The sequence below is a fragment of the Condylostylus longicornis genome, unplaced genomic scaffold (assembly GCF_029603195.1).
Source record: "Condylostylus longicornis isolate FDR11 unplaced genomic scaffold, ASM2960319v2 ptg000018l, whole genome shotgun sequence".
Lineage (NCBI taxonomy): Eukaryota > Metazoa > Arthropoda > Insecta > Diptera > Dolichopodidae > Condylostylus > Condylostylus longicornis.
Window position 1 is genome coordinate 12287423 of NW_026577987.1, and position 144179 is coordinate 12431601.

Sequence of the window (144179 nt, forward strand, 5' to 3'; positions counted from 1 at the left end):
AAATATCTATGTAGATTGTTACATATGTATGAAAGAATTTATATGCATACGTATATATTAAAATGTTTTATCAAAAAACCAAACCACCCTCAATTTTTATACCAAAAGAAAAATATTAAAAAAGTAAACTTGGAAATTTTTTTTCTTCTTTTAAAGAATTCCTTTTTATAAATAAATAAAAAAGAAAAAAAAAATATTTATATAATATATATACATATGTATATAATTTTTACCGTTATTATTATAATCATTATCATTATTTGTATTTACTATTATTAGTATAGTGCAAGGATATTTGCATCTAGTATTTTAGAGAAAAGAAAAATTACACACAGTCTTAATACTTAAGGTTACCTACAAATAATTTGCTATATAAATATAACAAGTATAATAATTTATACATTGTATATACATAATTGTGTATATTTGTAAATTATTATGAACATTTTTTTTAAATAAACATTTTATATCATAAAAAAATAAAACATAAAAGAGCGGCATAGAAAAACAGAAAAAAAGTTGGGAAAAATATGAAAAGGAATTTTGTCAAAAAAATATCTATAAAGAAAACAAATCTGTTTTTTACAATATAATTATATATACTCGTATATATATGTATACACTTATTTATATATAGAAAAAGTGTATATAATTTTAAAAATTCAAGTTTAAGAATTTCATATTTAAAACTAAAATGAAAAAAAAATCACAACATTATTATATGAAAATTACAATATGTATAATAAACAGGACTTAAGAATTGTTATATATACGTACTTATATCCATACATAAATGTATATAAAATATATGTGTGTAATAAGTAAGTGAAAATAACCTAACAATAACTTATAATAATAGTAATAAAAAATAACAGATAATAAGGATAAAAAGAGAGTATAATAAAAACAACAAATTTAAAAAAAAATAAAAAAAAAATAGTAAAGTGTAAGAAAAAATCAAACAAAACAAATAAACAAGAAAACAAAGAAAGGTGAATTCCCCATATTATTATTTTTTTTTTTCTATTTTATTAAATTCTTCCATATACATACATATATGTACAATTACTTCCGGAATCTATATTTATGTAAACATGATTATAAAATATTTATACCTATAACATGTTTACGTATGTATAGATGGTTGAATATAACAAAAAAAAAAAAATTTTTTTATATTTTGTGAGTTGTCCTTTTTTTTCGTTTTGTTCTTTTTTTTTTTTTTTTGCTTTGAATTTCATTATTATACAAGTATGATTTTTTTTTCTTTGGTAAATCATTTATATTTTTACATACATTGTTTCTTTATATTCATATATTATTTAATAAATACATACATACATACATATATACTTGGAATAGATGTATAAAATCTACATTTTTTTTATATATCTACATATAATATATAATATATGTATTTATTTTATAATATTTTGAATTGAATATTGGGATAGTCCTTTAGAACAAAAATATAGAATTTTGTAAGTACAATAGCTAAATGTAAATGAATATACAATAAGAAAATAAGTGGAAAAAAAAATAAGTAAAATAAAAAATAAGAAAAAATTTAAGATTTTTTTTTTTCTAATATACTTTAATATTATATTTATATACACAATATTATGAAGAAAAGATATGTTATTTGCCGTATGTATATACTTAAGTTATAAGTACATTGTATATACAATATGAAATATAATTTAGTGAGACAATAACAATAATAAGTTGATTAAACGTGGTTTGTTGTCGTCATCATAAATCTTTTTATCATCAATATTTTTATTTTATATATTGCATAAATACTTTAATATACACTCATTTGTACATATAGGTATATATATGAAATACAATTAAAATATTTTATAATAAGTATTTCTATACAAAATATATACATTATCGTTATCAAATCAGTATTATTGTCAAAAACAAAACAATTATTTGTATATATTTAATGAATTGCCAATGTCAAGAATCACAAAAAAAAAATGTTATCAAGAAGTTGGGGGAAACTTTAAAAGGTATGTTTGTTTCTTTTAAATTTATATACTTAAAATATTTTTTTATTTCTTATATTTAAATAATATTTACATAATAATGGAATTGAAATTATACTTGTATTAGGAACCTAATTTTTGTTATTTGATTTCTTTTTTCTCATTAATTGAGAAGAAAATTATTTTAAATATTATTAATTATCTTCTTGCTCTGTTAATCAGATACTCTTGAGATAATATTATTTGGTAAGAAGAGAATGTATTTCTTATACTTCACTCTTTTCCAAAAATTTGAGTAATAGTTAGAATGCAAAATTTAATCACTCTTCTTTGAGCATAATGCAAAATTTACAGTCATTTTGCTCTTTGGACAGTGACAAGTTTAGTCAGTATTTTAAAATTTTGACATAAGAAAAGATAAGAAATTTCATTGAAAAAATTAAGAAATTTCATTGCAAACGTAAAAGATGCTATTGATAAAATGACAATTTTAATAAGAAAATTAAATAAAAGTTTTGTTAGCTATAAAATGGGTCTTATATAAAATTCTGCTTTAAATTTATTTTATGAGTTTAAAATTCCTTACTTCTAAGACCCGTTTTTAATTTATTTAAAAAAATTTGAAATGTGAAATAATATGATTGTAAATTATTAAATAATTTCATTAGAATAACAAAAGCTAAGTGACTTAAAATGCCGCCGGAAAATTTCTAATAAATTATTTTATTAAAATACAAAACAGATGTATATATATATAGATTATATTATTTGCTTAAATAATATAATCTAGTTTCTTCTTTCTTAAATATTGTTAAGTAGTCATTATAAACTGTAGGCTAATTCATAATATTTATAAAAGAATTGAATTATTTTGAGTACGAACTTTCAAATAAAAATTTTAATTATAATATGAATATTTTGTTCTCTTTGAAGTATTGTAGAAGAAACCGCAAAATTTATTCAATTCATACAAGATTTACAAATATATATTTTAATATACTGAATACGTACAATATAGAACCATCATGTATTTCATATATATATATGAACATCTTCTATAATCTAGATATTTAGTTTTATTCTAATGTAATATCCTATACCTATGTATATTGCACCAAGAAAATAACATTGTTGTTTATCAAAAATTTGCTACTCGAGTTTGACTTTAGTTTGAAAGTTCAATTTAACAATATTAAGAAATTGCCATACTCTGAAATTGGAGGTGAAGCTCGAGAAATATTCATTTCTAAGATTGAAAATTTACTAAAACGATTTGGTGAAGTCTACGATTTTTTTTTAAAATTATGAGGTTACTTCGATTAATTATCTTATAAAACGAAACAATGTCACATTTTCTATGGCCTTATATAAGACAAATGAGACCAGCGTCCATATCGATATACCATTGTCTCCTTTTTTTCGGTTTTCATTTTATGGCAGCATTGCTCTATAGGTGCGAAATATAAATTTAAATAAAGTTGTTGTTTCATTTTGTTTTTTTTTTTAAAAAAGTTTTGGGATTTTTTTTTTCTTTTCTTACTCACTTCTGTGGTATTTTAAAGTTAAAAAGTTAATGGAAAGGAGAGAAAAAAAAATATGTACACACTTTATTTTTTTTTTTTTTTGCATATTTTATTTGACTTTTTTTTCGGTTTGGTTACTTCTGTTTTGCATATTTTTTTCCTTTTTGAGAATTTTTTACATTCGTTGTGGGGAAAATCAATTTGTTGGATTTCATTTCGGTTAGTTTTTTTTTTCATTCACACTCGTACATCTCCATATATAGATAGATATATAGATATATAGGTGTATATTATCAGATTATATTTTTAAATTAAAGGATTTTTCAAGAATAAAAACAAAAATTGACAAAAAAGGGTTAAAAATTAAATAAATAAAGAAAGAGAATAAAATTTTACAAATAAAACTGTTTGGATTTAGGCAATATAATTTTTTTTTCTACCGAAATTGTGATTGTCCTTTTAAATTTTTAGGTTTTTTTTTGCCTCTTTTTCTCCATGTAATTTTTTTTTTTAAAGAAAAAAAAATTGAAAAGTTTTCATTTCCTTGACCTGTGATTTTATTTTTAAATGAAGTGTGGTGAATTTCAAATATATTTTTTGATTTTTTTATTTATTCAAATAGATTGGATAATTTTCAAATTATAGAATAAAAGAAGTTTATTTTATCCTGATCCTGATTATTTTTTCTACATTAAATTGTAAGCGTTTTATTTTATTTAGAGAAAATAATTCACTTTTGAAATGTGTTCTGAGTTTAGTTGTTAAGTGTAAATTTTAGTTCACTGTTTTTTTCTTTTTCTTGATTTCGTTTTTCTCTCTCTTTTTTTTTGGTCAGGAGATTTAAAAATTGATTTTTTGTTAAATCTGTGAAGGATATTTTATACCTAATAAGTGTATATCCTTTTTTTTTTGTAGTTGTGGTAGTAGTGGTAATAGTTGAAGTAATATAAAAGTGGTTGTATTGTATGTGTGTAGTTATTAAAGTAATATAAGTAAATAAGTTATGTAATCAGGATTTCATATTACTGTGACCTCGTAATAATTACGATATTTTATGTATGTATAGACATATATATATATATATATATATATATATATATATATATATATATACACATAATACGTATTCACACGAACATATGTATGTATTAAACATGTTTGATAATTAATTTGAGAAGTTTAAAATTAGTTGTTGAAGATAAAATATGAAAAATTTGTAAATTTAAATTTTCGTTGAGTTTTTTTTTTAAAATATTTAATAATAAAATAAAAATTAAAAGTTTAAATTTATAATTAAATATTAATGGTGTTAAAAGATAAAAATAAATATTTAATTTATTTAACTGAATGACATGATTAGAAAATTGAATGAAAGATTAATATTTGGTGCAGTTTTGGGTACAGATAAAAAGTTTTTATGTAAAAAATAGTTTCAATGTTTTTTTTTTTGTATAATATATGAAAAAAAGGTCCCAATTGTAAACAAATTGTCTTTGTATTTTCTAAATATAAAATGCTCATTTGAAAAAATGTGACTGAGGCGAAGTACAACCGCGGGTTGGAAAATTATTTTTTTAGTTTTTCGTACTTTTTTCAACTTTAAACTGGAATAATGTAGTTTAATAAGAGTTAAAATGAATAAAATTTGGTCTCTTTTTGAAATTTATACAAAATTGACGCCAATTTTTCTTTCAATTTAAACCCTGATTATGTTTGCAAAAATCGATAAAAACTTTTGACTTTATAAATTTGAAGCAAGTTTCAGATTTTTTCGGGTAGAATTCTTTTATTAAGTGAAAGAAAGCAGCACCTTTTTTTTTTCATTATTTGAATGCAATTTACGTATATCGATATAATTTTAGAAAATGGAATTGTTTGAAATGTTTTTTCAGTCAAAGTAAAAATAAAGTTGGGTCAAACCAATGGTTTGTATTGTAGCACTTTTCCCTTCAACAATGGAAAATACTGCTTTTAAAAACAATCGATGTATACCCACAACACTATTAAATTTATTTTAATTCATATACGAAACTATTTCTAGAATTGCATATATTTAGGATGAACGCTTTTTGCAGTCTTTGAAATAAAGCAAAAATAAAGTTAAAGAGGGATTAACGTAATGCTCGATTTTAAGGGTTAATTATATAAGTTAAGAAAAATAATTATATTTCTTAATGGCATTGAATTTGCCGGTAGCTTTCTCCTTTTATAGAAATTTGAAAAAGGTTTCCGTTTTCTTAATTATAGGGTGCTAAATATTGAAATTTTACAAATTTTGAGAAGCGATAACTAGAGAGCGGGTGGAGATAGGAAAAGAATTTTTTCTATGAATAATGAACTATTTATTAGTGTCTAAAAGCTGTAAGAATTTTAGACTTCCACATCCTGGGGTTAAAAAAAAAGCGTTATCAAAAATTTGGAAAAAACGGATTTTAGATAACAGTAAATTTGAACGGCCATTTTTTTTAAAAGTTTAACTATAGTATGCCGTGATAGGAGAAGCAAGCTACTGCCTTTGCAAAATTTGCGTTTGCAAAATTTAAAAAATGCTTATGGTTTCACTACAATAAATAGTTAAAAAATGGCATTTTTAGGGTTTTAGGGGGGTATCACTTTTAGAGGGGGGAGATAAGTGAAAATATTCTTCTACGGAATTAATTTTCTAATAAAGGTCTATGTGCAATTTCAGCTTTCTATCTTCAATAGTGTAGAAACAGACACACGGACAACTAGACGGACGGACATTAAATTTTCTGATACGTTATAGATATGAACTAACCTAAAAATATGTTATTAATGTTACGGTGCGTTACGTTATGTTGTATTACATTAGGTTGCCATTTTAGAAAAACAAAAATATCTTTGTAAAAAATTTAAAAATTGCAGCTTATAAAAATTTTAAAATTACAAATGTAATTATGGTCTTGTATCCGTTTTCAAATTTTTAACATAAGTAATTGTTTTTTTTTCAGAAAATACGTGGCGAAGAAATCTGATATTTTAATAGCTTCTAGACATAATAAAATAGTTACCTTTGTTAGAACAAATTTTTTTTTCCATATTTCTTTCCTCTCAAATTATATGGTTTCTCTTAATTCATGTAGTATCATTATTAATAGACTTGAATATATCTTCCTAAAAGTATGCAAAATTTTATAATACTAATAGAAAATAATCAAATTTAAAAAAAAAAAATGTTTTATTTTTTTTTTTCAAGAAAATAATCGTTTAACAATTCTTTGGTTTGATCTTTTTGAAAAAAAAAAAAATTAAATGGCTACTACATTTATTGAAGGAAGGTTCTCAACGACTAAAAATAAGATGGGCAAAGTTATAATTGAAATTTGGTGACATTTTCGAAACCTAAATCTGACTCAATAATTTTAAAATACAAAAATCTTTATTTTAAATTGTAAAAATCAAAAATATTTTATTATCAGACTTCAAAGAAAAGCTTTATTATTAAAAAATTTGTAATATATATGTACATGTATAATATCCTTATTACGTATATACAATACGATTGTCTCAAGTTCACATTTTATTGTTTTACTTTGCTTATTATTTTATATTTGTTTTTTTTATTCTTTCTTTTGAAATCTTCCCTATAAATAGGATAATAATTTCCTTTTAGAAAAATTTTTTTACAAGTAATTTCAATAACTTTTCATGTTTACCCAAAAAAAAAAAACGAATAAGTTGAATTGAATTACATACACACATATATATTTATATATGTACATACTTGCATATATATTCACATGCAGTGTAAATCATGAACAGAGGGAAAAAAAATTGTATCATTTTTCTTCTTTTTTATAAAACTCAACTAAACATATGTAAATATAAATGTATAACATATATATGTGTGTTTGTATGCGAATGAAATATAAGATATATTTTATATTATAATATATATACAGATAGTACGTACATATGCATATAATAAAAAAAAAATCTTTGAAATTTTTTCCGTACATTTTTTTTTCCATTAATGATGTAGACAGAAAAATTTAACTTTTTTTTATATATATATATATATATTTTGTGTTGTCTCCCTCTGTCTCCCATAGACAATGTAGATATGAAATAAAGAAAAAAAAAACAACAGAAAGGAACCATAGCTTTAGATTTTTTGTTTGTTTCTTGTTTTTAATTTTTTTTTGTCTTTATTTTTTTTTGTGTACTGCTTACTTGCTTGCAGCTTGCTGCTCTTATGCTGTTGTTGATGACGGTGATGTTGATTATGTTGAGAAATTTTTCAAGTTCACGAGGTTAATGGTTTGATTATGGTTTTTTTTTGTTTAATGTATGTAAATATATATATTAAATATACCTACATATACATATATACATGCGTATACATTTAAATATCTAGATATGTGTTTATAAATAATAAAAATAATAATAATATGTAAATATGTTGAATCAAAGTGAACACAAAAAAAATTTTAACACAAAAAAAAATCTTTGATGCAATCCGACTTTAATACATTTAAAATGTACAACAAGAAAAAAACAAAAACAGAAAAAAAATTTTTTTTTTTTACTTTGAAAAATGAGTTGAAAAAAAAATTGTCGTTTTTTTTTTTTATTTTTACTTAATTCGGCTTTATTTAACTTAAAAAGGACTATTTAGGAAGGAAGATAACAATTTATTGTACACAATGAATATATATGACCTCTATATGTGCAGGTAAAATCATGACATACGAGTTTATGTAATTAAAAAAAATTTTTTTTTTTAATATTTATGAATTTAAATGCATTTTCATTGGTAAGCATGCGGGCATCAATTTTCAATGTCGCATGATAAGAAATTTACAATCTCGTACTCTTTGTAAATATTTTAAGCTTTTCCCTGAACGCTATGACGATAATGTAAAATTTATTTTAAAGGAATCGCCAAATAATAAGAAAGAAAATCGGGTTAAATTCTTTTACTTACAAAATTTTGTCTAGATTACAGTAAAATAAACTAAATTTTTATTTAAAATTACGTGGAAATTTTTTAATTAAATAAGTAAGACTTCCGATTTTTTCTAAAAAACTGAAAAATCAAAAATGAATTAATATGCACATTACTTATTGTTTTTTATCATCAGAATTGAATTTGGTTTTTTTTGAATCAAATACATGTAAGAATTGTTGAAGTATTCGTAACAATTGTAACCCATAAAAGTGCCCAAAATTATTTCGTATACGAATTAAGGCAAAAGAAAGCCAATTTAAATAAATTTTCGAGTTCGTTTTTTTTTTTAACGTCTGTCCAAAACAAAAATATGGTACCTAACAAAAAAAAAAAAAGGATTTTATAATATTTGGATAAAAAAAATTAGGCTTGAGCTATTGAATTTTGGACTTTTGTTTTCCTCTGAATCTAAAAATTGTAAGGTATTTTAAAATTTGTGTGTTTTTATTGAAAAATTTAAAAAAAATTTTTCTTATTCAATAATCTCCTTGTAAAGTTTTTCTTTCAATAATTTATACCCCATATTAAAATTATTACACGATAATTTATTGCAATTTTTTATTAATTACAAGCTACACTGCGTTGTGCATTCATTAAATCTTTAAAATATGATAAATTTCACTTTTTTATGCAAAATTTTATCAAATGAATCGAATTTTTACTATAACGAACTGAAATTACAATATTAATTAATTTGCATTAAACAAAATATATTCAATAAATTTAAAAAATATTGTTCCTGCCATTGCAACCCCATCCTGTGCTTTTATATCGCTGTACAATGTAGAAAATTTCGAAAAGAAATTTTCTATATTGTACGTATACAAAATTTTCATATCATCTAATAAAAATGTTATTTCTCATTACTTAATTCTACATGCTACAGCATACATACCTAAGATACGAGATACGTACAATCTCAATTATCTTCTTTTTTATTTTTTTAATACCCAATAAAACATTGTAATTTGAGTTAAAAAATAAAAAAAGATAAATAAATTCTAAAAATATTTTATGATCATTTTGAAAAGACTTTTTTAGGGTCATTAAAAGTGTTAAAATGGTTTCTTTTTGTTGCTCTTTTTCATTCTTTCTTTTATAAAAAGAGAATATTAATCTTTGTTCGCAGCTTTTTTTTTTTTATAATAAAAGGATATTTTCATTAAAATGCTCCCATACTCCATAAAATGTTAGTATTCATAAAAAAAAAAAACAAGAATAAATTCAAAGTTTCTTTCGTTTTTTTTTTCTCTTTCTCTATTTTCCTTCATAATATTATTAATGAAGTTCCTTTCATATTATAAAGTATACAAGTAAAATGGCTACGCCCTTAATCCTTAAAAACGACCTCTACCAGTTACTCTTAAAAGTGTATATATACTTTGTATTTACATACCTATACATGTTTTATATATATATATAGAAATAACTAATTTTCATATTTATATATAGAAAAATTATGTATGTATGTAGAAGAGTTTGCACTATTCGTATACTCATTCTATATAATATGAAAAAGTAAACTCATTCTTTCTTAAATTAGTGCTTCATTTATTTCTCCTATTTTTATTATTAATAATGGTGGGTAAAATTAGGAATAAATTTATTTTTTTTTTTTGTTTTCTTTTATAAATATTAAGGAAATTTTCGTGGCTCTTGTTAAAGGAAATTAAATTTTTCTTGTTTACCAAAAAAAAAAAAATTATTTATATAAACAAAGCCTATAATTTTAGCAAACAAAAACCACAAAAATGAGATTATCGTTAAAATTGAAAAATTCCAAGTAGTGGTTGGGTAACAAGAAAGAGAAGAAGACGAAGAATATGAACGCAATTTCTCTTTTTCAAATATTGGAAAGAAAAACTACTCAGTATATAAGAACCGAAATTTGTTGAATTTTCAATAAAAACACGCAACTTTTAAAAAAGAACCCTGCAAGTTTATATTAAAGAATACTAGGACCATATTAGATATTTTTTTGGTTCAATTAAAGTTGGCCTAATCGATATTTTGAATCATGCCTTAAAAACCAACCATAATTTTGTACTTAAGAAAATAATATGAGAAAAAATCGAAAAAGAAAAATAAAATCCTTTTTCTTGAATCCTTCAAATTTTCTTGTTAAAACTTTTTTTTTCCTTTTTTGCACTTAGTTCTTGTTAGTTTGGTTAGTCATAGTTTGATTTCTTAAATTAAAAATTTTCCAAGAAAAGGGCAGACTTTTTATTCAAGTATTAATATATTTGTGAGTATGTATGTAAGTAAGATTATGTTTCTGTGTATGTAACAAGCTCGGAAAAAAGGACTTGCCTAGTTTTAAGTTAAAAACTCCAAAAAAATTTCTCTTGTCATTTTATGCTTTTTATTTTTTTGGTTCCTGGCCCTTTTTTTCTATATATTTGTGTGCCTAAAAGTATATGCAAGTGTTTGTATGTATGTAATACACACGTAATTCAAAAAATTTTTTTCTTCTTCTAGTTTTTCTTTATTTCCTTTTTCTATATTTCTTTTTCCTTTTTTCACATTCTTAATTTCTTATTATCACAGTCATCTTTACTTTTTGTACTGCCATAATAGTTCCCTTCTCAAAGTATTCCTTCTATTTCCGTTTTAGTTTTATATTTCTTTTAAAAATTCTAAAAAAGAAAAATTTACAAAAAAACAAGGGCAAAATTTTTCACTTTATATCCTGGATAGTTTTATCCTTTTTTGTATTTTTTTTTTGTTTCTTTTTTTTGACAGCATATAGAAAGAAATCGGTTATATATATAAAAGTAAATATCTTTGTATTTAAGAAAATTTTATGTCACATATACCAACACCATATACCAACACTATTTTATTTTCATTAATTTAAAAATATGATGGTAACACTGTTTAATTTTAATTTAAACTGAAAACTCGCATTAATTTTCTTAAATAAAATATTATAATATTATAGAAATGCCAAAGGGAAATCGAAAAGAGAGAAAATGGAGAAAAAGAGTGTTGGGAATATATGAGTAACAGAGTTTTGTGGATAGGTTAATTGGATTGGTTACTTTTTTAATAAAGTGGATTTTAGAAAACAAAAACAAAAAAAACAGACAAGGAATGAAAATAAAATAAAATTTAATTCCTCTATGATTGAAAGCTAGCTAAAAAATTTTATATTACTTTTTATCATTTAAAAAAAAAATATGGGGTGGAAAAGCAATCTTAGGAAAAGAAAAAAAGAAATTTAAGATTAATGACAAGAATGTGACCTGATATTAATTATTACTCTGTAAAAGTATATTATTTTATTCTTGGAAATGTTCATAATCCATACAATTCCAGAATTCGTCTGTTTCAAATCGAAAATCGAAAAGTTCCAGACAAAAATATAGGTTTTGGAGGAATTATGTAAAATGTGAAAATATTTCCTAAGTTAGCCATTCCATGTAATTTTTATTTTTTACTCCATAAACGCAAGCAATGTGCTCTTTGGGTAGAGTTTTGACTCATTTTGACGTTGACGTTTATAAAATTCTCCCAAATTGATTACTATTGGAGTCCTTAACCTAAAAAAGTTTTAATATGGTTTGCTTGTCCTTTTTGATGTACGGCTTTTTAAAGTTGGATGTACAAAGCACTAGAACATTGATTTTATTAAAAGCCGATCTCGGCTATGCGTGCGCAAATTATTAAAATTTATTACATTTTTCACATTAGAATATCATTAAAATATTCTTCATAATTCATTTTAAATCGGAAAGAAATCAATCAATTTACTTCCTCATCATATTTTGCATGTAAACAATTGCAGTTATCTAGAATGTGTCTAGCTTACAAACATAAGAGGTTGAGTTGTTTAATGAAGACGCATAAAGAAACTCTTAATATATGATTGTACAAATTAATGTTAAAAATATTTCTCAAACTCGATAAAGCTATGTACTTGTTGCTACATTTATAGAGATTAGTCTACATACTTTTTCCGATCATAAATTTTTTATAGCCTATGCTTTTAATGTATAATAAAAATAATGATTTAAAGCGCCATACTTTATATTGTCATAAAATATATTGTAATCATCAATGAAATGATTTTTTTTCCATTACTCTTAAAAAATTTTTTGAAAATTTCAAATTCTACAAGTGCATTTCGTCACTCATATTATATTATATGCGTCATATTTGATATATATACGTACACACATGCAAATTGCTTTTACATACATTTTGCAATCAGATAGTGAGTAAACTTGACAAGTTGAATTAGGAACACTATATTCGTTATACTGAAAAATATTTTCAGAACTATAACTTTATGTGAATAAGCATTTTATCCCATATTTTAAGCAGTTTTTGACGAGAACTGGGAACAAGTCGAATAATTATGTTTGGTCGAATTATAAATTCGACCGTGAGCTTCAGGTAAAAAAAACATCATAAACAATATTATACGAGTATTTATAAATTAAAATTTTTATATAGAAACGAAAAATTCTTATTGCCATCGATTTTTACAAAATCGTTAATCGATTTTGAACTGTTTTTCGGCAGTATAACAGTTAAATGATTCTTCATTAATTCTAGTTCTAATTAAAGAATTGACATTTTCATTGCATTCATTTTAAATTTTAAAATTATTCGCCGTACTTTTTGAACTTATTCTAAAACTTCTGAAAAATGTCGTTACCAAATAAAATTCTTATAAATTATTTCTTTGTATTTGTAAATAACAATTAAAAATCTAGTATGTATTTGAGTATATAAAGTACATAGTTTGAGAATAAAATTTTTATTGGAATCCCGGTGATAAAAAAATAAACTTAAGAAAAATTTATGCCATTATAGAATAGAGGGGTGATAAATTAAATTATTTTTCAAATATTTTTTCTACTGTTTTCAATTTCTTCCTCTTCTTCTTCCTTCTTCTTTCTTCTAAACCACATTTTCTTTATTTTTTATTTCAAAAATTTAATTGTGTATTAATATAACGTATTTGTATATGTGTGTGTACATACTTGAACAAAGTTAAATTCTGTACAAAAAAAAAAACAAAATAATAAAAATAAAAAATGTATAAAATTTTTAAAGTGTACAGAAGAAGAAAAATAAAATTCATTTAAAATTTTTGTTGCTCTTCTTCGTATATGTATTTGGAAAATTATTTGTATGTGTATATGCGCAATCTCAATATATTTTATCATAAAAAAACTATGTACATTCATTCTTATGTAAAATTATTTCAAAATATTCCACAATGAAACAAAATTAGTTGAATATACATTCAAACTATTTATTGTTCGGAAACAAAAAGGACATGTATACAATAAAACTTACATATCCATGTATATGTGTTCAATAATGCTCTTGTATGTCAATATCATTCATTTATGAGTGTATATATATATATATATATGTCGAAAACGATGGAAAAAACGATGGACAGCAGGTGGTAAAATAATTTACCACCCTATAAATTATATACCTTTTAAAATGAAGGGAGATTTATCCCCATGCAAACTATATATTATATATATATGAATATGTATGTGTATACTCACACTACCAAAATCGAAGATATTTGTATATGTATATACTCGTATAAATATCATATATACTTATATGAATGAATAAAATTTCAATATAGCAAAATTTTGCGGCCGTTCCCCCCATCTCCAAAACCAATTTATCTTCACTTTCCACTTACATACACAAATCAAGTAAAATTTTTCAATCTAATAAATATCCTCTTATGACTCACTCATTCCTTCAACATCTTATATTAGGTAAAATGGAATAATTTTTAAGTTTATCGTCGCATTTACTGAATCATTTAATGAATTCGATTTATAACAGAACTGAGAGAGATCCCTATGAACGATTTTTTGATTATATTACATTGACTTATGCTTGAATTTCCTTTTTTTTGTGTTCTTATTTTTATGATTTTACACGCAAGCATATAATTTGGGTTATATACATATATATATATATATTATAAATTTTTTACTTCATTATTGACAGTGACTGTTCATAAGGTATTAGACAAAATTATATCTTGCATGAAAGCAACATTTTATAAGTTCAGAAAATTGAATGACTTCGGTTTTTAGTTTCACAAGTTTGCGTTCCTTGTGTTTATTCTGAAGAGTAAAAAATTGATTTATGCTTTTGTCACGAATGTCAAAATCACGTGACAAATGTCAAAATCAATAATTTATATTCATTCAACTTCTGATTTCATTTTCGAATCTAAATTAAATATTGTAAACAAACTTCTTCTTAAAGAATTTTATAAGAATTTAGCAATTTCTTTTACAAGTAACACAAAAAAGTAATGAAAATAATTTTAAACTTTATTCAATTTCAATTATTTGAAGCATTATCATTCAAGAGAGTATGGCAAACTGTAAACAAACGTTATTCAGAATTTTGTTTTGTTTGTTCAAAATTTGATAAGAGTCTGAGTTTTAAACGTTTGTGAATTTTGTTTAATGAAAACGTCATCAAACTCTTATCAAACTAAATGTATAAATAATGTTTGATGTCTAAACTCTACTCTTATATTGTCAGTCTGAGTGTGCGTATACTAAAGTAAACCAAGTTAATTTTACAAAATTTATTTATTTTGATTTTTTCTTTTATTTTTTTTTTTTTATTTTTTCTTACTTTCTTTTTGTTAAATATGAGACTGCTGTGATGGTTACTATTGAGTAACAAACAAAATAAAAAAACATAATAACGAAAAGATAATAAAAAATTTGATTTGTAATGTTTTATACTTCGAAAACAACATTAATTGGATGGGACATCGATGGATCGATATTTTAGATTCTCCTTCATTCATATTACTTTGGTTATCCGATTAAAGACGAATCGTTTAAAGCTATACTAACGTTGGAAATATTGTTGATGATGATAGTATGGCTGATTGTACGTACATATGATGATGATGATGATGATGTTAAAGCTCAATTTTGTTTTTTTGATTTTGTTAAATTTTTCTCTTCTGTTTTCATTTTCGTTTTTAATTTTTATGATTATAGAATTTCGTATCAAATTCATGGTTTTAGTCTCTGATAGGGATTACTCCTTATATATGAATAAAAATAAAGATGAATTTGCTTGGGATCAAATCCCTAATGGTTGATTTCTTTTTTGTCCTTTTTTATACCCTGCACTTCGTGAAGGGTATATTAACTTTGGTATGGAGTTTGTAACTACTTGAAGGAGTCATCTGGGGTATGGACATATATATATATTCTTGCTCAGCGTAAAATTCTGCGTTGATTTAGACATGTCCGTCCGTCCGTCCGTCCGTCCGTCCGTCCGTCCGTACGTCCGTCCGTCCGTCCGTCCGATCGCACGATAACTCAAAAACGAACAATGCAATCGACACCAAACTTTCACAAGTTGCTTCTTTTGTGCCAAGGACGAACCCTATTGTTATTGGACCAATTCGGACAACGGGTTCGGGTAGCTGCCATACAACTCAAAGAGTTTATTTTAATTATTTCAAAAACTAATAAAGGTACAAATATAGAATTTTGTATACATGTCTCCAATTATATTCTACATATGCTCTAAAAATTTAATTGAGATAGCTGCACCGGTTCGGGTGGCTGCCATACAACTCCAAAAGCAAATTTTTTATATTCGGCAAAATAATAAAGTCAGATTCATGAAACTTGGCAGTCGTGTGTCCAATTATAGGTCAAATATATTTCTGAAGTTTTGATGGAATTGCTTGACAGGTTCGGGTACCTGCCATACAACTCCAGAAACTAATTTTAAATATTCGGCAAAATAATAAAGTCAGATTAATGAAACTTGGCAGTTGTGTGTCCAATTATAGGTCAAAGATATTTCTGAAGTTTTGGTGGAATTGTTTGACAGGTTCGAGTGGCTCCCATACAAGTCCAAAAGCTTATTTTAAATATTTGGAAAAGTAATAAAGACAGATTCATGAAACTTGGCAGTTGTGTGTCCAATTATAGGTCAAAAATATTTCTGAAGTTTTGGTGGAATTGCATGACAGGTTCGAGTGGCTCCCATACAAATCCAAAAGCTTATTTTAAATATTCGGCAAAATAATAAAGTCAGATTAATGAAACTTGGCAGTTGTGTGTCCAATTATAGGTCAAAGATATTTCTGAAGTTTTGGTGGAATTGCTTGACAGGTTCGAGTGGCTCCCATACAAGTCCAAAAGCTTATTTTAAATATTTGGAAAAGTAATAAAGACAGATTCATGAAACTTGGCAGTTGTGTGTCCAATTATAGGTCAAAGATATTTCTGAAGTTTTGGTGGAATTGCTTGACAGGTTCGAGTGGCTCCCATACAAGTCCAAAAGCTTATTTTAAATATTTGGAAAAGTAATAAAGTTAGATTCACGAAACTTGGTAGTTGTGTGTTCAGTTATAGATCAGACATATCCGTGAAGTTTCTATAGAATGGTTTCACAGGTTTGAGTAATTGCTATACAACAATGAAAGGTGCAGGGTATAATTCAATCGGTTCATACCGACTGAAACGTTTTTACTTGTTTTTAGTTAATCTTCTTCTTTATATTTTATTATATTTTGGTTTTCTTTTTTTCTTTATTATTATATTTTATATTTCCTTTTTGATATTAATGTTCTCTCTCTAAATTGAACAATTGATGTTCTATTGCTTCGTTTTTGTTATCCTTGTTCGGTTTGTCGTTTTTATTTTGTTTTATATTTGTTTTTATTGTTGAACAAGAAGAATGATGGGTTCAAATTTATAAATTTTCGTCCGGAGTTCTCCTGTGTGTATGTGTGTTTGTGTGTGTATTTGGAAGTCCTTTAGGATTTAAAATTAAGAAAATAGAAAGAAATATAAAATGGAAAAGGAAAATGTAAAATTAAATGAAATGAAAGAAAAAACATAATTCAAAAGGAAGAGGAGAAATAGGAGAAGAAGCATTCGACGGGGGGTGGGGGTGGGGGAAAGAGGGCGGAATGATGAAAATTTAAAATTAAAATGAAAAATTTTGGTTTTCGGTGAAATGTTAATAATACTTCATTTTGTTTTAATTTAATTGATTCAAAAATATTTTTTAGGGTAGTGAAATTGAAAAATAAAAATGGCTTTTCATAATAAAATTGAAGTCGCAAATATTTTTTTTGTTTTTTTTTTTTTTAATTTTCATTTTACCTATCAGTTTAATCTGATTATAATGGAATGTTCTTTTTTAATTAAGAAAATTATTAAATTTAGTTTTATTTTTATTTTAGCGTCAGAATTATATAAGATATGACCAGTCTATTATAATATCGGAAAACCATTAAGCTCGTTCAAATTTTTGGTAACCTAGGAAATATTTTTTTTTTTGTTATTGTTAAAGAATAGCTAAGTGAAATTTTAAATTCAAAAAATACAAGAAAATGTATATAGCAACATGCGATCTTGGAACTTTTCGATTATAATTTAAATCTGGAAAGAGTTTAAATTATTATCAAAATATTTGGACCACATTAATATTATATACATATAGATCTACTCTAGTTATATTACCGAACATGATTTTTCTTAAAAAAAAATATACCCATTTAACGAGCTCATTTAGAAAAACTAATTAATTGTAATTAATAAAAATTAATTATAAGATTATTGAGTAAGTAAAAGTAAGTAAATAGAAAATCTAATAAAATAATTAATATCACATGTTTGTTTGTTTTTTTTTAACATAAAACATTTAATAAACGTATTCTATAAATATTTACTTATAATCAATAAAAGTTCTATAAATATATATATATATATATATATATATATAAACGATCATATTGGCGCAAAATTGAAAAAAAAGATGAATTCTTTCTTAAAATTCAATTGTTTATTGTAAATGAATTAAAATATGTATACAGTGTAAATAAATACCTTAATTTCCTAACCAAAATTATTTCAAATAAAATAATAAAATTCATAAATCTTTTGTATTATTATTTTTTATTATTTTAATAATACTATAATAATATTATATAAAGTACATGCGAAACAAAAATAAATATTTTATTAAAATTTCAAATATTTGTTTGCTTCGTTATTTCAATAAAATATTATTTAAAATCAATAAAATTTCCCGTTAAGATATAGTCAATGTTTTAAACGGATAACCAAAAAAAAAAAAATAAAAATGTGCTGATTAGTTTCATTTTGTCCATCTGTTGTAAGAAATTTATTTCATTACTGAATCATTGTTGACAATATTGGAAAATTTTTCCGTTTTCGGCAATTAATTTATGATTTTAGTCGAATTTCTGACATTGTCAAAATTCTCACTTTTGCAAATACATTATTGTCGAAAAATATAATAAGGTTTATAAATTTTTAAATTTCCTAATATTAATCATCTCATTTTGCAATAATAAATTATACAAGGACTAATATTGAATATGATTTTTTCCTAAAGTTACGCAAAATAAAAAGAAAGTTAGAATAATTAAAGCCAGATTGTCTATCTCTTTATGTAACCCGGCAAGTGAGAAGAAAGTGAGTAATCATCATAGAAGAATTATTCCGTATTGCGTATCTCGTTTTTTTCTGAAATGTTTAAAATTTATTTAGCTTGTTTATTTAAGTAGGACGTTCTCTCGATAATTTGAGAAAAAATGCAAAAAACCAATTAAACCAATCGAAACAATGAGTAATATTATTGGAAAAATGAAATATCCACTATAGAAAAACGAAGAATTCTGATTTGAAAGTAAATCAAAAGTGAGTAAGGAAGCGAGATACACGATTAGGCTGTAAATAAAAATATGATGATAATAAAATAAATTTATTGTTAAAAGCAATTGTGCTCCATTGCAGAACATTATTTTGAGACCAATTTACTTCAAATATTAGAATTATGTCATAAACTTTATTTATTTAATAAAAAAGAAAAATAAAAAAACGTGGAACACAAAACTATTTTCTAGCGTAAATTGACTATAACATTTCATCAGAATTATTTGAATTCCGTTTCCCAACAATAATGTTTATATTTCGGGTATATAGAGTAAAAATAATTGAATTTGTTAAATAAAAAGTTGTTTTTTTTTTTATTTTTAAAAATTCTGAAAGTAAATAAAATTCATGCTATTGTAATTAAGAAGATATAAATGAAATAACAAGAGAAAAAACATAAATTAAATAAAAATTAATTTAAAAAAGGGGAAAATATCAATAATAAATGAACTAAATAAACTAAATTAAAGAAAAAAATAAACTACATTATCGATAGTAGCTAACTATATTTTTTTAGCTCATTCATCTAGTCTTTATATCCATAATAAAAATTTGTTATACAGTAAACTCCCACTTATATAAACTAAATATTAGATAAATATCAGATGGGATTCAGGGGAAACGAATTGTTAATATAAGCGGAAGGGCTATTAAATAGAAATTTGGTTGATTTTAAAATAATATTAAACCTCTAGAAATTATATAAATATTTTTTTTTCTTTTATCACATATTTTAAAATTTTATATCAAAATTTGTATTGTGTTTATAAAAGTCTTCTTCAGTTCATATAATAGAGTAGTCAGTAGTGTGCATATTAATATAATCTTGATTCTACTGCATTTATTGTTATAGCGAATGTTTTATTAATATTATTAAATAAAATGTTATCCTTAACAACACAGTTATTCAGATTTCATCAGTTTTTGATTGGTTGAATTAAAATATTATTTCTAAAATATAAGATGTTAAATATTTCTATTGTTTATATTTCTATAAAGAAATAAATGACGCAAACTACAAATAAATGGAATTTATTTTCATATCATAGTAAATACAAAAGTATCTATGCTGTACTTTAACGAATACTCTGCTTTTACATTAAGAAATACTACGTTTCCTAATTCCTAAGAATATTATTTAATTCCTAAATAGGTATAATTTAATCGAATAATTTTATTTATCTTCTTTTTAATTATATTTTGGAATTTGTTCATGATAATAAAAAATAAGTACCTACATGATAAGTTAGTATAATATAAGTATCAAACTTGAAAAGTTTTTTAATTAAAGAATTCAATTTTTGTAGATGAATTCAATTTAATTTTGTATCATGGTAACTAAATAATAAATGCAAAATCTTTTCTTAGAGAATTATTATTGTTATATAAATATTTCGATTGTGAAACTTTTACTTACATAAATTAAATCTGCTAAAACTAAAAAAATAATTAATTTAGGCATATTAAATTTCATTCTTTCATTTACCTTCACCTGATTTTCTTAAATTGTGTTACCAGTCTACAACTAACAACGTCTACAACGTAAAATTAAAAATAAATTTCAATATGCTATATCCGCAATTAAAATTATTTAAAAATTTTCAATTAAATGTGAAAATTTTACAATCAAGACGATTTGTTTTCCAAAATGATATACTCTAATAAAATATAAAAGAGTAAGCAAAAATATTTTTTCTGGATTCGGTTCGATTTGATTATACTATAATTAAACATAATTATTGTAATTTTAAAAAATCTTAATTGATTAATAAAATTGGAATCCCATTCAATCTATAAATAATATCCTTACATGTTATACATGCAAACATTTATATAATATCGTTCATAATTCAACATCCTCTATTCATATTATCTATACGATAATCTACAATAATGTTTTAAAAGAAAAATAATGAAAATCATCTTTCTTTTCCTTTTTTTTTTTGTAATCAAATATGAAATTGTTAGATTTAGTCCTTATTACTTTTTTATATAAAAATATTTTGTAAAAAATTCTTTTATTTGTTTAAAAAAAGATTCACTTTCAATATGATTTTGATTTACTTTCAATTTCAATGGCAGCAATAACAAACACAGGAAAATTCTCATTTTTTTTTTTTAAATATAGAAATGTAGATGTATAATAATGCATAAAGTACATATATATGTACATAATATAGAATTTATATTCGCAAAATAAAAAAAAACATTGTATATTATCAATGTTTAGATATTTTCATCTTAAATTTGTTTCTGCATTGAATGCACATAAAAAAAAATTCTATGTTTGTAACTTGTTACGTATGAATACATTTGTACATGCAAAAAATATAAAAAAAAATTCCTATGCATGTATATAAAAGTATGCATTCAGAGGGAGCGAGTAAGAAAAACAAAAACGATCAAAACAAAACAGAGAAAAAATTCCAAAAAAAAAAAATTTCCGTAAACATTTTTTATCCCTATACATTTTATTTTTGTTTTTGTTTTCTTTGTTTTTCTTTTCTCATACAGAATCGTTCATAAAATAATATGCATATTTTATATGTAGGTATATTTGCAATATAACCATATTACAAAAATATAATATTGATATACTATAATATTATGTATTCATCTATTAACATGCAATATATATATACATACATCTATACACACGTACAAAAATCATCCTCAAATATAAGAGAAAAAAAATTAAAGTATCAAAGGCAGCAAAAACAGAAAAAAAAGCATGATCAAAGGTTTTTGAACTTTTTTTTTTTGTTCTGTTTTCAAACGCATCTCCTCTCTTAAATAGCAATATATATATATATATATATTATTTTTATAATGTTATACTCGTGTTATAATTTTTAACGTTACTATTACGTATATGCATATTGATAAATAATGATAATATATAATTTTGTGTAGGTACATACATATATATTTATTATTGATATAAGTAGGTATATTGTAATAAGTATAACAATAAAAATCAAACTCAACCATAGAGTACATGCATATGTGTATATACATGTATACTTGGATATAGTTTTTTTAATATTAATATACAAAAATGTATAACTTATAATCAATATCATAATCTATATGTATATTAATATAACAATAATAAGTTGCAATAATAACAGCAATAACTATAATAAAATAATCATAACCTCAACAAACCGAAAAAAAAAGTCATTTCCACTTTTCTATTTTTATCTTTTTTATCTCTTTGATTTTTTTTTCTTTTTGTATATTTTCTTTGTTTTTACCTATAAATTTTTTATTATATATGATAAAATACCTACATACATAATACATTATATTGAAAATAAATGACATATGCTTGTATACATTTTGTTATACACATATGTATATTAATAAAAATGTACGCCATTTAATATATAAACATATACGAGTATAAACATATGCATGCACATGTATATTAACAGGTATGTAAATATAAATTTTTGTTTTTGTTATACAAAATGTATGTATAAAAATCCTATATGACTTTACTTAATGTTATAAAAGAAATTTTTTTTTTATTGTTTATTTTTGTTTTTTTTTTTATATTATATTTTTTATTTGTTGTTGTTTTTTTTATTTATTGTTTATTTTGATTCTTAATAAAAGTTGTTCTATACAAAAAAAAAGAGTGTATAACAACACGCTTTTATACATTCCATATGTATATTTATATAAATATATATTTTAAATATAAATAATGAAACAAGGTCGAGTTCTATAATTATGTACATTATATAATACACATATATGCATACTTACATATAATTTTAATATGTACATATATACATATGTATGTACATTTTATTATTATTATTTTTGTTATTATTTTGCAAATATTTTTTGTTTTATAATTTTGTACGTATTTTCTATGCAATATTATATATATATATATCATGTAGTTCTTTATATAATAATATAAATTCACATTTTGTTATACGTGCATTGTCCATATGTATGTATAAGAGTGCATAATATTATTATGTAGTTATAAGAAAATTTAATTTAATAAGGTGCTTAAACATAATTATAGTACGTAATTGTTTTTTTATTATATGATTATCTTACTCTATGATTTAATGCAATAGTATGTCAGTATCAAGGCTATATTTATGTTGAGAAAAATACCTATTTAGTGTTTACAATATTATGTATATGTTAAGTATAATTTGTATGGGAATTATTGTAAATTGTCTTTTAGATAATAATTATATTATTAAATAATGATATACTCATTACGAGTATCATTTTATCATTTGAATTTAAGATTGTATTTAAGAGATTTTGAAAAATAATAAAAATAAATTCTGTTATATTCAGTTACTGTTTTAAGAAAATGATATATATAAGTATGAAGTCAATACATTTAATCGATTATATTCGTGTATTTTTTTAACAATTAAAAATTTATTATTATTACCACTTCCTCCATTCTACAATTTCACAATTCGGATCTAAATGAAAGACTTTTCTCATAATATGAATAAAAAAAGGTATATTAAGAAATTAAATCGAAATCTTGATAGGATGGACAACTTGCGATTTGATGTTTTTTAATTTCAATTAAAAAGAAGCTATAAATTTTATATATATTTTTATAAAAATCAATTTAAAAATCAAAAATTCATGCATATATGATATTCGTATTTCGGAGTATTTAATTGTATAAGCTATACGCGAGTATATTTCTAATACCTACATACTGATTTTTATGAAAAAAAAAATCAACTTTTATAATATAACAATATCAATTTCCAATAAGACTAACCTGATTTTGCTGATTTTTGTGGTCTCCTTTTAGTCTGTTCATTACAATTTCAAATTACACAGGTATTCGTATTGATATATCAAATTTCATATAAGTAGGAGACATACATATGTATGTTTGTATATTCATACTTATATATCCATAATAAGTATAGTGTAAAGCAATTTTATCTAAAAAAATATATTTCAAATACGTTAAACATAATAAATATCAATATCAGAAGTTCTTGAAATTGTATACTCTTTTTGATATATACATATATGTATGTACATTAGTATATTGTATAATAATTTTTTTCTTCAAATAATTGTAATTGGGTTTTTAAGTTTTATCAAAATATTTTAAGTTTCTTTAAAATGCATTGGGCACCAATTAAAAACAATTTTTCATATTAAGTTTTTTCTTATATGATTTTCAAAAAAATAATGTGTACGCCTGAAAATATGCAATTTTTATTGTTTTATAATGTTTAAATTACTCTTTATTTTTATTTTTTAACAAAAATTAATTCATATTTACATTAAAAAAAAAAAATAAAAAGGAATGTATTAGGAGATTGATGTAGCATTTTCTTTGATTTAACGTTTGCCAATATAAAAATAGCTGCTCAAATTAACTCTTTAAAATTTAATATTTACAAAATTTTTTCATTTCATACATATTTAGTAATTATAATTTTAATTTATTGTAATTTGCATTCAAATATTTCTGATTGATCCTGAATTATTAAATTTCAATTGAATTAAATTTTATTTTTATAGATCCTTATTTGCATATAGCGCCTATCATATTTAATTTCATCATATTTAATTTCATAACAAACATCATTATCATCTATTCTCATTTAAATATCTAATAATATAATTCTAGAATTCTATAGATATTTTCGAATAAAAGTAAAATATAATAGAAAAACTAGAAAAACTAGTGATCTGATTCCGTTACGTAACATACTAATATGTGTATATTTAGCTATATATAGACATGTATGCAGATAATAGAATGGAAAAATTTCACAAATAAAAAAAAAAATTCTTTTTTTTTGGCAAAAAGAAGACAAAAACAAAAAAACTTGATAAAAAACGAGTGTTCAAAATAAAAAAATCTTGAATTTTTCAAACATGAATATTTACTGTATATAAAAAATTTTTAATTCGCCGCATATTTAAATATATATGCATATGTATGTAAAACAAGAAGTAAAAATATTATAAATAATAATAACAAAAAAAGCAGTTGTATATTCCCATTATATAAGTATAGTTAGTTAGCCGGTGTTTCACCAGTAAACCGAAAAATAAGAAAAAAAAAAAATAAAAAAATAAAAATTTTTTTTTTTTTCGTATATTTTAAGAGACGACCTTGATGAATATAAAAATAATAATAATAATAATAAAGAAATACGAACAATATAAAAAAAAAATAAAACGTAACATAACAGAAATTGAAAGAGAAAAGAATTTCTAACAGAATCTACCATCCATCCATATATTTTAAATACATATATAAGTACATGTATCATGTACAATAAAGTACATATAGCAAATAACTATATTATGACATTCATATTTACACTTATTTCTCTCAATATAACATATGTATATGAAATACTGCTACAAGAAGAAAAACAAAAAACAAAAAGCCAGAACAAAAAATAAAACCAAAACATAATCTAGACCAACCAGTTTTTTTTTTTTCTCCCAAAAAATAATAATATACATATATGCATAAAAGCATGTTGTATAAATGTAGATATGTAAGTATGTGCATAATATGCTTGAATACTTTTATTATGTAGATGTTAGCTGGTTGTCAGATTTTTAGGCCAATATAGAATGGGAAGGAATTTTTTTTCGGTGATTTTTTTTCTCTCCTTTTCTTTCTTTTTTTCCTTTCCCTAATTTTTTGTTTCCTTTTTTTTTACTAACATTTTTAATACTGTTTCATTTATATATATATATATTTTGTTTAATTTGTTTTCTTTTTCTTGTTTTTGGGTTAAAAATGAATTTTTATTTCAACCATTTGAGATTTGAATGCTCTGAATGTGTTTTAATGAAATAGAAAAAGAATGCTGAATTGCTTTCTCTTTTTGCTGCTGTTGTGAATAGTTTTTAAGAAGTGTGATGCTTTCAAGTGTATCAAATACAAAGTGTTAATATGATTTATTATTTCACAAAGATTATACTAATTTCTATAAATAGAATTTCAAATAAAATACGAAAATACATTCATGCAAATTAAAATATTTCTATTTCAAAATTTAAGAAGAAATTGGAAAGTACTAGTTGGAACTCTAAGAATTTAAAGTAGTTTGAAATGAAAGTTTTTTTATATACCATTTCATAAATAACTTTACAGATTTAATATAAATTATATCATTGGATGTATTCAGGATCTCCGAAGTAATGAAATGATAAAATAATTCCACATGAACAAAAAATATTAAAAAGTGTTTAGGGGTTTTTTACATCTCTTCTTTTCGCCCATCGTATTGGATATAAGTAGATTGAAATATTGAAATATAATATAATAATATGTGCAGATTCGCTTTTGTACTGGAGTACCATTGGTTTTTGCTTAATGTAATATTCGGATGATTCTCATTTTGATATACGTATAGAAAAAATGTCAGTATTTATGTTTTATGAAGATCAAATTTTACAATGAAGTCATTAATAAAATAATTAAAATAAAGTTCAAAACAAAACAATTGAAATTAATTTGTGTAAATTCTGAGACATCAAAATTTCTTATAACATTTTCTATTTTCAATTATTGATTTTACTTTAATTTAAAGAGCAATCTTTGTTATTGTGTAACTAAAAGTTCACAAAGATACTAATTACGTTATATAAAATTGATTAAATGAAATTGAATTTTAATGAAAATTTTTTAAAATTTTTATTTGATCTGAGATGATATGAAAACGACCTTTAATTAGCACATGGCTTTCTTTTTCCAAAATTGAATTTTTTAATCATCTATTTTTTTTTATCTTTTCTAATGATTCTTCTATTTGATTATTGCTATTGTTGTACAATAATTAACCGCACTTAAAAAAAATGTTGGTTGGAAAATTTTTTATAATGACCGCATGTTTGTTTAATAATATTGAAATTTTAGTGGTGGTCAATGTTTTGCTTTTGAAATTTCGTCTGTAACAAATAGCAATCACACAAAATTGCATTAATTAAAATTATAGTAGCTTTGTGTAAATTAAAATTAAAAATTTAATTACTTTTTTTGAAAAATATTGAAAATTATAACTATAAAAATAAATTTTGTAGAAACTATGTTACTGGTCTCTCATTACTTTGTGTCAACACGGTTATAAATTTCTTAAAATATATGCCGGATGTACAAAAATAAGTTAATCAAAATAATAAAAAATTATTGGTTCAAAGTTAGTTTTAGCATAAGTAATTAATTAGTTGTATATTAATAAATTAATGCTATTAAAATAATGTGCAACAGAAGTATTATGAGCGCGTTGTGGATTTAAAATGTATAAATTTTAAATTTGAATCATTTCTAGATTTATAATTGGACTAGATTTAAAATTACTAACAGTAATCCGAATAATAGCGTGTTTTTTTTTTCAAAAATATGGAAAAATGCAAGGGATAAAATTAAGGACAAATTGAATTCAAAGAGTTTTCGAGAATTAAGGATGTTTGAATATATTTGAATTTTTTTTTTAGATTCCGACTAAATTCATTTTGGTCTCTTTTCTTCATACACCATTCTGATATAAAAGAAAATTTTATATATTTTCATAAACATTGATCTTGACTAGCTACGTTTTAATAAAGGATCAGACCTTTTTTTTTCTCTTTCGCTTTTCTTTTATTTTTAGTTTTTATTTTTCTTTTAAACATATTTTCTGTTTATTTAGACAGTATATGCTTATTCTACTTATTTATTTATTTATGTGTATGTATGTGCAACGTCCTATTCCTTTAATGAATAAGGACTCTTTATTATTATATTTTGTTATATTTTATAACTTTATTTAAAACAAAAATTTTCCTGGTTTTTTTTTTGTTTTTCTATAAAAAATTGAAATAATTTACAAAATATCAGAAAAGCACAAAGATGAAGAAAAAAAGAAGAGGAAAATAGAAAAAACAAGACAATGTAGAAAAAGAGAAAAAAAAATGTAGGAATTTTTTTTCCCTCATACTTCGAATGTCTAGATTTTTTTTTTTTTTTTTTATTTTTGCACAATTTAAGTATGTGTGTAAGTAAGTAAGTAAAGTATGTACATTACAGCTTCACGATTTTTTTTTCTCCTTCTCTTATTTCTATGTTCATTTTTATTTTTTCTGAGTTTTACGATGCAATATAGATAGATAAATACTTTTGTACAAGGAAAAAAAATAAAAAACAAAAAAAATAAATAAAGGACCTTCAAAGGATTTTTTATTCTTGTTTCTTTTTATTTTTTCTAAAGGTAAAATAAAATTTGTAAGTACATATGTATAAAAAGTATAATGTTAATACAAAAATAGATTTATGAATATGTCGGGGATGAATGTATGTTTGTATGTAAGAGGATAAAAAAAAAATATTTATATCTCATATTACTTGGAGTTTTTTTTTTTCCTTTTTTTATTTTCTTGTCATAACAACAACATTTTTGTATATTTATACATTCCAGGGTATGTAGAAATGTTTTTGTATACTCAAATGAGTGGAAAAAAAACAAAGTTAACTTTAGTGTGAATTTTTCCTATGAAAATTTTATGAAAAAAACTAGAGGATGGGGGGGTGGGTCAGAGAAGATTAGGAGTGTTGCAAAGTATGAAACAAAAATAAAGTAATGGAATTTTTATTTTATTTTTTTGTTTTACTTGTTCTGGGTTCTTTTTTATTCATTTTTTTCTGCAAAGTTTTTAACATTGGAAAATAAGGAAGAGAAAAGAAAATTTTTTTCGACCATTTTTTATTTTCTTTTCTTACTTTTATTCTTTTTTTGCTCCATCTTTATAATTTTCTTTCTCCTAAATCGTTGTTTCCGGCTGCCGACGAGACATATAACAAGAACAATAAAAATAATGCAAAAAAGAGAAACAAATTTCAATTAGATAAATAATAAATATGAATGAATGTACTAAATTTTTATATAAATATGTATACTCGTATATATATGCAAAATATGTATAAGTTGTGTCAGTATAAATGAATATCTAAAATTCAAATGAGACTTATGTATACTTAGAGTTGAGCGTGTTGATAGTAATTCTTTGGTAGTTTTACGAATAAATTCACCTAAGATTCATATGAACTTTATTATAAAGAATTCTTGTACCTGAATTCTTGTAACTACATTTACCATCCAGTACAATCAAAATGTGCTTTGAAACTTGATAAATGATATGAGTACATAAAAAAACAATTTTATTCGCAATTTCAGCCTTATAATGACTACTTTATTTTTGAAATTATGGGGTTTAATTGTTTTTAAAATTCCTAAATAAGATACAATCCCTGTAATAACATTTATGCTGAAAATAGAGATAATTTTTTTTTATTATTTTCAACTATCTGTGAAAATTTAATGTACACTAACTAAACAAGTTTTTAACATACATAACTGAATTGGCAAACAAGTCGACACTAACTAAAAATATATTCAATTACTTGTGTCACTGACCATTACTTACAATTAGGAATGATAATTTAATGTAATACCCTGACGAATTTAGTGTTTTAGTACAGATGCTAATGTAAAGGTAAAAATTTTATAAAGGTAATATTAAAATCGCATTACTATATTAATTGTATTTTGTATAAATTGGAGGCTAAATAGATTAATTGATTTGTTGATTTTTCAGCTAAGCAGAATATATAATTAAAAAACCTGCACATTAAAGTTGAATTTAAGTCAAGAAAACCGCTCTTTAAATATAAAGAGAGTATCGAAATTTCACATTTTACTAACACTTAATAGAAGTAAAAATAATAAAACAAATGAATCTTAGCTTCTCCTATTCTCAAATTTCTTACAAGTATGTACATATACACAATAAAATCTAAGCTTTTTTATAATATATATATATACAAATATGTTATTATATCTTATGTACACATTTTATCTCTTATATTTTATCTGTTCTATAATTTAACAACGTTAAAATTTTTACTTGAGTTTGCAATGTTCTCTATTAAATTATTAATGTTCTCCATGTAGACTGTATCCAGGGATGTGCCCACATAAAATTTAAATAATTTCTATTTAAAAAAATTTTTTCAAAACAAAACTACATAAATTCAGTGTACATTGATGAATGAGACACACTGTATTACTTATTTTGAAAGCTTATATTTTATGCATTGTTAAAATAAAAAATAATGTAAAAAAAAAATATAAAAACTTGCGACAAGCGGTTCATAGATATACTCACATAATTCATTATTTTGATGGTGATGAATTTTTTTTTTCGCTTTTTTTTTTTCTTGAATTCGGTTAGCTTTTATTTTTTTTTTATAAGGGCGGAAGAAAATATCCTTTGCATATAAATATTCTTCAGACAGTTATATTATTACATATATATAAAGTAAAAATGAAGATAAACGATTTTTTATTTTGGTTTTTTTCATGGTTTTTGAAAGAAAACAAAAAATACAACGGTTTTTGAGGGCAATAACCGTTTTAAATATTGTTTATGTGTACATGTAAATATCCTTATTTTTTTTTTTTTTTTGAGAAATCAAATGTCCTTGTACTTTTTTTTTATAAGATTTTTATTTTTGTTCTAAATTTATTTATTTTATATATTAAGTAAATATTATATATTAATATAGATTTTATATGTATGTAAATGCAAGTGTGTTTATATATAAAAAAAATATTTTAACAAATTATTATATTTGTGTTAAGGATAATGTGTTTATTTTAATTTTAAGTTCAAATTTTCAAGGACTTTTGTGTTTTGTATTAAATTTTTTTTTGTTAAATTTGTTTTTTGTTTTAAGACGGTCGAATTTGTATATGAGCCGAATGTTATCTATATATTATTCTAATATAGATACAATTCGGCTACATACAAAAACCAAGTACATATGTGTTTACACGAAAGAAATAAGTAAAGACATGTTGGTTGTTTTAAATGCAAACTTGAGCAAGTAAATTGTAGATTTATCTGATCTGTAACTGACACCGTAGACAAAAAAATATACTTCACTCAAGTATTACAAGGCACACGGAAAAAAAAATTTACAAGAAGTTCCCAAAAAAAACTACGAGAATATTCTCAGAAAAAACAGCGAGTATTCTGAGATTATAAACATTTTATGCCAAAATTTTTTGTTAAATTCATCAAAAGTAATGTGCGTAATAAAAAAAAAAGTTTTTACTCTTATTCCTGTAAATTTTTGTAACAACTATTAAAATTTTTAAGAATGTGTAATACAAGGCATTTTGGCCTTACAATTTTTTTTATTAACGTTTATTCTAAAAAAGTTTAGCAGGGCTTCCTAAAAATTTTAACAAAATATTATGATAGCAATTATTAAAAAAACCTGAAAATAAACAGCTGATAAAACTTTTAAATAATCTGCACTATTTCATAAAAAATATGGTTTGGTTCCTAAAAAACTTCACAACGTTTTGTGAATTTATTTAGGAGAAATTTGTAAAATAAATCACAATTATACTTTAAAAATTTTATAACACTTGCGAAGATTTGTAGAAAATTTCTAGAAATGCATAGAAAAAACAGCAGTTTTTAGTTTTTTTTTTGTTTTCGCTTTTGCTTTTGATTTGAAACGTCATGTGTGTACATGATTCATAATTAATTCAGTTTCGTTAAGTCATTGGAGAGTGCTTGTCGTGCGTAAAATTTGTTATTTTTAGTGTGTAATTTCTGATTGTTTTTTTTGTGTATAAATACAAATAATGGATTCGCGACAATATTTAAAAAATGTGTTAGATGAGATTAATTTGTCTCAGTATTTAGAAAAATTTGTCGGTAATTTTTTAAAAAAGTGCGTGTTTATTGAATATATCGCAATTTTTTTTTTTCAAATTGAATGTGAATACAGAAGAGGAATTTGATCAAAACAGTTTTGAAAACTTGGAATACCAAACACAAGAGAGCATCATTACAAAAGCGGGTCCCAGAAAAAGTTTTTGGTTAGCTTTAAATGCTGTAAGTAAATTTAAATTTTTTTAAGGTTATAAATACCGACACATTAAAACTGCAAATTCCACATGAAGATGATTTGTAAAAAAATGTTAATGTATTTATTAGAAATATATATTACATTTTATTTCAAATACACATGTGCATACAAAATGTACATACAGAAATATACATACTGTAGTTCAATACTCACGCCAGAAATTATCAAATTTAGAAGTTTTAGATTCATTTATGCTACCAATAAAAGTAATCCACATTTTTGTTTATTACATGCACATACATACATATATTAGTTGAAAAAAATACCGATTTATTTATTTGATATTTAATGAACTTACAATTTACAAAAACAAAAGAACTTAATTTAAATACTATTACAAAAATATTAATAATAAAATGCTACGTGTGTGTGTATATAAACATGAGGAGGAATATTGATATATATAGTACATATATATACACTTAAATATAGTATACACTTTGACATTTATATTTTGACAATATTATTCTTGTGTGTTTTTGTTTTAGTTTTATTTTGATAATTTTGTTTTTGTAAATTATAAGTTTATTAAAAATCAAATGCGGGTTTGTTTTTAATTCTTTTGAACCTAAATAAAATGTTTCACAAAAATATTACAATAAACTCTTTAAATTCTATTAACTATTAATGTTTTTATATATAATGTAAACTATTATAGGATTCTAGCGCTCTTACAGAAAAAAATTGATTCCAAAATAAAACTTTGCGCTGAAAAAAAATAAACTTGGCATCATCGTTTCCATTGGAGAAACATTTGGTAAGAAAAATTTATTTAAGCGGTTTTAAAATGTTAAATGTAAATTTGTTATTGTTTTTTTTAGCGTCAATGAAGAATGCTTATGTTATTATTGATATCTATAAACTGGACAATATATGTAAGTGCAATATGGATGTTTGTTTCAAGTGATTTTTAGCTCTTCATGCGAAGTTCTCACAACACTATATTTTCCAATCTGGCAATTCATTCAACTTTTTTTTACGAAATACAGACGCAATTTGATAAGAAATTTACAACTTTAAATTCTTTAATAACGGATTGGGATTTATGAAAATATTTTGTGCTTAAAAGTAATATGGAATGTTTTATATGCATGAAATATCAATTAAATTTTAAGAGCTATGTATATCGGCCACTTAAAGATTTTTCATAAGAGCACAAAAGCCTATATTTATCATAGATGTAAAATTCAAAGAAAGTTTCTTTGTTTTAATTCATTTCAAAGGCATATTTTTGAACATTTGAACATTTTGAAGCAAGAATACAGATTTTTCAATAATTCAAGATAGTGCATCCAGGCATGTATTACAAAATGTGAATTCGCCAAACAAATTCGGACCACTAATTCAGTTATGGAATGAGGCACGAGGCGAAGCACAAAGTGCTTAAAGGCATTGCGAATTCTCGCACTAGTCGTAAAAATATATGCCAAACGATAATTGAAAGGTTTATTAATTAAATGACAGTAACATTAAAAATTCAAGATTAGAAGTTATTTCTTATCAATATGACCGAACCTTACCTTTAGATACTTTAATTGCTAATAAATTTAATTTAAGTCGAGTAGCGTTCTATTCTTGGGTACAATTTGACAGCGTAAGATTCAAAATAAGATCCATTAAAGAAATAGGATATAATAGCGAAAATTCATATAAAAATATTTAGAAAAATTTGTGACATAATAATTTTCTCTGTGGATAATTATAAAAAATTTAATGTTAAAAGCTTTTATACAGAATTTTAAGACTATTATAGACAGGCTTTTATGGTAAAATATTCTGAAAATTTTATTTTACTTGGCATAAATAATATATTTCAAACTTTTTCTTTTTATAAAATGGAAGATGAAAACTTATATTTTATAGTTTAAATTAGCAATAGTTTAGTTATGTAAACAGAACCGTAAAGTATTAAAAATCATTTTAAGTATATAAATAGTTACAAATAGTTAATATATAAAATGCAATTTAGTATATATAAGATATAATAAAATGAATTACAAATACGAAACTTTGTAGCGTATTTTTATATTAATAATTTTTTTCAGTGCTTCCTAAACTACAATAAATGAATTGTGGACTAAAGTACACAACAAATACCTATCGTGAATTAAACGACACTGTAAACCTTTTTTTTTTACAATATTTGTAAAAAAAATTCACAAAAAATGTAATATTTTTTTACTAGATTTCCACAAAAATTTACAGGTTTTGATTTTTTTAATTTGGGTTTTTTAAGAAAAAACTTAATGGAATTTGTATAAAATTTTATGAAAACGGTTATTTTCATATAACAAAATCAGTTAAAAAAATTGACTGGTTGGGTTAAAATAAATTCAATTGAATGTGAAATTTTTCAAGATTGAAAGTTAAAAAAAAGTTACTTTTCGTGCGGAAATTTTTTGAAATACTTGTAAAAATAATTATCGTTATTCATAAATCGATGTTGATGAAATTTATAAATATATGTAGGATAAAAGTCAAAATTTTAAATAGTTTCTATTAAAAAATTAAGATTACTCGTTTATAACTCAAACTTTGAAAGTAAACAAGTATAATGTAATTTTATTAAGTTTTTTTACATGCTTTACTGAAAAAACGGACAATCCCAAAATCAATCAAAAAAATCAGGGATTTTGTTAATAAATTAACGAAATTTCCCAAAAATTTTTTTCCGTGCAAATAGAATAAATAGGCGAGCTTAGAAGTTCCTACTTTATACCGTAATGTAGTCTAATTGATTAATTCATGTGCTGATTTCCAATATCATACCGCATAAATCCATTTCAACATTGTGATTTTTAGTATCAGAACTGAATCACATGACGTGATCATATTGCGTAAATGTTATTGGACCCCTGTTGTATTGAATTGTTAAACTGTTACCTGTTACTTTCCCGTGTAATTATACGAACTGTGTTTATATGTAGAAATATGTGCTGTCCAACATCCATTCACTTCTGGATTCACACTTCATTTTGTTTCTTTATAAACCCTTATCTATCTTTCTATTTACTCACTAACACATACAAGCACATTTTAGTAAACAAAATCGTAACATCTTAATTTCAATCAATCAATTCAATTAATTAAATTTTAATTTTAATTAAACTTAATTGTTCTTAACTTTTTTGTTGTCGTTTACACTCACATATTATGTCTGCTTTATTGTTGTATTTTTGCCAAGATTTAATCTTTTTAAAATCAATTTAAAAATTTTTTATTTCTCATGTATAACAAAAAAATTTTGTTATTGTATTCAATACAGCTAATATGAATTTCTAATAAAAAAAGAAAAAATTGATTTAAAATTTTAAAAGCTTTTTTAAGTCAAATTCTATAGACATTAAAATTTCTAATTTTGGGACATTATGTAACACAAATTTATTGATTTTTCTTTTCTAAAAATTCAATTGACATTAAAATGCAAAATAAAAAAAAAATTTTGGTTTTTTGCTTTTTAATAAAAAAATTTCTTATATATTTTGTGCATTGTTAGTTTGAGTAATTTCTAATACTAGGGCTCTGTAAAATATTATTGTTTGTCTGTCAATATATGAAAGAAAAAATGGAGGGTTTTAAACTTATTTAAAATTAAAAAATTCAATTCAATTAAAAAAAATTCAGAGTTTAAATTTAATATTTAAAATCAAGTTTTTGTTTATAGTATTGCGGAGCTAATAATAGACACATTTATTGAAAAGCAAGAAAAAAATATGTTAACCATTTGACCCTAAATTAACTTTGATAGAATTATCAATTGTGACTTAACAAATTCTACTTAAAAAAGTAATCAAACAGAGTTTTTGAAGAAATCAATTTAGCAATTTGTTCAAAATTACGAAAGTAATTACGATGCATTTATAAAACTACGACACAGTATAAAATGAAGAACTTGAATTTACAATAAAATAAAAAATTTAAAAATTGAAATTAGGCAGTTTTGATTTATAATCGCATTACTGTTTTTTACTCATTGTCTTCACGAATTTAATTATAAACTGTAAATCGATTTAGAGCCTAATTGAAGGACAAATTTTACTTTAATTTTGGAATTATCCAAATATTCTCAAAGTACAGTTCTTATTTTTCAATATATGAAAATTTCAATATGACACCCTAATGATTTTAGTTATTTTACATTTTTCATTGTAAATATTGAAAGAGAAATAATAACTTTTACTTTTATTCACACAACACTGTTATACAATATAATAAATAGTTAACTTGAATAGTATAATATATGAAACATATTGAAAACATATTAAAAGAGTCAAATTGTATTGTACACCTACATAAATAACAGTTATAGTTAAACGTATATAATTGTAGAATTCTTTAGTTGCAAATATTTCCATAAATTCTATGCATTCATAGAAATTTCCTTTAAACAAAATACAAAATAATATAGAACATATGAAATAGAAATATGCATACAAACTAACAATTTCAAAATATAAATACAAACATTAATATATTCAATGTAGAAATAAAAGTGTATAATAATAATAAAAAAAAAATTCAATATATATGTACATATATACGAGTATAGTTACAAAAGATATTCATTGATGAATATTTATTTTCATCTAGCTAAAAATTATAGGGACAGGTAAAGATAAATTCATTCTTTCATATTATATACTAAATGTTACAATGTGTTTCTTTGAAATAGTTTAAGTATATGATATAAATCTAGTTGTGCAGGAGATATAATGAAATATTGAAAAAATAGTAATAACAAATGGCACATATAGCTATTTAGTATATTTGCAAATTTAAGATGTGTGTGCAATATTTATAAAAAGTTACTTGTTATGTTAAAATTGATTCTTGAACAGAATTAAAAGTATGAAAATATCATATTGTATAATATATATATATATATATATATGCATATATTTATATAAGGTATTTGATATTTATGAACACAATCATCTGAGAATATATGAAGGTAAAATATTTTTACCTTGAATATCCCGCAAGTATAAAATTTGCGTATATTTAGGGGACTGCATTGCATATTTCTAGGGAGTATTATTTAAATAAATAATATGCAACTTATAAGCGTGTTATTATAAAAATAAACATTTAAATTAAAATTTCAAGCAAAATACTATAGAGTTATAATAATAAGTAATAGCAAGGATGAACAAATGAAAAATTATTTACTATTCCTTTTCGATGTTTCTTTATTTAACGGAAAAATATAATTCTGTTGATTTTATATTGTTCGACTGCTTTTATTCGAATCATTCCAAGTAAAAAATATTTTTTTATTAAAGATTTAAATTGTTCAATAAAATAACAAAATAGTTTCATAAACTAATAAAATGAAATTAAAACAAGCTTGGAAGTATACTTGAACTCTTAAATTAATTCCAAAAATGTAAAAAATTCAAAGAATTTTCAAAGTACAATCTTTTGTTGTTAGTGCTGTACGCAACACTGTCCAATATTGAAGATATTTGCTTTTTGCTGTTATTTTATTACTAGTGAACTGTTTTTAATTAATAATTTTACTCTTTTTTTAATATGAATAATAAATAAAAACCTTTCTTTAAATTTTGATTTAAGTTTTTCTCAAAAAATTTTCATTCATTTAAAAAAATTCACGTTCGAAATGCGTTGTTAATATTTTGCACAGCAGTACTATTACTTAAATGAATTTATAAAATTTCCATCACTACTACATTCACAAAATTTAATAATTTTTAATGGAATATCACCTATTGTTATTTAATCACTATAGAATATATGCAACACCTGATTTGTTCTGATTAGCTAAATTTTATATTGTTTTACTTTCATTGTTATTCTTTTGCTTATACGTACTTAAATGTGTTCATATATAGGTAAGCAAAAGCTCTTTTCTATACTGTTATTATTTGATATTATTAATCTTTATGCCAATTGTAATTTTATATAATAATATTTCTAAATTAGTACAATTTATATTTTTATATATATATATATCCTTAAAATTTCATTAATTATTCAAAAATATATATCGAAATATTTCTTATAAACATATTATAAATATATATATAATATATATATATATATATATATTAATTTTCACTAATATATAACAGAAATATAAAAATATATTAGCATTTATAAGTAAATGTATGTCCATATTTAATATTCATTTAATAAATATAAAAATAATTGCTTATATGACTATAAATATGAAAATAATCAGAATTGATATATTATTAAAATAGACTGTTATACATATGTATATATAAAAAAAAAACGTTTTCATTCTTATATATATACGAGTATTTGCATGATATAAGCGAACACTATTATATAATTCTACGTATAATTAGTTAGAATTGTATAAATGTAGTAATAGGTAAAAATCATAAACCATAAAACGGAAAACCAAATAAAAAATTATTTCTTTTAATATTTATATGAATATGAATAAATTGTATGTATGTACGTATAACCATTAATAATACTAAATTTCATATATTATGAAAATCATTCGAAAAATTTAAGTACATACCTACATATAAGTACACAAAATTTCTATAATTTATTTATCAAAGAAAAAAATATAAGTATATACTATAGTATATACATATATGTAGTACAATATGGAAATAATATATAGTTACATTTACTTACATATACAAATTATAATAAAAAATTAAAAGAAATGTGTATAGAAATGTAAAAATATTTGCTTGCATATACCATAACTGTATATATATTCATGTATATATACATATATGTATGTTGTAAATAAAAATATTAAAACGTTAAAGCATATGTAGGTAACAAATAAAAAAAAAAAAACATTAAAAAATAGTAAAGAAATACACGAAAAGAAAAAAAAACTAAAATGAAATAAGAAAAAAAAAAAAAACAGAAAAGAAACAGAAATCATGAAAATTTTCTGAATGAAATTTTCATGAGAAAAACCAACATTCGACGAATAGGTAGATTTTTTTTTTTTATATTTTTTAGATCTATTAGGTTGTCGTTTCGTTTTTTTTTTATATTTTTGCACTATCATTAGATTCGTATACATTTATATATACATATACATATGTATATACAAAATCATATTGACTATGTATATATTGCTCTATGTAATATTTATTTTATCTACTATAGTCTTATAAACTTAAATTATTACCTATAATATGCTTGAATAATACATTGTTAAAGTTCTATGTTAAAAAATTTTCTTGTACGTTTATATTTTTTAATATTATAACAATATTTATATATATTAAGTTAATATATATTGTGTATAAATTTCAAAATAATGTGTTACATATAATAATTATATTTATGTAGATATTTTAATATAGCGAAAAACATTAAATAATAAAAATAATAAGAATGAAAAAATAAAAAGAGGAAGAGAGAAAGAGAGAGAAAGAGAGAGAAAGAGAGAGAGAAATGACTATTTAATAATACAATTATTTTGTTCATAATAAGTATACGTACGTATATGTACAGTGTTATCTGTAGGCATAATCATGCATCTATTATATATTTTATATTTATACGTATATATTAATATACAATAATATATAAATATCAATGAAATCGCGTAAAATCATTTGATTATTAGTTTCAATATTTTACTTACTGTTATGCGAAATATTAAGTTATGATTATAATTATATTATATGTTTATACAAAATAAATATACAAAGATAATATTATAATATTGAAAAGCATAAACAAAATGGCTATATAGTTATAAATGTTTTTTTTTCTAAATTTTTGAGATTTTTATATTTTCTTTTTATATTGCGATTAGATATAATAGTATGATGGATTATCATAATATACATATACGTATACATAATATGTAAATATAAAAATTTATAATATTTAATCATTTGTATATTAAATTTTATAGGTATACTCATATACGTAGTTGTATTAGGCATAAATATAGTTTGGTATATATTATATTTTAAATTTAATAATAATTTTTGTTATTGATATAATAGTGATGATATACATACTTATTTGCACGAATAATTTGATTTTGATCTTATTTATATCTAATTACTAATATATTATATATATATATATATATATGTATATATATATATATATATATATATATAAATTACATAATTTATATACATTCGTAAACAATATTGTATTTTGTAAATTTAGATAAATATCAGACTGGATAAATTAGAGTTGTCCATGTTACTGTAATGAATAATTCTGTAATGAATAATTCTGAGGATTGAGATTGCAGTAATTAAATAGTCAATTAGAGTACCATAACACAGTCGTTTATATTATAATTACTACTCTGCTTTATACCATATATCGTTTTTTGTATATTTTCTCGTTTAATGTAGTTCGCTTCAAATAAATAAATAATTTATGAAGTTTTGCCGAAACTACCAAACAAGAAATCATTAACATTCTTAACCACTTTTATAGCAAAGTTCTAGATTATAGATACTAGATAGATAACTGTCTAGATTGAAATATGATAAAATTATTTTTGTAGTTTAAATACATCCAATTTAAATATAGAGTTCTGTCTAAATATATGTTCTTACTAAATATATATCACAAATTATTTCCAAAAATTTGATAAAAAATAAAATTACCTGAAATATTTTTTTAAATTATAGTCGCTGGAAATATATTGGCGAATTGATAGATAAACAGACTGAGCAAGAGTACTTAAACGATAACTGAGCAAGAATATATGCAGGCAACATTTCAATTTCATAGTTTTAAATGTAAGCGTTACAATCGGAGCAATAAATTTATAATATCTTATGAACGTACTATACATATATAATATAAAAATATGCAATTATTTTAGATAAATAAAAATCAATTGAATATTAAAATATAATTATAACTATAACGGCTACATCTAATTTTAGTATAATAATTTAGTAAAAAAAAAAAATACAAAAAAAAACTTCAAAACATATGGCAATTAAATACCGGCATTTTATTTGCTTTTATATAACAGAAATCACAATATTAAATACTTATACTAAAATCTATGTCCAATATAATTATATAGAACTGTTATACAGCGTATAACTAAATTTTAAGTTGATTTTTTTTTTACCTTGAATACTTTTAAATTGAAAAATTCTAATACTTACTACCTATGTAGTTTTGTTATTAAATAATTATAATATGATAGACAGACATAACACAATATAGTTATCAGTTTATCTATTTTGAAGTTGATAAACCGATAACTATACTTAATATGTATACTATTTGTATGTTATTACTAAAATACATATTATGTGTTATAACAACTATGATTAAATAGTTATAGTTTATGAGTATAATTATGTATATATTATTATTATTAAAATTAATGAATATTTTCATGTATGTATACGTCATAAATATTTCTATGATATTATGTATGCTATTCGAAAATATCTAGTTAGATATAAATAGTTAAATTTTTATTGAAAATAAAAGTATATTTGAAAATAAAAGTATATTTTGATATTGAAAATGCGATTTATATATATGTATAAGTAAGTACGTATAATTTGACTAATGATGATGAAAAATTAACAAATAGAATTTGATCCTTATTTTGACACAATTGTTTTTTCTTTCTTTTTTTTTTATTATGTTGTATAGTATATTGGAAAATATCAACAAGTTTTATAGAAATAGAGTTGGGAGTTTAGTAAATATGATATTGTTATACTAATATATGACGAAATGATATTATTATTAGTATAACAATATTTCTATTATAATTGCTATTAAAAATTTATGGCATACGTTTAGTTATCAGTAAAATTATTATGAATAATAATATAGTTAAGTAGCATATATGAATTAAAGTATATTAAATTCAATTCATTCATTAAAATTTTGTTAGAGATTCATGGTGTTTTTTTGGAATCCCATTACAAATTATTAGAAAAGTTTATTTTCTGTTAATTCAAAACTTTTCATTATATTCATTAAGGAATTCAGGTCAATCAATTATTTGGGTATTTATTATTCAAGCTGTTTTTATGCTGATTTAATAAAAAAAATACACAAGAAATCTTTGTATATTATCGATTTACCACTTTATTTATTCAATCCCGATATGGATAGCTTAATTTTATCGGGATCTTATGAGAGAAATGCTCTATTTTAAGTTTTAAAAATTTTTAATTATTGTCTAGTTCGCTGTCATTTCGTTTCACTAAACAAAATTTATATCTATATCTGGCGTCCGTCAGGCGACAAAAATCGATTAACTGTCGTTAGGCTAACCAAATTTTTACAAAATTTTTATAAAAGTTATCATATAGACATTATTTAATTTTGGTGCGATTGAAGTATCGAATCGAATAGTTTGCCATAGAGTTTCAAAATGGGTATATCCTAGATACACAATTTTGTTGATAGGTTGTTCTTGTACAAATACATACTGTAACTACTAAAAAATGTAAAAAACAATTAACTTATACCTCAAAAAATTTTTAGTCGTAACATTGGTTATATTTATCTAAAATAAATTAAGTAACAGGACGTTCTATTAAAAGTGTTTCCTGGAACTATTTTTGATTAATTCTAAGTCAAGTGACATAAATTAAGAAAAATAAACTGAAACGAATTTCCTTTATTTACAATTTATTTTTTAAAATTATAACAAATTTAATCAGTAAACGAAAACTTATACTGATATTTAAATATAGTGTATAAAAGCCGACAAAAACACAATAATAAAATAAGAAAAAATTTCATGATAATCTAATCAAAATAAATATTTTTATATATTTTTAAAATTAACTAACAAGTGACCTAAAGTTGATTATTTTTCCTCCATTTTGTATTACAAAAAGAATGTTTTACATATATTATTTTGTAAATTAAAATTAATAATTTTATTAATTTTCTTAGTAATTAAAATTAATTTTATAATTAAAAACCTAAATATCTCTAAGGTCTCTTTGATTGAATTTTGCCATACTTATGATGTTACAAAATAGAAATTTAGTGATTTCTCTTAAATTTCACTTATACATTTTGCACCATATGTGTGATTGTTAAATTAAATTTCTTATCAAATTCTGTAAATTTGTAAAGTAGCTAAATATAGAATGGGAATCAAAATTCGATTCATTAATTTTTTTAATTTTGCTTTTCTGTGCAAAAGAATTACAGTAAATAAAAAACATAACTGTGTATAATATAGTCGTGTGTTTCTAAACACCGATAAAAAAATGGTTTTTTTTATTATCAATTGGTTCTAGTTTTAAGGTGTTCAAAAGTTCTCAACTTAAGTACACAATATTTTAATATGTAAATATAGAGTACACATGTTCTGATAAATGTGAAAAAAAAGCAGGAAAAATTGAAAATTAATGTTAATTAGAACGAAAGATAATAGACATGATCAATTTCTTTACACAAAATAATTACGTAATTATGCTTGATAATTTATTCGCAACTAATTAATTAAAAGTTAAAATTTTCGTGCGTGATAGCACTAATTAAATTTATGAATAAGTAAAACAATAAAATCAATGTGTTATGTGTAAGAATTGTTTCATGACCCTGAAACAAATTCTGGGGGATACGGGAAATCGGTTTATTCTTTGGGATTTGGTTTTATTTGTTAGTCAAAAAATTTTTATATTAAAAATCAAATTTGCAATATTAAATCCAGGGAATTAAATAGATTTCTACATCTTTTTCTATAAATTATTATAGATAACAAAATATTAAAATTTTTACTACTTTGATTTTTTTAATTAGATTCATATTTACTCTTTCAACTTGAATATATTTTTTCATATATACATTTACATATTTCTATAAAATATTCTAGCGATCTTATTATTGCCGATAGCAAGTTTAAATTCCATCCACGTAATTTTATGTTATTAAGATGAAAATTTTTTATCAACTTAATACAGAAAATATTATAATTTTCATGGGATTTTTTTGACCAAAAAAAAATGGGAGATGTAAGATGAGATGATTTTCTATTAAAGAATATACGTAGAGCTTATACATATTTGCTTTAATTAGAAAAATATTACATAAATCAAAAAATAAGAAAATTTTTCTTGGGAATTAAAAATGTGGCTCCGAAATAGATATATATGAATCCTATAGAGGAATATATGAATAAATAATTTAAATAATTTACTAAAACAAGATTTTAATTCAAGTTTATATTTTTTTATTAAACTGATTTTAGTAGAAAATTCAATATGCAGCTAGCTAGCTGCTCAGTTATCATTTGCGGGATTTTGCGAAAATTTTGCATATTTTGCGGGATTTATAATGCGATTATAGTTAGATATAACATAAACAAATTAAGAGTCCCATAAAGTATGCAATATTTTTAAAATATCTTTAAATAAGAATAGCTATTCCCTTCTATTTTTTGAAATACCGTGTTAATTCAGATACAAATAATATTCATTTTTCATGGTAAAATTATATCTTAAAAGTATTAAAAGCCAGAAAATCGGTAATAATAATTACACCTAAAGGGCATTTATTTGGTAAACTAGTAAAATTTTTGAAAAAATTAATTATTTTATTATTAGATAGCTATTCAAGCAATTTACTTCTTTAATAAAATAATGAACCCAATACTAAATATATTTATCCTTTAAAAGATTCATAGTTACATAATGTGCAGAATTGAATATACAATTTTTTTTTCTATTTACAATAATATTATTTTGATTTAAATTGTATGAATTATGTTCTACGGTGTCCTAGTATAATTTTTTGTGGAAACTTATATTTTAATATATGATATGGGATTGAAAAAAATTCATACCCTTGTAGCTATTTAGAATAAATTGCTATCAAGTTAATTTAAAATTATTATTCTAGATTCATAATTAATATTCAAATTTTATTAAGGATATTTTCTTTAAGTAGTATTAATGTTTGAATTCGGCTTTTGAATGCAATTCAAAAAATTAAAATTTTAATTGAATTCAACAATTTAAGTCCATGTTCTAGATTGAATTTTAAAAAGTGTCTTCATAATGCAGTATAGTATTAAAAATTACCCTATACTGAAAAAGACATAAAAATATAATAATATTATAGAAATATTAATCAATCCGGAACTCTTGTATATTTGGTAGTTAGCATAGTAATAGGAATTTGATAACTAATTATATTTTGTTTTCTTTTCTTTATTTACAATAATAAATTCAATAATTTATTATCTGTAATGTTGTTATCTATATCTCATTATAAGAGATAACAATTTAAATATATAAGTTAATTATAAAAATATAGTTGTATATGTATAAGAATTTGTATATACCTTTGTATGTACACATATTTTTATATTTCTTAATCTATAATAAAAAAATATTTTTATTTATTTGTTTATTTCTTTTTTCATTTCTTTTTTATTGTTTTTATTTTAGATTCTAATAATAAATCTGGTATAAATACAAAAAAAAAATTTCATTACATTTTTTCTATTAATGTATGAGAGCATATTATAAAGTAGACATAGTTTTAGTTTTATTTTTCTTATTCTTCTTCTTCTTATATTTTCCTATATCATGCAATAATCTAAACACAATTTGTATATACAAGTATAATATGTTATATGTGCATATAAGTAGTAATATAATATACATATATAATATGTGTACATGGTTATATATATACATTAAATGATATTTATATTTTTAGATTTTCATATTATAAATTTATATTAAACTGTATACAATGTATATATATGTATATTGTGTGTTTTTCAATTTAATTTAGTAGTAATATTGATATACATAATTTACTATATATATAAGGTATATAATATATAAAGATAACATTTACTTGCATTATTATATTGTGGTGTATATTATATTATTTGTGGTGTATATTATTGAACATTTATAGACACCACATATAATAATAATAAAAAAAAAGAAAAGATTATTTAGGAAGAAAAAAAAAAATATGCGACAATCATGTAAAATATTTTTTTTTTCTTTGCGTTTTTTATTTTTTCATTTTCTATTTGTTTTGTTTTGCTTCTTTTTTCTTATAATTTCGTTTTTATAAATATAATAATATTATATATGCATGGAAATAACACAAAAATAACGGCATATATGAATGAAATAATAATAATAATATAAAATACAAAAATATATAAAAATGTTATAATAAAAAAAAAAATAGCAAAAGAAGAAAAAAAATTGTCTGCTTTTACTTCTTGTTATAAAAATTAAATTTTTTTTTAATACTTTGTAGAAATTTATACATTTTTACGAAAAAAAAAAACATATGAACATATTATATGTGCTCATATGAATATATATACATATATATGTATATTTTCTGTACGTTCATAAATATGGAGATATGCACAATCACATATTATTATTTTATATTTACATATTCTTACATACATACATATATACATATATAAATTTTATACTATTTAGTCGGGTTTTTTATTATTATTATTGTTTTTAAATATGCCATTGCATGTAGCGAGTATATATATATACGTATTAGCATATAAGGAAGATATATTAGTGTTTACGTATGTATATTATTTAAAATACAATATACAAAAACTTATATATTCGAATATATATGAATGTTAAATAAAAAAAAATTGTTATACGATGAACAAAAAATAGCAGCTAACAAGAAAAGAATAATAAAAAAATTATAAAAACAAACATAATATACGATATAAAAAAAAAAACGTTGATGACGACGATGACGTAGACGTTAACAATAATATATTTACATGTACATATTGATATTAATATGTACGTATTATTATTATTATTATATTTTGATATATAATTATAAAATATGTATGTATGTACTAATATACCGTTATTATTATTATATTTTATTATATTTTTTTTTCTGCTTCTTCTTCTACTTCTTTTGACTTATTTCATATTAATATGTACATACATATAGACACTTACATATGTAGGAATATATGTATATAAAAAATATTATAAACATAATAATTGTATGTAAGGTCAACATTAATGTTCTTGAGTCTGGTCGTGAATTTGTTGATTTTTATAAAAAAAAAATTATTTTTTTTTTTGCTTATATTTAATTTTTTCTTGTTTTGATTTTGTTTGAATTTTTTTTTTCAGTATTTTTATAATGAGAAATAAAAAAATGTTTATATACATATATACAGATATGCATATGATATAAGAAGATATGTTTACATTTATAAGAACATTATTTTATACTCATTGCACATTTATATGTACATACATACATGCAATTTATTGTAATTGATTTACATTATACATATATGTATGTATAACATAATATTGTGTATAATATGTTAACAAAATGTACACATATTATTATACATTAAGATAATAATATGTACACATGTCTATATATACATGTACATATTATTATATTCGAATATCTTATACGTATATATATATAATATAAATTTAATATGTGAATATGTTACATAAATATATATATGTACATACACATTATGTGCACATGTAAATATATTGTGAATTTTTTTTAAGAAAAAAAAAAAAAGCATAGCTACTAATTTTTTTTTTTGTTTTGTATTTAAAATTATAATGGAAGAGGGGTAGGCGAGACATGAAATGACAAGAGGGGAGAACTAAAAGGAATGAATATACGGTTTTCGTTTTGTTTATAAATTTTTTTTTCTACTTTTCCGTTTTGGTTTTTTCTTTATTTTTCTCTTACATTTTTTTTATTTTCAGTTTTCAATTTTCTTCTTCTTCTTTTAGTTGTTGTTGTTGTCTTTATAATGTGCATATAAATTTTATAACATGGTACTTATTATGCATACCCATATATTATATACCCATATGGATATATGTATGTATGTATGTAGATATGTTGTACTTTTATGCATATTTATGAAGAATATTATATTTTATATTTTTTTTTTCTGTGCCTTTCGTTTATATAGTTTGGTGCTACTGTTGGTATCGTTTATTATTGTTGTTTTTTTTTTATTGTTTGTAGTTGTTATAATTTTTATTATTATTTATTATTATTATTATAGTGTCTCTTGTGCAAAAGAAGTATAGAGAAGAAAAAAAAAACAATAAATGAGACAAACAAAACATTGTGCTGTTTCTTTTTTTTCTCACCTGAATGTGTAGTTTTCCTTATATTTAATATATGCGTTGTTTTGTTGCTGTTTTCTATTTTTGTTATTGTTATATTTTTTTTATAAACCATATTTTATAATATTCATTTGAACATTGCATATACCTACATACATATATATGAAGTTCATTTATGAAAGTTCTACTTTGGTGCAATATGATGTATAGGGGTACATACATATGTACACGTACATATGATATGTTTGTACACATACGAGTAGTAGTTGTTGTGATATGTGAGAATGTCATTTATATATTTGTTGTATTTAAAATAATATTCCTTGTTTTTTGCATTTTTCTATTCCAGTTTTTTTCCCATTTTTGTTTATTTTTTTTTGTGATGCATTTTTATTTTTTTGTTTTAGTGAAATTTACACTGCTTTTCTTAATGCATCAATCAACTTTTAGTCTAGATGATTATAAGGATATGAATAATGTAGACTGATTTTAATATATGTACATAGTAGATGTCTGTATGCATATAATATGGAATGTTGTCATATATAATATATCTATATAAATTGTACATGTATGTGCATGATGTCTCATATATGTGCTCTTATATTGTAGACGTACCTAAATATTATTTGTTTTTATTATTCTTGCATATTATAATCTCTATACAATATTTTATCTACTTATTATTATGTAAGTATGTATGTATGTATATTAAAAATAATATGCAGACAAGTTTAAGTTCAATGTAATTTGTATTTTATATTTTTTTTGTTGTTTTTTTTTCTATTTTTGTCTTGTTTTTTTTTGCATTTTGTTATATTCTCTTTTAGATAAGACACTAATTATATGTGCATATTTTTTGAGTGCACTTATTATATATTCATAGACATGTTCATAAAACATATACACATAATACATATATATATGCATGCAATTATGAAGGTTATGTATACATTTTATATAATATTTATATATATATGTAAAAAGTATATTATAATTTTTATGACATTCAGGGAATATTTTCATTTGTGACTGATATGTGCTGCATTTGTTTTGTTTTTTTTTGTTTTTAGTTCTCATTTTATCTTTAATTGGGGATAAATTTTGATTTTTTGCTGATTTTTTTTTATTAATATATTATTTATTAGAAAATATAGACGTTTTTATTTAGTTTTAGAAAATATAAAAGGAGGTAGCTACACATACTGTATAAACTTTAAATCATGTTATATTTGTGGATTGTCTATATATATTTTGAAATAAAATAATAATTATAATAATAAATAACTAATTGTAAATATTGTATAATAAAGAAAAATATATATAAACACGTTATACGAGTATTAAAATTTAAATAAATAAAGCAGAAAAAGCTGAAAATTCATAATATTTCATTTATTAATTTAAAGTTTTTAAAAATATTATTGGTTATTTGACTACAATGAGTAGTAAATCTTGATATAGATGAAATCTTTTTTAAACTTTTATACAATTAATAGTTATAGATTAAGATGATTTGTATACGAATTACGTATGTGAATCTTAAAGTAGTCATAATTGCTTTTTTTTAGAAAATTAATAAATAAAATACAAGCGTTTTTTATCTGAGTGTATGCAATGTTTATTTTGTTATTACAATTTTATTTTTCATTTAAATGAATTTTAAATTGTAAGTTTTCAACTTTACACCATTAGTCGTAAATGTATGAAAATTATAGTTTAATTTAATTTTTTCAGCACCCATAAATATGCAATTAATTTTAAAAAAAAAATCCCCATAAATATGCAATATATGGAATAATATTGAATTATTAGAATACCTAGTTCTTAATTACAACCATGAACTGAAATAACGTGTGAAATAATGTGTTAATTAAACCTCGTTATTTTTATATTTTCTATAATTTGATAGGTAGCTTTTTAACATAAAATTTTAATTTTATTTATAAAAATCTCGATTAAATTAAATTTCAAATAACTTAGACTTAAAAATGAAGTATAATTAAATGTAAAAATTTTAAAATCTTGTGGAGTAAACGCTGTCACAGAAATGAATTTTGAAATTCATTTACGAGAGATATTAATTGAATACGAGACATTTTAATTGAATTTTTAACAGTTACATAACAGCATTTAAGAACTTCTAAAACAAGTTCTAGAAGACTCTTTAGACTATAAATCTAGGAAACTATCTTGCTAGTGATTTTCTAACAGAATTGGATGTTTAATTTGAGAAATGTTTTCAATTTTTCTTCCACCTTTCTTCCACCATTACATTTGCTGAAATATTGTGATTATGCATTAGACATTAATATTGTTTGTAAACCTAATATACTTAACTTATAAATACTAGAATTTCACTTAATTTTAATTTATTTCTCTTATATTTTTATTTACAGATTCTTACGATATTTAATATGTAACACGCTATCACTTTCAAGCATCATTGAAATCTAAAAAAAAAAGAAATCAAACTGTAAAAAAATTGAAGAGAAAAGATTGTTCTATTTATAAAATAAGAAAAAAACATAAAAAATTTTAAACATGAGTTTCCCAGCACATTGGGGTGTCGGGCGTATGCCTGTTCCACCAACAAGTGATATATTGGCAACTATAAGTATGTTCGAACAACAAATAAAGTCTGAGCCAATGGCATTTTATGCACCACCGCCACCAAATATGGTACAACAAGTAAGACCACCAGATCCACAAATAACGACAGTAGCTGCAACACCACAACAACAAGCAGTACAACAACAGACAGCACAACAACAAGCAGCAGCTGCAGCAGCGGCAGCAGCACAGCAACAGGCAGCAGCAGCAGCACAACAACAGCATTCAACTACAGCAGCTGGCCATCAGCAAGGACAAGCAGGTCAACAGGCGACATCACAAACGGCACAAACAAATCAACATCAACAGTCGGTAATTACAATGATCGATAATAAAAATAATGTCATCCACCCACAAATACTGATCGTAAGAGTATGAACGCTAAAAATACTTGGAATTAATTTATGATTTTTCTTTGGATCTTTTTTTAATGTTTCAGAATGCTGCCACTTCAGGAATAGATATACGTGAAGTACGTGAATGGAGGGCAAGAATAAACGATGTACAAGATCCACAACAATCTGATGAGGTTAGTTATATTTTTCTGTTAATTTCATATTTTAGAAAACAAAATCAAAGATTTAATTGTAAGTGTGACCAAAATAGAATTTTAAGTTATTGATTTATAGATTTAAATGAGCCTTAATGTTTCTGCAATAACTCTTCAAATTTTATTTTCAAAAATGAATGTCAAATATGTTGTAAACTAAGTAAGATTTTTTATGAAAATCTTCAAATATACATGCCAAAGAGTTTAAAACAGGAGCATTCAGTAGAATAAAGCAAGCCAATTTAAAAAAAATAACTTGTTAATTTCCAGTCAACTTCACAACATTGCACTTATATATTAGTATTTTTAAATTTTAATTTTGCTGTAACAGTTTATATAAATTGCTCCGTAAAGTATGCAATTTTTATACTGGCTTATATATATAAAGCATATTTAATTCGTCTCCACTTGCGCCTTGAAGGAAATATTTGCAACTTCGCAAGATATGTAAATTTTTGTTTAGAAACAATTTCTAATTCGATCTTTATATGTCTGTCCATCCATCTGCTGCTGAAATGCTTTGAAATTTTGCACCTATACATATTTTTATTGCACGCTGACAGGTGTTGAAAATGAGCCCCGCTCGTACTTTACGTACAGTTCGACAACTTTTTTTTTAATATTGAATTAGCCGCCTTCTTTAAGTTAACTTAAAGAAGGCGGATACTTCTGCAAAAGACTATTGTGCTACCTTATCTTATATTATGTTTAACAAATTTTAGTCAATAATTCTTATGAATTAACTAGCCATAAATATTATATCAACTATGTTAAATAATTTTCGGTTCATTTTAACTAAATAGGCTTATTTTCAGACTAATAGTTATAGAATTGATAATCGGTTCATTAATCCATTTTTCTAAGTTATCCATTTTTCTATTGATCGATTTCTCTTATAATGTACTCCTATAATATTTCTGAAATATTTTTGTAATTCTGTTTCATCCTATATTGAATATAATAAGGGAGGTATTGTGATGGGCACCAAATTTGACATGTAAATTTTCTTTTAAAATCTGCGTTTTTCTGTGATAGAGAAAAGTAAATAAACTGTGTTACTGTCGGCCTATTTTATTATTTATCCGTATATTTGTCCGAAGTGCCACTGTAGCTTTGATTAGCGCCGAATTAAAAAATTTGGTAATTTTTCAAACAACAACAATAATTCATTTGAATTTAGGTCCGATATTAAATTTTTTACTACATCTTAGGATGATATAGTAACGTAGAAAAGAATTCATAACGTCATGAGTCCTAACATTTCGAATTTTCTTAGTAATAAATACTAAAATATAGCTGAAAGAAAATTAATTTTGAATTTCGTTCCGAACAATTTCGAATGGGTTGAATTTTACGATTTCTTTTTTTTTTTATGGGAAATTGTTGAAATAAGAATGAAATTGCTTTAAGCTTAATTCATATTTTGATATTCTGTGATGTTAATCTAATAAAAAAGTTTTAAGTCTAAAAATTGAAAAATTTTTTTAATGTTACATAAAATGATCAAATTGTTATAGATTCCAATGTTCAAGTTTCTACAAAATTTACTTTACAAACTGCTTTAAACGAAACCCCTTATAATATTGCACTACAATTTTTTCTTTTTCATCCATATTATATTACCCTTATTGTTTATTTTTTTTATTTAAAGTAATTTTTTTTTTATTTTCCTTTAGCACCCTTTTTGTGCAGTACTTTTTATTATAATTTTTTTAATAAATTGTTATTGTTTCCTCTTATAATATAATGTATAGCTACATTATATTATTCATATGTAATATACTTACACACAAGTGTTTATTGTGTTATCGCACCTTAATCAAACAAAACGCATATTATATATATATATATATATCTCATTCATGTATATTGCCAAACATTAAATATATTCATATAAGTTACATATCTCAAGGCTTAATAAACTCAAGGTCAGTTAGTTATAAAGTGTAAAAAAAAGAAAAGAAAAATAAGAAATAAATAAAATAGAAAAATTCCATTATCGCACCCTTTTTTTTTTTTTAAAGAAAACATAATTGAATGAAAATCAAAAACAACCCAAGCTCAACAACATTTTTTTTTTAAATACAAAAGAACAACAAACAACATAAGAAAGAATCATGAAATATTCAAGAAAGTAAAAAAAAAAATAAGAGAAAAAAAAGGAAAATGTAAACATAAACAAAAATTTTACACGCATACAAGTTGTGTTTTATGCATAAAAAACAGAAATTAAAACAACAACAACAATAACATAAATGTGTGCGTAAAATTTAACTAGTAGGTACGGAAATCGATTTCCTTGATTTTTTGAAAAAGAAAAACCAAGGAAATGAAAAAAGTGTTGAAGTAATTTTTAGTAAATACTTTGATCATCCTCTGGCAATCCTAAAATTACATTATGGGAAAAAAATTTCATATTTTTTTTCCTTGTTGTTTTTTTTTTTGCCATTTTGTTGTGAATTTTTTTGTTCTTTTTAAAAGCTCCTCCTACATAATGCAAATTTCAAAGCCAAAGCATCATTTTTCGTAAATTTTCTTTTTTTTTCTTCTGACTTTTTATGATTTTTATTATTTTTTCTATATATACATGTAATATGTTTATGCTTTCCTTTATTTTTTTTTTGTTTAATAATAATTTCATTTTTATTTTTTTTTTTCCTGTGTTACTTATTTTATTGTATAATGTAATGAAACATTTACTACCGTACAACCAACAACAACAACATAGCAATACAAAAAAGAACTATAACAGCAAATAAGTAACAACAAAATATTTCATGTATATACACAATATTTTATATAATATTTACATATTGTGTGTGTGTATATGAATCGAAAATAGAAAATCATTTTCCACGTATATTATTATACATTCACAACATTAAATAAACATCCATACATTTTCAAAATTCTGTAATAGAATACACACATATATGAAAAGTAAGAAAAAGAGTGAAAATTAACTTTTAGGGTAAAAGGAAGATTACTGTGTCCTAAAAATTAATTTATTTAATATGTTGAAAGGAGACAGAAATATATGTAACGCATATTTTATGTATACACGTATTACTTATACCTATACTATTATAATATTTAATATTACTGTAAATTCGCACGTATACTATATACATATACAGAAAAATAATTTATACACGTATACAATGAAAATCACACCAACCTTTTTCTATAATATTCTTTATAATAAACGGTATATATATACAATAATTAAATATTCAACAAAATGAATATGAAAATTTACACAAATTATACTTATACATATGTATACATGAAAAATAAATACATGATATATAATAACATAATATATATATATAAATAAACTTAACACATACCAGCAAAAAATAAAAATTATAATGAAAAAGAAAGAAATTAAATCATACATATATATATATAGAAAATAGAAAATTCAGCTATATTATAGACAGTAAGCTACAAACAAAACATACTTGTATGATTTCTTTATACATTATAGTATATACACACATTTATAAAATAACATTAACTTCAAAGTATTTTTTACTGAACGGTTATGAACAGCTAAAACGCGCACACACAATTTAATATACACATTAATAAATTACAATAAACCAGGCAATATAACAACATACACCTATACTATTCATTATTTTTCACAATTCAAATGGGATATATGAATAACTTACACATCTATACACATAATATGTATGTTTGTGTATGTACATATATACGCGTAGTTTTAATCTCATATACACACAGTATTTTGTGTAATATTGTAAAGAAATTATTATGGTGTCAAAGTAATGTAGACAATTTAAACGCAAAAAAAAAGAAAAAAAAAAAACAAAAAATATGAAACAGGAGAAGAAAAAATGAAAGGGAATAAAATAAGTACACAGAAAAAAAAACAACAACAAAATCACAAAAATATTACAAGAAAGGAAAAAAAAAACGGATTTTCCTCTATTTTTTATTTTATTTTTTTCTGATTTTTCATTCTGTTTTCCTTTTTTTGTTTTTGTTTTTCGTATTTACTTTACAATTTTAAATTTTTTATTGTTTTTGTTGCTTTTGGTTTTTTCTCAATGTTTAAAACATTCCTTTTTTTTTTAATTTGTATATTCGTCATACACACACAAACGTGTATATACAATTTTATTTCTCATATCTTTATATCTCTTTCTAATTTACCATGAAAATTTTTGCTGCTGCTCTTGTACATTTTGTATACCACTATAATATAGGAACAGAGAAAAACTATACACAAAATATGAAAACATAAAAAAGAAAACAATTAAAAAAAAAAAGAATAAAAAAAAAATAAATTTATATATATATATGTGTATGCATAGCAAAATATAAAATAAAAAAAAAAATAGGGAAAAATTAATAAAGAAAAATAGCAAAACAAAACGAAGAAAAAAAAACAGATAATTTTTTTTTTTTTTTTACTTTGAATGAAACAAAATGGAATTTTCAATATAAAATGAAACTGGTTGAAAAAAAAAACTGTATTTTTTTGCTTAAAATGGCGCATGCGCCATTTAGAAAAAAAATTTTAGATTTTTTTTTATTTTTACGTTTTTTTTTTTTTGGTTTGTTATTATTTTTATAATTTTTATTTTTTTTTTCTTTCGTATTATATTATTTTCGTTTCGTTTTTTTTTTCTTATTCGAAAAATTTTTCTATCCCGTTTTTCCATACAAAAATATTTTTCAATCGAACAACCATGTGAACAAAAACAAGAAGTGAAAAATTTTTATTTGGGTTTTTCTCTGATTCTATATTATACAAGTATAATTATAGTTGTATTAACAAAATAAATATATATATATATATATATATACCAAAATATATATTTAAAAATTAATATATAATTATTTATAATATATTTAAAATTATTAGAAAAAAAAAGAAATGAAAATGTTAAAATATGTTTATATAAAACTGAAACAAAAAAAACAAATATTAAAAATTAATTTTAATTAAAAAAAAAAATTTAAATTTAATTTTTTTTTAAGAAAACAATAAAATTATAATTCTAAACATACAAAAAAAAATATATATAAAAAAAAACATAAAAAAAGTTTATTAAAAATTTATAATATTGGAAATTTCTTCTACTATTTGGAAAAAAATAACAAAAAACAACAACAACTGACAAAACAAAAAAGCAACTAAAAAAAAAAATATGATAAAAATCAATGTAAACACTGTTTGAATGCTTATATTTTGTTATACAAAAAAACAAACCAATATAAAAAATATGTGAAAAATTATTAAAAAATTAAAAAACAAAAAAAAAATTGCATATTTTATAAAAGCCTTAATTTAAAAAACAAAATACACACAACAAGGGAAAACAAAAATTAAAGTTTAATTGAAAATTAATAAAAGTGTTTAAAAAAAAAAAATACAAAAACTCAAAAAAGAAAAGTAAAAAACGAACATGTCTATTCAAGAAAGTAATTTGGTGCAAAAGTGCATCGTCGATAATAATATTGTGTATTTTCTTAAAACGGTAGTTATTCAATTCTATTATTCTTTTTTTCATTAATTACAACAAAAAATATAAATATATATTTTTATTACTTAATATTTAAGTTAAATATTCATATATTGCTCTATATACATAATATTATATATATATATGCATAAATATACATGTACACGAATATATTATATGTACACATATACAAACATGTTTTTTTTTGGTAATTTTTTTCTTTATACTATATTTAATTTTAATAATAATTATTATTAAATAAAAAATATTTTAAATTATTCAAATTTCACTATACTTTAAGATATTAAAGTGAAAATAAATTATAATATATTATAAAAACAAGAAAAATGCAAAATGAAAACAAAATAAAAATTATAATATAGCAAAGTAATGAAAAAAAAAAAAAGAAAATCTGTGCATATATTTAGGCGCTGACGTTATTCTTCTCTGTGTTAGGGAAAATATTATTATTTTGACCTGTTTTAAAAGGAAAATATTCATAAAAAAGAAAATAAAGAAAAAAAAAAACGAAATAAAATAAGAAAATAAAAAAAAAAAGGAAAATAATAACAACAACAAAAATTTATTTATTTTCTACACAAATTTACACAAAATTTACATTCTTATTATGCTTTTATATTGTTCTTGGAATTCTGTTATTATTAATGCTTTTTTTCTTTCTTGTTTTTCTATTTTTTTTTTATTCTCATTATGTTTTGTTTTTTTTTTTGTTTTTCTTTTTTCCTTTCTTTGCTCTTTTATGATATGTTTGGTTGTAGAAAAATTCAGTTACTATGCATAAAACGATTTTTTTTTTTGTTTTTATTTTTAATGCTGTTATATTTATTCTATTTTATATTATATAAATACTTTGTAATATTTTTTGTTTGTAGTATGAGAGATTGTTGGTCTATTCTATAATGAATTTGTGTTTTAAGAGAGAGTTTGTTATTTTGACGAGAAATATGTTTATGTTTTTTTGAAAAAAAAACAATATAACAAATTGTATAGTAGTCGTATATGATAATAAAAATTTATTTGATAACATAAAAAAGGACAGTCTGTCCATTTTTTTAGAAAAACAAAAAACAAATGTTTTCCTCTTTTAAATAATATCGTATAGACATAAATATTTTATGTATACTTTAAAATATATATATATATATATATGTATATATTATTGTATTTTAATATGAGATAGATTTTGCAAATTTCTTATTAAATGTTTTGGCAACAATTTAAGAATTAAGAAAAGAAATTTAAGATATAGGGTTGTTATGTTTACATTTTAATATAATATTTAAATGAATATCATATTTACATTATATACATATATAATTATAATATAAATATGAAATGACTATATAAAATTTTTATATGTAAATTTTTTTTTATTTAAATCAAATCTTATTTTTCAAATTATAGATTTTACTATTTTGATCAAGATTTATTTCTTATTGAAAATTAAAAAATCAATTGAATAAAAATTTTATTGATAAAAATTTTATTTGATAAATGAAAAAAAATTTCTTTATGAGCTAAGAGAAATTAAAAAGTGCTCATTTCACAATAAAATTTATATGAATGAATTTATTAACAAAATTTTTTAATACAATTAATTTTTAATATTTAGTAAAATATCGTTGTTTTAATTATTTATTAAAAATTAATTTTATTTTTGATAAAAATCCATAAAATCTTTAAATTATAATTAAAAAAATATGAGTAATTCCATTTATAACGCGACAATAAATTGTAAAAGTTCAATGGACTTAATTTCATAATTCAAATTTTAATATAAGCCCCATAAAATTTTCATTTTCAGTATAACTAATAGTATTATTAAATATTTAAATTTGTTTATTGCAAATATTATAACAGTTTTCATTAAATTATAATAAAATGATCATAGTTTAACATAAATAACAAAATTCTCATATACATACTAAAATATCATAATACAAGGTTTTTTACCATAGTACAATTAAAAACGAATCAAAATAAAAACAATCCTTGGAATTTGTGAATGTCATTACTTTCAAAAAAGGCATCGTCTATGTATAATAGAAACAAAAATTTATCCCAAACTCTATGACTATAGAAAGTTGTAACACATACAATGTAATACAAAAATATGTATACAAAAAAAAAGATAGGAAAAAAAAGGTTTTTCCCCTTTATTCAAATAAAAAAAAAAAAAATGTTAAATTTTTTTTTTGTTTATTTTTTCATTCAGCCATAAAATATGCTGAATTCAGCTTTTTTTTTTGCAGAATATATTAATTTTGTTATAAAATAAATTTTATATTTTATAACTGCCTGTTCTAAATGTGCGTACACACATATATGTATATGTATTTTTCAAATAAAGGAATATAAGCTTTAGTTGTAATCAAATACATATGTAGATATATATATATGTGTATATATATAGGTATTTTGTCTAATCGCTTGTATTGCTTAGTAACTCTTAACAAAACTAAAAATTTAAACAAAAAATACCTAATATACTATGTACACTTAAGTGTTATACAAGTATATATATATTGTTAGCATATAATATATAGTTAACATAGAAATTAAATAACAAAATATTGAGATTGGGATATTTGTTTTGAAAACAATGTACGCCATCTGTTTTTGAAAAATATTGTTGTAAAAACCACCTAAAAATATATAGGCGAAAGCGATATTACAAAGTAATGCACTTCACAGTAATCAATGAAAGTCATGAAAATTATTTTTTTTCCTATATATATTAAATTTATTTTAGTTTTTTTTTTTATATTTTCGGGAAGAAAAAAAAATAAAAAATGAAGGGATATAAATCCTTATACTAATATAAACGTTATTTTGTTATGTGTACATATATTATATTCATATGTATATATAGGTGTATATATATTATATATAAAAATTCAATTTATTGCTTCTATATTAAGCACACATAGTGTCTACATATATACATTTATTTATTTTGTTATTTTATGTATATATGATTTAATACAGTAAATTACATATAGAAGTATATGAATATATTATTATTATACGTTGTGTACATGTATGTATATATTTAGAATTAAAAAAAAAAACAAAAAAAAAAAAAAAAAGAAGTAAAATATAAAAATAAAAATTATATAAAAATATAAAATATAATTACCGTTTTTCTGTTATGTATATAAAAAAATTGTTTTTTTTTTTTTGTTTTATTATTATCCTCACATAAGGATATAACGACAGGATATGTGAAAAATTATATATATATATATGTTCAGATATTTTTATATGTATATAATATTAAATAAATTTTGTATTAGTTTGTATTTTTTATGGGTATTTTTTTTTTAATTAAAGGGAATTAAAGTCGCTATTGTTTGTTATTTTATAGCTTTGAAATATTACTTATATATACACATATCTATATTTATACATACATATATACACTTATATATATACTTTACTGTATGTAATGATATTACATTGCAAAAATTACATATAGTTGTTAATTTTTTTTTCCTTGTTTTCTTTTATTATTATTATTATTATTTTTACTTTTTATCCTGGTGTAATGCTTATAATATATACACACGCCCAAGGCAAATACTATGGAATATATATACAAAAAAAAAAAAAAACTTTTTTTTTATTATTTGTTGTTTTTATGGAAAAAAAAAAGTTTTTTTTTTTGTTTTGTTCTCTCTCTCTCTTATTCATTCGTTTACTTAAATTCTTTCTCTCTCTCTTTCTAATGTAATTACTGTGAAAAAAAATAATAAAACAAAATTTCGTTATATGTGATAAAACAAAATTAAATGTAATAAGTGTAAATGGTCCTACGTACGGGTTCTGAAGTTTTTTATTTTAAAATTTTTCCTATTAAAATTCACTCTTTTTTTAACTGTGCAGTAACAGAGAAGAAAATACTATATATATATATAAACATATTATATATTTCGCGTCTATAAATAATAATTTTGTTTTAAGAAAAAAAAAAATAATTAATTTTTTAAAAAATATTAAAAAGGGAAAAAATTAAACTATTAAAATTCTGAAAATAAATTTTTAATAATTACATAACCAAAAAAAAAAAATTTAATTCTCATAAAAAACAAAAACAGAAAAGTAATTAAAAGTAATTTTTCATATATAAAATTTAAAAAGTAATAAATTTGCAAAAAAATAAAAAATAAAAAATAAAAATTCAAAACGAATAAAAAATGATACGAATAATTACGACGGTAACACTAATTTTAACTTATTTAACAACTTTATTTTAAAATTTCCTTTCTTTTAATTTTTTTTAAATGGTAGTTAACTGTTATGTTTATGTACATTGAGAAAAATATTCGTTAAAATATTTTGAATACTTTTTTGATATAACTGAAATAATTCTAATGAGAGATATGGAAGAAAGATGATTACACGGATAACAATCAGATTATTTCCTATATAAATGCGATAATTACAATTTTATATACAAAAAATTTGTATTACAAAAAAAAAAGTTAAAATTTTAATTCCTTAAAGTGTATTTATTTCAAAAATGGTTATATATGAATAAAAAAATGAAAATGTTTGACATTTTCCTCAATTTATACTTTTTCTATAACAAATTTTTTCCTTAAATTTTCTATGTGTATAACAGTTTTTTTTTGCTTCTATGTTCTTTTCATACATTAAGACAAATTTATCTGCAGTATAATATTTTTATATAATAACATTTGTATTTGTACTCGTATGTATGTATGTATATTTATACTACTATATTCATTTTACAAGACAGAACAAAAAAAATTAGTATACCTGTATATTAATCAAATAATTTAACTGAAAAAATGATAATTTGCATATTTACAGGCATTTTGAATAAAATAAAAGTAAAAGAAAATAAAATATAAAAAAAAAACAAATCGGTAACACTATATAAATCTATAATAATAATAATAATAATAATTTTTCTGAATATACACACATACACATATTTCATATAATATTTCTTATTTGTATAAAATATACAAGTGTATATACAAAATTATATGTAAAAAAAAATTATGTTGTATAGCTAGCTATCATTTATGTATGTTTAAAAGCGCATGCTTTTTATTTTCAAAAATTCTTTTGAAATGAAAAAAAAAAATTAACTTTCACACATATTTTGGTGACAAGTCTAAAATGTCAAAAGTTAATCGAAATTTTCATGTACTATTTGAAAGAAATTGTTTTATAATATATACATACATAAATACATATATACATATATGTATACATAAACAAATTTATAGAAATATTTGACAGATTAATATTAATTTGTTATATTGATAAATGAAAACTGAAAATATTTAAATTGACAATTATAATATCAAAGACTATATTTTGTAAACAACAATAAATTGATAAAAATAGATTTTGAAGTATAATCGAATATACTTTATCATATTTGACAAGTTTATAATATTCAAACATTTTTTGTTTTTTTTTTTTTTTGAGTATTGAAAAGCCTGGTTCATTATTTAATTTTCTTAATAATATTCAATTAATAATTTGATTTTTCGCGGGAAATTTTATGAGATGTCTTTTTCAAAAATTATGTTCAAGATTATTTCTAGCTTCATAATAATAATTTTTAATTTAGTAATTAATTTTAACAAAATCATAAAAAACTTCCAATTCTATAAAAATTTCAAAAGAGTTATTTTAAAGGAATTTTTTAAAGGAATAACGAGTTTTTGAGTTTTCTGTGACACAATTGAACTTCTTTGTATTTTTAATAGAATCCTAATTATAAATATATGCGTTATATACAATAGTCTTAAATTTAATAAAAAATTAAGCTATTTAAACATGTTCATTTAATATGAAATATTTTAAAAAATTTTTTAATATAACCATTTTAATTTTCTTTTTAAATTCGACATAAAATTTAATTTTTATTTTAATTATTAAACAAAAATCATTCTTTTAAAATAAAACAAAAAAAAAAAATAACCATAATTAAAAAAAAAAAAACAAAAATATACAAACGTAAAAATTTATTATTAAAGCCAAACCAGACTACGACTTCGACTACCACAGATGGTGTCATTTTACCAAAAATGAATAAAATTGAATTAGATGATAAAAAACCGCCAACAATATTATTTGCTAATTTTGAAATCGATAAATGGGATCCTAGACGGAAAACCTTTGAGGTAACCAAAATATTAAAATAAAAAAAAAAATAAGAAAAAAAAACAAGAAAAAAAATGAAATTATCTATATTTTTACTAATTTCTTAATTTTAAACTGCTTCAAAAAAAAAATAGAATTTAATTTTCATAATTATTTTATTACTATTTTGCTTTTTAAATCTATGGAAGGTATTCAAAAGAAGCACATTTCCATTACATACAAAAATGATTACATAAAGAGAAAACAAACTTCCTGATTCTTCTTCAGTAAAAGTACTACAACTTAATTCCCAACTCATCTTAAAAATTGAAAAAAGCATTAAGTTGTAATATTTTAACTGAAGAAGGAAAACGAATTTTGCCTTCTATTTGCGAACTAATATCATTTTTGCACAAAATGGGCTTATACTCATTTGAACGGCTTCTACAGAAATTTTTTGTTTAATTTATTAACAATTTTTATTTGTCTGCTATTTATCGGTTTCACTGTGTTCCAAAAACTGCCTTTTATATATTTTTTTTGCACTTAATGAAAATTTGTTAACAAAAATTATACTTATAATTTTTGAAATATTTAAGAACATAGAAATATAAAAACAACAGCAAATATTATAATATTTGCATTATTGCCACTTTTATATATAAAACAATTTTATTTTATTGAAAAAGTACGACATTTTTTAAGAAAAGTTCCGTTTAAGTTGGAAGTTAATTAACAACTCATATTTGAAATATTTTTATAGGTTATATTAAAATATATATATGCATATGGGTTGCGGGAAAATTATAAAATCCAATTTATATCAAATAAATTATTTATAGATATAGAATTTTGTTTTCAATATAGGTTTATGTATGATCAAACTACGCGAAAATCCAAATAAACTAAATATGGCTGCATTTTTTTGTAATATGAAAATATTCTTTTAGAAAAAACTTTATATATATTTATAAATAAAAATTATATAATGGTAATTTTACTTATTTTTAGCTTATTAAAAAAAAACAATCACAGTAATTACAATTTAGACTAATATAATTTTTAAGATTTTGCGTTGGTATATTAGAAATTGACAAAAAAAAAATTGTATACATTCAAATTTAAAATAATTTTGTTAATTTTATAATACTATAATTATATATTCTGCACACTTACAATAAATCTATAATTATATTATGTACATATGAAAAAAAAATCTAAAAAAATTAATAATTAAAATTAAAAAAATCGCATATATTTCATTTTTAATTTTCTTTTTTTTTTTTATTAAAGGCCCAGCCATCCAGTACACCATTATCAACTGTTTCGGATGGACCAAAACCCGATATATCAAATGTTCAGACAAATGGCTTACCCATATCAATTACGACAACATCAACAACATCTACTAGTCAATCTAGAAGTAAGCCACAAGCATGTAAAATTTGCGGAAAAATGCTATCATCAGCTAGTAGCTATTATGTTCATATGAAATTACATTCAGGGACGAAGCCATTTCAATGCACGGTAAATACTTTATTTTTAATTTTGTAGAATGAAAGAAGAAAATAATGTTTCTTATTTTTGTTTTAATTAAGTACATAATATACTCAACATCTTTCAAATATCGTCTAAAATTTATAAAAATATCAAAAACCAAATAATTGAAATAATTTTGCATATATTAACTCATTTTTTCGGAAAAATAGTCAGAAATTTCGGAATTACTTATATTATATATAAAAAGAATTTAATATTGATTTTAAAGGAATTAAATATAATAAATTAATATTGAATTTTCAAAATATTAAATATAATTATTTTATAAATTAAATATAAAAAAACAATTTTAAAAACAGTGTATTATACTTTATAAAAATTTCATTTATACTTTTTTGTAGGCTTGTGATGCTGCATTTTGTCGTAAACCATATCTAGAAGTACATATGAGAACGCATACTGGTGAAAGACCATTTCAATGCGATCTCTGCCTAAAAAGATTTTCTCAAAAATCATCTTTAAATACTCATAAAAGAATTCATACAGGTATGTTAAAAATATCAAATACATAAAATCAATTTAATTATTTTAAATATAATTATATATATATAATTATATTTATATATAGTTGATTATATAAAAAAAATATAAAATGAAATTTAAAAATAATTATTTTTTTTTTTAACATAACAAACATTTTATCGAAATTAAAATATTTTGTTTTACTTTTCAAAATTTTTTTATATTATTATTATTATATAATAAATATATACAATTTCTGTTTAATTTTTATTATTTTTGTGATATAATTTATTTAATTTTACTTAAAATCAATTCTGCAATTTGATTTTATTCATTTTATAAATATTTTTCAATAGTTGTAATTACTATTTTCTTTTTTTTTTGTTATAATAATTTCTTTAATTAAAAATCATGTCCAATTAGAAGCATTTATATCATTAATTATTGTTATAATTTTGTAATACATACGTATATGTGTACTTTTTTATATATAAAAAAAAAAAAAAAAGAAATTCGCTAAAAATATTAATGAAAATTTGACGATTTTATTAAATTAATCAAAGAAAATTATCGAATTATTGTAATATCAATAAGATAAAAAATTCAAAATAAAAAAGTAATAATTAGTAACATCAAAAATGTCACTCAATAATATAAGTAATAATTAGTAATAGATGTCACTCAATAATATAAATTGTCAAAGTTTTATAATTATTAAAATGACATTTTAATTGTTCATATTCGAATTTACGAAAACAAGAGCATAAAATAAAAGTTTTTGTAAAGAAATTATTAATTTAAAATTAAACATATTTAATGGAAATAAGTTTTTCCATTAATGTGTTGGTATACTGTCTTAAATAAATAAAAGGAAAACATTAATACATAAAATGTATATTATTTTTGAGCGACATCTGTTTACTATTACTAATTTAATTACAAATTTATATTTTTAATTTTTGTTTTCAAAAATTGCTTTATTTTAAATATTAATATGTTCAGATATTTTCTTTGAAGAGATTTAATAAAATGGTTACATTAATTGAAATAAATCCAAATAGATCAAATATACTTTTATATATTATTTCATTAAAACTAACTTTTTTTTTTATTTCAATCAATCCAAAAATAAAAAATGGCATTAAATTATAAAAAAAAAAATTGCAAAATTTCATAAAAAGTCATAAAAATTAAAGCTTCATAAAACGGTTTTACATATATATAATATTTTTAAAAATTGAATTGGAAAAAAAAAGAAACAAAAAAATATGCAGGTCTGGAGTGTTTCGCATAATATTATAGGGAAAAAATATTATATAAGATTAAAAAGTTAACAGATTTTATTAGTACATATTAAAATTTCAAAATTCTTGCAAATATTTATAAAATGTATACACTCCAATCCTGATTTTCCCTATTCAATTAAATTTTTATTATTAAAATAGGTATGTGTAAATCATAATCCGGAAAATACGAAAAATATTTAAAATAGCTTTTCTATATATTTTATTGAATACTTAACTTGAATACTTCATTTACCTATAAACTTAAGTTCTACATTTCTCAATATTCTTTATATCAATTACATTATGAATAAAAATTTAAGAAATTACTATATGTATATATATACTCGTATATATATATATATATATATATATATGTATATATTTTTTTGTTAATTGTGAAAATATTTATGAATAAGTTGAAGTCGCTTAAAAAAATATTTATTGAATGTAATATTGGTACTTTCTAAAAAAAAAAATATTTTAAAATAATTCTTTCTTCAATTCAGAAAAATTACCTTTTATTGGTGCTCACATGATTCTTACTTGATTCGAATCTCTTCTTTTCCCCGAATTGATGCAAATTTTCTTTTGAAAAAATATTTAAAAAAGTTAAGTGACTGACTGTAATTTTTGACTGGCATACTGGGCTACTTTAATATCAACAAAATTAGAAGTTTAAATATTAGAATTAATTAAATTCATTTTAATTATAAGAAATAAATTAAACTTTGCACAATAGAAATCAAACTTATGTTTAGACTGACAAAAGAAGTTATAGAAAAATTTAATTTGTAAAAATTCTTCTCCAGAACTGCGTTTGAAGCTACTTAATTGAACAAATTTTTATTTAATTAATTTCCAATCAAAAATTTTACAAATTTGTTGAGAAAGAAAGAGAAAACAAAAAGTAACACAAAAAAAAAAACACTTTTAAGAGCTTTGTATTTCCCGGCTTATGCTACACTCTATTTACCTTTTCTCATGTTTTCGCATATTCTAATATTTCTCATAATTTTGTTTTTCCCATATTTTCATTTTAAGTTTTACTTCAATTCAAAAATTAAAAAAAAAAACATCTGGTGTCATACATTTTTATCGTTTTTTCTTTCTTTTCAATAATTAAAACTTAAATAAAATGAATAAAATAATTTATTAAAATTAATAAAAAAAAAAATTGTTATATTGATATTGTAATTTGATTTGAAAAAAAGAAAAAACAAACTTACTTATTTTAAAAATAAACAAAAAAATAGAAACAAAACCAAAAATTTCCATTATTCAAATTCAAATAAAAATTTATCAGGAGAACGTCCGTTCCAGTGCGGCGTCTGTTTGAAGACATTCACACAGAAGTGCGCCTTAACATTGCATTCACGAATTCATACGGGTTCGTTTAGAAATTTTAATTAAAAAAAAAAATCTTTTTTTTTTTAAGAAAATTTTTTTCCTAATTTTTTTTTTTTTTTGTTAAATCTTTTTTAATTAATTTAAAGAAGAGTTTCATAAATATTTAAATAAATTTTTTTTGAATTTCTTTATTAATATTAATTCCTTTAATTGTTTTCACATAGTTTTTTTTCTATTAAAATTTTTACAATATTCCTTAAAATTTTCAAATTATTTTAATTTTTTTGTAGTAAAAATTTCATATAGTTAAAAAATTTTCAAAATATTTTTAAACTATTAAAATTCTTTTATATATGTATATATATATAAAAATGGCACTTATTTGAAATACGTATATAAATAAGTTGTATGACACTTATAAGAACTATTTGAATAACGTTCAATAAAAAAGTTTGAACATTAAATTTATTTCGTTAAAACACATACATACATAGATCAAAATTTAATAAAATTTTAAGATGAAGAATAAAAATGAGAATACGTTTTAATTATCAAAATATTATCAAATATAAATTAAAAAATACAATTGAAGTTATGTTGAAAAATATTGCCTAAAAATATTGAATAGACATAACCTTAAAATTTATTTAATTTTTTTTTTCAAATGAATCAATTACCTTTTTTTTTGGAAAATATTAAAACAATAAATTTCATTTAAAAATCTTTTCTTGGTTTACCGTTTAAAAAGCTACAATTTTGGCAACTATATGAAATTCTACAAAATCAGCTATTTACAAATTATTACATGTTTCGCTTGCTAAAATTTTCTTTTCCTCAAATATATTATAACATACAGAATAATAATAAAATATAGAAAAGTTTTTATCAAAAGATAAAATAAGAGAATGAAATGAAGATAAATTATTAGCATATACATATGTATACAAATATTAATTCAGAATTTGATTAATCGAACTTCTTTAATTAATATTTTAAAAGTTAAAATATTAATTTGTCGAACTATTACAAAAATTCTTATTTAAGGTATAGAATAAATTTTTAGTGTATAACTGTTTTTTTTAATATACCATTATTAAAAAAACAAATAAAGATTTCTTATAATGTTTAACATTCATGAAAATATTAAATTCTTTTTTAAAAACTAATAAAATTTTATAAAATAATAAATATTTTATTACATTACTGTATGTTTTTTTATATAAATATATTTTTAATATAAAACGTATAAATTTTTCTTTTCAAACATTTATAATTGAAAGTAATTAACAAAGACCAAAAAAAGAAAAAATTTAAATGTTTGTTATATTTTTTTGTTAAATTTTTTTTCCATATCAATTCACAATTACAAACTAATTATAAATCTTTAAAATTTTTTAATAAAGGCATATAAAAACATATATCATTTAAATAGAAATTGAGAATAGAAACTGTAAATGAAAGAAAATTAAAAAAAAAGTAATTTTCAAACGAAATATATGCATAGTTAATAATAATTTTTTTTAATTATTAAATCATAAATAAATTCCAATAAAAAATCGCTTAAAAATTCACAAAGCAAATTACAAATTATTCGAACACTTATGCTTATTTCTGATTATTTAAAAAAAATTATTTAATTTAAAATATTTTAAAGCTTTGAGGCTTAAATGAATACATAGATAAAACTTATAAAATAATTTTAGTTTATTTCAAGAATTTTTAGTTCGTGTATTTTGAGTTGAAATAATAATTTGACTCAAAAATTGTTTACACATTATGTATATAGCAGAGAGGCTCTTATGTTTCGAAAATTTGACAAATACAGTCTTATTTTTCTATTATTTTCTTTAAATTGAAAATTGCATTAATACGATATTTTTTACACAATCTAGTTTACAAGTTATACCTAAATACTGATTTGTTTAGCATATTAAGACCTACAATTATTATAGAAGTCACGAGTTGTTGATTAAATTGTGTGATTACTTATTCTAATATGTAAAAGTCTTATTTTCTCTTTTACATATTTTAGAAAAGAATGATTTTTTTTTCAGAAATGAACGAGTTAACATAATTTAAACAATCAATTGAATTTTTTTTTTTGAATGGATTACAAATATATGCCTTTTAGGAATTTAAAAACAAATTTTTTTTATATATATCTAAGGATTTTAAATTTTTAATATTTAAAAACTTTATTTTGAAATTTTGATAAAAATAATAAATTTTCTTAAATGCAATATTGTTCTGCATCTTTTTTTAAATATTTAATTTAATTATTTTTTTTATTCATTCTTATATTTATAAAAAATATTTCTGATATTTACTAATAAAATTGTATGATTTTATGAAATGTTAATATTCTTAAATAAACAACAATATTCTTTCTAAATAAAATCTACATACAGACATTTACACAAGCTATATAAATTAAATAAAAAGCTAAACGAACACACAAACAACATAGTTTTGTAATTTTTTCGTTTATTCTTTAAATTTATTTATTTTTATTAATGCAAAAATGTTTCTACAATTTAAAAACAAAATTTAATATTTTTTTAAAATATCCATAACATAAATTATTTTAATTTTGGTTCAAGTTTTAAACAGTGGTCCATTTAATTATATACTTCATTATTATGTACAAAATATATATACATATATAAATATATATATATATATATATATATATATATATTACTTCACTTTGCATGAAAAGCTTTATATATGTAAATTTATTTTATATTATGTAAAAATTTAAATTTTGTGTAATGTTTAAATATTACAAACATGAAATGTAAATATTATAATATTCAACGTATTACTTTTTATAAATATATATAAAAAATATAAATCTATATACATACATTTTTATATTCATAATAATCGTAATAATATAACATAATATTCGCAGAAATATTTTTTTTTATAAAAATTCCCTTTTTTAATTAATTATATTTTAGTAGAAAAAAAAATATTATCTAAAATAATTAAAATAATAATTTTGTATTTTAATACAAGATCATTTAAATTCCGTGGACGTAATATAATTTATTATAGATATCATAAAGCTACATATATGTATTGATAATTGTATACGGTCAAACCATATTTCAAATAAACGCACTGATTATACGTACATACATACATTATATGTTTTATTAAATAACTTCGATGATTGTCTCAATTTTCAATATTTAATATCAAAGTATTTTACATAGAAAATCTTAATTTATAAAGTTCTATAATTATATGATGACTACATTGTGACTTGGTTATATGCCCCTTAATAGAAAATTAGCTCTTTAATTAGATTCTCATGTACTAGTATGAGTTAATTATTTTCTTTTTTAATCAAAAATTTTTGATATTGTACATATACATATATTCTGCTAAAACAAAAATTTTAATCAGAAAAGAATTGTTTAAATTCATGCATATTTTTATATACAATCGCGATTTTTGATCAAAAAGTGAAGTTCTATCCGATTATGTACATAATTTTTATATATATAAATATTTTATGATTTACAAATATTGTTTTTACAAAATAAGTACCTATTTCCTATTATTTTGTCTACATAAATGTTTTGATATTAATGTTAATAGATTTTATTTATTTTAATAATAATTGAATACACTTTTAACTTTAAATATACACGAAAAGTGAAATCAAAAAATAACAAGACAATTTTAACAAAAAAAATTACGAGATTGCCCCCATTCTTACAAATCAATTAAAAAAAAACATAAGAACAAAAATAAAAACACATTTTTATTTCCGTTTTCCCTTTTTAACTTTTGTTTTGGTTTGAGAGTTCATTTAAATGTGTTTTTGAATTTCAATTTTTTATTTCATAAAAAATTTTCTGATTAAAAATGTTTTAAATTCACTTTTTAATAGAAAAATTTTTTAAAGCAACAAAGAAAAAAAAAATTACAATAAAATTGAATTTCTTTTTGTTAATTTTCTTTTTTCTCTTTTTTTTTTCCTTTTTTGTTTTTTTTTTTTTTTTGGTTTCGTTTTTAAAATCTAACCGACCGCTGTTTATTACTTGTTCCAGGTTATTGGAGCATGCATAAACCGTTCCAGTGTACTCAATGCAGTGCTGCATTCTGCAGAAAACCTTATTTAGAAATTCATATGAGGACACATACGGGAGAACGTCCGTTCCAGTGTGAAACATGCCTTAAAAGATTTACCCAAAAATCTACACTAAATATTCACAAACGGACGCATTCTGGTCAGTTTCTTAATTTTATAATTTTTTTTTGTTTGTTTTTTATTAATTTTTTTATTTTTAATTTCTATTTTTGTTTTAATTATTAAAAATCTTCTCGTTTCTATTTTTTTTTTGTTGTTTTTGTATGTTCTTCTCTTTACACATACTGTAAATATAAACTGCATCGTCTTAAAAATAAGTTAAAAATTATTAGAAATTTATTAATTTTTTTTTTTTGCGAACAACAAAATTCAAAAATAAGCACAAATTTACCTTTTCCATTGAGTGTTATTGGATATAAAATAAATAGGTTGCCACTCGACGATTAATAATTTTATCTAAAACTTATAGTAATTCCCATTTTATTCCCTAATGTAACATTTACACTCATGTTTAATGTGGTATATTGTAGTTTTTTTTTCTTTGTCCATTTCAATAACTATAATCACAAGAAAAGAATTCGCGCACCGTAAAAATATTTTTAATATTTCATAACAATGCAGTTTTACAAATTTTCCAACTATCAAATTGTTGCACTAAATAAATTTTTAATATTTGAAAAAAAAATATTGTTCTCTTAATTTCGAAATTCAAATATTAAAACAAGACTTGTTGTGTCAAAGAAACAAGACTAATTGACATATCATGTAACATTAATATTAATTTTTTTTCCTTTGGTGAATTTCTTAATGGTAAATAAAATAAATGACTTAAGAATGACGCGTTTGATTTTGGACGCGTCTTTTCTCTTTTATGATATGGGAACGCCATCTAATTTTAAATTTAGTCAACAGCGATATGTAAAATTTATCGTTAGGGCCAATTTTATTATAATCTTATTTAATACAAATGTGTAATACATTTGTTATATGTATGTATATTGTTATAGTAAATATGAGTAATTATATTCTAAAATCTTCCATTTTATATTATGTTTACCAATTTTTTTACAGTAGTTCTCAATCTGTAGAACTTAATTTTATTTTTATATTCATTTATTTATCAATAACTTTTTTCGTGCATGTAAAAACAACCTCACAAAAGCACCGAAAGTAAAATTGGTCATATTTTCTTAACAATATTTTTAAATTATTTACAATATTAATAAAATTTAATTAGATATTAAATTATATAAGTCATTATACCAATAAGCTAATCTTTTCTTAAAATTTTTTGAATTTAAATTCATATATACTAGCTTTTTGGGTGAATTTTATATTTTCCGATTTCCAAAAAAATCAGATTTCGAAAACAGTTGTTTGCCGCTATACATACATGAGACATATTGTTTTATATATTAATCACAGATCAAGTAAATTTCATTCTATTTAAATATAGAATATTGAATGGTATTTTAATTGAAATTAAAAAGTTCCATCATTAATTTCTAAAGAAAAAATTACTAACTCCTTGTAATTCTGATTTTTTTTTTGTAATCCTTCAAAAAAAATTACATAATGTTATCTTAGAAAATTTTTTAGAAAAACAAAAATGATACAAGATGAAATATAAAATAAAAATTTAAACACAGAAAAAAAAAAGATAATAATTTCAATATAAACTGACCGCAAATATATTTATATATATATTAATTGTTCCAGGTTATTGGAGCATGCACAAACCGTTCCAGTGTACTCAATGCAATTCTGCATTCAGCAAAAAACCTTATCTTGAAATCCATATGAGGACTCATACGGGAGAACGTCCGTTCCAGTGTGAAACATGCCTTAAAAGATTCACCCAAAAATCTACATTGAATATTCATAAACGGACGCATTCTGGTCAGTTTTTCCTTACAAAATAAAAATATAAATAAATGAAAAAAAAATTAATTAAATTATTAAATATTACTTAAAAAAAAATAATTTTTTTCTAATAATATTCTTATATACAAATAAAAATAATTATAATTATTTTTTTTCTTATAAAAAAAACCATCATATTGCATATATATCTCATATATCATTATTAATAGTTTTAAGAAAACTTAATATATATATATATATATATATACATAAAAAGATTTGCATAAAGAATATCTTTATATACTGATTTCAACGCGTATATCTATGAAAAGAGTCTCCACGTTTAATTAAAATTCAATATGGTTAAAATCTTTTTAAACAGCAGTTTGAAATTTTCTAAATTATATAAAAAACTATACAAGGTTTGTGATAATCTTAAAATTGGCATCTATATACAGAATTTTACTTCGAAACATATATAAAATACAAAAAAAAATGTTAAATAAACTGAAAACAAAATGTGTATGTAATGTTCTCACCATTGACGTCATGCGATCCGGAAAATAATTTTATTTTTAATATAAAATAAGAAACTTCTTTTTGTACTGGCATTAATTATATAGGAAAGCAATATTTTAATTACCATTTTAAATATTTGATTGTATAAATTGTACGATATACTTAATGTATACGACATACTTAATGTATACGATGTAATGTATACTTAATGTACATATAGCTACTTAGATAAAAATTACAATTATGTAAAAAATCAATATTCATATAAAATATAGTTGAACTTATGGTTATGACTTTTTAATACCGCATATTAATAAAAATGTAAAACCTGTATGTTACATAAAGACACTGTTATTTTATAAATTTGATTTTAGATCAGGATTATAGGAAAATTTAAATAATTAAAGTATTTATTTCAAAAAAGGATATAGGTTTAGTTTTTTTTTTTTGGAAAACACAATGTATTTATAAAATTTACTTTTTGTAAATACAAAGTTTACACTATTTTGTTCTCTCCTCTATATGTAAAAAAAAATATTATAAATTCTTTGATAATTTGATAATTTATTTTTTTTTTGCAATTTTCTATTTAATTAATAAACATATTATTCATAATAAACAATTAAATATATAAATACACATATACATACCTATTATATAATATATAAACAGACAAATACACTTAATTGAACGGCAGTAAAAACACAAATTTTCATTCTAATTTACAAACCAAATTTAATTGTAAATATTCTCTGTTATATTCTCTTATTTACTTTTCTATATAAAACTATTTTTTATTATATAACTGTATATTTGTAATATACTTTTATTTACTAATTTTTTTTTCATATATTTTGTATAAGTATACAAATTGCTATAAGTATTTTTCTATATTATACAAAAATTTTTTTTTATATACCTACATTATTTTTACAAAAAAAAAAAAAAAAGTTTTTAAAACAAAAAAGCAAAAAACTCTTTATATTGGACTTGATTTTAAAAATGCACAAATTTAAGTGTTGATTTTTATTAAACGTTTTTTAAACACAATTAATTAATTAAATTATTTTATACACATTAATACATACATGCATATATTATATATATTATATTAAATTATGATAAATATATTATATTAAACAATTACTTTTACATAAAATTATATACATATTATATAATTATATACATTCCAAAAGTATAAAATTCTAACTGTACAACACTTCTATGTATTATACCTGTAAAGGTATAATTACCTTTATGTTAAAGTTTAATGAAGTAGTTACGTACATTTATTCTGGAAGAGGCCTTTATTTAAATTTTTATTTTATAGAAATGTACATACGTACATATATAATGATAATATATAAAACCGCAAGTGGGGTTGATGCCTAAATTTCATAGGATAGTTTTTACTCTCATAAAAAAAGATTTTTAACACCAAATGGCATTACAAAATACTTTAAATTATTTCGAACTTATTATAGGAGTGTCCTTACATTCCTCAAAAAAAAACGCACTCATTAATATATTTTTTTTTTTTATAAATAAATTACCATATCTTTTATATTAAAGAAAAATAACATGAAAATTTAAGGTTAATGTTGACACGATCATTTTAACAAGTGAAAAACATTGATTTGTCAAATAATTAATGAAACATTGAAAAAAACAATGTCAATTGTTAATTTTTTAATGTTATCAGGGTTTAATACAAATATTTGAAGATTTTTATTATATACAAAAAAATATTCGTAGTCCCAAGTAATTGTTAAATTGTATGGTCTGAAATTATTACACATATTTCAAAAACTATTCAAAAATCATTATTGAACCCGTTTCCATAAATATTTGAAAATATTTAAATACGAATGAATAAGTAATTTTCTTATCAATTAAAATTCATATAATTTGAAAAATCTTAAAATAAGTTTTTATAAATCTTAAGCATGAAAATCTTTTTAGAGTTTTTTAATCTGTTAATAAAAAAATTTTATTTATTTACGATTGTCAAAAAGCAAAATTCCACAAAAAAAATTAAAATCCCTGCTATATTTTACCATTATGGTAAAATGAATGTCAATCGAAATACAAAATTTAACGTCAACTTGACATATTCAATAATACTGAATAAATCAAATTGACATTAAATCTAGATTTAGGAATTCGAATCTTATATGTACTTCACTAAACTAATATCACAAAAATATACAATTCTTTTTATTTTTTTTTACTTTAGTTAACTTAAAATTCGACTATTCTACATATATACATTAAAAATATTATATTGTAATTGGGTATTTTTAAAGGAAAAAAAAATTCATTTAATTTTCAAAATTTTCTATATACATAACGACAAAACAAAATATACTTAATAATTTAAGTTTTTTTATACTTATTTTTAATATTTTTTTTTTATGATTTTCTTTTTTCTTTCTTGGTAATTTATTTCCTGTTATTGTTGTTGTTATTATTATTGAATTCAGTTCAAGATCGACCATTTCATTGTGAACAATGCCCTGCCGCGTTTGCTAGGAAACCTTATCTCGATATACATATGCGAACTCATACAGGTGATAAAATCTATAAAATTTATATAAAACATAAAAAAAAAATGACAAATTGAAAAAAATATTTTTACAAAAAAAAAAAAATTTAAACCAAATTAAAAATTTACAAGAAATTTATAAGTTTTTACAATATAAATAATAAAACAAGAAACAAATCAAAAATATACAAAAATTTATGCAGGTGAAAGACCGTTTGCTTGTGATATATGTGGAAAACGTTTTACACAAAAATCTTCACTAAATATTCACAAAACTGTGCATACTGGTAAGATAGATTTTCAAAAAACAAAAAAAAAAAAAACAGAATTCATTTTAATTTGCTTTTCATTTTATAAACGAAACTTTTGATTATAATCAAAATCGATCGAAACTAAAAAAAAAAAAATAAAAAACTTCTATATTATTGTATTTTATTCATTAATTTAATTTTTATTATTTAAAATTACAAAATTTTTGTGAAATCAAAATTATTTTAATTCGGCCCAACACTTTTAATATTGTTGAATATAAATAAATTTATTATTAGAATAAATTATAATTGAATACAATTAAATTAGAAAATATTTGATTAAGCTCAGAAAATTGAATTTATTTAGATTGTCTGGATATACATATGACATTAAGGTAGAAAACAAGAAACCAATATTTAATATTATATATGTATGTATAAAAATATTACAATGCAAGAAAACACTGCGTCGCTAATAATATAGTAGTGCAACTGTAAATATAAAATATGTAAAAATGTTAAAAAGCACCATTGCAATAAAAAAAAAAATTTGGACTAATCTTACCAGTCTTTAAGAAACGGGGGTTTTTTTTTTCATATTTTTATAATTTAATATGAGGTCTCGGAATAATTAAAAATGTTAAATTCGGTGATGATATATGTTATAATTTCTTAATTTTTTTTTCCTAATTTTAAAACTGTTATATACATACTTCGTTAGTGTTGAAAATAAATTTTTTTTTTCAATATGACGATAACCAATTCGATTTACTTTTAAAATATTATATTGTGTTTTGTAAAATATTTTAATTTCTCGATAAAATATGTAAAATCAAATTTATGAAGTTTTTAGTTTGAAATTTTTCACGTTATTTGTACTAAAAAACTGCCGTATTTTCTATTTAAATTAATATTGTTCTTATTATTTTAGTCACTTATTTATTTGCTATAAAATCAAGGAATGATTTTATTAATTTCTCAGCTACTCAAATCCAATTGATTGAAAAAGAATTTATTAAATTCCTTATAAGGTTTTTATATGTTTATGTTTTAATTTATTTAAATAGAAATATTAAAATCAAAATCGAATAACCAAACCCTTTTTGAATGTTTTTATAATTTTATGTTAAAGAACAATTTTTTTTTATAATGTATCTTTTTTTTTTTTGTAATGTCAAATGAATGTCAATTGAAATCCTATGCATTCTGATGTTTATTTATTTGTCAATATGTCATAATATGAATTGTATTGTTATACTATACGACAACACTTTTTTTTTGTTAATTCTGGAAAAAACTCAATTTTTTTAAATAATTCTAACTATTGTAAATATTTTTTAAAATAATTCCGTCTTATATCAATATGAACATTAAATAGAACATAAGAAAAATATATATATATCACATACTTTTCTGAGTAAAATTAAATATTTTATTTCAAAATTTCTTTTATATTTTTTATTTAAATTTTTATTATTTTTACTATAATTATAATTTTTTTTGCGTTTTTCTTAAATATTTTCTTTCTTTTGTTTTATATTTATTTTATAATTTTATTTTTTTATTTTTTTTATATAAAAAAAATTCTAAATTGTTTCTTTAATTTATAATTTTGTTCACAAAAACAAAATATTTTTTATAAATTTCAATGAAAAATTAAAAATTTGATTGAAAAACAAAATAAAAAGTTAAATTAAAATTAAATAAAAAAAAAAAAAAACAAAAATTGAAAATTTAAAATACAAAAATAAACTGACATTATTTTTGTTGTCCAAATATTATTTTTGCATATAAACAGTAGGGATACGACCATTTCAATGCACATTATGTCCGGCCGCATTTTGCCGGAAGCCATATCTGGATATTCATCAACGTACACATACAGGCGAGAGGCCATTCGAGTGTGATGTATGTTTAAAACGATTTTCACAGCGATCTACACTAAATATACACAAAAGAATTCATACAGGTCAGTTTAAAAAAAAAAAAAAGAAATTACATACAAAAAAAAAAGGAAATTTTAAGAAAAAATTCATTCGAAAAGCACAATAATTTTTATCATTAAACTTTTACGAATCTTAAAAAAAATTATTAACCTTAACATTTATAATGTATAGTTGATATAATACATTTTTTTTTTCAATCTAAAGTTTTTTTTATGCCATTATATGTAATAGAAGTATTTGCAGTACAGAAATGACAAAATGTCATTATATTCAAACTACAATTAATTTATACTTAATCCTTCACTAATATTAAAATAATATAAATACACTATTTGAAAGCACTTATAATATGCTTTTGATTAATTTTTAATTACTTATATCAAAATTGCAGTAATGTCAAATAAAAGACTGGAAACCTTACCTCAAAATAATGTAGTAATATTGACATGAATTGAATTCCATGTTAATTTTTAAAAAAATCAATTAGACTTTCTAAATTGCCTCAATTTAAAATCCGGATTATTGTAATGTAGAACTGAAAATTAATTTAAATATTCACCATTTATAAGTTGTTTCTTCGTCATCACAATTAGTTTTATTAAATTTCTATATTCATTGATCAATTGCATAAAATATAATCAGTTATTATAAAAAATTATAAAATTTAATTAAAAATCCGGAAAATTTTCTCTCTTTCGTGCTAATATTGAATTTAAGCTAAAATTAAATTATAGCCATGTAGTAGTTCTACCTAATACATATACGTTGTATTTTAATATAAAAATTTAATCTGAATTTTACAATTTTAAAACGAAATTTAATAATATCGACTAGTAAGATAATATTTTTTTAAGATTCTAAAAATGTTTCTTTTGTGTACTTTTGTATAATTAAACGCAAAAACAAAAGGAAAGAAATTTTATTATTTGAAACTTTTCTTAAAAATCTCAAAAAAAAAAAAAAATCGAAATAATGTAAATTTCAAAATCGAATTTATAAAGAATCAGAAATTTTGCAATATTCAAAACAAACATTTTTTTTTATAATCAAATTTCTTGTTAAAACAGATAATGGTTTTTCTTAATTTTGTAGAAAAATTTTGATACTCGTAAAATAAAAAGCAGAAAAATGTTTTCTCATTAAAAGAAATTAAGAAATTGAATGAAATACATACAATAAATAATTATACTAAATGTAAAATATTCTAGTAAATTAAAAAAAAAATTATTTTAAAATTAAAACAGAAATTATTTTTTATAATTTAAATAATAAATAATTTACAATCAACAACACAAAAATTAAAGAAAAAATTTTAGAAATTAAAAAACAAAATTCATATTTAGGTTTTTTTTTTAATTTTTTTTTTTATTTCTTATTATATTTTTAAAAATATCATTGATATAAAAAAAAATAATCTATTAAAAGTATATTTTCAAAAAAAAAAAGTAAAATTATTTAAAATGAAATTCGAAAAATAAAAAAAAAATTACAGATTCATCATGAAAAAATAAAATATAAAAAAAAAAGAAAAAAATCTCCTCTGCCAATTTAATTTTTTGTGTCATTTTTCATTATTTTTCTTTTATTTTTCTTCTCTTTTTTATTCGATCTTCTTTTTATAGGTCTAAGACCTTTTCAGTGTACAACATGCTTAAAAAGTTTCTCACAGAAGTGTGCATTGAATTTGCATATGCTCAGTCATACATCCGGTATTTATATATAAAATAATGCTAAAACAAAACAGTTTCTTTTTTTACTGAATACCTAAAAAAAAAAAATAAATAAATAAATACATATATAATTAACTATAAATTATTAATTACAATAAAAATAATTGCTGATATTAATAGTATATTTTTCAAATTCAATAATAAATTTACGAATTAAATTTGATTTTTATATTTAAAAATTTAAATTAATTTATTATAAATTCTTTCATAATAATATTTACATTCATTATCTCCACATTAATATACTTTTTTTTTTTTTTAATAATAATATGTACACAAAAATCAAATCATTTTTTATTCGAAATTAAAAAAAAAAAAATTTTTTTTTATTCCTTTACATGCTATTCTTTAATTTTCTTTATAACATTTATTTATAAACGGCAACATTTTCTCATATTTTGACATATAATATGTTTTTTTAATATAAAATTTGATTTTATATATATGTATGTATGTACTTTAAATAATCATTTTAATATTTGTTCTTATGTCAATTAAATAAATTTTTTTTTAATATAAAATATTTAAAGGTTTTTATTTAAAAACATAAAAAAAGAATGCATCAATGTTGCCTATTGAAAATAAATTATGGTAAATTTAAAAAAGATAAAACACATTTTTATTGCTGTGAACGACACCTAACGCAAAATTTTAAAAAATAAAACTTTTATTTTGCAGATAAAATAAGTGTTCAATTCTTTAAATTCCAAATTTAAAATTATCATCAGTAATTATTTTTAAGTTAATAAATTAAATTGTTTGAAAATCAAAAATGCAAGATAAGCATTTGAAATTTCGAAACCAAATAAAATTTTTGTTTCCAAATTTAAAAAAAAAAAATATATATAAATGAGGAAAACTTAAGAAAAAAATATATGGAAAATTACAAGAAAAAAAAATTGTAATTAGCAGAGGTTGGATTTTAAATAATTAAATTTTCTCTTAATTAATGCGTATATAATGAAAAATACATAAACCATAAATTCGAATGTGGATATTTTTGGAATCTTGTATTTTTGAAAATTTCATTCAATTATTATAAATTATAAGTATTCATTATTCTCCATTAAAAATAAAGTTTGTAAAAAATTAAAAGGAAAAAAATTCATTAACATTTTTTTTTAAAGACTATTTAAATGCTGAATTATAGGAAATAATTTTATGATAATCAATGGTATATAATAATTAGAGTGAATAAAAGATTAGGTTAGATTTGCATAAAGTATTTGAAATTAAAGTTAAAAATTCTATATGAAAATTTTATGGGTTTCTTTTTAGCATTTATTTAGTCTCAAAGAAATTTTTTAATCATATTTTTTTCAACTCCAAATTATGAACAATAAATTATTGCTTAATATTAGATATGTGTAATACATATATATGTTTAATTATGTATATATACGTATATGAAATAAAGTAAGAGTAAAGTAATTTTCTAAAAATTTTATAACACATAAAATACTATTTAGTTCAATAAAAATAGATTTTGAAATAGATGAAGAGCGGCTTTTGCAATATGATTTTATAAAATGTGTAGGTTCACGACACAATTTTCTATTAAGTAATTTGGAGTTGAAAATTTGACTACCATTGAAATAAAATCATCAAAAATAAATTTTTGATAATAATTGAACATTTTATAATTTTTTTTTTTTGTTTTGTTATTTCTATATTTATATTCGTTTATATTTGTATGAATAACTATGTAACATATATGTACAAAATGTATATATATATGTATATATATATATATATATAAATAGTTCAGGGACGCCCATTCCAGTGTGAACAGTGTCCTGCAGCATTTTATCGGAAAACCTACCTAGATATACATACGCGAATGCATACTGGTGAAAAACCATTTTCTTGTGATGTATGTGGCAAAAGATTTACTCAAAAATCGACATTAAATATACACAAAAGAATTCATACAGGCAGGTCTTTTTTTTTTTTTTCAAAAAAAAAAAATAAAAAAAAAAAACTAGAAATTATTTAAAACAAAAAAAAATTAATTTAAATTAAAAGTTTAAATGAAAATTTAGATAATATTTTTCGATAATACTCACAAACTAGTTTTAAAGAATCCTAAATAAAATTAGTTGATGACACTAAGACTTTTATAATTGTTTGATTATTAAAAAAAAAAATATAAAAAAATATTTTAGAGCACTTAGAATTTTTAATTGCTGTTAAATTTAATTTTTTTTTAATTATATTTCTTTTTGTGTATTTTATTTTCTAAGTACATAACAATTTTTATAAATATAAATTGTGGCGAATGATGTTTTAAATCGAAAAATATTAATTTAAATTAATTTCGTTTTTGATTTAAAATAATTTTTTTCTGTGTAATAGCTATATGTATATATAAAAAATGTTTCTGATTCTTTAAATTTTGTTTAAAATCGCTTTTGATAGAAATTCTATTATTGTTGTTTTTAAATAACCTTTTTAAATATTTTTCTTTTATCTTGTATTTTTTAAAATAGGTGAACGACCGTATGCTTGTGATATTTGCAATAAAACGTTCGCAGTTAAAAGCTATGTTACAGCACATAGGTTTGTATAAACAAGAATAATTCACTTTTATATAAAAAAAAAATTAATTTTGTTTTTTTTTTTTGCAAAAATACATTCCGATTCAATTATTTATTTTCAGATGGTCCCATGTTTCTGAAAAACCTTTAAGTTGTGATCGTTGTTCAATGACATTTACTAGTAAAACACAATTCGCTGTTCATATTCGTACCCATTCAGCTGGTCCAAATTTTGAATGCAATGTTTGTGGAAGAACATTTATAAGAGATTCATATTTGATTAGGTATTTTAATTTTAAATTTATTAAATATTTTAAAAAAAAATATATTAATTAATGTTTTGTTTTAGACATCATAACCGAGTACACCGACAAGAAAGAACAACTGCTAATAGTATACAAACTATAAACGATGTAGCATCTGGGGCTGGTAGCACACCAGAATCTGGTGAAGTTTACGATTCGAATAGCTCGCAAGTTTGCGATTTAAGGTTGGAATATTTACCTTATTCTTTTCTCTCTTTTTCTTTCAACATCTATTCTTTTTTTTTCATTATACGTAAAAGTTTATAAAATATTCTATACTAAATTAGCTTCATCTAAAATATTTATACTTTTCCCCATATTTGTAAAAATTACATTTATTACACCTTTAGATATGTCTCAGATTTAAACAACATTAACTCATCACCAGCCGTTTCACAAATATCATCACCAAGTGAATCAAGAACTATAGCGCTAAGTAACCAGGAAGGATCTCGAACTACAACAACATTAAGTAATTTCAAATTATTGAAAAAAAAAAAATTATATACCTATAAAAATATATGTGTATATGCTTTTTTTATTTAATTCATCTTAAAAATTTGATTTATTTTTTAGCAATAAATGATGCAAATGGTATGAATATTAATGATCGTATAATGCAAGACCGTACAATACATGAACGGCGAGCACTACAAGAACGAATAGCTTTACAAGATCGTGCATTACAAGAACACAGAGCTTTACAAGAAAGAGCCATACAAGAAAGAATTATTAATGGTAAAATAATATTATAATAATCGAAAAAAATAAAAAAAATCGTAAATAAATATTAAAACAAATAAAAATTAAAATAAAAAACACGACGCCAAACAGAAAATAAAACTAAAACAAAAATCGTTTTAGAACGTGGTACTCTCCATGGGAGAGTCCTTCAAGATCGTGTTCTAATACATGAAAGAAATTTACATGCACCAATTACATTACAGCAACAAGGACATGTTAATATAACTATAGCACATGATAAATAATAGATTGGTATAAACTAAAACAGTTATGACTAATCCAGCTCCTGTTAGATCCTATATTTATAATATAAATAAAAATTAAACAAAAATAAAATCAGAATATAAAAAATATAAAAATAAATAAATATAACTTGTAAAATTTACGAAAAAAATTAAAAATATGTAAAAATCAAAATTAAAAGTTAGAAAATTTCTATAAATAAAACATGTAATCAATTTGCAAAAAAAAATAATATAAAATTAAAAACTAATATAGAAAATAATAATAAATATTAAAAGTAGGATATAAGAATTTAAAAGTATTTGTATTTTTAATTTTTTTTTTTAAATAACTTTTATAATAATTTTATTCGTTGTTTATTTTTACGGAATGTAAAATTATGATGAATTATTGTTTAATATTTTAAAACTCAAAATTAGTTTAAAAAAAAAAATAGTCTATATAGAGCAGTAAAATTGTCTTAAGGCTTCGTTTCGTTATTATTAATTCATTTTTAAATAATTTTGTCGAATTTTATTTTAATTATAGAATCGTTTTAATATAACATTCAGAAATATGTAATTTTAATTTTATTTTGGCAGCTTTCAATTGAAAATGTTAAGACTGCTACAATAAAATTTATTGTAAATATTTGTTTGTTATAACATTGTGTTGTAATAATCTAAATTTACATATAAACAAATCAGACAAATATTATATTCTCTGATATTATAATAATTTATTTATATTAAAATATATTATACGATATATTTACATTATAAAATAAAATAATATTCAACATATTATTATTATTTTTATTATTGTGTATTTATTCATAATAAATTTTAATAATTTGCTGCCTTTGCTTCATATAAAAATTCATAAATTATAAAAGACAATATTTTTTGTTTTTTTTTTGTTTTATAAGTAATAATTGCAAAAGATAGTTCTACTGCATATTATAGACATTAATTAATTTTTACTATTATAAATAACATGTAATTTAATTAACATTTTATATTTCGTAAAAAAAAAAAAATCATGTGTACAAAATAAACAATCACTGATTTTGATTTCTATTATCTAGTAATACTCTTCTAAATAATTATGAAAGTATTTCTATATCTTTAATTTTAATATTATTCAATTGAATTAATTTAAAAAAAAAGTAAATAAATAAATAAATTAAAACAAAATTTTAAGTTTTATATAAAACATTAAAAGAAAGTTAGCGTGAACATATTAGAATTATTCTGTTTATAAGATTACAATATAAGATAAGTAAAAAACATAAGTAAAAAATTAAATTTTATACTTCAGAAAGAAAGAAAAAGAAAAAAAAATAAACAAACAACAATGCGTCCTTTAAAATTATAGTTTTAATTCTAAGCTAATAAAAAAAAATAATTGAAAATAAATAATAAATTAATGAAAAAATAAATAAATTGTTTAAATCTTTAAGGAGAAAATCCTATAAATTTAAATTAAAAATGTGCTAATAATAATTTTTTCTTTATTACGATCGTTTTTTTTTTTTATTTTCTTTTAAACGCTTTATCAACAGTTGTTTTAATTTCTCTTCAACAATTTTTTTGTGTATTTTTTTTTTTTATTTAAATTAGTTTGTTAATGTTAATCAGTTTTAAGTAATTAAATATCATAAAATTTAAAAAAAAAAAACATTGGATGTTAATTTAGTTTGGATTATAATATTATTATGTATTACATTTTTTTCCCCGAAAAATTTTTTTTAATTCACATCCTATTTAAGAATAAAATGACTTTCTTTTTAAAGAAATATATTAAATAAATTTAAATTTCTGGAAATTTAGAATAGCATTAATAAATATAAAAGACGAATATTTTACAATATTCTATATTTATATTAAAATTTTATTCTTACTTATATATACCAATGTAAACTAAAATTTTTGTCTTATCTTGCTTTAAAGATAATCTGCTCGTATACGTCTTGTCTTACATTATAACACATGCCACCAACCACTCTTATATTAAAAAAAAATAATTGTTGAATGTTGCTATTCTGTAATTTTCTTTGGAAATAAACTATTTTATTTGTACGCCTTAAAAACAAATTGAAAAATTAATTGTACTAATGAAAATTAAATGAAAAAAAAAAAGTGTTGCCTAAAAATATGCAATATATAAAAGTAAGCTTTAAAATAAAATAAAAAAAAATAATAAATAAATTTATATAATAGCACACTGAAGACATACGTGAATAAAAGAAAAAATACTTAAAAGAGTAAGAATAAAAATAAACTTTTATATGTAAAACAATTAAAGGACTTCCTTTTTTTGCAGTATCTACATATGCATACATATATATATATATAAATATATTATATCTACCTAAATGTATATATACAATACATATTTTTTTTTGTTATCTTTATTTTACTATTATTATTTACATTTAAATTTTTAAGACATTTAATAAATAAAAAAAAAAAGAAGAAAAAAACACGCGCACAATATTTACTTTAAAAGTTTTTCTAAAAATAATATTTTAATTCAAAATAATGATTTAATTTTTAAAAAGTAAAAACAAAAAAAAAACTCCATATTATAATTATTATATTTATCCTTAATATCTTTTATAATCTTTTTGCATTATAAGATTTTATTTCAAATTTCGTTAAAAAAAAAAAAATAGCATGTGATTTTAAGACAGCCATACTAACATTTAAGTTAATAGTTATACGTATAATTATTATTATTATTATAACCATTTATCAAGTTGTTTCAGTATAGTTCTTAATTAAAAATTTTTATATTAAGTTTTTTTTTTTTTTTAAATATTATTATTATTTTTAGTTTTGCTTAAATTTTTAAGTTACTTGTATAATAAACGGGCAAAAAAAAAATTTTTTTTTTCTCAATTTTAATTTATAATTAGTATTTTTTTTTTATATTGCTAAATAATTGAGTTACATAAAATACATACGTAAAAGTTGGTAGAATAATTGCTATTTATTTTAAAAATGAATATTAAAAAATATTAAATATAGAAATTCAAGAAACATTTCAATTATTAAAATTCATAATAATATCATTTTTTTAATTAAATTAATGAAAAAATTTTGTGAGAGCTTTTACTTCAAAATGCAAAATTACAATAAGAAATGAAAAACTAAAATTCAATAATTTTGAAAAAAAAAATTTAAATTACAAAAAAAAAGTTAAAGTAACGTAAGCTCTTTTTTAAAATGAAATATCATCTAATCTTTCCTTAAAGTATCTAGCATTTTCAAAATTTAAAAATTGCAAAAAACAAAATTCAGATACAAGCATAGAATATTTTTCATGTTTTTCCTTTTTGTTTTCTAACATTAAGAAAATATCCTTTTAATAGTAAATTCAAATTTTAATATTATAAAATATTTAAACATTTTAAATAAATAAAATTTAAAGTGCTGCCAATCATTGTCGAAGAAGAAGTGTGTTATTTTTTTTTTGAACGCAATCTCTTCGATCAATGAACATTTTTTATATTCTATATCAAAAATATTCAATTTTTTATTTTATCAAAAAAAAAAAAAACTTAAAAAAAATCTTAGGAAGAAAGCAATAAGAGTAACATCTAAAAAAAAAACACAACACCAAAATTATTAAAATAGTTAAGTACAAAATATTGAAAGTGACCTTATTAATGAAATTATGAAAAGAATATAAAAATCTGAATGATTCTTTTCATAGCAGTCAGAATTTTATAAGGATATCTAAAAAGTTTTTGAAGCACTCCTTTGAATCATTATGAAAAATATTAAATTGATTTTATTTGTTTGCCATGAATTTTTTTTTACGTATATTTTAATGTAAAATTTATTTTAAATTTTCACTAAAATATAAAAAGAATCATGAAACAAAAAATAAATAGTAAGAAAGATAACGCTTTTCTTTCAATATGACATTTTTATTAAGTATATTGTAATTACTTCCGTACTTTTATATATATATATATATATATAAAATGATGATATTTTAGCCCTACATAGTTTAAATACTAAAATTTTGAATGTAATATAAACATTGAATAATTAAATTTAAGCGCAAAAATATATTTTATAGTAGATATTAGAAATTATTTTTAAAATAAAAGCATTATAGTTCCCAAAATGGAACCATAATCTTAAAATACTAAATCTCTATCAACTTAAACTCAATTTTAGCATATTTTTTTGTCCTTTGTTTTTAAGTTAAATACCGATTTTTTTTTTAATTTAATTTAATTATTGCAATACACAAGAATTTCGTTTGTGAATGGGTTACGTTCATTACAAAAAAAAAATATATATATATAATTATAATAATAAAAGAACACATATCTTTTTTGAAAAATTTAAATTGAAAATTAAATTTTATTTCATTTCATAGATTATACTATTTTAATTAAGTATATTAAAATAAAAAGAAAATATACGAAAAATTTTAGAAGGTATTTTCGAAAAAATGATTTTTAATTAAGTAAAACGTTTCAATAAGTCGTCTGGTTAAGAAATCAAATTAAAAATAATGATATTAAAAAAAATTAAAACTTCAACACTTTTTTAAAGTTTAATTGAAATCCAATGTAATTGATTTCATATTCGGACACAGTGTTCCTTTGAAATTATATTAATTTTTATTATTAATAAAGTAATAGAAAGTAGAAAATTTTTAGAAAAACTTAAAAATATAAAGTTAATTAGTAAAATGATATAAAAAGGTATATTAAATTAATTCTCTCCCAAAATATTGAATCAAACTGTAAATCTTAATTTTTCGATATTGCAATACAAACAATGTTTTCGAAAATACCTTGTATTTTGACTGAATTCGTGTTTATTTAAATTTCCGTTTTCACAAATATTGACTTACATACTTTTTTTGTATTTTTTTGTTAAATAACAAGTTTTAATAAAAGGAAATGGAAACTAAATAAAAAAGAAATGAAAAAAAGAAAAAATTTTGAAAGTATACTAAATATTAAAGATGAAGTAAAGATACCACATGATTTAAACACAAAAGTATAACTTAATATTAAACTAATTTTAAATAAAAAAAAAAATTAGGTACTTCCAAAATATAATTTGTATAAATATTATTAACATATTACTAATGTAGCATAGATATAGTATAATAGAACTGTAGTAGATAAACTAAAACAAAAAAAAAAAATAATAATAATAATTAATAAAAAAAAAATAAAATTATATATCAAAAACACCACTGTTAAATTTAAAACTTTACAAAATTATTAATTATATATCTATATATATATGTATACATATATATATAAATATAGAAAATAATAAATAAATATGCATTCTTAAAAAAAAAAATTAAATAACAAAAAGTGCAAATATTAAAATTTAGAAAAAAATAAATAAAAATTTAAAATAATAACGAATAAATCTTAAAAAAATGAAAAAAGAAAATGAAAATTGTTTAAGAAGAAGTCATAAAATCAACCATAGTTTTATATATGTATAATGCAATAAAATAAAATATTATTTAAAATAAAGCAGAAAATAGTGTTATATAACAAACTTGCAATATAATTATTATATTTATAGATAAATCTCAATCGTATAATATATATATTAAGTGCCCAATAGTAAGAAAATTATTAAATTTTATATAATTTATCAATTATTTGCAAAATATTATAAACTCAAATTTAGACGTATTTATAAAAAAAAAAAAAAAGAAACACTTACGAAAGTAAAATGGAAAAATTTGTTATTTTATCAAATTTCAAGAGATATTAGATTGAGGCAGCTCATTTTACTTTTAAATTTTCTTTTCAAAATTCTAAAGAAATTTCCTAAAAGAAACAGATAGCAAATAAACGAAATTTAAAATTTTACTTACTTTTTAATGGTTGAAAACTTTAAAATCTTATTATTTTAAATAATTTTAGTAAAATTCGTATTATACTAATTAATAAGATATTTTATTGTTTATATTCTAAAGATCCATAAAAACCATTAAGAACTGAAGCACTTAATGTATAATTATTTTACAAAATGAGTATTTTAGTATAAGTATAAATGAAATAGTTTAAAAAAAAAAAAGTCAAACAAAAATATACAACAAAATAATGTGCAACAAAAATATACACAAATAATATAGCAAAGTATAATAGTTTTGCTACTCATATATTAATTGATTTGGGATTAAAATACAAAACAAAAAAAAAAAATTACATAATTAATTTGCTGTAATAGTACAAATAAAATAATATATAATTGAAAAAAAAAAAAGAAATGAAAAAATAGGAAATGTGATTCAATTGAACCGTATCAAAAACAAAAATTTAAATCCGCAGATACAACTTGCAATAGTCTTTTCTTTTTGTTTTTTTTTTTTTTTTGTCAAAATAATTAAATAATTTTTTATTATTGACACGAACACGCTTAATTCATGTTGTTCGATAATCTTAAATAAGATTAAATAATTAAAGTAACTAACGTCTTATAACTTTTAAAAAATCAATTAAATATACCAATTATAATTAATCAACAACTTCTACAGCACAAAATATACATAAAATATATATTTGTATATAACTCAATTATTATATAATTTACAAAATTTATGGAACAATATAATAAACAATAACTAAAATTGAATTTTAGAAGCTATATTATTGCTAAAATTTTATCCTAATTTTTAAAAACTGAGAGGACTTGGAAGAGGATCAAATTTTAAAACCATAATTTCTTAATCTCATTTTCACAAATGATAATATATTGGATACTAGTTTTGAAAAGCAATTTCTCCTTTTTTTTTTTTTTTTGCAATTTATTCAATTAAAAAGCAATCAGTGTAATTTTTGTTTTACCAAAATATAATAAAGTGTTTAGAAAAGAACATTTCACAAATCAAAATTTTCACAAATATGAATTCAGAGTAAAATTCTCAAAACATAAATATTCTGTTCTATTTTCTGATAAATAAAACTTATTCCCAGAAATAGCCTATCAAATTAATTTTTTACACCAACATTTTCACTTTATACTCTTTGAAAAAAAAAAAAACCACCAAGTAAAAATTAACTTTTAGGAAGAAACAAAATTTTTTTATCCCAAAAACTCAAAATTTTCGAAAATTAAAATTTATTAAAATCTTAACTAATAAATAAATAAAATATTAGGAACAAAAAACGAAAACAGAAAAGAAAAAATATATTATGTAACACTATTTAAAACCGAAATTTAAAAAAAAAAAAAAACACATATAATTATATTAATTTTAATTTAAAAAAAGAAAATGAAAGGAAGACGTTAAGAAAAATGAATACAATTATTAAAATAACAATCTGCCATATCTAAATTAGTATTTAAATTTTGTCTAAACAAGAAAATAAGTACATTATAATAATATAATAATATAAAATAATTAAAAAAAAATAATAGATGAAATTTGTAAAATGAATGCTATTATTATGTATAAATAATATACAAAATCCAATACATAATAATTAAAAAAAAAAATCATCAAATAAAACAATATGCAAAACAACAACAAAATAAACATAGCACATACATATATACATATACAAATGTACAATATTACGCGTGCGTTTATAATTATAATAACTCAAACATATATGCACATAATATATTATATATTACATAAATTTTTTATTTTTAAATATAAAATCATTTAAAAAATTTTTATCAGAATGATATTATGAACTTACATTTATTTCTACTCCAATAAGCATTGATTTTACATTAATTAATTTACGCAGTAAAATATTATTTTATATATTTCATGCACAGTGTATGATATGTAAAATAATTATCAAACAATAATAATTATCAAACAAAATTGTGAAAAGATTTTTCCTCTAATTTATTTCATTAATTAAAGGAGATATACGAGTATAAAGACTAAAGTTTTTAAAAAAATATCGAAATACATAAATCATTGTATATTTCAATGTTTAAGTTTTATTATTTAATTGAATAATTAATTTAATAAGAAAACATTTAATTAATTAGAGTTAAATTAAAAAAAGAAAACTATTTATACATAATTTTTCAATAATGGCTTTATAATTTTTCTCATAGAATTTTGTTGATGAATTTAATTTTTTTTTTCCTTTTTTTGGATTTTAAAGATGATTTTGGACTCCCATGTATGCTACTTGGTCAGTATATTTAAATTATATTCCAATTATCACAACATTATTATGTAAAATTCCAAAAAAAAGCTGTATTCTGGCTCCATCATTTACATATATTTGGGGTCATAATTATAAGATATAGTTGGAATTAGCTTTACATTACTGAATTACTTATATAACGTGTAGTTGTTTAATTAATAGGTATTGTACCTAAGAATTAGATCCACAATTTTTTGTTAAGTGATATACTCCTATTTAGAAACCAATCCATTTATTAAGACATTTATTTTCAAAAACCTATTTTGAGGGAGAAAATTCCTATAAAATAGATGGATATTGAAGATTTGGTCATTTTTAAAGTTCATTATTTTTACTATTGTACTCATATTGAATAAATTGTAAATTAAAAATGTCCTTATTTCTTTTCTTTTTATGAAATACATGACACCAATACCTTCCTTTTTTTTAATGATATTTATATTATAAAAGTAAAATAAAATATTTATACGAGTTCTTGTATACCCAAATTCTTGTATTCAATACCTAAAACATCGGTTATATAAATTTACATAATAATAATAATATTTAAATAAATAATTACAAAATATTATTTTTAATAAAAAGATAAAATGTATGTGCATATGTGTGTTTATAAAACAACAACAATGACTAAATAATCAAAATATTTAAAAACTATTTTTTAACTAAAATTGAAAACAACAAAAAAGAAAAAAAAAACTGATTATATAAAATAAGAAAATAAAACTATATATATATATATATATGTATGTATAACACAATATATACTTATTTCAATATAAAAATATAACAGTAAAAAAAAAAATTAGAAAGTGATTTAAACAATAAATTTAAAATAATGAAAAAAAAATTATAACACAACAAAATAACACAACTATTATGGCAAATTTAATAATAAAAAAAAAAAAGAAAACAAAACATAACAATACACTTATATATTATTATGTATAAATATTACTAACTATAGCATTAAATGAAATAATGAATCAGCATAAATGTTAGTAGAAAAAAAAAATACAAAAATTATAAAAAAAAAAAAACATTAAACATATTTATATACACACAAAAATATATATATTAAACAAACCATTGTATTTAAAAAAAATTAAAAAAAAAAGCAAAAAAAAAAAAGAAATGAAAATAATTGAAAAACAATAAATAACTAAAAAATATATATATACATATAAATTAATAATGGTTTAATTTTTCATTAACCCCAAAATCAAAGGATGCTGGAATGACCCTGAAAGAACGGTATATTATGCAAAAAACATTTCCTGTAAAACCTAATAAATTATGTACATTTCATTGCTTTATATACAAAATACATAATATCTAATAAATTTTAAATAAATTGATAATATTTAATCTAATAAATCTAATAAATTTAAATAAATCTTGTATATGGTAATGACAAGGAAAAGTACATTCATACGAGAGAATTGAATTCATACATACATACATGAATATTTCATATTTAATAATGTGTGATTTTCCATTTGACAGCAATAAAATTCATTATATTAGGACGCTTTTTTTTCCCGTCACAATATAACAGTAATTGCAAACCAATAGAAAGTCGATAAAAATTAAAAAAGAAATAAAACGATACTTAAATACTAAAGCATTTTTGAAGAATTAAATTAACTTTAAATCACTCTATAAAATATTACTCAATTCTTTTTCAAGTTTTTATTAAGTGAGATATTCTAAATTTTATTACCACTGTTTGTTTGTTCTGTTAGTAGCGTCATTTACATGTTTTTCTGTTAATGTTGTATTGATTAAGCAATATAGGAAATTTTTAATTGCCAAACTAATTTTTTTTATATTAGTTTGGATAATGTAATTTTATATATTTATTTATATAAAATTATATATATTTATGTAACTTTATATATTAGATATAATAATTACATATGTATTTATAATTAAAAGCAAAAGTAAGTATAACAGAAATATGTTGGGTAACAATAAATTAATTTTAAAATTTACTGTTAAACACAATACAAAACAAGTAAAAACGTTTCACTACCTTGAAAATTTGTTTTTGAAATACATACATACAAGTATCTAAAATTAGCTTTCATTTTAAATGGAAATTACTCAAACCTGTCAAACCACTCTAAAGAAAATTCACGGATATTATGTCTGACCTATAATTAAACACACATCTGCCAAGTTCCATGAATCTAGCTTATTTAGAAAATATTTAAAATTTTCTTTTGTAGTTGTATGAGAGCTACCCGAACCTGTCATGTCATTCCATCAAAACTTCTGGGATATATCTGACCTATAATTGGACACACGATTTCCAAATTTCTAAAAGTAATTTTCGTGAATATTTTAAATTAGCTTTTGGAGTTCTATGGTAGCTACCCAAATCTGTTAAGTCATTCCACTAAAACTTCAGGGTTATCTCTGACCTGAAATTGGACAGACGACTGCCGAGTTTCATGAATCTAGCTTTATTATTTTTTCAAATATTAAAAATGAACAGTGAGAAAATTTTTAGAATATATGAAGAATGTAATTGGACAGACCTTTTATATTTTAAATTTTATATTAAAATCTTTATTAGTTTTTGAAATATTTAAAAAAACTTTATTTAGTTGTATGGCAGCTACCCGAACCCGTTGTTCAAATTTTTTAAATTATAATAGCAGTCGTTGTTGGCATAAAAGAAACAACTTTTGAAAATATGGTGTCAATTGCATTATTCGTTTTTAAGTTATGGTGTGATCGGACAGACATATGTATGTATTTAAATCGCAGAATTTAACGCTGAGCAAAAATATATACATATACATGTCCATATCGGAGACGACTCCTTCAAGTGGTTACAAACTCAATACCAATGTGAATATACCCTTCGCGAAGGTGGAGGGTATAAAAGAATTGGGCAAGTAAGTATTCAGACCCTCATACAAATCAATAATAAAAAGTCGATTCATACAATTCTCACAAAAAAAAATTATACCTGTTTTTTATAACATGGTAAATTATCTACAATGTTCCTTGGCCAAATAAAAAAATATTTAAAAAGAGTCCGAACCCTATTAAGGTATTGAGCTGCCAAATAAGGAGACAAATTAAAAAAAAAGAAAACAAATGGTCACCGTGGGAAAATTATTATTTTACTTTTTGACAAGTCGTATTAATTTTTACTTATAGTCGACTTCAAGTAGATTTATAATGATGGAGCTCATATAAACGCTACTTAACTCAAATTTTCAAGTCGAGTCGATCCGATAAAATTATTAGCTTGACTTGAAAATTGACTTCATATACGCATAGAGAAAATGACAAATTAATATATAATGTCAAAATTCAAATTTTTAAAATAGATGCTGCTAGTTTTTAACATTCAATTTTGTGTAAGTAACATTTATATTATTAAAACTAAAATGAACATTTAAAATGGAAAAAAATACAAAAAATCGGAAATTTGTTCTTAGGGAAAGATGGCAAGAAAATAAGCTTTCAATTCAAGAATTCAAAACAAATAGACGTTCGGTGGAAAAATTTAAAGTTCCAATATATAAAAAGGAAAATAATAAAATTTGAAATGCCTTGTCCTACTAGTTTCCAAAAAATTTTTAGTTTTTATCGTACATTCTAATCAATTTTCCGCGTGTGTTTTATAAATTATTGAAGCTCTTTTCTTTTAAGTTAACAAATTTTTTAACAATTTTACTTCTGTTTATGATTTATTTTATTTGAAATTACTGCATAGTAGTTCTAGCTTGTTAGCTTATGTCAAACTCAAGTCGAGTTCAAATAATATTCAATCTGCACAATATACGCGCAGCCGCCATATCTCGAAGTAACACACTTTAATGTTGTCAAAAAATAACTCAATTATTTTTTAATCAAGTTGCTAAGAATTAATCTTGTGAATGAAGAGGGAAAATCATTTATGTATGTATTTATAAGCTGAAACCCCTTTATATACTATTTGATATTTTATTTGGCACAAAAACTAATTTCAATGGGGAAATAGAAACGGAAAAAGCATTAATTTTATTTGGATTGTAAAGGTTGATATCATTTTATTTTAAGGATGGTACTAAAGAAAGTAATTGTGAATATTCTTAATTGTGCCTTCCAATTGCTATAATATTTCAACCCTACTTAGAAAATGTCGTATTGGTTTACTGATTGTCAAAATCTAAATTTGACGTTTGTTTCGGATTTTGCAAAATCATTTCTTCGAAGAATTTCAATAAAAATATAAGTTTTTAAAGAGTTCAATAAAATTGTAAAAGGAATAAAATAATAAATAAAGATGCCAGACTATTTAGGTGATGATCAAAGGAAAGTAAAAAAAGGAGAAGAGGAAGAGGAAAAAGAAATTAAAGGTAGTGCTTAAAAGTGTTGGAAAAAAAGTAATTAAATTTTTATAATTGTTCTGTAGCTCTGGATGAGGGTGATATAGCCATTTTGAAAACATATGTAAGTATTGTTCATAAACTTAAATTGTTCATTCGCATAACCTCAATTTTTTTTAAATAAGGGCCAAACACAATATACAAAACAAATAAAAGTTATTGAAGATGATATTCAGAAAACCATAAAACAGGTCAATGAATTGACAGGCATTAAAGAAAGTGACACAGGATTAGCAGCACCAGCCCTATGGGATTTAGCAGCTGATAAACAAACATTACAAAACGAACAACCATTGCAAGTTGCAAGATGCACTAAAATAATTAATGCCGATTCAGATGATCCCAAGTATATTATCAACGTTAAGCAATTCGCAAAATTCGTTGTAGATTTGGCTGATTCGGTGGCTCCTACGGATATTGAGGAAGGAATGAGAGTAGGGTCAGTTTTTTAAATTTATGATGATTTATTTTTACTTAAAAAAAATTTGTTTATAGAGTCGATCGTAATAAATATCAAATTCATATTCCTTTACCGCCTAAGATAGATCCCACAGTAACAATGATGCAAGTTGAAGATAAGCCAGATGTTACATATAGTGATGTAGGTGGATGTAAAGAGCAAATAGAAAAGTTAAGGGAGGTTGTCGAAACTCCTCTTCTACATGTAAAATTTTATCTAAAATTTATGGGAAAAATAATTTATATAATATCAAAAATTTTTAGCCTGAAAAATTTGTGAATTTAGGCATAGAACCGCCAAAAGGTGTTCTGTTGTTTGGTCCACCGGGAACTGGTAAAACTTTATGTGCTCGAGCGGTGGCAAATAGAACTGATGCTTGTTTCATTCGAGTTATCGGTTCAGAATTAGTACAGAAATATGTTGGAGAGGGTGCTCGTATGGTTAGAGAGCTTTTCGAAATGGCACGTTCAAAAAAAGCTTGTCTTATATTTTTTGATGAAATAGATGCTATTGGTGGAGCACGTTTTGATGATGGAGCTGGAGGAGATAATGAAGTGCAAAGGACAATGCTGGAATTAATTAATCAGTTAGACGGATTTGATCCTCGTGGCAACATTAAAGTGAATTAAGACAATATCTAGATTAAATTTAAAAAAATTAACAAAATTTGTTTAAAGGTCCTCATGGCTACAAACCGCCCTGATACATTAGATCCTGCTTTAATGCGGCCTGGACGTTTAGATAGAAAAGTTGAATTTGGTTTACCTGATTTAGAAGGTCGTACTCACATATTTAAAATTCATGCTAGATCAATGTCAGTTGAAAGAGATATACGTTTTGAATTACTAGCTCGTTTGTGTCCAAATTCAACTGGCGCAGAAATAAGGTAAAATTATCAAATTATATGAGCGCTTTTGCAAAACAAAGTATATTTTAGGTCTGTATGTACTGAAGCAGGTATGTTTGCTATACGGGCAAGACGTAAAGTTGCAACCGAAAAAGATTTCCTTGAGGCTGTTAATAAGGTTATTAAGAGCTATGCGAAATTCAGTGCGACACCACGATACATGACTTACAACTAAACATTTGATCATATAAATTAATTTAAATTTATTAAAAAAAATAAGAAAAATAAAATTAATTTCTTAAAAAAATTTTACAAGAAATATGAGTTGTGATTATGAAAATTTCATGAAAAATCATAAAAGTTATGGGCCCTAGCATACTTAACATGAAATTCGAATCAGAGCTAGTTGAGAAATTCTTTTTGAATGAAAAGCTGTTTAAAAAAAAACATACATAGTTAAATTGATTATGTACATATTTTGAAAAAACCACTTTATAAAGAATTTTCATCTATATGTAAAGAGTAAACCTATATATTTCATCTTTATATATATTCTAAAGTATTATTACTTATTAACAATTTCATAGGGACCAGAGTTTCCACAACTAAGTACTTACCAAAAATAGAATAAAGAAAATTACTTCCAAAGAGTGTTAATCCTATTTAAATTAAAGTTGCTATAGACGCGAGTTAACCCTTTAAATAATGAAGTTAATTCAGCTAATTTTCAATCTATGTATCTAATGTCAATATAAATTTCGTTTGTTAACATTTTTCATAATGGGGATGAACATAGTAAAAACGAAATATGCATAAGATGAAAACCTCTTAAATAATCGCCACATCCAATAATTCTCAATGATACAACTGCAAAAACTTATTTTTCGAACTAGTCTTATCTAATTGTACATGATCACTAATCCGAAAATTTTAATCAATCTAGTGATTATAATAATGTATCATTAAAGCAATAATAAATAAATAAATTGTGTTAAAGCAATACAAAATTACCAAATTTTTTTTTATGTAAAAAATTTTATGCTGCAACAATGTGAAAATTTTTGATATGATTGCAGGAAATTTATTTTTTATTTATTACAATTTTTTGTTTGTTGAAATTGATATAGGTGAGTATATCCCTATTTATTTTAGTTTAGCTTATTTATAATTTATAAATATTTTGTGAAATAATTTTAAAAAACAAAATTTTTTTAGGTGACTAAACATAGAAATAGTAGGAAAAGTTTACGTATGAAAAGTATAGAGGAAAGTTACGGTATAAAGCACTAGAATTGCAACAAATAAACAACTTTATTTCTTTGATAATTAATTCATATCTTTACTGGGCGTAATCAACAAATAATAATATAAATTTCTTACAGAAATAATAATGATAATAATAATAATAATAATAATAATAATAATAATAATAATAATATTAATTAATAATGACAAATAATTGTAATAATAACAATAATCATAATATTAATAATCAAAATAACAATAAGAGTAATAAAAAATAATAATAATAAATTAATAATAATAAAAATATTAATAATAACAATAATACTATTTATTATAATCATATTAATAATAATAAAAATAATTACAAATAAAAATTTTTTAACAATAGACGATGGAAACTTTCACATTTTGGATAATATAAAATATAAAAATAACGTTAAAAGAAATATAAAACATAAGAATGTGCATGAAAATTAAGAAAAATATAAAAATTAAAAAATCTATTTAAAATTGAAATTATTCATTTATCTATATTGTTATATAATATATATAATATTATTTATATATTTTTTTTAACCAAAACACTGTAATACTATTTATTCTAAATCTAACATAAACTTTAACTTTATTTCATTTCATTTATTTTTTAATTTTTGATTTTTTTTTTTTTTTATAAATAATTTTTTATATAAATGGTTTTATTAAAATAGATTTGTTTTATCGATATCTTTTATTATTAATTGTTATGAATAAGTTTTTATTTATTAAATTTTTAATTCAATTTTTATACTTTTATTTCTCAATTAATTATTTTTTTTTTTTTTTTTTTTTTACTTTCAACAAAATTTATCATGAATATATTATAGTTATATGTATATATATATTTTTCTTGTTATTGAATAACTTTTTACATATCTTTTATATTACCTATTTTATATTTTATGTGATATTTTTTTTTTTAATTTATAAGATTTAATTTTAATTAATATTTACATTTAAAAGATATGAAATAAAAAATTGTTTTTCAATATTTTCCTCATAATTTCACTTTTTCTTATAATTTTATTTACATACATATATTTTTAAAAATGAAGCAAAATAAAAAAAGAAAAATAATTTTAAATTATTTTATTTTAATTTTCTTTTTCTCTGAAAAATTAAACAAATTATATAAAATATTGTGAAATATTTTTATTTTTAGAAATAAGAAGCGAAATAAATTATATAATTATGTATATATTTTTATATTAAAAATAGAAAATGCCTAACCCACAATCTTATACATTATCATGTGAAAAAAATGTAGAGAAAAATTTTAATTTCTTACTCTTTAAAGTAAAGTGAATTATTCTGTATTGAAGAATTTCAAATAAAAATCAAATTGTGAAACTACATTATTAATCATTTTTACTATACCAAATAGAATTCCGTCTATTTTTATTTTATTAATTAGAAAACATTATTTCAACAAGAATAACTAAAGCTTAACAGAAAAAAAGTGAAAATTTCGTGTATGTATATATATATATATATATATATATATATATATACATACACGAAATTTGTATTATTTTGTATAATTTATTCGAAAACTCAATATAAATTTTACAATATTTTTCATTAAAATATTTTTATAATTTTTAATTATTTTTATTATTTATTTGTATGTATTATTTTCTTTGATTATTATATAATGTAATGACTACTTTTATTGTAATTCTTTCTAATTCTTTAGTCAGTTTTCTAATATTCTTTTAAATAAAAAATATTTAACTCAATTTAAAATTTTTTGGCTATTATAATTTTAATATACATACATACATGTGTTCATGAAAATATCGACTTAAAACATATAAAAAAATTTTAAGAAAAAATGATAAGTATATTTTTATCACCTTCTTCTATGTATATGTTTTTTTTTTACTGGAATATATTCATTAGTTTACAAACACTTAAAACAGCTGAAACTTTTAACATTACAATTAAAGTATAATGCAAAATTATTTTTAAATTGAAATAAAAATTTCAATATTTATATTATGTATTTTTCATTTTAAATTAAAGAAAAAAAAAATATAAATATTTATATATAAAAATTTTTTATTTTGAAACAAACTTAAACAAACAAATAGTGCTCCAAAAAAGGATTAATTTCTTATCAGTTGAAAATAATTACGTTGTTTTTTTTTGTTTTTATGTCAAATTTGTCAAATTTTAATCATGCTTTCAAATGAATTTTATCTGCACTGCAGAAGGACATTTTAATTATTTTGTTCGAAAATACAACTAGCAACGTTTTTGGACATCTTATGATTTACTTAAAAATATAATAAAATTGTGTTGTTTTTTAAATTTGTTTTCTCTCATATTTTCAATAAATAAACTAAACAGTATTTTTATAATATAAATTAGAATATAAAAAATATAATTTTGACATTACATCCATGAAACGTTCTTATTTGTAGAAAAAATTAAAAATACAGCTATATAATAATGTAAATTAAAAAAAAAATAATTAAATTAAATGACGTTAACATTAATCCAATTAACATATAACTAAATGATGTAGAATGAAGAAACTAAATTTTATTTTTAGTTTTACACAAATTTAGAATATTTAAATTTCTTTTGATCAGATCAAAATTTCAACTATATACATACATAATTATATATGAGTTAAGGTCTTTAAAAGAACCTTACATATTACATTGAATATATACATATTTTATTGAATTTACGCAGGCATATTTATATACATATATATATATATTATATATTTCTATATTATATAATCCATCTAATTGGGTCTACATATATATAATAGCCAAACAAAAAAATAAAAAAATTACTTACAAAAACAGTTTTTTTCTTACTTTGATTTCTAAAAAAATATAATTTTATTTTAGTTTTTCATTTGTGGCTTATTTAATTAGAACTAGTTTTTTTTTTTTTATTATACATTGTATATATGTATTATATTTGTTTGATTTATTCTTATTTTTATTTACTAGTTGTTAAGTGAAGAGTAAAGAATAAATTTGGACATTCTTTTTTATTCATAATTTTTTATGATTTTTTTTATGATTTCATATATATTTTTTATATGCATATTAATTTCCAAATTTATTCTTCCTCTCTCTTAACAACTCATCTATCCTATCTACGTCCCATTGATATATATGGTGGATAACCAGAATACATAGAATTTTGTTGTGCTGCTCTTTGTATCGCAGTTGGATCTTGATATTGTGATTGCATATTCATAACACCCATTTGAACAGGTATTTGTGCAGCTGGATTATTAATAAAACTAGCTGCAGCTGCAGCAGGATTTGTAATGTAACCAGCTGGCGTTTGTTGTGTTGTCATACGATAACCATTTAGAGTACCATACGGTGACATTAAATTTGTACTTAATGCAACATTTGGACTACGAGATGTTGGAGCAATGCTAGAGCTTCCTGTTGAAGTCATATGTTGAACTGGAGCTGATGGTGTATTACGTGCTGTACGGCTTGCATTTTGTGATAATTGTGCTAATGTTGGACCCATATTCATATTTCCAGCATAATATTTTTGATAATGTTGCATTTGTAAGGCAGCTGCGGCAGCTGATGAAGGTGATGTACCACTTGCTGGGGGTGTTGTCAGCTGACGTTGTTGATGATGTCCTAATGATGATGCGCTACCACCTGATGATGAAGAAGAACCCAAATGCATTGAGGGTGGTGGTGTCATTGTTACATGCGGATGATGATTTGGAGATGGCGTCAAATTTGAAACTAATCCACTTCCACTACCTGTAGAACCTGGTGGTGTATTACATGGTTGAACATCCAAGCCACTTGTTAATTGTTGTAATTTTGAAAGACTACACATATTACCAAGTAAAGCGGATCCTCCTCCTGTAGTTGCACCTCCTCCTCCTCCCCCTTGACTGTTATTACTAGCTCCTTGATTACTTCCACCGGCACCATTTGTATTTGATTGTCCTCCTCCTTGCAATGCAGCTATCGCGGCTGCGGTTGCCACGGCATTCATTTGTTGTAATGTAGGCGTAACAGATGGTGTAGGCGTTGAACTTGCCATAGATGGAATTGGAGTTTGTGATTGAGCTGGATGACCACTATTTCCCAGGTAAAAATTGTTTGCAGCTTGTACAGCAGCGCATGCAGCAGCGGCTGCTGCAGAAGATACTGCACATGAAGATGGTGAAGTACCTAACCTTTGATGATGTGGACTAGATAGCGGATGTTGTGCTGTTAATGAATTAGAACTTCCTGAATTCCCTGAATTTCCATTATTATTATTTGAAGACATTCTATGCTGTATGACTGATGCCATTTGAGATGGGCTATAAGAATTTGGCGAGTTGGAGTTATAGCCCTGTCCCATTAGGTAGTCTGTCTGCATATTTTGGTGATGATGACCATGTGAAGAGATAGTCCCAGATAAATGACCATATTGTTGCATGTGCTGTTGCATATTCTGTAAATTTTGATTTAATAAATTTTGCTGTTGCTGTTGTTGTTGGGCCGCAAGTTGCATGGTTTGACTTGGACTAGTCATTTGATTTGTTGCTGGAGTTGCACTTCTTTGACGTTGTTGTTGCTGGTTTTGTGCATTGTTTGAACCACTGTTCCCATTGTTTGAAGCCCGACTCATTTTTGGTGTTGTTGACCTTTGTTGAGAGCTTGCTGACCCACCACGAACCTACAAAAAATTAACAAGAATGTAATTTATTTCAAAAATTTTTGCTGCAAAATCGGGATACCTGTTGCGATAATTTTCTACTCTGTTGATTTTGTTGTTGTTGCATATTATTGGACACATTCATTAGGTTCATATTTTGTGAACTTGATGTAGGGACGTTCATCACATTTGCATGATTTTGTTGCTGAATGTTCATATGTATAGAACCGGTACTGCCTTGATTCTGCTGCATAGAACAATCTGAAAATTGCTGATGTATTTGAACGCTAGGTGGTCTAACGTTTTCTACGGAATTTTGTGACGTTATATCCGAAGCTATGCTAGCGGGTGATTCCAACCCTAATTGCGCTACATCAAGATCGCACTGATTGTAATGGTGTAAACTATGAACAGAATTTGTCGTAGAATCTGGAGTGTAGACGCCCATAGATTGCATTTCAGAAGATGATGATGGAGGAGTGTGTTTAAGGTCTAAGTTTGGTGTAGAGTTACCCGACATTTGCTCCGATGATTGTTGTGAGTTTTGACCCCCACTGTTTCTTTCGGAAGAATTATTTGAATTATTCGATTTGCTGGCAGAGAGCAAATTTTGCTGTTGCTGACTTAATTGACTAGTAATTATATTTATATTACTTTGATTATTTTGATGCATCGAAGAATTAGTCATATGTTGCATAGAACTTGCACTGGAAGAACTCGTGGACTGCTTATGTTGGTTTTGGTCAACGTTGTTGTTTTTTTGACTCTTATTAATATTTTGATTATTAGATGAATTATTCTGCTTATTAGAAAATTGATTGAACTGATGATGCTGATGTTGCTGTTGTTGCTGTTTGGAAAAATTGCAAGATAATTCTCTCGATTTTTCTTGTTCTTTTTTAACATTATTGTTATTGTTTTGTTTATTTACATCAGAATTCATAGAATTTATTTTACGTTCAGTTTTTTGTAATTTATCTTTGAGTGTTTGTTGTTGTTGCATTTGCATTTGCTGTTGTGCTTGTTGTTGTTGTTGTTGGACACTTGCCACTTGTTGCATGTTATGCATCTGTTGTTGTTGCATTTGAGCCGTGTAGAGATTTTGGAAATTATTATAAGCCATTGAAGTGGCCAAATCTTTGTGCAAATTTTTGTGAGTTTGTTTTGAACCACCCGTATCCAAATTTGGAAAATTGTATGATTGATAGTAACTTTCCCATTGCCAATATTGGGCTGTTGTATGATAATTTGGTAAATGATTCATAGCGGCAAACTGTGGGGCAATTTTATTTAAATCCATAACCATTTGTTGTTGCTGCTGTTGTTGCTGTTGTTGTTGCTGCTGTTGTTGTTGTTGTTGCTGATGATGTTGCTGTTGAATTGCATGTTTTTGTTGGTTAAATGGATTTTCGAGGTTTGATGAAGAATTTTGAATGTTTTTTGATTGATATTTTTCATGACGAGCAGCTCCTACTGAACCAGTACCTGATGTGACAGAACTCGTGTTATTCGAACCAATAGCAGAGTTGTGAGAACTTTGTTGTTTACCGGAAGCTAAGGAGGAGGATAAAAGTGAGTGTTCGGATTGTTTTAAACTTGAACTGTTACCAGAACTAGTTGAATAATTTGTGCTATTAGACAACTTCTTTAACTGATCAGAATGTGATATTATGTTAGAATTAGAAACATTATTGTTGGAACCACTGCCATGATTTGATAATTTAGACATCCCAGGATTTGATGAAGACGAATGTAATAAATTTTTATTGGCATTTTCAGTTTTCTTACTATCGGTTGATTGCTGCTGCAAAAGCTGTTGTTGTTTTTTGAATATTGATTCCGCGTTTTTCTTTTCTAACTCTTGCTGCTGCAGCTGCATTTGCATTTGCAACATTAATTGTTGTTGTTTAGCCTCAAATGCACAAGATGTTGGTTGTAAATTCAATGGATTAAAAGGGAGTTGTTGTTGTTGAAACTGTTGAGTCTGATGAAATTGCTGTGATGGTTGCGTTTGTTGAATGTTTTTACTTTCTATTTCTTGAACGTCGTCATCATCTAAATTTGATGCAATATCTTGAATATCACAGTCACTAGTTTTAGTAAGGTCTATTTCAGGTATTTCAATTTCTGGTTTGGAATTGACCGTTTGATGAGATTTTGTTAAGTGTATTTGCTGCGAGTTTTGCGAATTACTATTTGACGTACTCTTAATCGAGTGATTATTTGATTCAGTAAATGAATTTTTGCTGGATGATGATGAATCTTTGTTATCGTTTTGATCTAAAATATTGCATTCGTCAGTATTAGTTTTTGTCGGAATCGATATTGCCATATCGTTTTGAACTACTTTAATAACCGAACTGTTTTCACTGTTAGATTTTGCTTCATTTTTTATACCTTGTAGTTTGTTGACGTCAAATGATTCTGTCGACAACGACGACGCATCGTTTGATTTTGAAAGTTCCATAGGTTGCTCTGGTATTTTGCTGGTATTGTTGGAGCATGAATTGTTGTTGTTTTTGTTGTTGTTCGTACTGCTGCTGCTGCTCGTATTGCAATAATTGTTGTTGCTGTTTGTCACATTGATCCCCTTGTTGTGATTGAGATTGTTGCTGTTTACATTGCTGTTGTTCATATTGTAGTTGCTGTTGCTGGGGTTGTTGCCAATGCTCACGTTGTTGTTGGATTCGCTGGGTGGGTTGCTGCCACTTTTCGCATTGTGATTGCTGTTGTTGTTGTTGTTGTTGCTGCAACTGTTGTTCCCGATGTTGCTGCTGCCATTGTTGCTTGCGGAGTTGTTGGCCTTGCTGCTCGAGTTGTTTATTGTGTTGTTGTGAGTATTTCTGTTGTTGTTGCTGCTGGTTGTGCTGTTGTTGTTTTTGTTGTTGTTTGTGTTGTTGTTTGTGTTGTTGTTCATGTTGTTGTTCATGATGTTGTTCATGTTGTTGTTGGTATTGTTGCTGATGTTGTTGCTGCTGCTGCCCTCGCCGCTTCTGGACTGTGAAGTTCTCATTTCTTCTGCCATCATTAGCGGTTTGGCAGCACTTGTCTCGTTTTTTGGAACAGTTTCATGAATTTGTTTTTTACTATTATTTTCTTTCGTATTATCTTGTACTTTTGTTGGCGAAATTGGTTTTGACATAACACCGTTACATTCTACAGAATCTCTAGAATCCCCAGAATCAGTTTTCGTTAAATCTATCTTTTGTATTTCTTGAATATTTCGGTTATAAAAATTATTATCTTTATTGTAAATTTGATTTTCCTCATTTAATTGTTGCTTTGACGAATTCGAACATTGAGTATCAATGATAACATTTGGACGATTATGTTGTTCATTATTTGAATTTTTTTGTTGGGGGACTTTACTTGTTTCCTCTGTGGAATCTTTGATCTGAGATTCTTGTAAATTATTTTTGTTTATTAATTTGTCATTAATTTTCAAAACACCATCAGACATCGTGGTTGGTGTTCTATTCTCAGCACAACTTTCATTATCTATTGACTTTGTCTCAACATTGAAATCCATTTTGTCTGTACTTTTTCCTACATTTGGTTCCTCGTTATCTGCTTTAGGTTTGTTATTAGAAACAATCTTTTCTGGGGATATTGGGGGTATGAATTTCTCCCACACAATAGGCTTGTCGTTTTTATCTTGAGATTCATGTTTAATATCCACTTTATTTTGAGAAGAACTTTGTATTTGATTTGAGTTTTGTTGTTGTGGAATATTTCCGAAATTTGTTGTGCTACTTCTTAGTGCATTACTGATCATAGATTTTTTGGTTTTCTTAGCTACCGCTTCTAACACCTTATTATCAGCTGTTTCTGAAGTGATACCCAACATAGATTTTGTTGGGGAGGTAAATATTATTTCTGAGCTTGATAATGCAGCCTTACAATCATTTTTGTCGCTTTTGTCGGTTTCATCAATTGAAACTGAACTAGAATCATTGTCTTGGCATACCGAGACTTCACTCTGTTGAAGTTTATTTTCAAGTTGATGCATTTGTTCTTCAGACTGTGACTCTGTTTGATTTAAAGAGTTATTTATGATTGGTATATCAACTTGAACTAGGTCCAATCTCTGATTTGATGCCTTTTTACCCCTTAATTTTGGAGCAGTGTTAATTGGTTTTTCTGATTTTATATTCGAATTAGACGTGGTTATTGGCGCATCTACAGAGGATTGTTCAACACTTTTTTGAACTGCTTCGCAAGTGAGAGTACTACTGACCGCTGGTTGAGATTTACTTTCTTTTAAAACATTTTCATCCGCGTTATTGGATTCTTCTGTATCTAAACTTATTTCCTCAGATTTTTCTCCTTCCTTTTGCGTTTCAGGTAGATTAACAGATTCGTTTTTAGAAAATACACTTTTTCCAAATAATTCTCGAATTGTTGCCTGCTTTTTAGGAGCTGATGATATTAAAGGTGACGGTGACGTTTGCGAATCGTGATTATCATCTTCTGATGAAATAGTGTTTGAAGCCGCGGCTGCTGCTGCGGCAGCAAGACGATTTGAAGATCGGTTTCGGTGCTGTTCTACAAAACGTTTTCTTTTATTTGTTATATTCACAGAAGGCGAAGGCAAATTTTCACCACTACTTAAGGCACTTGAAATTTCTTTTTTCATAGGTAGGGGTGCGGTTAGGAGTTCTTCTTTCTTACTATCCGTTCCTTGTTTTTGCAAAGCATTTTCTTCTTTCTTACGATGCGCGTTTGCTGCAGCGACCTTTTTCGATACAATGTTTGTTGTAGCTAAAGAATCGCTACCAGCTGTTGTTAAACCTTTTTTGTTTGTATTATCACGTTTCGCTAGAGATGGAGAAAGATCTTTTAAAACTACTACAGGTTCTTTTTTAGCAATAGAGAGAACAATTTTGTTTACATCACATTTTGTTTCATTCTTGTTTTCACTTCCTTCTAACATTTCGCTAGTTACTGAGTCTGAAATTTTTTGCACTCCCTTCCTGCGGACCGATTCTCTCCTAACTGTCCCGCTTGCTGTGGGATTAGGAGATTCAACATTTCGTGTAGGTAACGAACCCAATCTTGTTTCGATCTTTTCTTGTATTGGTTGAGAATTTTGACGAGTCGCCAAGCGCCTAGAACGCATATTCATTCGGGATGATCCCGTTGTAACTTCCAAAGAAGAAGTTTCAGGTTGATTTTCTTCCGAGTCAAGAGTATTTGTATTATTACTATTGTTATTATTGTTACTATGATTACTGGTAATTATATTTATATTATTGTTACTGCTGTTGACATCACTAATATTATTATTGTCATTATTTCCATTATTATTATTATTATTATTATTATTATTATTATTATTATTATTATTATTATTATTATTATTATTATTATTATTATTATTATTATTATTATTATTATTATTATTACTATTGTCAATATTGCTGATGTTATTAACGGAATTATTATTATTGTTACTGTTGTTATTATTATTACTATTATTACCGCTATTATTATTGAGATTGTTGAGAGTATTAACATTACTATTACTAATATTATCATTAGTATTATTATTATTGTTATTATTATTATTATTATTATTTATATTATTATTATCATCACCATTATTATTATTAATATTATTAATATTATTATTATTATTGTTATTATTATCATTATCATTATTAATATTATTATTATCATTATTAATATTATTATTGTCACTATCATTATTAATATTTTGGTTATTTCTATTATTAACATCATTATTATTGACATTATTATTATCATTATTATTATTATTATTATTATTATTATTATTATTATTAATACTATCATCATTAAGGCTATTATTATTATCATTATTGTCATTATTATTATTATTGTTGTTATTATTATCGTTAATATTATTATTATGAATATTGATATTTCTATTATTGTTGTTGTTATTGTTGTTATTATTATTATAATTGTTATTGTCATTATTATTGTAATTATTAATGTTATCATTATTGTTATTGTTATTATTATTATTATTATTATTGTTATTATTATTGTTATTAACGACTGAACTTCTGAGAGATTTGCGATTACCGCTACCTATGTTATTTTCGGGAGTGCTAGTGGCTTCTACTGTTGCTGCAACTATTTCTGTCGATGCAATCGATGTCCTCTGTCTCATACTTCTTAGAGGGGTCGAAGTTGCCATCATAAAAGCGTCAGAAGTAAGAATTTCCAAATTACTGCGACGACTGAATTTCTTCTGTTTCGGGATCGGTGATAAATCAGAATTCACTTCGGATGCATGTTTCTTCATAGGCGGAATCAGTTGCTCTTCATCTTCTTTATTTAAATTATTATCATTTAAAGAATTACCCATTGAACTGCCGCGCTTACGTTTTTGATTTCTTGAGATTAACGGATTCGACTCTTCAATAGATTTTTTTGCATCATCATGGAACTTTGTTGTTTCAATCGATCTGTGTGTTCTCAAATCAGAATATGTCGTTTCTTCGAATTTCATTGGTCGAACTCGCTTTCGGCCTGACGAGGTTGTTTCAATTATTCTATCTTCTTGAGATTGGCTTTGGTGACTTGAGACTCTTAAATTTGGCGACTTGCGTTTGCTTTTACTTGATCTGTTATGTTGCGACATAACTGCGTCAGAATATTGCTGCTGCTGTTCTTGCAACATACTTTTTTTAGCCCGTCTTTCACTTAAAGTTGGTATATGGGTTTCCTCCTCGTCAATGGCCGTTGGAGAATAAATAGACTTCCTTCTATCTTTCAGCGATTTTGATTCGCACTGATTTTGATTTTCATTATTTTTATTTTCCCCGAACGTTTCTACATTGTGATGACGTATGGTTTCTTGTTCATGACACTCGTACTTTGATTCTTTTCTATGCTTTGTTTTCTGTACCTTTGCACACTCTTTTTCTGATAGTTGTTCTTTAACTAATTCTTTGTTGTAGATCAAGTTCGCACTAAATGATTTTCTTCTTTGTCTTGTTGCTGATATCTTTGTTTTAACACAACTATTTTTTTCTGTTATATCATTTAGTAAGCGTATCTCGCGAACTGCTGTAGATTTTCTCTTCTCCTTTGAAAGAAATTCCGACTCTCGTTTTGAACTTGCTTCTGAATTCGTTCGTAGTGCATACCCTGTTAGAGATTTTCGTCTTTCCAGTAAGGTGTTAGGAGAAATCACTGAATCTTGGGTGTCCACATTTGGAGAGTCTGAAGAATAATCGGAAGAATTATATCTACCCATTATCTCCGGCGCTACAGATTTCGCTCTAGATAGTCTTCTTTTTTTATATTCTACATTTTCCACATTTTCTTCTATTTGGCTTATTTTGCTATTATCTTTTAGTTCTCCCAAACACACATTTCTTTGTAGCGAGTCCTTTAATTTTTTTGCTTTGTTATTAGGGACATTATCGCATAACCCTAACATATTCTTATTGAGACTATCTTTTGGTTTTCCGAACTTTGCAATGTTTTCTTTGGCTTTTGTTGAGGTTTTTGACATAGACATTAATTCAGTTTTGTTATTCGCAATTAAACAGTTTTCATTTTTATTATTAAATAATTTTTCATCAGACTTATTGGTTTTATTTTCCATAAACTTTTCTAATTTGGTTTGTTTTGATTGTTTTTTTATATTTGGTGTGCTAAATATTTGCTGATTTTGTTTCGGATTTTTAATTTTATTATTTGAAATATTGGTAATTTTCATATCGTTTACTAAAATTTGGTTATTGTTGTTTAATTGCATTTTTTCGTTAAAACTTTCATCTTCAGAACTTGTACTAGTACTTTTAATAAGTGAATTTAATATTATATTGTTTGTTAATAAAGGAGTCCATCGCAAACATTCTGGATCAATTGGAATTCTATTTTTGGATGCTGATACTTTTTCATGATGGGAATCTACTTTTTGCCAATCAATAACAAAATTAATTTGATAACGAATATCTCCTTCTAGTTTAATAACTTTAACAAAATTTAATAATTGAAACGCTAATGCTATATCAGCTATCATTAGTCCAGTTTGCTTTGATATATCACGTACAGAAATTTTTTCATCCTTATGTTTGTATAAATATTCTAAAACTATCGATTTCCAATAAGCATGATAAGAAACTCTTCCTAAATCGGACAATGGTTTTTCTGGAGTACCCGCTTGACCTTCTTCACGAGATAGTAAATAACTAAAGTCGATTAAAAATCGTCCAAAACCTTGACGTTGATATTGAGGCATTGTCATTATACAAGAAACGTTGTATTTTTGCGCACAATGTTTTTCTTTTGAAAAATATCCAACCAAATGACATCCTTTTCGATCGTTTTTAGTTAAAACATAAAACAAAAATGGTTCAACATCATAGTATAATGTTTTGTGGTCCAGAAACAATTTAGCCAAAAGGCATAAGTTTTGGCAATAAATTTTATTCACATTTCCATCTACTTCAAATACCGATAAATCGTGGCAGCGATAAATTTCAGTGCCAGGTGGGTACCTCCAGCAGCACTTATCTTGATGTCTTTCCAAAACTGCTTTACTCTTAGTGTACTTCAAACAAAATTCGCAAAGAAACAATTTTGGCAATCTAAAAATAATTAAATAAGTTAGATATAAATATGTACAATGATGTTCTATAGTCATCGGTACACACCTCGCATATTCCTGAGGAAAAGGGCTGGAATACCAAGTTTCTATTTCCCATTTTCCGAATTCAATTGCGGCAGGACATCTTTCCTGACCAACAATTGCTAACGAGGTTGGGCTTAAAAGGGTAGGATTTAAACCAGGAACTGCCAAGTTTAAACGACCCCCAGGGTTCATGATTTCAGCTACAGCTTTGGCTGCCTTTTCTCGAATTAATTTATACATTTCAACATCTTGCTCCTTAACTCCAGGTGGTAAAGGTTGATTTTCTACAAAAAAAAAAACTGTATTGTACCTGTATTTAAACATGCAAGCCAAAAATTTTTCTTACCCATAACAGCATTGTTGTTGTAGGGCGCGATTGCAGCATTCATTGCCGTCATTCCAAAAATGTTTATTTGATTACTTTTTTCACTCAATGTAGCAAAGTCTAGTTGTTGTGAATTGTCAAAGTTAGAAAAACCCCCGGTACTAAAAGCTATATTTTCTTTAGACTCCGGGTTAACACCACTTGCATACTTTTCTTCAAGTTGTTGCGATTTTTGTATTGTTTTCTTTGATAAATAGGGTACCTCATCATCGCTATCGTGTCGTGCCGCTGATTTTGCTTTTTTGTCCAACGGTAAAGATGTAAGAGCCACAACATGTTTTCTAGTGCCTTGGGAATTAACTGAGTTATTAGTACTGATTACATTTGCTTGAGAATTTTGAACACTCAACGGTTGAAGCGAAATTGGTGTTCGATTACTTAAATTTGTGGAAGGTACAAAAACATTCGATGATACATTTGAATCTGGAATATTTTTTGAGGTTTTTACTTTATTTAAATGTCTTTCTTCTTCAGTAATTTCACTTAATTCAATATTTTGTTGGTTGTTAACTACATTTGACTTTTTTTTTCTACTAACAAGTTGTGGTTGCGTTTGTTGTTGTTGCTGATTTGTTAACTGTTTATATTGTGCTAATTGTTGGTCTGGTGGTTGATGTTCTTGATTTGGCTGCGATTGATTTTGTTGTTGCTGAGGCTTTTGCTGAGATTGATTTTGCAGTTGTTGTGATTGGTTTTGTAATTGTTGCTTCTGTGGCTGTTGTTGCTTTTGTTCTAAAATTTGTTTTTCATAATCTTTATATGTACTACGAGTTTCTTTGAGAATTTCTTTTTTTCCAGTTTCTGGAGTTGACGTCGAGTTTCTTGTTGAAGATGGTGATAGTTGTGCTGGCGATGTCGCTTTCTCTTTTTCTTTGTTTTTTATACTTGCCCTAGAATAGTCTGAAGTAGTAAACATGTGAGACAAGCCATCAAATAAACCTTTCAATTGGGAATCTTTCTGTTTTTTGCTGCGGGAAGTCATTTTAGGACTAGCACTTGTAGGAGTTGTACAACTTTTATTGTTATTAGCCGCATTAAATGAATCACAGGAATTTATCGGTGATTTTCCCGCATTATTGCTGTTACTTGAAAATATATCTACATTTTTCTTAGCTTCAGCTGCAAATCCCCAATTTTCATCTTTGACGTTTAGTCCAAATGTTTGAAATAAATTTGACTTTAAACTTGTTGCAGAATCTGTACCAGATCCAGCTGCTCCCCTTAATTTCGTTGATTTACTAGACTTTGCTTTAGTTGTCACGGAAACCTCAGATCCCGTTTTATCCGTATCGTCTTCGTCGCTATCTGATGTCGAAGAGCAATCATCACTATCTGAACTGGAACTATCAGAGCCATCAGAACTACTCGAGGAACATGATGATGATGTTGAATCAGAATCGTTGTCATCTTCTTCATCTTCTTCCTCTTCTTCTTCATTTTCGCTTGAGCTACATGAAGATGATGTTTCAGATAAAGTTTTAACACGGTTTTCATTTTTTTGTCGAGCTTTTTCAACTGTTATTACCCGACTACCACCCCTATGTTTACTAGTTGATGCTATACTGGTGGGTGGTAATTTATTAACTACACGATCACTATTAAATGCAGAATGGCGGAAAAATTTTTGCTTTTCTTTAGACATTTTGTCGGATTGTGGCATATTTTGAAAACTATTACTATTACTACTTCCTTGTGATGATAATAATAACGGTGATTGCGATGTCTTCTTTCGATCACCTATAACTTTTTGTTGTTGATAGACACTATTAGCCACAGGTTTCTTGTTATTTTCATCATCAGTATCTGAATCCGAAAGATTAGTTGGAGGTACACGTGACTTTTGACGATTATGACTTGGAGTAGCTTGTGGAGCAACTGAAGAAGTATTGACTGTTGCAGTTTGCGATGAAAATGATGTTGGTAATGAATTTGGTAAAGAAGCAAATACTTCAGATATTCTGTAAAAAAAATTGTATGTAAAAATTTATATTTAATTTTAACTATAAAATTTCTTAGATTTTTTAATTTTTTTAAGTGCAACATTGTATATAATGAGGTTGTTGTCATAACTACACTTACTTCTTTTTTTTCTCAGCTGTTGGTTCGCGTGCTTTTGTAATTTTCTTTCTAACTGCATTTGCCTCACTCACAGTTTTACGTCCAGTTTTTTGTTTAACGTTATCATGATGTTGCAAGCAATAATTGCATCTAAAAATATACATTAAAGTTATAAAATTAATTATTTAAACAACTCTACAAAATATTATTATACCTCCATGGGCACTTTGGCTTTTTATCAGGCACTGGATTAGCACATGTTAAATGAAAATTTTTTTCACAAAAACAACAGCCTAATAAACAAGGGCCTTTTTCGTTAATATCTTTTTTGCATCCATCACAGTCTCTGCATTTATGACAATACCATTTGGTACCTTTAACAGTTAACATATACAATAATACTTGAGACTGACATTTTCCAGCAATATTAGCACATGTTGTATGAATTGCCATACCGCAACTACTACAACAACTTAATGGTTCTGAAACACCATTTTGATTACGTGATGCATTACCAGAGCATTGTGAACATATTAATTTATCATCGATAACTGGATCAGATGTATTATCATTATCTTCTTTCTTTTTAGCTGGTTTCCTTGGTGATGTTAATGATTTTGCACCCTTTTTATATGTTTTATTCTCACCTATTATTAAATAACCAGCTAAAACAGCTTTCTTTAACGAATTTGATATTACAGTTTTTAAATCAGCATCCGGTGCTAATTCAATATTATTAAATTTTTCAACATAATTTTCAATACTTTTAATTGTTGAACCTTCACATTCACCTAAATCATAAACAGCTTTTGAAACAATTTTACATAAGTTTGAATTCGCTTCAACTTTAAGTAAACGTTTTGCCATTGGCGCTTTATATGAATGTAAACCTTTATTATAAACTTTAATAACAGCACCTGAATTAACAGCTTCTTCTAATTTTTCAGCAACAATATCTTCATGAAATTTATGATGACTACCAATTGCTTGACATATTCTTTGTATACTGGGACGCTGTTTTTGACTACGAATTTTCGCAATAGCTTCTAATATCCAGCTTTCCCATATTTCAGGCGAAATTTGATTTGGATCTGTTTCTTTCATTTTGAATTATGTATATTAGTTAACAAAAACAAAAATTATTTATAAACCTGTAAATAGAGAAAAAAAAAAAAAAACAAATTATTAGTTTTATTATACACATTATATTTGATTATTTGAGGCGAAAATTTTATATATGTATATTCTAATGTATATAGCGAGTATGTATATAAGCACATATATGTATGTAATTTTATCAATTAAAAAAATTTATATGAAAGTTAAATTTGTATGACAATAAAAACATGTATAAGTTAGTTTTTAATATTAGATCAAAACATTTGTGGTATTTTAATAAAAAAAACTAAAACATCGTTTATCCTATGATTACAAATTATAACATTCTAATTGACAATCGATAATTTAGTAAAATTGAGCTTCTCGGCAATTAAATAGATTTAGTTGTGTGATATTTTTTTAAAAAATATTGATGAAAACACACAAAAAACCTACTGCTCAAAAAGAAGATTTGCCATACATAAGAAGAAATTTTTCTTGTGCGGCACAAAAAAGGCCAATTTGGGTATTCGAATTTCAATATTCGAATCAATTAACGTTTTTGTTGTAAATATGAACGAAAAACTAGAAAATATGATTTATCCCTTTTTTTTTTTGTTATTGTTCTCGAATAGATGAATTGAATTTGAAAAAAATGGAGTTAATTAAAAAATTTAACCAAATGTACGTTCTTTAATTATATTCAGCAGTTTGTCAGATCAGAAAAAAAGGACTCATTATACAACCAAGCATATATGGAGTAAAAAAATACAAAAAAAAAAAATATGTGAAAACAAGCAAAAGATTAGCCAACTAAATGGGAAATGTTCAGCTGTTCATTAAGAAATTAATAAAAGTTAAAATATTTTAAATAATTCTGCCTTCTATTAAACCATCAATATTGTTAATTAAAATTTTTAGATTAAAAAAGACACAAAAAATTTTATTTTGTAGTATTTTGTTTCTTTTTTACAACAAAATTAGAAAAGAGTGATTATTAGTTTCAGCCTTCCGTTTCATGTGTCTCTGCATTATTTTCTGTAAAATGATAAGTTTTAGAAACCCAGGACTGTTAACAGTTTGCAAAAATTGATTGATGCAACAGCAGATTTCGGTCGAAATACGAATTTATTTTTTTTTACTCTATTACACTACGTTACTTTACAAGCCAACTTATCAAAATATTTTTATTTTTTAAAAGTACTTCACATAGTTAATTGTGTTGCATGAAGAAAGTACAAATGATCTCTTTAAAATGGAAACACGAAAATATTAATGTCATGGTTGACAAATCATTTTTGTAATTATGAATGTTTAGTGAATTAAAGAAAATTTTATTGTTATATTGAAATTGAATTAAATTAATTTTGAAATTGAGTTGTAATCGGTTTTATTATATTGTCAACAATTTACTGTTAGAACATTTATTGCCGCTTTTCGACACATTTACTATTATAAGGGATATTCAAAATTAAGTTTGAAAATAATAATTTAAAAAATATTGTGTATAACTATAATTTTTAAGTAGGTCATTATTAATTGAAATGGAAAAATTAAATGTTTTTTTTTTTTCAATGTTCAAATCAAATGACCTTTATTTATGAATTTGATTAGGCATTTTTTAGAAATTACAAATTAAGTGTTTTTCTTTGTTATAACGATCAAATTATTTTATAAGTAAAACATAATTTATAATTAAAAATATAGCAATCTCTCGCTTAAAGTCGTTTAAAGACCGAAAATTCACGAGTTTAAGCGAAATGACTTAAAAGAAGATTCATGTCTAATTTTTATGTTAGAAAATTCAAATTTTTGGTTTTTACAAAAAAAATTACTCTCAAAGAGATTTAAATAATTTAGAGAGTGAAGAGTTAGTATTAAAAACTTTTGAAACTTGCATCATATACCAAATTTTTCTATTTCGAGGTGAATTTATGCGAGGCATTACTGTATAAAATGCTTAGGTACGAAATTTTTAGCTTGCACAATTAATTGTTCCGTAATTTTTGTATTTACGCTTTACTGTTCTGTAAATTTTATTTAAATTTTCATAAAATAAGAGAAAAAGTTTTAGGTTATTTTTTCACACAAAGAATAAATAAAAATTCTTCAAAACTAAAAAGTTTTTAATCTTGTTTTCCAAACTAAGAAGTATAAATTTTCAATTGTTATTTTTAATTTAAATCAAGAAAAAAAAAATACTTGAAGTTTGGACTACTTTAAAAAATATTATGCATTCAAATCTGTTAAGTACACAAAAATATTTATACATTTAGGTATATAAAAAAAACTGGGCGGAATTTCTCTATTTTTCTCCTCTTATCCCACTTTTTTAACAGGAATTTTTTTTTAGATTTTGTATATAAAATAAGGATAATAGAAATGCGATCGACCTTTATGAACACAAAATAAAAAAAAAGGATCAAATTTAGATGTTTAATTACAAAAAGTTCACATTTTATAATTCTGATATCTATTACAAAAAAAAATTCAGTCACAAACATATTCAATAATAGAATAAAAGAATGAATAAGTATTTAAGGGAACGACCCATAAATTTAAACCTATTTAACAAAGGACAAGAAACTCAAACAAAAACTACTCTTATTGTACTGAATTAATCCTAATTTCGCAAAAGGAAACTTATGTTTTCTGTTCCATATTTTTTTTAAAAAATATTTTGAAGCAAAAACATGCACACATACATTTGGTTCTTATTCAAATGGGTGATAAATAAATAACAATAAAAAAGAATATTTGAGCGGATAAAGGTGTTTTCCACAGAAATTAAAAAAAAAACGCATTATGTAAGTATAATAAGTTTTAGATTTTTAAAAATAAATAAAACATATTTCAAATATAAAATCAGTTTATATTTAATGTAAATTTCAGAGAATTAAAAAAGAAAACGAAAAAAAAAACAGATTTGACCGTGTCAACTCTATGATACCCGTACGAATTTGTTATCCTATGTGCCAATAGATATGCCCTAGCTGATTATGGAACAGACTATGACTTTAAGTTGTCGTATAACCATATTAATTTATGCAAAATTTCGGTACTGTGTTTTTAATATTTTCTCTATTATTAGATATGGCCAAACTACTATTAAAGTTGTATGGCTGCTATCAGAAAGAACTAAGCAATTTTAACGAATTTTATCAAACACATTGGCCCTAATAATATATTTGCTAGTATGGAATTTCAATACACTTGAGCCTATATGTCAGACCATTATTTTTTAGCGTTACATACGGTAAGGCAAATTTAGTATATCCTTCGAATATATGTTTGTACGGGTTAGTTTGTAAGAACTAAGTTTGTAAGTGAAAAACTTATTCTTGCAATTTATATGTATATTTTTGTAATACAAAAGGAAGCACAATAAATAGGGCATAAATTAATCTTAAAGATAATTTTATAAACATGATCTGAAAATATCGTTTATAAACTAGAAAAGGATTGTTGTTATAAAGTAAAAGATCATAATTTTCTTAAAACAAATCCACTATTTACGTCTCTTAGATATTCACAAAGCTATATCTATTAAGGTGCCTTAAGTGATAAAATTATTTTACACTCAATAGAACAGAAGTAGTGTTTGCTATAGAAAATATTATTAATTAAATTAATTTTAAAAAAAGTTCATGCATTTTTTTCCCCATATATGTGCTTCAGAACAGGTTTGAAGGAAGTCAGAACAGGTATATTTTTTTTTTTAAGTTTCTATTCGGAGATTTCTATATCAGTTTGATAAATATTTCTGCATTCTAAATCAATTTGTTTAAATCAATAGATTTCTATTTCTTTACATAAAAAATTCCATATGTACAATTCAAGGAAGAAAAATTAAAAATATTATTCTTATTGAACCAATGACTTAGGCGAACATTCTACCAATTGAGTTACAGAGGTATAATCAAAATTGTCAGAGAACGGATATCTAAATTTCATATTAATAGATACTGATTCTATTTTATTCTTGCCATCATTTTAATGATAAAGGAAACGTCATTTTTAACATAACTGCGACTTTAATAATTAAATATTTTTTCTAATATTCTAAATTTTTAATTTTTAACCAAATGTTGCAAATCGAAATTTTTAATAAGCATTGCTAAATTATCAGCAATATAGTGAAATTTTTAAGAGTATAGCGGACTTACTTCATATGAAATGTTTTATTTTTATATAAGTAGAATCGCCAAAATTTATTTTGCATGTCCATAGCGTAAGGTTTTTGCAGTAATATGCGTTCATGAAAATCTCAATTATAATAAATGGTTATAAATTTTCAAATAAATAATAAACTTTGGTATGAAATTAAAAATTAAATCTTGATGCTTTTTTTTTTTTTGTATTTCGCATTTTTTATTTTCTCTGACAACCAATTACTATTTAAGAAAAAAAAAAAATGGTAAATTTCCGGTAATAATTTTCTGGTCTGTTGATTGTTATAAAATGACATAACATTAATGTCATAAACTTTATGACTTTCGATCAAATTTTGTACCGATTTTTAAAGTTTTACTATAATTTTCTAGAAAAATATTTTTAATTTAAAATTATTTCATAAAATAAAATTTGAATTTTTCAAAATATTAAAAAAAAATTATAAAATAAATAATAAAAGAAAAAAAAAACTTCATTGCCACATCATTACTTATTACAATCAATTACAAACGTGTACAGTGAATGTACGTACCATGATTAAGCAATTAATAGAAGTTTTATGTAACAATTTTCGAAATATGTGTTAATGGTTAACCATTACATATATGTGCAAATACATGACATCATCTCTTCAATTTCGTTGATCTGTCCTTTATAAGTAGTAAATAATCGATATTACTTATTATTACTTATATTTATACTACGTAATTGTTGAGCACGTATCGTAAAATATATGCGCGTTCTTTTATATAATCTTTTGAATTAAAAATTGTGTAGTTTTCCATCACGTATTTAAGGTCTTACAACTCAAATAAGTTTTGCAAATATAAATTTCAAAAATTTTAAGTAAATTTTCAAGTAATAATGAAATTAAACCACAAAAACAAAAAATTGAAAAAATAGTAAAAAATGACAAAAAAAAAGTAATAGACAAGAACTCATCAATTCTTTTAAATATTTTCGAAACCTATCAAAAGTAAACATCAAGGCTTTTAAGACACATTTTGTAAAAGCAAAAAGAAAAATAAAAAATATTTTTAAATTGCCACTGACACATTTTTACTTTTTTTTTTTATAGAAATTGTACGTATGTATGAGCACATCATGCACTTTTATGTGAATTTAAATTGAAATTTACACTGCATTAATATAAAAGTAAAACGTATGTATGTATGTATGTATATACAAATATACAAAAAAACTTTTGTAAAAAATAAAACAAATAAAATTTTTAAAATTCAGGATTAAAAAAAATAAAGAGGCAAATATTTTTTTTTTTTTTGTTTAAAAAGGAAAACCGAGTCAAAAATTCCATTTTCATTAAAATTACAACGAAATGCTAGTGCAACCGACATATTTTTGCGAAATGTAAAAAATAAGGAAAAAGACAAAAAGAATTCTTCAGTAGCGGTTGAAATTCTTTTAAATTAATTCAATAAAATTCAAAATATTATAAAACTACTTCATTTCCTTGTGACGGAATGAGTTAAAAAAAAAAAATAAAAAAAAAAAACCAAAAAGAAAAAACAAGAATGAAGGAAAGACATCAAAAAATGAGCTCAAAGGAAAAATAACACAAATAAATAAGTAAAAATAAAAAAAAAATTAAAAATTATTTATGTTATATTTTGTAAGGCTATACATAAATACCTTTTCCTTTTTTTTATTATTTTTATTTTGTTATTGCGTGTTGCCCTTTTTATTCAACAAAAATTTTAAGAAAATACGCAAAAACATGCTAGAAATACAATGAATGCAACACAATTTCTATATTTTCAAAGCAGTAAAAAAGACATTTAATTATATATATGTATACTTACATACCTGTACATATATATATATATATATATTCTAATGTGTATTTAATTTTTGTTTTAACAGCATCCAAGTTCATCACAATTTGACGTGGTATGATTTGATTGCCGACAAAAGTAGTAAAATAAGAGAGTTAAGACTAGTTCGTAAGACCGCAATTGTTATAATTTAACATAAGAATTGAGGATTAATTGTTATCGATTAATATTCATACATACATATGTACTTTTACTTCTTAATGAAATTTGACTGTTTTTACTTCTTAATGAAATTTTTATTTTCGTCATGAAATTTTAACTTCCTATCTTTAGGATTAATTCTTAAAATAAACAAATTATTAAAAAATAATCACATGATTTAATAAATTTTGAAAAATATAGACGATTAAATCGAAATCAATTTCACTTGAATGTGAATTCATTGAACTTTGAAAATTTAAAAGTAAATTTTTAATTTTTTGTATAATTTTTTTTTCACCTATGCTAATCTAAAACCATTTAAATTTTACTAAATAATGAAAAACAATAGAATAAGAGTTGAAAATTTTGTCTGAAAATTCACAACATAAAAATTTATTTATAAAACTTTTTAAAATGTCTAATTTTCTTTCAATTTATTTTTAAATTTCAATTGCATTTTAACACCACCAAAGATTCCTACTACACAATTGGATAGTTTTTGGTAAATGTGCTCGTAATTACTATTGATATCATGCTGACATTAAAGTTTCATTGGTTTTGTTTTGTAAAGAAAAAATTGTACTATTTACTTTGGTACACATCGTCGTCTCAGATCAAATCCATCCCAAGTCAAATTTTGAAAATTGTTAAAAAAAGCGCTTCAGTGTTTTTTTTTTTAAATTTGTTTGTTTGAAGAAATTTAAATTTGGGTAAAATGTTATAAATAAATGTTTATTGAATATTTAATTTGGAGTTTTTACAGAAAAATTATGAATAAGAATTGTTTTGTATTAAAAATTTTTGAAATTTGAACTGAACAATTTCAAATAGAATGAAAAAAAAAACTATGACAGAGTATATTTTTTCTCATCAGCAGCAAAATTAATACCAAAAATCTAATAAAAAAAAATATTACAAATTTTTTTTACAAAAATGGACTTGGAATGATTTCGATTTAAGGCGACGATATATTTTCTTTAATATCTTTATTTTCAATTTGTATTAATTTTCACTCTAACACAAGTTTATCTTAAATATATTATTGTACTATATCAATAATTTACACTTTCTAATTTCGTTCCGAATAAAATGTCCCGTCGATTGGACGATGTTGTGTACAAAATAAAAATAGCAAAACAAAAAAGTTAATAGTGTATATTCACCACATTTTATGTCACTCTTGAACAAAAAACTTACATAAATCAAACAATAATATATATTATATGTATATACACATATATACATACATACAAATGCTTATTATGCTCTCAATAGTAGACAAATTGATTTATAACATTTAATTGAATTTTAACACTTAAAATGGGACATAAATACATATTTATATACACATATAGAAATTCGTGTTTATATTAAGAGTTAAAAAAAAAAAATAAAAATTAAAAATGAATTAAAAAAAAATATTCATACTTTATATAAATTACATACAACATTACATACATACAAACAAAAAAAATTATCTTGAACGACGTGATATAGAGGCATTTGACTGTTTATATACCAACATATTCGGATAGAAAATATAGGAGAAAACGGAAAGAAAAATAAGAATAACAAAAAAAAAATAAAACACATAACAATATTAAGTATGAATGTATATGGAATTTTGAAAGGATAAAATGAAAAGAAAAAAAAAAGATGAATTTAATATCAGATTATGAGGATGGTTGATACACAAACTTGTCTATATATGTATAGTAAGGTTGTTCTGCCGAGAATATGTGAGTACCTACCTAAATACAATTTCGCTTTTTAGGATATACAAAGTATATAAAAGACTTGAAGGAAAACAATAATAACAAAAAAAAACAGAAAACGAATAAGTTAACATCTTACAAGAATGTTAATGGATAAATAAAAGAGAATCCGATGGAAAACAGCAAATATACACACAAACACATTTTTTTTTTCTTTCTTTTTCATAAATTCTCTATGTTATGTGTTATGTTTGTATATTGTGTCTATCTCTCTCTCTCTCTATGTTTATTGAAATCACATTTATTTAAAAGTGTCCTTATCTTTTCTGATTCAAGAGTCATTATGTGCAAATGGCTTAATTCATAAAAGACTTACGTATATAAAATTTTATATTTTCGTATATATATATATATATATAATTGTGTAATATGAAAGTACATTAATATAAAATTGTATGAATGTTTGTATTCATGCAGTTATATATAGAATAAAAAGAAAAAAAATTACACATTAAAAATTTTATATGATGAGTAAATCGTGAAAATGAAAGATGATGTTGTTGTTTTTTTCTCTTTTTCTTTGTGGAAATGGAAAACGAAACGTTTTAATTGTTTTCCGAAACAGGTGTATATAAAAAAAAAATATGATATAAAATGACAATAATGAAGAAATGGAAAAAAAGGAAGGATATTCAATATAAATGTATGTATGTATGAATGTATGTATGTATACAATAATAAATATGAATAAAATGGTAGATTTAGGAACTAAGATAATTCATTTTTCTCTTCAAAATTATTTCATTAAATTTTTAATGCAAAAAAAAAAATTTAAGTTTGATGATTTGGCAAAGATAGAGATTTGTAATAGGGTTGATTGTGTCAACTCTGTGATACTCTTACGAATCTGATATCCTATCTGCGAGTCATAGCTGCCATAGCTGATTATGGGCAGACTTAGACTTTAAGTTGCCGTATTACCATATAAATTTATACAAAATTTCAGTACTGTACGATTTTCTAAGATTTTAATATATGTGAGAGTTTCTAAAATATGGCCAAACTATTGCTTGAAGTTATATGGCAGCTACCACAAGGAGTCTAAAAATTTCAATGATTTTTATCACACATAACAGCCCTAACAATATAGTTGTTTTCACGAAATTTCTATATTATAGCTTCATTAATTTGAGAAATAATGCGAAATAACATTTGGGAGTTGTATGGCAACTATCACAAATGCTCTTAATAACTTTTAATGAATATAGCTGCCATTTTATCATATTTTATTTTGCAAAATTTCAGTACTATAAGTTGAACAGTTTTTAAGATATAGCCAAATAACTTTTCAAATTGTAAGACAGCTATCAGTAACTGTAAGGCAAATTTAGCATACACTTCGAATATACGTTTGTACGGGTATTAATCTTAAAAATTTTTTTAGAAACTATTGCATTAATTAAAGTTTTTTCTAAGTACAAGTACAAGAATTTATGTCAAAGTTCGTAAAATAAAGGACAGAATCTTGAAGATTGAATGAAATAAAAATTTCGTTTTTTTTTTTAATTTGATAAAAATTAATAGAAATTGAAAAGTAGTTAAAGATTTTTTTTGGAAATATTCTGATACGCTAAATTTCAATGACTAAATAAATTTGAATAATAAATTACTAAAAAACTTTAATCAAAGAGTCAAAAATAATTTGATATTATAGCAACAAACATACAATACAAGAGTAATAAAGGGTTAAAATTTGTCTCTACTCTTCTATTCTTATCGGAAGTTATTAAATTTCTTCACTACTGATTTATAACAAAATTTCAGTTCTAATATGTAGAAAAAGTCAGGTATTAATTTGAATTTAGAAATTTAATTTCAGCACTTATCTTTACTGGTATCTTTATTTTTGAATACTTTATTACTAGCATTGCCCTTAAATTCAAACAAACTTTTGATTTAATGAATTCTAAGCGAAAATTAAATATACATTTATGTACACATAAATCCAATCCAATATGACAAGTTTTAAATATTAAAGTGTTAAAGAAATAAAAATTGCAAATTAAATTCACGAAATAACAAAAAATTTGAAATTTTTTTATGATATTTTATTCTTTTTCTTAATAAAATTAAATTGTAAATTTTTATGAATGTAAAATAACACAAAAATTTTAATTCTTGTTGAATAACTATAATAAGTACATAAATATTTAAATAGTAAGAAATTAGATCATGTCATTGCACATATACCAAATTTATATAGTTATAATATATATTTGACAATTCTTATTTGCAATTTAGTTGTTAATTTAAAGCTCCACATTTGATTTAAGATCTTAGCTTATGTCAGAGAAAAATTTTGGAATTATTAAGGTTTTTGAATTAATTGTTAATCAATAATAATTATTTTTAATTTAAAATTTTTAAAATTTTTTTTTGTACATCTTCTCTGACTGAATTTAAATTTTGTTTAACAATTTTTATTTTAAAAAATCCCAATCACTTAACGACATTAACTTTATCAATTATAGTAATAGAAAAATTTGCTAAAAATTGGCCTTCAGTTAACTTTATTTTGTACCATTTTTTTTATTATTTCATTAATAAAAAAAAATTATTTCTTAAAACTTGCATTTAGAAATTATCACAAAAATATTAAGGGATAAAATTCATTGAAGATTTTATGATTTATTTTCATATATGTATATCTATATATGTACACACGTACATGTAGGTATAATATTTCTAATATTAATTCCGGAAATAATTCAAACCGTAGGACTTTGAAACCAAAAAAAATTAGTTGAGAAAAGACAAAAAAAAAAAGAGTATGTTTCATATTTTTTTTTTTTTTACCTTCATTAAAAGAAATTTCGTATAATAAAGCAGTTAATTTAGAAAGAAAAAAAGGAAAGGTAAGATACACATGAAAGATTTATTACATTAATGAAAAATATTATAAAACAAAAAAAAAACTGAGCGGCATTTGAATTTCCGTTCTAAATTCAAAGAAGCAAACCGATCTTTTCTTTTTTTTTAAACAATTCTAGTCCGTTACACCCCTTAAGTGATAATAATCAGTTCTATCATTTTGTATTCCTTATTTTACTTTTTTTTTATTTCACCTAAAACTTAGATTTCAAATCATACTAGGTTTCTACTTTTGTTAATTTGCTTAGTTTTAAGCGGGTAGAAAATGGAATCAAAACAAAATTTTAAAGTAAAGTAAAAAAAAAAAAATCTTCGAAAATTAAGTTGAAATATAAAAAAAATATAATATACCTTATATACATACATACTTACAAATAGTTATTAAAATTAAAATATTGAAAAAAAACAATGCAAAAATATGGAAGAAAAATAATCAGAAATTGTAATTTTGATTGAAACCAGAAATTTTGAAAGTATTTTATTGAAAGACAAAAGCACGCACGCACTTTTTTTTTCCTCTTGCTGCTCCAACTTCAAAAAAGAGGAAAAACGAAAAATTAAAGTATGACGAAGTTGACCTTGAATTGACCTACAAATCTGAAAGGTTTATCATACTTTTAATTTTATATGCAGAAACGCCCATATTGTATATTTTTTTGTTTTTTTATTATGTTTTTGGTATCATTTTTTTTTTTTTTTGACGGTAAAATAAATTTCATCAAAAATATCTCAATATTTTCATCTTATTGATTTTCATTTAATATTCATGTACATTGTAGCAAAACTGTTTTCAAACTGTATTTTGAAATATAAAGTTATTAATAAATTGATGAATGGAGAGGTTCTCGATTAAAATATGAAATTTGAAATATGAAATAAGGAAGCACTAGTTTAAAATATAAAAATTATTTAATAAAATTTATATTTTCGATACTTGTTCTATTACTAAATTAAAAAGGCAAAATAACTAAATATAAAAAGTTGTAAACGTATAAAAAGTAGCAAAGCAAAGTCGGGAATTTATCGAAAAAAATTTAAATGTTAATTATGTATTGTGCATGCAATTTTAAATAAAATAGAAATACATTTGATACTCAATTAAAACACGTAAATCACAGAAAATAGTAAAATTTCTGGTAAATCCGACAAAATTCTAAATCTGGACATTGATAATTTTTATACGAGTACAATAATTATCTAGATTTTGTCGGAAATTCAATAATAAATTCAAAGTAAAAATATTTAAGTTATAAGTAATTAAATCTGATTTCACAATTCCAAAAATATAAAAAGTTTCATCGTGCAATTAGCGGCAAGCAGTAGCTCATTTTGTACAAGTATAAGTAAATTTCATTTTATTAAATATTTGTTTCCACCAAATATGCAGATCAGCCGATTTTCATTTTGGGAATGTAATTTGCGGTAAGTGCTTCCTCTTCTGTAGGAGCTTTCTCCTCTGTAGGAGCTACATAATATGTTTAAAAACTTCTGACAAAAAGAGGGCACGAATTAAATTTAAAAAATAAAATATAAAGGTAATTAATTTTTTTTAAACTTAATTTTAGTCATACATGGTAGTTGCATCATAATAAGTAATTATTTGAAAAATTAAAATTTGTACAACCAAACAAAAGACTTAAGTGAGAAACTTTATGATATTTTAAAAATTTAACAAGATTTTCATTCATTTTCTAAAAAATCTGTATTTTGGCTTTGAAAATTTAATAGATCTCCCATTAATCACCACTTTCTTTCACAAAGATTGGAAGTTAATTGGGAAGAACTCCAAAAATTTTGAGAAACTTTGAGAAAAAACTACAATATCTTCTTTTTTATATTATAATTTCATAATTAATTAAAAAATCCTTAAAATTAACGCGTTTTTATATTAAGAATTTTAAATTTAATGTATTTTTCTTTTTTCTTAATAATTTCGTTCATAATTTTCATTAGTAACTTTTAATAATTTTTATTTAAAAAGATCAAGAAATCAAGTCAGAATTTTTGGTTATTTCTAGTTAAAGGGGCAATATAAAAAATTTATGAGTAAAATTGTGATTTTATTTTTGATCTCAAAACACCCAGTTTTTTTTTCTTTTTACAATTTTAGTTTTTATTTTCACGTTCTTGGAAATTTTTTTATTAAAGCTTTTATTAAAAATATAAAAAAAAATTTTTTTTTTTATTAATAATCAAATTTCTAAATAAAGTCAAAACCGACTCTAATAAAAAAAAAATTATTTTAATTTTTGATTTTTAAGGAAAAAAATTTTTATTTTTGTTTTTTGGTACCTGATCTGTATAATTCTGAACTATAGAAGGAGTTGATCTTATAAAACTGCCAAAAGGCATTTTTGTTTTGTTTAATACAAAAATAGGTATACGTATAACATTTTTTAAGTAAAAAAAAAATTGTCTATATATAGAGTATATATATATACTCCCATAGTCTCATGATGTATCTAAGAAAATATATTTTTGTTGAAGTTGGATTATAACATTAAAAATCTATATATATGAATTTACTTAGGTATATATACATTATTTAAAGAGCATAAGTAGGTAGAATAAATATTTTCGAATGATATACAAGCATTTTTATAGAGTATGGATTGCTATACAAACTTTTTTACATACATTTGTAAGTAAGTATATATAAAATTTTATTTAGGAGATTTTTATGAAATATCCCTCCGGTTCTTTTTATAAGTTTTAACTTTTAAGGGCGCCAAAAAAGTAAAACAAACGAGTTATATTACACTTTAAGTAAAAATAATTACGAGTATATACCAAAAATAACAGTAAAATCATATTTAATTGACCTATTCAAATAAAATTAATTTAAAAATATTTTTAAAAATTTAAGAAAAAAAAAATCAGCTTAAATTTACTTCAACGCTTAAGTATTTTCTTCTTGAATTCCATATGTAAGGTCGTCAAATTATGAAAATATATATTTTAATTGGTTTTCTAGCAAATTTCTATGGAACTGTAGATCTATACTTACATTACGAATTTACTGAAATAAAAATACTAAAAGAATACAAAAATAATTATTTTTGAAAACTTTCTTGTTTTGAATATCTGAATGGACTACCATTTATAGTGAATGAGCTTATTTTTCACAAAACATTAATGTTTCTTAGATTGTAATATCTTTCGCATTATTTTTACAATTAAAAGAGGAAAATATGAAAACTGACTTTACTAATTACCGTTATAACTTGCAGTTGTTTATGTTCATTATTATTTCTTATAAGAATAACTTATGGAAATCTTTTTGTACAGCTGCAGAACAGATGGATGACGTAAGAACGAGTCGAGGAATAAAAATTTTATTAAAAAAATTTTTAGTCTTGAACTCGATATTCTCTAAGAGCCTCAAACCGTATGCATCAAGTTAATCAAGAAAGGTTTTCATGCTTTTTCTGAGGTAAAAATCACTAAAGTCTTGTCAATTTCTTTAGAACCCGAATAAAGAAATGTTAAACAAAAATGAAGTGAATTCAATTTAGAATTTTTAAAAGAACGAAACACGAAAAGCTTTTTGTATTGAATATTGGAAAAAGTGTTTCCGTTTTGTTTTTCCGTTTCGTTTTTGTTTAAGCAATTTACTATAATCTATGTCTAATTACTCAATAACCATGTCTATGTCTAATTACTCAATTAAAAGAAAATACATACATATTGAGAATTTAGGATTCAAAGAATTGTAATAAAATTAAAAACCTACTTTAATGTTGTGTCAAGATTTTTTAATTTGGAATTGCCAATTGTTTAAACTTATTAGTTAAGATTATCAGTTCCATTTAATATTTATTAAATTTAAAGTCAATTGTAAATAAATTTAATAATTTAATTAAAATAATTGTGAATGTAATAAAATTATCGAGATTTCACTGTGTTTTATGTAAATGTCTATATCTGTATGTACGTATGTAGAAAGAACAAGGACGATAATAAAATACACAAAAAGAAAAAAATTGTAAGTAACCTTTTTTTTTTCTTTTTTTTTTTTTTTATTATTTTTATATGCTTATTATTATTCCAGAATCACTTGTTTTTATTTCATGTATTAATGTTGTACCTGATAATTAATGTAAAACTCAAGAAGTCAGTTATAAATATTCACTAAATATCATGAAAAGTTACTCCTTTTTTTTTCTTCTCTTGTTATTTTTTGTTTTTTTTAACTCTTTTTTTTTCATTTTATGGTACTTTCATTCTATGTATAAGATCTTTGTTATTTTAGGATTTAATTTTCTAGTGTTTTTAATTTTTATTACCCCCATCATAAAATATATATATATACAAATGTACATACATATACATATATATAGGTGCCTTGCGTTTTTAAATGCATATGAATTGCAATGTTGTAGAAATTTGTAGGAAATGTTATAAATAAACGAAGCTGAACAGAATAACAAAAATAAATAAAACAAATGAATGTGAACCGATTAAAATATCAGCACCCTTTTTATACACGTTTATAACTTTGTTATAATTTTTCCTTGTTGTAGGTACTCGTTGTATCGTATGTTATTTTCATTGTACTTAGTTATATTATAGTTAAAAAGGTTAGTTATAGGTTAAAAATAAAAAAAAAAAAATAAGCAAAAAAAAAATATGAAAATTCAGTAGGCTCTTATTATTATTTATTTTACTTTTATTTCACTCTCTACATACACATATGAACATTTATACACACATAGTAATTTCAAATCAAAAATAAAAATTACAACAAAAATTTACTTTAAAGTCTCGCACTATTGCAGACTCTAAATTTCCTTACTTTGCGTTTGAATAAAAATTCTTTTTTACACAGTATGAATTTAATAAAGAAAAAAAAATATTAAAAGAAAAATCTTAAGACAACAGAAAAGCGTCTTTAAAACTACTAATTAAGATTGTATGATGATTTTAAAAAAGGTTAAAATTTTAACTACCACTTTCGTCATTATTAAAGATTCAACAAACAAAAAAAAAAAAAGAGAGGAAAGGAAGAACATGTCAAATTTTTTATTATGCTAAATAAATCCTAATTTATCAATTTTTTTCTTTATTTAATTATAATACAAAACAGTATTATTAGTAATCAATTTAAAAACAATAAGTTATTAAGAATTATGAAAGGTATCGGCCGGTTTTTATACTTTTTCCTCAAAAGAATATTATTGGAAATAATAATGAATTAATTGAATTTCAAAAGGAAAATATTACTTGTGAATCGGAAAACTAGAAGAACAAAGTTAAAAGATTATAGTATGACTACAGTTATTTCTACGTGATTAAGAGGAAAAGCAATATAACACAACCTACACCAAAAGTGAGATAAGTTTATATCTTTAAAATTCTTTCTTATTTTCTGTTCTCTAATTAAACAGAAAGCGACCTGTATGTCACCAGATCACATAAAAGAAAAACACAATTGATTTTATACATTTTTTGTTCGTAATTTACACACATAACGGTAAATTATACGCATTCTTAAAAACAATCACATAATTTTCGACCCGGCCCGCAGCTTCTAAGGCTCGGCCCGCATCTTTATACCATTTTAGGTCAAAAAACAAATTGACATCGCATTTTGATTCAAATTCTGAACTAAAACAAAAGGAATTATTTTACATAAATTACAAAAATTTTCTAATTGTATGATTTTTTTTCGTAATTAATAACACTCCGTTTTGTTTTCTTTACTTCATTTCACTTTGCAGCATATAAAAAAATTTTTACAAATTCACAAGCTCTGTTAACATTCTAGTTTTATCAAAAAAAAAATTTAATTTGGCTAGCACATAACCGATCATAATCTTTTTTTTTTGAATGATATTAAAAAATATCGCTAAAACATATTTGGAATTGTATGAGAGATAGAGTATGTAGCCTTTTAGTTAATATGCGCCTATAGGAAAATGTAATTTGATGTTTAGTACGAGTTAATTTCCTAGACTTCAATATAGTTTGTCAACTTTTTATACTCATGGAAATCCTCTTTGATTATATCCTTGTATATCGACAAAAATGTAAATTTGGGCTATATAATAAATATTCAGCTGCAATATCCTAATTTCTTCGAGAAGCTTGTTGAATTCTTATATCGACAGGTCGAGCTTATATACAAAACTTGAAGAATTTTTTTTTTCAATTATTTTCTTCAAAATAATAAAAATAAAAATTTAAATTTGACCCGTAGTTTACCTTTTAGTTTGTGAGACTTAATGAATCTAATATACCCATATACTATTGTTGTAGCTATATGGCTGAAGTAATCTACAACACAAATTTTCTTTAACATCGACAATCAATTTCCGAGTTGAGTATTCTAATTTTTTTTTTATAGTTCATAAAATTTAAAATTTAATAAATTTAAAGTAGAACTAGCATCACGCAATATCTTAAAACCTTCTTTTGTCTTACACCTCTTTTTTTGTTTTAAGAGCTTTAGAGGTTTTTACAAGAACTATGGCAACTCTTATTCCAACATATTGCCATTTTCAATTAAATTCAAAAATTTTCCACAATTAAAACAATAATTTCGAATACCCCATTCATTTTTAATTAATAATTTTCTGAATTTTAAAGGAAAACTTACAATAATTTTTTAATAAAATAAATTTTATAGATGCGTATATGTGCTTATAATCATAGTATTTGTTACGTTTATACTAAACCGCATAATAAAATGCGTTAATAAAATTTCATTTCAAAAATTTAATTAATTTAAAGTATAAAAGTTTGTGTACAATGTACATAACGTAATAAATAATCATCTATGTATTGATTCTATAAAAAGGGATACTTTTTCTTAAATATTAATTCGTTAATAACTAATTCCAATTTCAGCTAAAAACAAACTGTATACACTCAATGACAAATTTATAACCTTAAGTAATATTTATATACATATATTTTTTTTTCAACCTTAAGATATTTATTATTAAGCTAAACATGTCCATTATACACTCCTTAAGTAAACAAAATATTCTTATTTATTGATTAAAAACCCTTTCTTATGAAGAAAATTTTATGAATAAATTTATATGGAAGAAGTTTTCATTTTGAATTATAGAAATAAAAAAAAATAATTTTTTTTTATTTACACTACGAATAATAACCATAAAATAAGGAATAATCAAGCATATCCTTTTAGTTTTATTTATAGTATAGATATTGGATTTTTTTCCAAAGGATATCCTTTTTTCTTGTGTTTCTTTATTTATTTTCTTTTACTTTTTCCTGGGATAGTAAGGAAAATTAAATTGAATTTAAAACAGTGAAGGATTATTAAATATACGAGTAGTTTAATAGAATGTTAAAATTTAAATATTTTCTAGTCCTTTTTGTAGGCGTGTGAACGTATGTTCGAAAGGCATACAAAATTTATCTTACCGTTTGTAACGCTAAGAAATAATGCTCTGAAATATAGACTCAAGTATGTGTTTTTAATCACTGTCGAATTATGAGGTGATTTAGTTTTGTCTGTCCGTCTGTCCGGCTCTCTCAACGATAACTTAAAAACTAACTCAGCCAAGTTCACCAAATTTTCACAAATAATTTAATTATAGTAAATGCTATTTAAATTGCATATGATCGAGGTACTAATTCGAGTATCTGCCATACAACATCAAAATTTATTTGGCTATATTTTAAAAACTGTTTAACCTACAGCACTGAAATTTTGTAAATAATATATGGTAAAATGGCAGCTATTTTAAAAAAAAGTTGTTGAGGTTTTACGAACACTTGTGATAGCTGCCTATACAACTCCTAAAATTATTTGGCTTTAATTCAGAATTTCAGCTATAATATCGAAATTTCGTGAAAACAAGTAAATTATTATGTATGATGAAAATCGTTCAAATTCCTTGACTCCTTGTGGTAGTTGTCATACAACTTCAATATTAGTTTGGCCATATATTAAAAAATATTGAAAAGACAGTACTAAAAAAGGTAATACGGCAACTGAAAGTCATAGTCTGTCTCATAATCAGCATGGCATATTTAGGATAACAAATTCGTGAGGATATCACAGAGTTAACAAGGTCAACTCTATTTTTTCTCGTTTTAATATTAAATTGAAATGTTAAATAAATTGAAATTTATTTGTACATTATGTGACTTAAAATTGATAATAAATTAACTATTTTCTAGAAATTATTATTGAATGGTTATTTTTTTAAATCATAAAAAATTTCTTTAAAATGCTATTTTTGGAATATTATTGAATAATTTTATTGAATAAATTTCTGGCAAATTCTTTTATAGAAATTACGATATTATGAATCTAGTACAAAAGCTCGTATCATATACTAGATTTAAAATATTATTAAATTTTTAATATTTTGAATAATTAAAGAGTGTTGTTGCACAAGAACTTTTTATATTCATGTAGGCAATATTCGAACATATTACACGACAGATTATTGGTTTTATTATGTTGCTCCATAATATGAACTACCAAATAACTCTAATTGTGATGTTAAATTTTTATTACTGTCAAATTATTTTCGCCTTGTGTCAAATTAGTGAATATTTTCTCGACTCTTATACTATTTGTTTACCACTAGGTTTTCAGATTTAAAAAAATGTAATGATATTGTAAAAAAAATGAGTGCATATACGAGTATCTGATTTGATAACTTCTGTCATTAAAGACTCTGTCATCCCTTTAAATGGATTGAGCAGCAACAAAATAAATTTAATATTTTTTCTGTTAAGAATTTTTTAAAATAACAATAGATTTACTTATGCTTACTATAGATGCAATGACAGCTAAGCAATGACAATAATTATAGAAATGCAAATTCATTTCCTTTGGATTTTATTTTAAATCAGTAAGCTAATGTATATGTTTGTAAATGAAAGTATTTAATGCCATTATTTATACTAATAATTTTGCAGTACATCAGAAATAGTACGAAGTTAAAGTATATTTTTCTTTCAATTTATTTATTGAAATTTTCAAAATCTGATTTTAGCAATAAACAAAAGAAGAAAAATATTAATAAAATTAAAAAAAAAAATCTTCTCTTTTTTTAATTTTTATGCTAAAGAAAAAAAATTATGTTGTACTCATGTAAATATTGATGTTCCAACGTCTTTAAAATGCATTCATATAACGGGGCGTTAATGTTTTGTTTAAAAAAAAAAATGTAAAACACGCATATTCATACATATGAAATCAGTTTTCATTCGAAAAACAAAAAAACCTAAGGAAACAAGAAAAGAAAAATCAAAAGTTGATTTTCTTTATAAAAAAAAAATACAGAATTCATAAAGTCATGAAATTTTTGATGGGATGTACTTGAAATAAATGGATAACAAAACAAAACAATGCAAGAATAAAAATAAAAGGAAAAATAGCCCGCCTACTTGAAGCGAGTTAGTTATTGTGACTCTAGATATAATCAAAATTCGATTAATCATTTTTGTCTTAAGTTTCTTTTTTCTTTTTCTCTCTCTCTTTGAATATTTTCCTTTCCCAGTTTTATAATTTTTTTTTTTTTATTTTTATTTCAAGGATTTTTCTCTCATATTTTTTTTTTTTATATTATTTTAATTTTTAAATTATTAGATAAACATCTTAATCACATCATCATTGTAACGCATTTTTATGTTCTGCCCGCCTTGTATAATAATAAAACAAAAAAAAAAATAATCATAAAATATAAGAAAAAATAAAAATATAAACAAAATTTTCTTAATAAAATTTTGTAACATTTTGGATTTCAAAGGATAAAGAAGTTAGTTATCATTATCATTATTGTTTTATAATTGATTATTACACAATAAACAAATTGAAATTTAATACTGCATTTATTATTTTAGATTATTATGGTATTTTCGAAGTAAATTAATAAATAAATAAAAAATTTGATTGATTAATTTATTTTCTTTGTATGTTGTTTTTTTTTTTTTTAGAAATTTAAAAAAAAGGACTTGTGGCAAAATATTTCTCAACGTATTTAAATTGTTGATTTCTTTAACATCTTTACTTGCATGATTTCAAATATGCTTTTGGAAAAAAATTGCAACTAAAATTTATGAGAAAAGTGAAACTAAATATAAAAAGTTTGACTGAAATTTTTCACTTTTTATATTCGATTTTAAAAAATTTCTTGAAAAAGCCGACTGTCTATTTTAAGAGCTGACCGACATCGTAATCAACATTTTGTGGATAAGTTTTTTTTTTCCACAAAAATTTGATTGATTACAAAATTTTAATTTTTATTTATTTGGAAAATTGTTCAAAATTTATCCACACAGGTAAAATACTCTAATTATCTCTTTAAATCTGGTTTAATTTTCTGGTTCACGAGATAATAAATTAGTATAATAAGTTGTTTAGCAAATTTCAACTAGAAGACGAATATTATAAAAACAAAGCAATCATTAATAATCCAGAATTGATGTCAACAAAAACAATAATAAATCAAAAAATATGGAGCATTATTTTTTATTTATAAATTTTTGTGAATTATGGCAACTTATAGTTATATTTGATTTAAATTCAAAGTGAAATGAATGTGAAAATATTAAAACTTGAAAGTTGCTAAAAGTACAAATGATGAAAGGAACTTGTTACTTTGTTTACAAAAGAAAAACAATATGGAAAAACCAAATAAAACCTTAAAATACACATAAAATTTTTGAATGAAAAATTTTTTGGAATTAAAAAAATTTTGACTTCTACAGAACTCTTACGAATGAAAAAAAAACAAACTGGACAAAAATAGTGAGCAAAGAAAAAATTTGCAATCTAGGAAAGACCTTCCTAGATATTCGCAGCTCATCTGCTTCAGTTTGAGCATTGAATTTTTTAAGAATTTGGTTTAGATTCGAAAATCAAATTATTTGTTGCCTCCATTTTGTCCCTGGCATAAAATGCACTATACAATATATTAATTTATAAAAATTTAAATTATTACAAAATTACTCATTTTTATATATTCAATATAATTTATTATTTTATGTATATATTAGTTAATATTGTTACGCTTATGTGACTCACTTTTCACAATAAGCACATATTTCATTTTTTAAGTGAGTGTTACTAAGTAACATTAAGTAACACGGCAATTAATTAAATTAAATTGAAATATTACAAAATGCTACTATAAAAATATAAAATTATATTTATTTGAATTTAATTAAAATTCAAGAAGAAAATTACATTTTGTCCTATACACCCTTCTGGAATGATGTACACTTACTTAATAAAATAATATCATTAAACAATATATAGGGGAGAATAGATTTTTATTTTTTATATAGGTATAAAAAAATTAACGTGTTAATCTAATATAAACATAAAATGATTAATAGATTTTTAATTATATATAATTACATGAAAATAAATAAGAACGGAATAGTATTAACGCTATTGTGGGCACCTATAGCTGAAATTTTATATTATTATGGAAAATAATCGAGTCTTGAATGTTTAAAATGCAAAATATTTCATTTTCATTTAAAAATTTTTAATTTATATTTAATCTTTCTAATAAATATTGTATGTATATATGAAGTAATTAATATTTTAAGTACCCGAACGCTTCCTATTTTCCTTCAATTAATTACAACTCATCTGATGCAATTTTTTCAATTCGTTAAGAATATATTTTAATGTAGATACAAAAATGATAATTATTTTAACATGGAGGCCTCAAATCCGAATAATGTTTTGTAATCATAATAAATTTAACAAAAAGTAATTAAGAATAAATTCGGTAAGCAATTTAGTTAACATTTTGGACTGATGAATTTTGAATTGCCGAAAATTCGCTTATTTATCTTGCATTTAGAAAACAATATGAAATATGTAAATTCAGCCAAAATTTAGCAAAAAGCACAGTCAGGGCAAGTTTTAACTAAAAAATGTATTTTAAAATCAAATGACAGCGATTTATTTTTTAATTAAAATGAAAATTATATTCAAATTCGAAATTTTCTGTGATTTTCTTTATATTTCAAAAAAAATCACCCATTATGATAAAAATGTGTGTTTTTTCACACAAATTAACAATTAATTTACGTTATTTATCCGATATTTGATTACTTTATTGGAATCAGAAATTTTATTATACATTATATCATATAAGAGATTTTCTATGGTGCTAACTAAGTAAACACATTTAAATTCACAAATTGAAAATAAATAAAACATATCTCACTGACATACACATATACATACAAGCGTATTTCTGTATATAAAATATAGTGGTAAACATTTGTTCTTTAAATAAATTATAGAATTGAAAAGGTTAAAGAAATAAAAGAAAAAAAAAACTAAATGGTAATGGGGATAAGACAAATTTCTTGAACAACTTAAAAGAATTATTTGCAAACCAAATATATAAAATAAGAAGAGAAAAAAAAGAAAAGGAAAAAAGCAGATTTCTATTGTTCTACAAAATTCAAGAAGAACAAAAAAAAAAAAACTATTCAAGAAAAATGAAAACATTCCTTCTTTCTCTTATAACATCTTTATTAACAAAAGTTACATTTGTACCCGCTGACATCCCAAACTCTTAAAAACCATTACAGATTACACCATTTTTATAATAAAAACCTAAACAGTTGTTTGTTTGTGCCCTTATGCTACTTTTTTTCGTTTTCACTATTCTTTTTTTTTTTGCCTTTTGCTGTCAAAAAGTTACGACAAACACATAAATATAAATTGAAATAAATAAATAAATAAAATCCTTAAGGTTTGGTTACATTACCTAACCAAATCGCCGACAATAACAACAACAACAGAAACAAAAACATTCAAATACATATTTATAATAAAAAGTTAAAGTGAAAATTCTAGAATTATCATTATTATTAAATTAGCAAGTTTAAGCACAATGATCTGAACTTTTTGTTTTATTTTTTTTATCCGAAACCATAAATTTACACCAATTGTTTTTTTTTTTTTTTTTTTTGAAAATCTGTCAACCCGTTTTTTAATTGCGAAAAGGTTTCAATTACAAATGTAAAAATTTCACAATCAAAAAGTCACAAAAAAAAACAAAATCGGCAGCGAAAAAATTAAAATAAAAACATCGTCTTGTCATCAATTCAAAGTCATTGTCAGATTTTAAAACAAACGCATTCCCTGGATGAATTTATTACATAAAAATACAAAAAAAAAAATAAAAATAAAACAAATGCAAAAAAAAAAAAAAAATAAGAAAATAGAATAGAAAAATCATCGGCAAATTCTTCTTTATTCTTTGAACAACAGGAGCAGTTAAATAACAACAACAGTGTAGAGTACAGCAGTAGCAGCAATAACAGAAATAACAGTCATAACAACAGTAACAGTAGCAGCAGCAGCAGCAATACCATAAATATTTTTCCATTTTAAAAAATGTTTTTGGATTTTATTTTTTTTTCTTGTAGATTTTTATAATTTTGTACTTTTGTATTTTGAAATTTTTTCTTGAAAATAACAAAAAAAATCAAAACAAGTAAAAAAAAAAAAAGTTAAGAGTAAAGCTTACACTAGGGTACTCTTATGAAAACTCAATGACAATAATATCAATGCCATTAAAAGGACACTAAAAATTACGGTTAATAGTCCTGTTAATTTAGTTATAGTCCTGTTAAAAGTTGGTACATATATTTGTTCATAACTCAATAAATTTAATTACAGTTTATTTTTTATTAAAAATCCTGGAACAACTATGAAATTTGGTATAAAAACATGTTTTTTTTAAACTGTAGCTGAAAATGTCCTGGGCTAGAGTTGCCCACATGAAGCATTAAATGGGATTTCAATAACCAATACTTTGGTATTAAATACTTTAATACAATTTTACTTTTTATAATTAATTAAAGTCATGTCTCCTGAAATCTTTGAGCTTTATCGAAATGATTTCACAAAATTTGTTCCAATAAAAGTTATAGAAATTATCAAAATTTTTGACTTGGTATCTTCTATATAAATTTTTTAAACATAAATTTACTAAAATATTCTGAATATTTTTTTTACGAAAACATTTATACACTGCTTAATTTTAGGAACTTAGTTTTGGATTTGGTAGTTAATAGATTGAGACCTCATAGAACTGATTTTGAAGAGAGTTTTTCAGTGACTTACAACATGACAGTATTTTAGAGTTTTGAAGAGAGAAAGGGCCTTTCGACTCATTGCACTGATTTCACACAGCATTGCAGAATCCAACTTTTAAGTGTTGTTGATTTGTAATACCATTCACATAGAATACAATTTATTTTTCTACATATATATACTTATATAGGGTAAGAATCAATGAAAACTCATGTTTGAATGCTTAAATATGTTAACATATTTATTTATTTTTTGAAGTTTTTTGATATAAAAAAATTTTACTCTACTTTAATACTCAACCAAATTGTAGAGTGCATAGAACACATGAATTGTATTTAATAACAAAAAAAAACATACAAAATCTGTATTGTAATAAAATGGTATCAAATGATGATTTTCTTTATCCTTGTTGCTTTATTATCTTTGTAACTTGCTTTCCCTCTCCCCCTTCTCTCTCTCTCACTCTTTTTATTCTGTATTGCCGAAACGAACCGCGATTCGTGTTTTTTTTTTTTCTAAATTTGGTATAAAGAGAAATTTTTCAAATTTTTGAATTTATTTTATGTTAAACTTACATATGTACACTTATACATACAAATTCTCATAAAATACAAATTCTCAACACTATTGTATTTTGTGGTTTCATTTATTCAACTTCTCTATTTTTATATTCATTTTTATTTCACAGCTTCTACATCCAAATATATACAACACATTGTTTCCTATATGCAATACAATATAAATATAATTATATAGCTTAGGGAGATTTTTCCTTGTTATTCTTCAATAACAAATTCAAAAAACAGCAGGCCAAATATATAAAATGACATTTTATAAGTTTTTGTTTTTTATTATAAATTCAGAGCAAAAATTGAAAATGCAAAATATTCAGCATCAAAAAAATCAGAAAAACAAAAATAAGAAAAGCCACTCAAAAAAGAGTAAATAAAAAAAGAAGACAAAAGATATCACATACAATAAAAGTCATCTTCATTTTAAAGTGGTACGTATACAATAAGTACGTACGTATGAACGTCAAATGAATAAACGGATGCAAGATGTAATTGCAATTACACACAGTACTTATAGGAAATTAAAAAATTTTTAAATATTAAATAAATTGCTATTTTAAAAATCAAATATTTAAAGACATTTGCAACGTAGGTCATAAATTTTATTAAATTCATTTTTTTTAATCAATATTCTCTTCTAACGCAAATCTTCAAATGTGATTACGTCACTTGTAAATCTTTCTAAATTAATAATTTTATTTGACGCTTCTTACAGTTAGTGAACATTGATTAACGGTATAACAGAACAAAAGTGTGGAAGTAGAGCGTAGCATATTTTTCTAACAATTTTTCACAATCATGTCGTGTTATTTACACAGTTTAGAAATAGGCGAACGAAACTTTTTAAAAAATGTCACAATTGTTTACTTCTCGCTCAATTTTCTCATCAACCAAATATTGATGCACATGAATGTGAAAATCATCTGAATTTGACGTTGACATGAAATTATTTATTATGACGTGAAAAAATTACGGTAGACTTTGTTATTCTGGTTATAACTTTAATAATATTATTTTGGAATAGCTTATTAAATAAAACTTTTCGATGCAAGAGAATTTAAAGAGCTTAATTGTCATTACTGCATAAATAACATTTCTTCTTAATTTTAAGTAACACTGAAACTCTTCAAAAGTGCTGATACCTAAATTACACCCAACTACTTTTAATTAATCGTATAACAGCTTAGGATTTCTAAACGTATTCTCAAAAATCGATCAAATCAAATCATTATTCTTTATTGATCTGAATTTCCAGCACTGTAGATAAAATTAAATGAGAAAAAAAAAAACAAGAAGTATAGTTGTTTATACTTTAGTAAGTATAAGTACACCTCTTCATATAAATAAATAAATAAAAAACAATAAGAGTACGCGACACAAGTAAAAATTGTGATCTAATTAAAAAAAAAAATCTCCCATCACAGAAAAAGTACATTAAATAAAAACGGCATTACAAAGCAAAAATGTCAGAAATCTTATATTCTGCTTTGACATTTCTCATTCCTTTTGATAAATTTTTTCTTTTTTTTCCTTTTTTTTTTTAACTTTGTTTTAGAAAATAAACAATAAAATAAATTAACCTTTATGGGTTAAGTGTATGACATGCTGTTTAAGCAAAGTACTCCTTTAAGATTTTGTTTTAAATGGAAAAAAAATGTGCGATGAATGAAATAAAACTTAAATAAAATAAAAATAAGTGAAATTCTTTAATTTTTTTTTGTTTCAAATTTTTTTTTTTGAATTAAATTTCTTTTTTGTATCAAAATATAAAAAATGCCAATAAATCAACACGTTGCAATCGTCATCAACTGTCGTCGGTCGTCAAATCGAATTTGATTTGAAATCTTTTTTAAAAAATCAAAATTATAATCCGGAATATCAAAAAAAAAAATTATAAAATTTGTCGTATTTATTTTAACCTTTACATAGTAATTCAATTCAATTTCTGAGATTGAATGTAAAAATATTAATTTTCAATAAGTACAATTTAAATTTTGTAATTATTCAAAAATTCTTGTAAATTTTCTATAAAATAATTTTTATTTTATCATTTTCACAATAGAAACTATAATTTTGAACACCAGCGGCAGGTTTCCCTTTAATTTTTAAATTAAATTTACATATTATGCGAATGCTTAAGCCAAGATGATCAAATAAGGATAATCATATGTATATACATATAAACTATTTTTGAATAAATTGCAAAAAAATCCTGATTATTGACCT

The 144179-nt window shown here is 22.7% G+C and overlaps 3 protein-coding genes across 18 annotated transcripts in view; 2 read left to right on the plus strand and 1 right to left on the minus strand.

The window, feature by feature from the left end:
- The first annotated feature begins 1790 nt into the window (after positions 1-1790).
- LOC129606546 (zinc finger protein ZFP2-like) lies at positions 1791-85185 on the plus strand. 16 transcript variants are annotated; one of them, XM_055516920.1, is made up of 19 exons: positions 1800-2018; positions 50680-51259; positions 51333-51422; positions 64385-64618; positions 64993-65137; positions 67703-67786; positions 71811-71990; positions 73571-73750; positions 76717-76803; positions 76982-77065; positions 78828-78998; positions 80598-80684; positions 82469-82639; positions 83195-83264; positions 83365-83526; positions 83592-83732; positions 83898-84019; positions 84124-84285; positions 84412-85184. In XM_055516920.1, exons 2-19 carry the CDS (start codon positions 50825-50827, stop codon positions 84534-84536), a joined length of 2730 nt encoding a protein of 909 aa, XP_055372895.1. In that variant the 5' UTR covers positions 1800-2018; positions 50680-50824; the 3' UTR covers positions 84537-85184. The 16 variants fall into 16 exon arrangements, 15 of the variants coding, with proteins under 15 accessions (XP_055372900.1, XP_055372902.1, XP_055372901.1 ...); XM_055516921.1 differs by having other exon boundaries at positions 50680-51205; XM_055516919.1 differs by having other exon boundaries at positions 1802-2018; positions 50680-51265.
- An 11687-nt stretch (positions 85186-96872) lies between these two features.
- LOC129606215 (26S proteasome regulatory subunit 7) lies at positions 96873-98709 on the plus strand. The gene is made up of 7 exons (XM_055516387.1): positions 96873-97053; positions 97110-97147; positions 97209-97522; positions 97579-97747; positions 97807-98163; positions 98221-98429; positions 98481-98709. The coding sequence occupies exons 1-7, from the start codon at positions 96981-96983 to the stop codon at positions 98623-98625; spliced, it is 1305 nt and encodes a 434-aa protein (XP_055372362.1). The 5' UTR covers positions 96873-96980; the 3' UTR covers positions 98626-98709.
- A 3707-nt stretch (positions 98710-102416) lies between these two features.
- Positions 102417-144179, minus strand: part of LOC129606493 (extracellular matrix-binding protein ebh) — a 67432-nt gene continuing 25669 nt past the window's right edge. Inside the window, exons 2-9 of the mRNA XM_055516834.1 lie at positions 115620-116556; positions 115427-115555; positions 113309-115305; positions 112985-113246; positions 110136-112918; positions 109843-109852; positions 104410-109810; positions 102417-104348 (exon numbers count right to left, since the gene is read on the minus strand). Of these exons, the coding sequence (XP_055372809.1) occupies positions 102792-104348; positions 104410-109810; positions 109843-109852; positions 110136-112918; positions 112985-113246; positions 113309-115305; positions 115427-115555; positions 115620-116509 (13029 nt within the window). The 5' untranslated portion in view covers positions 116510-116556 and the 3' untranslated portion in view covers positions 102417-102791. The remainder of the gene's footprint in view (positions 104349-104409; positions 109811-109842; positions 109853-110135; positions 112919-112984; positions 113247-113308; positions 115306-115426; positions 115556-115619; positions 116557-144179) is intronic.

What these genes read in the sequence shown, in the direction of transcription:
- LOC129606546 (XM_055516919.1), top strand. Translation starts at nt 50,825, where the DNA reads ATGAGTTTCCCAGCACATTGGGGTGTCGGGCGTATGCCTGTTCCACCA. An exon ending in GCATTCACGAATTCATACGG is followed by an intron (nt 67,787 to 71,810) that starts GTTCGTTTAGAA and finishes TACTTGTTCCAG; the next exon opens with GTTATTGGAGCATGCATAAA. An exon ending in AGAGATTCATATTTGATTAG is followed by an intron (nt 83,527 to 83,591) that starts GTATTTTAATTT and finishes GTTTTGTTTTAG; the next exon opens with ACATCATAACCGAGTACACC.
- LOC129606215 (XM_055516387.1), top strand. Translation starts at nt 96,981, where the DNA reads ATGCCAGACTATTTAGGTGATGATCAAAGGAAAGTAAAAAAAGGAGAA. An exon ending in TAGCCATTTTGAAAACATAT is followed by an intron (nt 97,148 to 97,208) that starts GTAAGTATTGTT and finishes TTTTTAAATAAG; the next exon opens with GGCCAAACACAATATACAAA. An exon ending in TCGAAACTCCTCTTCTACAT is followed by an intron (nt 97,748 to 97,806) that starts GTAAAATTTTAT and finishes AAAAATTTTTAG; the next exon opens with CCTGAAAAATTTGTGAATTT.